General features: G+C 38.9%; 1 protein-coding gene across 1 annotated transcript; it reads left to right on the plus strand.

Moving 5' to 3' along the window:
• The first annotated feature begins 28,931 nt into the window (after positions 1-28,931).
• Positions 28,932-97,006, plus strand: LOC148534977 (olfactory receptor 5V1-like). Its single transcript, XM_088464848.1, has 2 exons — positions 28,932-28,949; positions 96,077-97,006. The coding sequence occupies exons 1-2, from the start codon at positions 28,932-28,934 to the stop codon at positions 97,004-97,006; spliced, it is 948 nt and encodes a 315-aa protein (XP_088320974.1).
• Positions 97,007-144,179: the final 47,173 nt, after the last annotated feature.

Raw genomic sequence — 144,179 nt, forward strand, 5'->3', positions numbered from 1 at the left:
ATCCTGCTGGTACCATGTATGATATGGGTAAAACCGAGTGCGGGCATATTTCTTTTCTGTTTTGTTTCAAAATTTTGCCTTGAGCTATCATGGCAGCTTTCAATTAAGGCTATAAAAAGCCTAGTTGGGTGTGGCTAACAGCCAGTCCCTGAATAGATGTGTCCCTCTGTATCTAGGAGGTGAGTACATTTAACTGCAATGTAATGATGTGCTAAGCATATATGCTAGTGTTAGGGACCTGCAGAAAAATGGGGTCCCTTGATGCTGGGCTGCAGGCTTAAATGCTTTGATCAAATCATGACAAAATCCCCTTTGTTTTATTTGCTGCACACACATAAATTTGCAGTATATTATTGTTAGCACCGATTGCAAAGTTTTTCTTTTTGTATGAATATTTTCTTATGGCAAGCAAAGTGAGCCACCGAGCCTGCAGCGTGGCGAGTGAAGCGAGCCAACAAGGGGCCAACTTTCTTATTTTCGTGGAAAGTGTGGGCAGAAAGCTCCACTTCTGCCCTCATTCACGTCACTTCCAGGTACAGCTATTGAAGAGGATTTATACTCTTCCCGACAGACAGTCACCGAAAGTTCTATATAATAAGGTAATGAGTCTGTAAAGAACACAAGTACCTATATTTTATAATATATATATATATATATATATATTTATATATATATATATATATATATATATATGTAAAACTGAAAATTACATGATCCTTACATGATGCTTGGATCACACGGCCACTGACCCAGCAGCCAAATCAGCCCAGCTGCAAGCCACTTGAGGACAGAACAGGCCCAGCGGGAACTCTACTGAGTTCCCGGCGCCCAATGCACCCCTCTGCCAGCATCCATCATCCATTGGTAAGCCTGGATTAGTGTCGTACTTATGCTGCTGCCTCCGTGCTCCCCTCTGCTGGTGCCTCCAAGCCACCATGAGGTCTGCAGGGCAGTAGTTACACCACTGCCCCAGAAGGCACAGCTGAACACTGCAGTCCTGGGTGGAAGTGACGTGCACCACTGTTTTGGGAAAGTGAGGAAGTTACCTCATCCAGGGAATTTCCAGATGATGCACAAATACACATGGAAGTCCCAGGTGTATGTGATGCACATGAACATACAGAGAGTATGGCAGAAGTGAGGCACTCTGCCACCCACAGAAAGTTAGAAGTTAACCAAAGTCCATTTATTCTAGGACAATTTCAGTTGTATTAAATATTTTTATTCAATTGAGATTTTAAAAGCAGGCTTGTGTGTTTAACTACCATAGCATTTTTTATTTTTTTATTAGTATTATTTTTTTTTTAAATTATATTTTTAATATTATTATTTTTGTAAAAAAAAACATCAAAATACACTTTTTTTAGTTATTTAAATACACATTTTACAAAAGCTCTGAGCATTGTTTAGTGCAATAACTTCCTGACAACAGGAAGTGACATCACCAATTACAACTAATTTGTCCCTGCTGGAAAGGCATAAGTATCAGATAACCCCAATAGAGCCACAATCCTTTGAAGCCAGATGAAACCGGTTGGGAACTCCATGATCTAACCTTTCAAGAACCTACCTCATAATCTGATTAAGATAAGCACCTTGCACTCAGAACTTTGTTCTTATCTTTGCATATTTAATGAAAATATTTTATAAAGTGCTTTGAGTATACCAATTAGGCTGCCAGTATTGTTTTACTTATTTTGCTGTTATTTGTTTTTGTCTTTATATTAAATTAGTTTAAACAAATGTATTTTTAATTTCAATTTATTGCATTGTCATTGATACTTAATAGATGAGCTATAAAGTAATTTTAAATTTGCATAGGTAGTTTACATGCACTCACATCAGCTGATTTATGTGATACATTAAACATTTTATCTAGAAGGTTTTAACCCCTTCTTTGACACTAGTAATTTTATTTTGTACACACTTTATTGCATAGATACTTGATGCACCTTACATACTTAGCTTTCTTCTCACTTGAAGGCATTAATATCTTCATCCTCATTTTCAGATTGTAGACACTTTTCTAGCACTGACACTTTAAAAATCTTATGTAAAATTCTAAGGAAAATGGTGAGGGGGAGGATTTATGCACAGGATCTGTTTGTTATTGTAGTAGTGTACCAACAATAATAAAATTCACTGGAGTACTATCTTTGTTAATAATACAGAGTTTTATGGTTCTCCCAAGAATTGATATATTACTATATTATGTTTGGTTTTGTACAGGCAAGAAAAAAAAATCCCCTTGTGGGGCACTCCTTACAGTATATAGTTGAATCTATGATATGGTTAAAATATAACTTTTATTCAATAGATACCATGTAAAATAAATCATGGTTGAGACCGTAGACAAATATCAGTATACACAAAATATATATTTTTAGGCAAAAATATTAGAAAAAGGATGTCATTATACTTTAAATTTATGTTACCTTGTTGACCAAAAGATTTTTCTTATATTATATTGATTTTAAGCACTGTTAAGCACTTTTACATTTATTTTAGCTACTACGTTATTATTGAAAAGCAGAGGTATAACTAGACTCAGGTGGCACTCGTAATGCTCTATGTACCCATAAGGCAAAGACAACCTGAGTAGACACAAATCACAGTTTTTAAATGATCATTTCATTTATTGAATGAAAAAAATAATCCAACACCTTTATATAAATTAATTGCATCCATAAACCAAATAACTGTTTTTTTCTCCTTTAGCAGCAACAGTTGCAACCAATAAACACACTGTATTAAATTATGTTTAAATCTTAATTTATTCTCCTATATATTTCTACAAATTTCCTTAATTCTAATTTAAACCCTTTTTGTTTTTTTCATCATTAACCTCCATTTCAGTGTTTTATTTTCTTTGATTCACAAACACATTTTTAAGTACAGTAACATTTATTGATTACTTCAAAACTTCCAGTAAAGGTGCCATTGCAATATTTATTTCATCAAAATGAATGCAAGACAATTCAGGTGGCTGGTTTGTGTGGTGCTGCTTGTAAAATTTGTATTATAATTATTATTGTTTTTATTTTTTGTTATTATGTTTAATAATTTTCCACAAAATTGTATTAATTAATAGATAGAAACATTACCATGAATGCAAGGAGAATCACATACTGTACAGTGGGCTTCATTATGCAAATAAAATACAGCAATGTCAGGGTGTTTTCTTCAATTAATAATGGGCTACCCTTGCTGCCAGTACTTATAGCTAAATGACTGAATGAAGTTATTGGAAATTTTACTTTTGAAAAATGGGTTAAAATGAAGTAAATATGACAGGACCCCAGCACCTAAAACAGATTAACATGTTACATGGGTGAAGATGATGTCAGCATAGAGTTCCAAGGAAAAAAAAACAAAATTAGCAAAATATAATATGTATAATAATACATGATGTATCTCCAACATTCTTAATTTTTATGCATTTAACTGAACTGGAAGGCAACATAGCTGAAAGAGATGAGGGCATACCTCACTTTTTGGTGCTAAATCATAATTGTTTTGGTTTTGGAAAATTACCTTCAAATGTTTTGATTCTGTTTTTGTTTCGGTTTGGATTTTTTTTTTTAAATATAAAAACACCTAATATCATTCAACTTGGACTGTTTTTGTCCTATAGTATGATTAATATAAATAACAGTCATTTCCAATCAATTTGAACCACCTCAAAGAATCTGGAATCAAGAGGGAGGTACTTAAATGCAATCCAAAATATGCAAGGTCTAGTTTTCTTATTCAAGATCCTAACCAAGTTGGGACTCTGTTCTACTTGAAACCTCAAAGTGTTCTGAATCAGGAATAAGTTTGACTTGGAATGCAAAAGTTTGGGTGTGTTAGGTATTAAGCAAAACCAAACTGATCATCTCTAATACTGTAGCTGATTGTGTTTTTGTTCTGCAAATGCTTGACAATTGTATGGTTTGTCTGGGATACTCCCCAATGTTTGAGACTCCTGAATCTCATCCAATGGGAGCCCTTTGGCTGGATTCAAAACTGTGCATTTCAGCATTACTATGCTACTGTGTTTTAAAAATGTATAACATTAACCAGCCCTAGTACTTCTATCTGGTCATGACTAATTGGGGAAAAACCATTGTGGAGTCCCCCAGGTTTTCTTTTACCACCAGTTGGCTGAACCAACCAGGGGCATACACTATTGCAGGGAGACACACATCCTGAGGTCCCCCTGCCATAATATACAACCAGCAACAAACTGGTCAGCTCAGGGCTGAAAATCCTCAGAAACTCAGGATCCCAAAAATAAATAGGGGTTCCCCCTCCTGAAGATAAACTATCCCTGGTGGTATTTCCCCATCCCTGGTGGGTGTGGAGTTAATGGTTTAAAATAGATTTTATTATATCCCTCTCTGGCATGCAGACACTTGTGGAACAACTAGGACACAAACATCGAATGGGGCAATCATTTATTTAAAATAAAAAACACATATTTTATCATTACCATCTCCTTGGCTTTGCTCAATCCTCTTTTTTTGATAGCATACTCGACTGGTATTTAGAAAAAACAAATTGGCAACCTGTTCTCACAAATTACGCAAAGTGACAGGTCACTCCAGGGACACTATCATTGAAGTGAATAGCAAAGTGCTTATTGGTTAAGAGACAGATGGTTTCTATGGCAATGTCTGCTGATTTGCTGAGAGAGAAAATACTATACTTGCATCTTTATCAGTTTTGTATTATTGTATGTATATTTACACCTAGAATAATTGGTTCTGCGAGTAAAACCATATCAAGATATTATAGTATTTGGTTTGAGAATTAAGAAAATATTATTGTTCACTATATAGAATAATACCTTGATGAGAAAATAAAGGAGTGATCTTCTGCTGTAGAAGATATAATCATAGAATTAAAATACATTTAAATATAGCTTCTAATATAGCTTTTTTATATAAATACTATTTGTATGTGTATTTGTAATGACAAAATGTTTCTATTTGGATCTGTTAACTTAAGAGTAATGTGTATTTTATTGATAAATTGAATGCACCGAAGCTTACTTGAACTGAAGTGGTAGTTTTTCCAATTTAATGACTAAGTAAAAGGGAATCTGAACAGCAACACAGCCTTGATACATTTCTTTGAAACAACACAACAAACATTGATCAGGAGACCATTTTAAACTGCAATCATCTTGCACTATTTTACTCAGTGGAACTGTCCTAATATATGAAGTTTTTATTACAGTTATTGGTGAGACATACTTTTTTAAATTGTGCTCATTACAGCCATAGAGCTCTTTATCCTGGACGGACTGTCTACTATTTGGGTGTTTAATGGCAGTGCTCAGCATTGAGTGTAGCTGTTTTAACAAATCTGTAGAGCTGCACATCTTAGCCTTCTGCTGGCCTGGCAATATACAAAGTAAGTGCAGCTTGACATTTAACAAGTACCATTAGCCGCTGTTTCTACAGAAGCTTTCTACTTTTGTGGTTCTGATGCTGGTGATTATGCCATGTCAGTGCTAGGTAGCCACATACTACTGAATATCTCTGTGGCTTGGATGGTGGCAACCAAGTCGCAACTACACTTTAGAAGCCACAAATTTACTAGACTGTACTTTGTGCTCTACTGTTATCCCAGTTTATCATAATACTTCTGCAGTCTGATCATTAATAGACACCATTAGTCTATTTGCCTTGTAGAGGAAGCCTTTGGATATTGCAACAGTAGTGATGGTTTTTCATTCAAGTGAAAGCTTTGTTAGCCATTGTTGACAATGAAGCTTTCTACTTTTGAGACTCAGATGCTAGCAGCATTGACACTTTAGTGCTAAGAAGCTGTATACTAATGGATATATCTGTGGTCAGATGCTTGTGACAGAGTTGCAACTATATTTTAAAAACCACTGGGACATGTGCACCATTGGAAGTGCTGACATATTACAGCAAAGCCTTCTGACATTTCCAACCTCTAGTTAATTATCTAGCATTTTATACCTAAAACTGTGATTATTTGTGTTGGATTGATTTATGTATCAATTGTAATATCCATATTCCCAAAAAAATAGTCATAAATAAACAAAGAAAAACTTATTGCTCTAATTTGAAAATGTTGCAATTTAAACTCAAGGGCAAAATGTAAGGGTGGTTAAATTCCATAATTCTCTTCAAATCCCCAAAGTAACATCTTCATCGATTGCACATTGTATAAAGACCCACATAGTATAATTTATGTTCCTTTCTCTTCTGTGTTCTATTTTATACTGATTTACTGGTGAGTCGTGGTGCTTTTGCTAAATAACAATGAATTCTACTAAGAAAAGCTTGTTCCTGGTCTATGGTTCTGATGTGTGCTATACTTGTATTACTTTTTGTTTTTGTTTTTTTACTGCAGAGTGCAAATATGACACAACATTTTTGTTTTCAGTCAATCACATTTTTTGAGTTAACAATTTTGTCTTCAAAAGTTTACTTTACCACTATACATGGTGCAAATTCTAAAAAGGCAGGTTATGCTAAACATTTTTTATAAACATTTTAAATAACAATGAATCATACTAAGAAAAGCTTGTCCCTGGTCTATGGTTCTGATGTGTGCTATATTTGTATTACTTTTTGTTTTTTTTACTGCAGAGTGCAAATAGGACACAACATTTTTGTTTTCAGTCAATCACATTTTTTGATTTAAGAATTTTTTCTTCAAAAGTTTTCTTTACCACTATACATGGTACGAATTCTGAAAAAGCAGATTATGCTAAACATTTTTTTGCAATAAAGTATTCAAACTTTTGTAAATGTAAAATAGAAATATTCAGTATCTTGTAAATGTATCACAATATGTGTGTGTGTGTGTGTGTGAATACTAAATAACATTTCATTTTGAAAATATTTATACCAATAATACATCAAGGACACTCACAGGGTTTCATAGATTTATTAAAAAATGGAAAGTTGAGGTGTTAATGCCGATTTAAGGACAGACACACTCTATCCATTAGCATTAATCATGCACGTAGAAGTATATCATGTCCAGGCCACCCGGTGTTGAGTTGACTCTCTGATGCTGGGGGTGGGTTACAGCATACCTTATGTCAGAATTCCTTCTCTGCTCAATTGTGAGATAGGCAATCAACTTTATGATTAAGCAACACAGTAAAAGAGTCTCTTCAATTTTTGAGTGAAGTGTGAATATCTTAGGCAATAAATTGCAACTTTTAGATAGCTCCTCTCATCCTCCTTGTCAATGCATTTTATTATTTATCTAAACTTTATCGAGAAAAGGTATAGCAATCTGTACCTCATTACTCATAGTGATTCTAAATGCTCGATACGGTATGCAAGTTTAAGTTTAGATGTTTCTTAGAACAATAAAATTGAGTCCTTTTGTGGTATCATGGAATACTTTTATTTAGTGTTTAAATAGTGTCCATAATATAAATGTATAATATTTCAACAAATAATAATTCTATAAATAAAATATACATGCTTATATAATATTTTAATTAGTATTTAAATATTATTTAGATGTAAGAGAAGCCATCTAAATTAATTATTTTATCTTTAGTAAATAGCTAAAAATTCATGATGTTGATGATGATGATCTTATGTTAAATTTTATCTGATCTTAGCTGATTTTGTAAATTGCAGTATATTGGTAGGACAACAAGAACATTCCAAAACATATATACAATAAGCAGATTCACAGTTCAGGAATGTTTTGTAGGAAATTCATTTTTCATCTCCAAACACTCTACATCTGCCTCCCCTCTCCAAAAAGCCCTCCACTGGCTCCCCTTCCCTTTTAGAACCTAATTTAAGGTTCTCCCGCTCACTTACAAAGCCTTCACCCAATCTTCTCCCATATACATCTCTGATCTAATCTCCCTTCACTCTCCTCTCCTCTCTCTTCATTCAACTAATGCATGCTGCCTTTCATGCCAGCTGAAAACTTCCTCCCACTCCTGCCTCCAAGATTTTGCCTGCACTGCTCCCCACCTCTGGAACACTCTCCCACTTTCCATCAGACTCTCCACCTCTTTGCAATCCTTCAAATGGGCTCTCAAGACCAACTACTTCATCAAAGCCTTCCAGCTATCATTTTAATTCCCTGCTACATGCTCCTTCCTCCCCATCTACCCCATCTGTGTCACCCCTGTGCCTTTCCTTCCCTTTTAGAATGTAAGCTCTGATGAGCAGGGCCCTCTACCCTCTTGTGCTTATCCCTACTTTAGTTTCATCTACTTCTTACTCACCACTAGGGCACCTAACAATTGGTTGCTTATGCTCTGTTGCTCATCTGGGTGTTATGGTTGCTAATGTAGCAATATATATTATCCATGTCCTGGTCCTGTATTGTATTGTTCTGTAAGTCGCTTGTCTACAACTTGTTTATGTACTTTGTAAGGTGCTGCAGAACATTTGTGGCACGATATAAATAAATGATAATAATAATTGTAACTGGATTTAATACTGGAACGCCAAATTTGCTTATTGCAACAAAAAACCCTGCTGGTTTAGATGGTATCCAAGTATTGGGAAGAAAGTTAATAATACTTTGTTTTAATTCACTATGTGCTAGTTTGTTTTTTTAGGTTTTGATTTAAAACTAAAGATAATATTTGGTGTATCTTGGAGGCATTTGATCTAGATGGAATTGTGTTTAAATATGCTATAATTCGATTTAACAATTTAATGTTGATAGTCTTGATATTGTATTTTGAAATAATTTGAATAAACTCTCCTTTGCTTATTGTTGGTTATATAGTAGTGGGGAAAATTGCTGTCAGGAAATTGTCCTTTTATGTGAGCTATGTTTTCAATTTCTTTTTCTCTTTTAGGTCCCTGGATATCTAACAGTTTCAATCTTGAAATACATCTAGCATATACTGTTGCATCATTTAATAGTTTTTCTAGGTTTCCTAAGCTTCTGAAGTTATTTAACATTTCTTTCATTTTAGTTGTAAAATCCTCATCTCTCTCACAATTTATTTTTAATTACATTAGTTGGTTTCTAGAAATACTTGTGATCCATGGATGATAGTGTCCACTTCAAAAGTTTAAAAATTTTTTGTCCCCACTGGTTTTACAGGTCTGAGGAGACCACAGTATTATCCCTAATGAAGAATGTTACATCCAGAAAACTGATGTGTTCATATTGAAATGTGTAAGTGAATTTTAAGTACAAAAATAATGTTTAAAAAAATCTACAAATAAACATGCATAATCAGGACCACCATACCAAATATTAAATACATCATCAATATAATGGTCATCTCAATATGGTCCATTTCAGATGTAATCTTCTTTGAAGTGGTCAAAATAGAGATTAGCAAACCTAGGCAAAAATCTGGTACTAATGTCCATCCCCAGTGATGGTAAATAATAAATTCAAACCTGAAATAGTTATGAGTTAATATAAAAAGAATATAATGTAGTACAGAGTCGCAACATCCCTCTGAGAGTACCCCATCTTTTTCCAGATAAATTGGAATAGCTTCCTTTTTTATCCTAAGAGGATTATAAGGACAATATTTATTTTTTTTAACAGGTAACTGCAACTGTAATCACAATCAGCATTTTGTAGCAATATTTTATTACTTGAGAGAGAAAGTGTTTGTTTTTAAAAATTATTATGTATGCCTGTGGAGTTGGTTTATGATTAATATTAAATATTTAAATGTTTATATTACTGAGATAAACCATTTAATTCATACTAACAATCAGATATATTTTATTTAAATTATTTCACATCAGTGCAGGCAAATAAAATCCTTCTTTTGTATCACATGCTTAAGCAACACTTCTAACAATAAACAAGACATACTGTATGTGCAAATATTATTATAGCACTGTTGGGAGACCCTGCTCTTCTTACTATCAGTGTGTAGCACCTTAATTAACTCTATAGATGTGCAAGAATGCTAGAAATATTACAAAAGTCAATTTGAGCCATGTCAAAAGCTTTATCTAGTAAAATGTATTTAAATTTGTTTCATATTACTGATTCAAAATTAAATAATATAACATATGTATGCTGAACCACTCCTAAAAAATTGTACATCTTTCTTGATGCAGCATACATTTAAAGATATATTCCTAAGGTCTCACTAACACTGGCACAATAATAAAGTGATAAGCTGCTGTAATTATAATGTTGTACCAACTGTACTGTATTTTCTTGTATAAGAACAGAGTTATACTGTGTTAAAAAAAATCCAAAATAGTTTATTCAAGCACTTTGGTGTGGATATTTTTTTAAGCTAGGGTGGTGTTATATAATATGTTGGTATTGTATTAACAGGAATCCTATTAATTTAATGTAAAAATAAAAAATTTAATTACAAAGATGTGTGAAGCAGGCAGAAAAGACTACAAAAATGAAACATATTAATATATAGTTTAGCAATATATATAAATGGATCTTTGCCATAAAACACTGATTATTGAATGGAAGAACACAGCACCAAGTAGACCGATAAAACAACTTTTCAAAACTGAATTATGAATGAGTTACAAAACAGTTGGGGGAATATTTACAAAACCCTTATTTTTTTTACAAATTTTGTCTGAACATATGTACAAATTAATTAGTACAGCTCTAGTACTTCACATTGCATCTAAGATTCATTTTCAGCAAAAAAAATCAAAAAGACACCTGTCACTAGCAGAGTTGCACAGGACCAGGTTGCTCACTTGTGCCAGGCATCTCATGCCATTTAGTCTATTAAGGCTAAAATGAGGAGATGGAAGAGGAGGAGGTAGAAGAGGAAGAGGAGGAGGAGAAGGAGGAGGAGTTCACTTGACAAGGATTGCCTGTTCCAGTAGTCACTCCTTCTCTTTCCTTGGCAGAGAGGTAAAGGATTCCCCAAACACAAAAAGTACACTAGATATAAATGTTAGTTTATTTATAAGCAAAATTGTAACTCATGCAAGTTGATTACTGGAACAATTTCATATTAAGGAAATTTAGTCAAAAACCTCAAGGTAATATATAAACATTAACAGATATGTCATATATATGAATACATACCGGTGTTCTTATTTAAAAAAAAAAAAGAAATACTATAACATCCCCAATTCAAATGCATCCAATGCAAATATCTACATTATAATACTTATTAAATTATTCCACTTCTTCTTGAGAGTAGAAAACTATTAAAATTAATATTTACTATACAGTACTCCTATAGTCTTAATCAAAATCCCTAGTTATCTAAAATAGTCCCAAAATATATACACAGTACATCCCAAGTCTTAATGCAATATATTAGTTGGTTATTGGTTCACTAATTATTTACTGTGGAGATTAATTCACAGTAGGATTTAGTCAGCACCTGAGTTCCTGCACATGTGCATTTCACTATTAGTTGGTTTTATATAGCATGAGATACAGTTTTGCTGGCAGTTAATCTCTTGTAGAGACTTTTATTTAGGTTGGGTAATAAATTGGTTGAAGAAAATTATTATCCAGTCAGTTAACAAAGCAGATGAGATCCTCCTCATGAACAATTTACAGTCACATTTAATACTGCAGATTAACTATTATGAGTTGGCTACAAGTATTAAAGTGCAAGTCATCCAGAAGACCAGTCCACGTAGCTCTGGGGAATGGTGAAAGTTGCAAGTCAGAATTATTTTGGCTAGATCTCTGCTGAACACTACCGTAGTGAAGCTTTAGCTAATGGGACTGATAAGTATCTATTGGTGACAGACAATATCTCATCACTGCCTTTTGTAGTAATGTAGGAAAGATAATGTAGGCCAACAGACTGAGAGGGGCAGCTCTCTGTTGAAATAAATATAGTGTTGAAATTACAAAATGTAATTTTCATAACAGTTAATCAAAAGAACATTTATCCTGCATGAATCTGAACTGTTAATCTTTCTCTTTTTTTAGTTCATCTCACAGGTACAGTATATGATTTCTATATCCATCCTGCAAACTACAACTCCCACTGTGCATTCATCCTCATGCATACTGATCTGTGTATTTAAACATAGTGTTTGTGGTCTCGATTTCCATTCTGCACACTTCCAATGTGCATTTAGTCTCATGCACACTCATCTGTGTATTTAAATGAATGTGATTTAATTACTTGATTGTAGTTTGTATTACCTGTTTCGGAGATGTTGTTTAGTGATTTATAGTTTATGGAGCATCAATGGCCTGGTGTTTTTCTTCGCACATTGCAATCTATCTCCTTTATTCAGGTGATCACTTGCGCTCAGCAGTAGCTTGTATTAATCAGACTTACTATTTCTTAACAGTCAAGCTGCATACACACACAACGATTTTGTTACCAACGATTTTCTGAATGATTTTCTGTCAGATTATCTGTCAGATTTTTTAAAGTGTAATGAACGATTTTTTTGAACTACAAACGATTTTTGCATATTCACTTAATGAAAATCATTCAGTTGACATGTCTGACTGAACTACAAACTACAAACTACAAACGTGAATGCACATGAACGATAATCCTTCATAGTTTGACTCAGAAAGTGAACGATTTTTTCAAACGATTATCGTTAAACGATATCGTCTAATGATAATCATTAAACAAATCATTGTGTGTGTATGCAGCTTTAGTCTAAGAGAAGCTGCCTGTTGAAATACAGAAAGTGTAATTTTCAGAACAGTTAATCAAACAGTTGAACTAATAATGAACAATATCTGAGTGCAGGTAATTTCAAGTTAAAAATTGCCATTTTCGTATATACTGTCTGAACATGGCTATGAATAAGAGATATACTAGGAAAACTCTTAGTACTATGGGCCTGATTCAGACCCGCTCGCGAGCTCTGAGCACATGCAAGCGGGTCGATGTTGCTGAAGTGCGCATGCGCGAGACACGGATAGCGGCGGGGAAGCCGTCACTCCAGGTCTCGCACCAAAGGGGGCGTGCTGTCAATGGTGAGTGACAGCATTCCCCCTTTGGTGGGAGTGCCGGGGGCGTGGCTGCCCAGATGGAGGTGTTCCCATGGGAACGCCTACCATCTGGGTCCGGCCCCACTGACTTCACTAGTGATTTCAGTGCGAGTGTTTTTGGCTCTGATAGAGCCAAAAGCACTCTGGGCTTGTGGCAGATGAGACCCCACTACAAGGGTCGTGTCACAAGCCCGATGGTCGCAATGGTCTTGACCATCGCCACCATCTTTTTGGCCGCTCACATAAGCTGTTTGTGGTCACCCACAGCTTTGCGAGCGGCCAGGAGGCCACTCCAATTTTTAGCTAGGATGGCCCTGATTCAGAGCGAGCGCTCTTGTCAGAGCATCCGGCTCTGAATCAGGCCCTATGTGTGTAAATGCTAGGAACTTATGAGATGAATCCCAGAACTAATTACAATGGTGACTATGATTGATCTAGATATTGTGGCAGTTACGGAGTCATGGTGCAATTAAATTCATGACTGAGACATAGCTATACCTGGATATACTTTATATAGAAAGGACATAATGGGAAAAATCAGAGGAAAGGTATTAAAAAAAAAACAAATGCTTCAATAAAAAATATTGAAAACAAGAGTAATACTAATGGCTACAGACCTTTGTAGCAAAAGGGCTAGGAAAAGCACAAGGAAAAGGAAGTCAGTATGGTTTAAAGAACTATCAATTACTGTAAGTGCAAAAAAAAATTATATCAAGGAAATATAAGCAGACTCAAAATAATTCATACAAAGAGGTGTATATTGTCAGATGGAAGGAGGCTAAGAAAGTACTGTAATCAAATGTGCAAAGGCACAAGCCGAGGAGAAAATTTCCCAGTTGGTAGGTAAAGGAGGCAATTTTCAAGTATATAATAGAAGAACACTAAAAGAGCTTAAAGCGGTGCTGATACCACCATTAACAGAATTCTTTAACTAATAGTTCCAGAGGAGAGGAAAAGAGTGAATGTAGTTCCTCTACACAAAATTGGAAGAGGAAAGTAAATACCGCCCAGTGAGCCTTTTATCATTAGTAGGGAAAATAATTTAAAACACTATTAAAATAAAGAGTTGTGGAATATCTTGAATCCAGCAAATTGTAGGATCGAAATAGCATGGATTTACTGCTGGGTGATCAGGCCAAACAAATCTTATTTACATTTTTTCACTGGGTAACTAAAGTAAAGAATAGCTTATCTAGACCTTAATAATGCTTTTGATGCAGTCCCATATTGCAGACTGATAAATAAACTTGAAATCATAGGATTAGATTCTAAGATGGTAGAATGGAAAATAGATTGGTTGCAGTAGGGAAACAGAGTGTCATAGTAAATGAAGTGCAGGCTAAAGAGGTGTAGGTAATGAGTGGAGTACCCCAGGGATCTGTACTTGGACCAGTGATTTTTAATACTTTGGTAACATTGCAAATGATATTGAAAGGAAAGTATGCCAGATGACACAAAATTATGCAACAGGGCAGACACATCTGGAAGGGTAAAACAAATGATTGAGGATCTTGGTAAACTAGAGGAATGGTCAAGAATGTGGCAAGGGTACTATAATGGAAACTACTGAAGAGAAGAGTCCCTATTTAAGATGACTTAAAGGCAGGTAAGAAATGTTACAAAGCTAGATGGGATTCTTATCTACCATTAGATTCTATGTTTCTATGTGGGTCTCTCTGAGGTCTACACTTTCTGCACTTTCCCAGCAAGTGGCACCTCTCTTTCTCTCTTTCTAAATTCCACTGGAATACAGCAATCCCTACACTATAAGAGCACAGGCTTCTGAGTCTTGGTATGGACATATCTCTAAGCTTTACTATGTTGATTAATCTCCCATAGTGTATGCATGGTTTAACAGACCAGATTTTAGACCTTATGACTAGCTCTGCTCCCTCTCATCACATGCAGGCATAGCTTATTCCACTCACCAGATTTTCTAATCTGGCTCCATTCTGAGGATGAATTGCAGACCGGTTACTCCTAATAGCCAGGACCCCTGCACCACATTCTGAATGATTAGCTCTCCTCTCTGGAACCAGGACCTTCCCCCAACAACCTCACCACAGCATGCATCTTCCAGTTGCAGCTTTTAACACCCACAGTTGGCTCCCCCTCACAGGCAGGTAGGCAGGCAGCAACTATCAGGATGTGTCCTCTTGGGGACAGAAGCCTATCTTCTCCATGCTCTTTGTATTTAGGGGCAGAGATGGCTTCATGCATTTGCCACTGTTGCGGTCCTCAACCAGGTTAGGTACCCACTTCACACCTGTCAACACAGATTCCGGTCTGCAATTGCTGATCTCACAGTTGCACACAGCAACCTGACAGATGCAGCCAGGGACCATGCAGCTCTTTCCTCTGTCCCACTGCTTCAACAGACTCTTTTATGGTCTACTCCAGGTACTTTTCTCTCCCCAGATCTGACTAAGCTCTGTCTCTCCCCTCTCACAGGCTCTGTCTTTGACACAGAGCACTTCAACCCCAAATGTCAACTGACCCCCTCAGAAGATTGGAACCTCCTCTTATAGCCATCACTGATGAGATCCCAGATCTCTCACACTCCAAGCATGAGGGGCTCCCCTGCTGTCATTGTGATCCTTCTAAAAGCTTCCCTCTGTGCTATCACCCTAAGTAAGCTGAGCTTGTGAGCACTCCAGCAAATTCTCTTCAGGAGCCTCTGTACCCCCTTATAATTGCTGGGGCAGCAACAACAAAATATTAAACAACAATTCATTTAACAGTAATAAAAACTAATACAAGATTTAACATGGTGACAATTATTACATATATGTGGGCACATTAGGTTGGTAAACCAATAGTTCTATAGAAGTTTTGGTGAGGTACTATGTAATACTCAGGGGGTAAAACAGTAGCAGTAGTACTAATAGCAGCAGTAATAGTAGCAAGAGCAACATTAATGCAAGTAGTAGAAGAAGAATTAGTGGTAGCTCTATAGTAGTAATTATATTAGTAGTAGTAGTAGTAATAATAATTATAACAAAAATAATGATTTTTATAGAATGACCTAAATAACATGGAGAACCAGACTTATTTTACAGATTCCCACTTGTTTCCTTTTTTCTTCAAATCTACTTACAAAACATTTACTACCTGTGTGGTTTTCTTCCTATACTGTATATATTTGCAGTGCTCATTGATGCAGTGATACAGTATATTTTGATGATCAGTTACACATCCCCATGACCATAATTGATATCTGTTATTCAACTACTACCGTTTCTAAACTTTTGCACATGTTATTATTTGGTCACAATACAGTGTCCTTCATGCAGTGCTTCACTCAGATGTACTTTTTGTTGTGGCTGCTTCCTCTGAGATCATTCTAATATTCATTATGGCATATAACCGATACCGATATGTTGCTATATGCAATCCTTTACACTATCACTATATCCTAAATAGGAAACACGGTCTATTTTTGGCATCTGGCACTTGGATAGCAGGATGATTAAATTCACATATGGTTACAATCCCAGTGGCAAACATGTCCTTCTGTCAGTCACATACCTGTATTATACACCAGCTTTTCTGTGATGCTAAAGCTCTGATATTACTTGTGCTGGCAGTGAAGACTATTATATTGTTATCGACATGGAAGTATTGGTTTTTGCATTTCTCCCAGTCATATTCAATTTTATATCTTATGTAAAAATTATCAAGGCCGAAAGAAAGCCTTTTCCACCTGCTGATCCTACCTCACTAATTCATTATTTACTACACAACAGTTCTATCTGTGTACATGATGCCACCATCAGAATACTCCAATGTCCTTGAACCTGTGTTTACTGCACTCTACTCAGTTGTTACACCATGATAAACCTTCTAATTCACAGTCTATGCAATACAGACGTGATAAGTACTCTCCTGAAGTTACTGAGGTAGGAAAATGTATTAAAAAATGACAATACTATTTTAATTTAATTTTAATGACTCTTACTTCTTAAGCATTTGTCACTCCAAAGTCCAGCATTGTTTGGCCTGAGTTTTGATTTTCAGTACTAAATTTCAGTTTGAGTGATTGTGTTGCAACTTTACATATTGGGCAAAATTTACTCAGTGGCAGTTTGATGGCGGTTTCTATTGTATTCTAAACCCCAGTGGTTTGGTGGCAGTTTGTATTCTATTCTAAACCCTGGGGGTTTGGTGGCAGTTTTGCAGTGGTTTCTAAATGACAGCCCTGTTCTTTTCTATTCTATTCTAAAATGTGTTTTTGATAGCAGTTTTGCAATTTTTTATTGGCCTTAGTAAATCTGCAGAACGAATGTTTAGAATAGAAACCGCAGTCAAACCGCCGCTTAGTAAATTTTGCCCATTGTGTTAGTGTCATTAGTGAAATTTAAGCAATTTACAGAAATGTCAATTAGTAATATTTCTTTGCTCACATTAAATGCAGAATATTTAAATGGTTGCTTTGCATGATCTTTTTAACTGTTTTATTGTAATTGTTATTATTAAGATTTATTTTAGTCATTGCATTTTATTGTGTCAGGACAATCTGATTATTAATTTTAAACATTATTAGTTTTCTATAATGAGCTGACAAAATCTATTTTATATCTAATGTATTGCAATAATTTTTTCATAAGAGCTAAAGTGAAACTCTGCAGCATTGTCTAGCATACTATAGAGAGATAATGGAATTGTACACATAAAAAGGTGTAAAGTATTATTTACATTTTCATAAAGTACAATACTGAAAAGTAATATCCATTTTGGAGCATGACTTTTAAGAAAACATTCTATTTTAAATATAGTTGATTCAGAGACAGTGTGCGAGTGAACAGTAACATGATTTGTTGGCAACTTTACCTTTGTGTGAATTGATAAACAACATGAAGGGTTCCAGCACACAATACACTAGTTAGAATTTTTTGGGGGAAAAAGTAATATTACTTGATACAGGGGTTAGTGTTGGAAATAATACAAAACTCAATATCAAATATATTTATATCTGTACACCATGTAGTGCAAAACGTCTGGCTTGAACCGTGAAATCCCTCACAACTCTGCTTGCACGGAGCATTCTTTTCACCTAAAAATATGTCTTGGCATCAATGCAATGTGACTGGGATGCACCAGGAGACTGCACTGATTAATTTAATATAGTATGTATATCTGTGTGCAACTTAGTCTGTTTATAAAGCAAAATGGAACTTGGCATGGAAAAAAGCCACAGCCGCTGTATCACACTTTGTATACAGAGTCAGACTCAGTCGCACACAAGTACATAACAAATGAATAACTGCAGTTTCCTTTTGCTCTTAGTTGCAACTACTGTACGACAAATTTTTGGGGTGAAAAATATGTAAAAAGATGCTTGACACAAGAGTTGCACGGGACCTGGTTTGATGCGAGGAGCTGTTTGGTGTATTGCAGCAATAGTGTATGAGGACACATTTGTATGTGCTAATTATGAATATGTATAGTTCTTGCTATAGTTCTTGCTTCATTAGATGGAGACAGTCTATGCTACCTTTTTCAGTGTCCATGGATTCAGATGTGAAGGTGCGACATAAGAACATCAGTACAAATAAAGGCTACAGTAATGCACTCAAAAAGATTAAGAATTACAAGTGTATATTTTGACAATCAGCTGTATGGGCAGGAAGGGAAGGTGGTGGGGAACAGATATGTGCTTGAAGGGGGAGGACTGGTATGTGGGTTACAAGTTATGGGGAAGTTAAATGAGGATTGGCCTTGCTGACCATGGTGGTTCCCAGTGTTTTTGGATGTTAATTATACTCAGAAGGTAATTGCATGATTCTATGGTAGATTCTCATTCTGTGGCAGTACAAGTAATTTATTATTATTATTATTATTATTATTATTATTATTATTATTATTATTATTATTATTATTATTATTATTTATATGGTGCTACAAGTGTTCCACAGCACCTTACAAAGTACATAAACAAATAAGTAACCAGCGACTTACAATATAATACAAAGCAAGACATGAACATGGATAATAAACATTGCTATATCAGCAATCTTTACACCCACATAAGCAACCAAGTGTTAGTTGCCCTAGTGGGGAGTAAGAGATACATTACAAAATAGTAGGCATAAGCACAAGAGGGTAGAGGGCCCTGGTCAAAAGAGCTTACATTCTAAAATGGAAGGGCAGACAAGCAGGAGTGACACAGATGAGATAGGCGGGGAGGAAGGAAGATGTAGCAGCAAGTTAGGATGAGAGCTGGAAGGCTTAATGAAGTAGTGGGTTGCAATAGCTCATTTGAATGATTGTAGAGAGGTGCAGAGTCTGATGGGGAGAGGGAGGGAGTTCCAAAGGTGAGGAGCAGCACAAGCAAAATCTTGGAGGCGGAAGTGGGAGGAAGTAATCAATTGGCATGAAAGGAAGCATGTATTAAGTAAATGAAGAGGGCAAATGGAAGAGTGAAGGGAGATGAGATCAGAGATGTAAATTGGAGAGGAATGGGTGAGGACTTTGTAATCTGAGTGTGAGAACCTTGAATTGGATTCTGAAAGGGAAGGGGAGCCAGTGGAGGGATTGTAGGAGATAAGAGGTAGATGTAGAGCATTTGGAGAGGAAGATGAGCCAAGCAGCAGCATTGAGGAGAGAGATGAAATTTGGGGAGGCCAGGTAGGAGGAGGTTACAGTAGTCCAATCAGGAGATGACCAGTGATTGTATGAGGTTTTTGGTGGCATCCGGGGTGAGAAAGGGTCTGGTCTTGGAAATATACTTGAGATGGAAATAACAGGACTGTGAGAGGTACTGAATATGTGGTTTTAAATAGGGAAGAGTCCATGATGACTCCAAGACAATGTGATTTGGCACTATATGAGATAGTTATGCCATTTATTGATAAAGAAATAGTGGAAAATGAGGTTATATGGGAAGATGTTCAGCTCAGTCTTAGACATAATAAGTTGAGAAATCACTGAGACATCCAGGAAGAGATGGCAGAAAGACAGTTGTAGATATGAGTCAGTAGAGAGGGGGAAAGATCAGGTGAGGAAAGGCAGATCTGAGTTTCATCAGCATGGAGATGATAATGGAGGTCAAAAGAGTGGATGAGTCTACCTAGAGAGGACATATAGAGAGAGAATTGGAAAGGTCCAAGCGCAGAACTTTGGGGAACACCTACTGTGAGAGGCTGTGAGGGGAGGAGGAAGGAAACAGAGAGAACAGTCAGAGAGGTAGGAGGACAACCAGGAAAGAGCAGTGTCACATAGACCAAGGGAGTGAATGATATGCTGCAGGAGAGGGTGGTCCACAGTGTCAAAAACAGCAAACAGGTCAAAGAGAATGAGCAGGGAGTAGTGGCCCTTGGATTTGACAGCAAGGAGGTCGTTGCTGACTATTGTGAGGGCAGTTTCAGTGGAGTGGAGAGAACAGAAGTCAGACTGAAAAGGGTCAAGAAGGGAGTGGGAGGAAATAATTGTGGTGAATTAGTTGTAAACAAAGTGCTCAATAAGTTTGGAGACAAAAGGGAGGAGAGAGATGGGTCAGTAGTTAGAAAGAATGTTAGGATCAAGGGTAGTTTTTTTAAGAATGGGGGAGACAAGGGCATGCTTGAATGCAGAAGGGACAGTGCCAGAAGAGAGGGAGAGATTAAGGAGGTGGGCAAGATGGGAGCAGTCAGAAGGAGAGATATAGTAGAGGAGGTGGGAGGGGATGGGGTCAAGGGGGGAGGTAGAGGGGGGGAGGACTGCATGAGGGCCATTACTTCCTCTCCTGATACAGGGGAGAAGGATGTAAAAGTCAGTAAAGTGGATGTGGAGGGGTGATCTGGGAAAGGAGGTGGTGGAGAGTTGAGGAACAGGTTGAATATGATGTCCTGATGTATGGAATCAATTTTAGATATAAAATAGGTAGCAAAGTTAATGGCAGAGAGCAAGGAGGAAAAATAAGGAGGGGGTGGGAAGAAGAGGGAGTTGAAGGTGGATAAGAGATGCTGGGGATTTGAGGATTAAGAGGAGATGAGATTCTTGAAATATGACTGTTTAGAGAGGGAGAGAGCAGCACTGTAGGATGACAGCAGAATTCTGCCTAAGATTATTATTTTCTCCACCATCGCTCAGTGGTTTGCAAACATATTTGCAGGTATCTGGTGCATTTGAAGTGCCAGGGTTAAGGTGTGAATTTGCGAGGGTGAGTCATGATCACTGGAGCAACAGACTCAAGAGCAGAACTAAGTGAGGCATTGTATAGGGAAGCAGTTTGTTCAGGGCAGGAGAAAGAGAGTGTAGGGGAGAGACATGATTCAAGTAGGGAAGAAAAGAAAGCAGTGTTGATAGCTTCAATGTTACGCTTAGTGATGGTGGCTATTGGAGGTAGGGGAGGGGAAGGAGAGAGGGATAGGTTAAAAGAGAGAATGTGATGGTCAGAGAGGGGAAATGGGAATTGGAGTAGGCAGAAATATCACAACGGTGAGTGAATACCAGATCAAGCAAATGCCCACTTGCATTATGAGGATGAGGAGGTCCTTTGGGAGAGGCTAAATGAAGAAATGACGGTGAGGAGTTTGAAGGCAGATGATTCTGTGGGGATATCAATTGTAATATTGTAGTCACCTAGGATAATAGAGGGAAGGTCGGAGGAGAGAAAGTGAATGAGCTAGGGAGCAAAGTTTTCAATTTACTCATAGGGAGGGCCAGGGGGACGATAAATGGCAGCTACTCAGAGGTGTACTAGTTGGAAGAGGAGTATAACATGAACTTCAAATATAGAGAATGTAAGGAATGGTTCTGAGGGTATGAGTAACCAGGGGATAGAACGACCCTAACACCACCTACATGAAGACCCCAAGGATGGGTGTGTGGGAAAAGGTGAGGCCTCCATAGGAGAGAGCTGCAGAAGAAGTGGTGTCAGTGGGTGAAATCCATGTTTCAGTAATGGCTAGGAGATTCAGGGAGTTGGAGATGAAAAGGTCATGGGTGGGGGCCAGTTTGTTACATTCTGATCTGGCATTCCATATTTACAGTACTATGCTCCATGTGAAGTGACATGCAAGGTCTTTTAATGGTTCAACAGTAGGAACCAGGGTATGTACAGGCTAAATAAGTGGACAGGTATGTCAAAGTTACTGGAAAGTGGTGTAAGTAGACAAGTTGCATTTGCACCTTTTATTCTTAACAAAGTTTGAGTACTTTCAAGTGCCTACTTACTGGCAAGGAATAAGTGTTGTGACAGCAGTCATACATAATGGTGGTCTGCATGATTTCATTAAGGATCATGTGAGAGTAACTTTCCAGTTGGATTATGAATCCCCTGATGTTCTGTGTATTTTGGCTCTGCGGCCAGAGAGCTGTTGCTTAGCAGGTCCTGTGTGTCATCTTGCTGCACTGAGTGAGCCCACTCTTGCTCTGATGCCTTTATGTCAGCTGATATGATTCTTTGAGTTGCTTGGTAAGAGGAATCTGGAGCAGTATAGCAGTATCCAGTGCACTTTGGCACAATTGCCTTTTGGTGCTTTGAAAACTGCATTTCATTTGGTAAAAATGGAAAATACCCCACCTGCAAAGTACCCATTGCATTATCCTCAGAACCATTGTAATTCTCAATGCAATCTTCAAATGCATTATTGTCTATTTTCATTTAATTTTTGTTTTTATGTGATCTATGGGCACTGTTCAGCAAGAATTACAATTGCGATCACAGGTGCGTAATCGCACGCAAAGTAGCTGTAAAATTATACTAGTGCCTGCTACAGCTCAGCCAGTATAGACACCCACTACTGCTTTCTCACATCTATAATACCTTGCTGTCCTGCATATACATTGGTAAAGCAAAGCACATCAGCCTGTCATGCATAATTACAGCAGCTCTGACGCGTCGGAGAAATTGCAATTCTTGTCGAATGCAGAAGGCTCTCAAGCTGCAAATGCACTAGCAATGGATAATATATACATGCCATGCAACGGTGTTCAAACGGATAGACACGCCTGCATCTCTGCAAACACTCCCCTGTCACCACCCCCAAACGCTCATGGCCTGTCACTCACTCTGCGATGGTTTCCTGTCTGCATGCGTAATCACAGTGCAATGGCTAACAGTCACTCATTTTGCATACATTGTTGCAATTGCGATCTATGCTGAATAAGGCCGTATGTCTACATCTTCACATCTAAGTCTATTAACACTGGGAGTGATTTAGGCTTCAAAAGAATTGCTATCACGGCTACTAACATGGTAGCAGCTGCATTAGCAGTATTATGATAATGCAGCAGGAGGTATCATGACTCTTACATGCAATACTTTTCTGTGATGCACCCATGGGTGCAGCAGCAAAGCATCTGCGCGATCCTCGGCCGGCTGAGTGACCATGGGGTATATGTGTATCTGTGCTTTGGATGCAATCATGAGAACATGACCTTACTTTACTTGGCCTACATTTGTCTGCATCTTGCTTCCCTCCCACCACCAAAATTGTGTGTACTGACTGAGGGCCTGATTCAGAGCCGGTCGCTCTGACAGAGCGCTCGCTCTGAATCAGGGTGTCTTTTTTTTTTGCCACCCACAGCTAATGCGAGTGGCCAGGATCATGGTTGCGATGGTCAAGACCATCGTGACAATCGGGCTTGCGACGAGACCCTTATGGTAGGGTCTTGTGGCCGCAAGCTCCAGAGAGCTTTCGGCTCTAACAGAGCTGAAAGCTCTCCCACTGACATCACTTTGGATGACAGTGGGGCCACCCCCAGAAGGTAGGCATTCTCATGGGAATGCCTCCGCCTGGGCTGCCACCCACCCCGGCCCACCAACCAAAGGGGGCATGCTGTCACTCAACATCGACAGCACGCCTCCTTTGTTGCGAGACCCGGAGCGACGGATTGCCCATCACTATCCTGGTCTCGTGCATTGTGCACGATGGATCTGGCTCCGTCGTGCGCATGTGCTCTGGGCCACCATTGACCCGGTTGCGGGCACTCAGCGCTTGCGACCGGGTCTGAATCAGGCCCTGAGTACTGAAATGAGAGAGACTTTATTGTGCATCCTACTTACTTGCATTTCACAGAAGATTAAAAGAAACAGATAACACGTAAGATATCCCTAGAAAGATTGGCAAGGAGCAGATTAATGAACACCATTCAGTTACAGGTAAATATGTGATTGAGATGCACATGACTCTGAATTCTCCATAGCTGCTCATAGTTTCATTTGGCCAGATTGAACACATGTGCAGAGAAAAAAAAACACAATGTGTTAAATACTATGCAACCAAATAAACCAGATATGATTCTAAATTCATATGTAGAGTTCATTTAAGTGTAAGCAATTGTAAGTGTAACAACAATTATTTTGTTTATTTGATGTTTGTACATTTTTCTGACAATTGGTCACAAATATGTAATTAGTATATGTTATCTGTATTCGTTAAAATATTGTGGAATTTGTGAAAGGTTAGACACAACTCTGTACTGGTATGAACTGACTGCTATAAAGCTTTCATTAGCCTGCTTCTAGTGTGTACCTCCTATTAAGCTATTATTGGGATATTCTTTTATATGTATATAACCACTTAACTGACATGGTCGTATGGAATGTGAACACAGGGCCTGATTCAGAGCCGGACGCTTGCTCTGAATAAGGGCTTTTTTTTTGTGCGGCCTCCTAGCTGCTCGCTTAGCTGTGGGTGACCACCCACAGCTATTGCGAGTGGCCAGGTGACCATCGGGGTTTGCGACGAGACCCTTGTGGTAGGGTCTCATTCCCGCAAGCCTCAGTGAGCTTTTGGCTCTATTAGAGCCAAAAGCTCACTCACTGACATCACTCGTGATGTCAGTGGTGCCACCCACAAATGGCAGGCATTCCTTCGGGAATGCCTCCATTTTGCCAGCCATCCCCCAGCCCGCCTCCAAAACGGGGCAAGCTGTCAATCAAAATTGACAGCTGCCCCGCTTGGTGCGAGACCTATGGCGACGGAGCGCCCATCGCTAGACGGGTCTCACACATGCGCACGTCGGAGCCAGCTCCGGCGTGCGCATGCACAGTGGCCAAACATCGACCCACTCATGAGCACATAGCGCTTGCAAGTGGGTCTGAATCAGGCCCAAAGCCAGTTGTGCTTCAGCTTACAAGGTGCGACCGCACTGCCCCACTGTGTTTTTGAAGAGGAAACTTGTTCTACACATTTACAGAAAGAATCTTATCTGACTCCTCAAACTCTCCTGGAGACTGAGCAATTTCTAACCAGCTTTGCTGGAAAAATCATCAGTTAAGTAGTTAACAAATTACTAAAAAACACAGGTCATTTTTGGGAAGGACTGCTAGGTTGGGTTCGACTGAAAGTTTGTGCCATACTGCACCACACCAGCTAAACACCTAACTGACTGGAAATTAAGAAGTTACTCAAAGTGGTGTATTGAATACATGACTGTGAGGAAACACTCACTGTATTGAAATCTGCCCTTGTCCATTCTATACTGCAGGTCCCTAAGATTAAAATAAAGTTGTTAGTGCAAACTGAAGCCTCCAACCATAGTCTGCCTTCTGTGCTTAGACTGGTAAGAGAAAAAGGGGAGGATAACTCCATTACTTACCTAAATATGAAGTTCTGCCAAGAGAGTTGGCTTGTGCACTAGTAGAGAAATAATGTTTTGCCATAGTTTTGGCCACACATACACTAACCTTTACCTGTATGTGGGATTTTATTGTCATCACATATCACAGTCCTCGCAGATGTCTGCATAGAGTATCTATGAATAATGCCTACTCAGGGGAGTCTGATCCTCCAATAATATACTTTCAACTGTGCAGCACATCATGGGCTATGAGCATTGGAACACAGATTGGTTAATTCATCAATATTAAAAGTTAGGTTTTAGATTGATGAATAGACCCCATAGGAGGCTGCCATGTCCATCCAGAGTTCTGCTTTCCTATAAATTAAAGCCTTCTGTCTGGATTCTGGAATTGTCTGTTTGGCAGGAGTGGACTTGGCTGCCAGGGAGTCAGTATTTGTAGCCATGCACTCTATTGCAGGAGGGTGTGGCCTATGGCACTGGTCAAATAGCAGGCTGCAATGCAGCTGCTTGCTGGGCAGCCATCAAGGCTGTGACCAACCCTGCGAGCAGCTGCACACAGAGGACAGGGCCACAGTGCAGTCAGATTCACCACTGCAGTGCACTACTGGGTAATGATTCCCAGTTGTCTCTGCAGAGGGTTAGAGGAGCATGTGCTGAGCTTTGATTGGAGGAGCCCATCACATGCTCCTCTGACCTATGAAAATCAGCAGCAGTGTAGCCTCATGGGAGTGACACATTGTGAGGCTGTGACTGCTGCTTTGCCTGCTGCCTGATGTTGCTTTTGCTTCTGGGGAGTACAATGTGTGGAATAATATGTGGGCACTACAGTTGACATAATGTGTGGGCATTACAGGTGGCATAAATAGTGGGCAATATAGTATAGCATAATGTTTGGGCATTACAGTGTGGTATGTGTGGGTACTATAGTGTGGCATAATGTGGGGGGCACTACATTGTGGTATAATGTGGGGGATACTCTAGCAAAGTATAATGTGGTGGCACTAAAGTTGGCATAATGTGTTGGCACTAAAGGTGGCATAATGTATGGATTCTACAGTGTAGCATAATGTGTTGGCACTACAGTATGGTATGTGTGGGTACTACCATGTGACATAATGTGGGGGGAACCACAGTGTGGTATAATGTGTTGGGGCACTATAGTTTGGCATAATGTGTGGACACTATAGGTGGCATAATGTGTGGGCACAACAGTGTAGTCTAATGTGTGGGCACTACATTATGGTAAGTGTGGGTACTACAGTGCAACATTATGTGGGGGGCACCACAGTGTCATATAATATGTGGGCACTACAATTTGGTATAATGTGGATGCTTTACAGTGTCACCTAATGTGTCGGCCTTATAGGTGGCCTAATGTGTGAACACTACAGTGTGGTAAAATCAGGATGCACTACAGTGTGGAATAATGGACATACACTACAGTATGGCCTTATGTGTGGCATAATGTGTGACCACTACAGTGTGGTATATTGGGGATGCACTACATGTGGCCTAATGTGTGGGCACTACATGTGGCCTAATATGTGGACACTGTAGTGCATCCCCATTATGCCACACTGCAGAGTCCACACATTAGGCCACCTGTAGTGCCCACACATTGTACCTCATTGTAGATCCCTACCATACTGTAGTACATGTCCATTATGCCACACCATAGTTCATCACCAATATACCAAACTGTAGTGCTGTTTGTACTATCCCCATCGTCCCTACATACCAAACACTGCACTTCCTACATGATCCCTCCATGCCCACCACAACCTCCCTTGTCCATATATCTGACTGCCATTCACAGGAGATCACTGACCTATCCCACTATGAGATAGATTTATAGTATTCTATTTTTAGTATATAAAAGGGTTATAAATTATACTAATACTTTATCTTATTATAGTTGGCCACACCCCATCCTCTGACTGGCCACACCTCTTTGTGGGCCTCTATTATTGCATCCCCTGTGGGCCCTTAATGCTCCAGTCCACCACTGTCTGTTTGCAACTGGCCCCTGTTTTGTGCTAGAAACTTTGACTATGTTCACGTACTGTATGCTTCTGACCCAAGTTTGTATTTATGTTTTGCTTATTCTGCTTGGCTGTTATGAACTGAATCCTCAGTTCTGTTTTCTATACTCTCCAGCTTGCAAGAGCTCTACATTATCCTGCAATTACATGTGCTTTTGCGAAATAAACCTTTTTATGAACCTGCATCTGCTTCAAAAATCTGTATGATTCTGTCTTGTCCTGATGCCTACATGGATTCCTGCTCTGCTCAGGGAAGTTCAGCTGCCTGTGTCATTTGGAAAGTCTGTTACCGCCTGATATCTCTATATTTGGCATTTACATGTGCATTCAGGAAACCTATTACTTGACATCAGATCTCAACTGTGGAAAATATGACTGATGTTGAAAATAACTGTTTTATATCTTTTATGCACAGAGTAAAACCATATCAGCAAGACATAACATATTCACTTAATAGGCTTGGAAGCAAATCGGGTTGTAGATGAATATTAAATGATCCATGGAAGACAAAATAAAGCGAGAGAGGCTGTCCTCAGGAATCAATTCTAATTACGCATGCAGCCTCCATATATATAGCTGTGCCCACAATGTTTCTGTATAACACTTGAAGGAATTAAATATCTATCACACTGGAGGGTGTTCCCTATAGCTCCATTAATGGAGTATATTTACTAGGTATCAGTTTTGGCTTTTCCATTGGTTTTGCAAATCACTGATGTCACAATTGGTGCTCGAGGGTTACCTGTATCAGGTGATGAACTGGAAACACTGGAGGCCGGCTGGACTGGAGCCATGGGGGACATGAATAGCTCTATTAATAAAAGAAGTGGGTAGCAGTGAGAACTGCCTTGGGTGATGAGTGACTTGAACTGGAAACTTGAGAGGTTGGAATGAGACCAGAAGGAACTTGGAGGGACCGGACTGGGACCGGCAGGTAGGCAGACTGAGCTGGTTGGGGTACCAGTAGATGAGCTTGCAGATGGATGGTAGCGTGGAAGCTACTTGTTGTGGCTTGGGAAGCCGTGGGTAGTCATGGTAGCATGGATGCTACTTAGAGCGGCCTGGGAGCCGTGGGCCAGAGGTGGTAGCGTGGAAGCTACTTGGTGCGGCCTGGGAGCCGTGTGGAGAAGCTGGTAGCGTGGAAGCTACTTGGAGAAGCTGGTAGCGTGGAAGCTATTTTGTGCGGCCTGGGAGCCGTGTGGAGAGGCGGGTAGCGTGGATAGTCACTTGGAGCGGCCTGGGAGCCGTAGGCAAGAAGTTGTAGCGTGGAAGCTACTTTGTGTGGCCTGGGAGCCGTGTGGAGAAGCGGGTAGTGTGGATAGTCACTTGGAGAGGCCTGGGAGCCGTGTGGATAACTGAACGTAGCAGGCTTTACAGATAGCACTGGTCTAGGAACCAGCAGGAGCCTGGGACACAGCCTGCATGATTCAGCCAGAGCAGATGTCCCAGGAGAATTGCAAACTCAGATCCATGGAGCAGCTGACAGAGGTAAGTCTAAAGGCAAATAGGTGACAACTAGACAGGATCATGACAACTGATTTACTAAAGCCAAAACCAATTGGAAAACACCATCAATTAATTATAAATAAATTGGTTTCCCTTACAATGTATTTCACATTACAAGTATGGATGCTCCCTATTTATTATGCATCAGCTTTAGAAAGTGATGTTAAACCACTGCAAAAACCACCCAAATAATAGCTAGAGAGAGACAAGTTTGACTGACAAAACATATTCTTTTTGTTACGGCTTCATTATGCAGTAAGATAAGCTTCCCTTCTTTTTATTTAAAAAAAATAAATAAAGTTTGCTTGGTGCAGCAATATGTGCAACATGTGTTAACACTAGCTTTACAGGATATATTCTTATTATCCTTTACCAACAGGGGTCAATTAATAATTGGCTTTTTCCTTCCATTGTTGACTCTTGTTTCGAGATTCAATGATGTTTATGGAAACACTAGTGTTAAACTTTGTTTCTAGAGGTGACGTGGAATATGGGTAGGAAAAAAGCATAACAGTTATATACATTGAAAAAAAGTACTATTTATTAAAATTTTAAGTAGCTTTTGTAAATACGCACAAATTGTTACAAAATTCAATAATCTGCTTTGAAAACAAGAAGAAAGAAGAACAAGAAGGGATAAACCTTCATCATGGATGAATCATGGTTTTTATTTTTCATTTGCATACACTTTTTTTTGCAAACTTTACTTTAGTATGTGCCACAAACAAATTTATTACATATAGGGCAGGTATATTTGATTTTATTTTGGATACAGAATACTATCAGCATTTATCATATCTAAATCTAAGACATTGTAATAAACATGTACTGTAGGGGCCAGCACCCTGAAGAAGCATGTACACTGTACTTTTGGGTCATCTGGTCTACAACATCAACACAACATATTGTGTCATTGTAAAATTTTATTTTTCTCCTTTGCTTCATCAATGAGGACTCCTGTATGAAGAGTGCTGAAAATCAACACATTCCTGGTGATCTTGCCCTGATAAGATGTCAGTGTGGTACTGTCATTTGTTTTATAGAGCCCAGCAGTGTGCAGAGGATATCGAGCATCTTTCACATAAGATGGTACCTTTTCCTCACTATGTTCATAGTTCGAATGATACCAGCTCTGCTTTCTCAACTGTTTAGCAACATTCAGGGATATTTCCCTTATCTATACAGGGCTCTAGTATGTGCAGAGAACCATGTTTCCCAGTACTTCTGTCAGCTGGACTAGTTTCATTCTTGTGAAGATACAGAAAGCCAGTCAAATGGGTCTGTTATTGGTAACAATGCTTGTGGCCAGCATCTGCTTTACAGCAGTATGTAGGCATAGCAGAAGCAGCTTTTACACCACTGTAAGAGCCCCAAAGTACATATACCCCTGAGTGACTTGTAAACAAAACCACAGAGCATCAAACTCAGCATGTTGTAACTTGCATACAGTAGTTTCATCCTTGTCAAGATACAGAAAGCCAGTCAAATGGGTCTGTTATTGGTAAAAATGTCGGTAACAAATATTTCTGCTGAGAGGCAAAAGAACAAACAAGTCTTTCTGGGGCACTCTTAACTATTTATGAAAATGAAAAATTATTCAATTAAAACTTTTGAATTTTCTTACACAATATTACCACCGCGGATGATATAATTATCATCAGCATAACCAGCTAGATCATTGCTATGTCATGTATCTTTTACTGTTTATTTTTCTTCAGTGTGCACATTTTCATAATCAGGTGCAATTTTATATCAGCACCTAATTTCTGATATATATCTAAAACCATATGTTGCTCTGTTTACTTTTTGTGCATATGAATGATTTGCCTTATAGTCATTGATTTACTTTACCTCTCTAAATATTATTTTATCTTAAATAATACTTTGTGAAGATTCCTAAGCTGTATATAACTAATGCTATTTTGTAACATATCCATTACAGAGATTTACATGGGATATTGTATATATTAGTTATCTGATTTTGGCGGCAGTCAAACCCTCCTTTTTTATTTTTCCCTTTTTCCTTATTCATTTATTAATTAAGAATTATTTTGATTTATTAGGGATCTCTGTTATCATTGTTATTTTCACCATATTCGTATTGGTTAACTCACTAAATTGTGTGATTCTATTTTGTGTTTAGATTTTTCAAGAGTGTACTTTCATAACACACTTATTTTATGTTAGGGTTATATTAAAAGTTAAGTTTTAATTTAATAATTTTTAATTTTCAGAAATAGTTAAGAGTGCCCCAGAAAGACTTGCTTGTTCTTTTGCTTCTCAGCAGAAATATTTGTTTCATGTATTTTACACAAATAATTTCAGGGAGCACCACCAACCAAATGTCAATCTGATTGATTTAATTTATAATTAGACTTCTATGTTGGTTTTGGATACATTAACCATATACATAATTTTTGAATTTTTGTGCAAGTGAGTGCAGACTCCATCCACTCTTTAAATAACAATGCTGGTAGCCAGCTTCTGCTTCACAGCAGTATATCGGCAAACTAGGAGCAGCTTTTACACCATCTTAAGAGCCCCAAAAGTACATAATCCCCTGAGTGACTTGTAAACAAAATCACAGAGCACCATACTCAGCCTGTTGTAACTAGCATGCTGCTGCTTGTTACAGCTTAGCCCTGTTGGCGTGGTCTGTCACTATGCACCTTCAAAGAAATGCACTCAGCAAAACAAAGTAGAAATTGCATTTTGCCAGCTCTTCAGAGATTTTTTTGGAAGTTAGAAAGTGAGTTTTTCTCCTCCAGACATAACATGTGGAATTGCAAACCAAAATGTGCAGCAAATGCAAGAAAGTCACATCTTCTGGTAATGTGTAAATACAGATCAGAGTCATTGCATATGGAATGTATATGTCACCAAAACATATGGTTTATCAGCATCATGCTACTACAACAAAACATAGGAATGGTCATATGACCACTCCTGGTAAATAGAGGTTAAAAAGCAAAAAATAGATTTTAGAATGGTTTTTGAAAAATTGTTTTATAACTTTTTTTTATACATTTGGCCAAATTATAAAAAAATCACAAAATTGCAATGCCATAAGTATGTAAACAGCAGATCCACAACACTTCAAAATTTGAAAAGGGTCATAATCAAAAAACTTATTACTACTAAACCAGAAGTTTTATGACTTTAGAAATATTTTTCAAATTAAAACATTTGACTCATTCTGAAGCATCAACACATGATCATTGCATAAAAAATTCCTTTAACTCAAGGTAAGTATTAGTTTTTTTTCTAAGGTCTATATTTAACAAACAAATAATTTTCTCCTTTCAGGAATGTGAGGCATCTGTGGGGTCTTCATGCGGACCATGAAAATACCCACCTCTAGAGAGGAGGCCATGCCTGGGTGGATATAGTGGTGTTGATGCTGAAAAATGATGCTTAGTAAATAATGTGTTTCTTAAGACCCAAAAACCACTATTGTTGCTCAACAGTTTGCAGTAGACAGCAAAACTGATGAGTTGTAACTTTAGCACACGGTTTAAATAAAAATAATAAAGTTATGGTAGACTACTACAAAATAATACAATGTAACGACTGTGATACTTGCATTGATGTACAGATAGGCAAAGCTAGAGGACATGGACTTGCTGTACCTGCATATACACTATGAAGATTCATCAGAAACTATTAGATCTGTCAATCACACTATAAAACATATAGGGCTCTAGTTTTATGGGCAACACAAAGCTAATATCTGTGCAGAGATGCCGGTGGCCAATGGATGGTTTATTATATTAAACTGTTACTGCATATGCCTTACAACAGTCACTCATTCCTTACCCACCAGCAGCTTCCATTGCTATTTCTTTAACTTTTTGTATCAAAATGTACAAGACCTAGATTGTAAATTAAATTTGGACAGGACATCCTATAACTTCTATTTCATTCTATGTATTTTTGCCAGTAGACAGAGGGATATTTTTTAGCATATCAGGTTTCTTTCTTTGAGGTGGTTGATTGGGGGATAGGTACATATTGTTGGTTGATTAAACTGCACTGTCCTGAAACTGTGGGGGTGATTCTGAGTCAAACACAGTTGCAGTAGCGGCTGTATTTTAGCGGAGATGCTACTGCTTCTTTATGGTAATGCCATTGCAACTGGGTGTCCTATTGAGATGCAGCACTGGCTGATGAATGACTCCTGCAAAGTGTAGATCTCCATGCCATTTTGATTAGCATCTTCCAGAAGTCAACATTGGGATACAATCCTAGAATCCCTTTCTGTGTCTCTATTCATGATCACTGTGGAGAAGGTTGTGTTATTATTAGTCTTTATTGCAGTAAGATCCTGACTGACCAAAGCATATACTGTACTTCATGTGGTAATCGGTTAACCTGTCAATCAACTGTTTGCATATGGGGAGGTGCTGCAGAAATACTGTACCCAAACTTTGATGTTCAAAGAAAATTGTAGTCCCTGTTTTGATGTACGGCAGCCTCAAATTGACTATAAGGGTGTTAGCAACACAAACACATGGGCTCTACCATAACCTGATTTATGATGTAAGGAAGTATGCACTCAATGGAGTGATTGTTGGTAAACAACACCCAAATACTGAGACATACCTGTTAATTGTCCCTGTATGCTACGTTTGGCTTTTAGTCTAGTTTGTGGGATATAATGATGAAAGAGTTGTATTTTGCTGTATTCTTCTTTGCATGTGTTCCCAGTAAATTGCCCATCCTATAACCTTGTGATTCCAAAGTCTGATTATCCCGGTATCATCTAGGTTTCCTAGTGAATCTCTGCCATGTTAGACTCCATGAATCCATAGTGGATTACACCAAACAGAACTGAACATATAGGATACATTTTATTTTTGTGAGTTATTAATAAACATAAATTTTACATAACAGTATGCAAATCATCTGTATGTGAAAGCATATGAAGCATGTACTTTTTCTCAGTATGTTCCATGAATCTGTTTTGTCAAAAAAGCAATGTTACAACAAAACCAATATATTTCCTGGCACAAACTAAAAAAATAATCATAGAGAAACAAAGAATAAAATTGTTTATTGCTATAATGTGTAAAAGTTATAATTAAAACTCAAGGGCAAAACATAAGGGTGATGAAATTCCATAATTTTCTTCTAATCCCCAAAGTAACATCTTCTATTAGAGCACATTGTATAGGGATCCACAGAGTATAAGTTAGGTTCCTTTCCCCCATGTTCTATTTTATGCTGATGTACTGTAATGGTGAGTCACGATCCTTCTTCGAAATAACAATGAACTGTTCTGAGCAATGTAGGTATCTGATCTATGGTTGTGTTGGTGTGATCAATTTAAATTACATTTTGTATATTTTTTAACTGCAGTTTGCTAAAAGGACATAACATTTTTGTTTTCTGTTACTTACTTTTTTTAAGTGAAAGAGAAGAATTTTATCTCCAACATTTACATGACCACAATACATGATGAGAAATCTGAAAAGGCAGAATAGCAGAACATTTATTTTCAATAAAGTTCTCCATATAAATGCAATGTAGAAACTTTCAATATCTTGGAAAATAATAATACTATGTGTATGAATATTAAATGATGACATTTCATGTTGAAAATACTTATACCATATCTACATCAGGGACAATCACTGCATTGCGTAACAGGGGGAACCATACAAAAAAGGTGACATGCACACATGATATATATTCCAAACACAAGATTTTTGTTGGCATGAATCTACCCCTTCTATTTGAAAAATTGCTTATATAGTTAGATATATATATGACATTCACATAACACACATACTCTAATATGTAACATAATGCTGTTCTCGTGAGGTTCTGCCCAAAGAAATCAGATTGCAGCTATTGTTTTCTAAAATGTACTAGATAAATGATAGCTAGAATCTAGCTCATGGCCGCAACTCCTATTTTCTTTTATTGAAGTATTAGTACATCTAGTACATAGTTTCCAAATGACATGCAGACATTATATATATATGACTTAAATTAGAGATGTGCTCTGACCTCCGTGTTTTTGTTTTGGATCTGAATTCATCTTTGTGTTTTGGTGTTGGGTTTGGTTTTGCAAAACCACCCTCAAGTGTTTTGGTTTTACAACTGGGTTTTTGTGTTAAAAAATAACTTTTTAAAAATATGTCATTTTTGTAATCCAAAACCATAAACTTGGATTTAAGATACAAATTTCGAACCGCAACAGCTGCACAGTACTCTTCACTATTTATTATTATTTATTTATTACCAGTTATTTATATAGCACACACATATTCCACAGCGCTTTACAGAGAGTATTGGCCCATTCACATCAGTCCCTGCCCCAGTGAATCTTACAATCTATGTTCCCTATCATATGCGCACACACATACACACTAGGGTTAATTTGTGTTGGGAGCCAATTAACCTACCAGTATATTCTTGGAGTGTGGGAGGAAACCGGAGTACCTGGACGATACCCACACAAGCACAGGGAGAATAGAGGCAGTAATGCTAACCATTACACCGTCTGTACTGCCCACTATAATTGCAGATGAAGATCTTGATATAGAAGAATATCATAACAACCACACTATAAATGTATATCAATGTCAACCTGGACTGCTCAGTGCCTTTGACTTTTGTACAGTCATTAAAATTCTTTCAAATAGTTTTCAGGCTGCCAAATTGATCACTCCCAATTTAGACAGAGACAAATATTTGTTTCTAGTCAATTGCAAAAAAGTTTCTTATTGCAAGTTAACACATGCTTTAGCAACAATTCTAATGATAAACAATACAATTGTAATCTTTAAGATAATTTTGTTTTTTACACTGGTTCTGGTTGAACTTGTCAGTAGCCTCATATTGATATTCATTACTGTTAGGGGAAACTTCTGTTTCTTGCTATCAGTGTGTAGCTTCTTTCTTAGAGACTCTAATACTGTGCAAGAGCTCTAGAATTATCACAAAAGGCAATTTTAGCCATGTAAAATACTTTGGAAAGAAAAATGTATCTAAAAGTATTCCAAATTAGATATTCAAATTGATATATTTTTATATATATATATATATATATATATATATATATACACTGTGTATGCGTGTGTGTATATGTATATATATATACAAAATACGGAAAATACAGCACTCACATCCCGTAATAAAGTCATTCAGCAGGGTGCTCCACTAAGGAGAGAAAACCACACAGGTACTCCAATAAAACCACAAAGGTACTCCACAGGTACTCCAATGCTTTCTCTCAGCATGCTAGACATTTGTATGGGATGACCCGTCTTGATAATGACCCTCAGGGGTTGAAACGTCGACTATCTTTATGGTGATATACTATTGCCTTATTAAAAACCGATTGATTTATCATTATCTTGCAAGTGCAGTGAGTGCCCTCATTTGGCTATTTGTCTAGCCTTTCCTGGATAAATATATATATATATATATATATATATATATAACTACTAGCAAAGTTCATCTTTCAACTAAGACAATAACGTAAAAAGTGAGGTATCGAACATAAGTGTAATCTTGTACCAACTGCACTGATTTTTGCTGTGTATACTGTCAGATGCGTCACTAGGGTTGGTGTCACCCAGTGCTGTGCTGCACGGTGACACCCCCCCAACCAAAATAAAAATTTGGGACCAATGACAGGCGCACCCGGGTAGCAGTGCTTAAAGTGGTCCTGGTGGAACAATGCCCCCCTTCCTCTGCGATTTATCTATAAAAGGACAGCATGCGCCTAAGGCATGTGGCGCAAAAAAAGGGCATGATCTCAAAAGAAAGGGGCATGGTCATACAATACTTTCCCAAATTTAAATTATGCCACACAGTAGCACAATCTTATCCACATTACACCACACATAGTGCCCCTGAATCACATTACACCATAAAGTAGTGTCCCTTATTTATGTTCTGACACACAGTAGTGCCCATTTTACACAATGACCATATTATTGACCCTTATACACAGTAGTGCCCTTTATACAATGCCCCCAGTAGTAGTGCCCCTTATGCAATGCCTCCTGTAGCTGTGCCTATTATGCAGTTCCCCTTTTAGTAGTACCCCTTTATGCACTGCCCCCTGTATTATAGCTCTTTATGCAATGCCTCCTGTATTAAAGCCCCTTATGCTGTGCTCCTAATGAAGTGCCCCCAGTAGTGCTCCTTATACAATACTCCCAGGAGCTCCTAATATGCAGTGCCCCAGTAGTGCCTCCATACAGTAGTGCCCTTATACTGTACTCCCATTAGAACTATGCAGTACCCCTTTTACAATACCCCAGGAGCTCCCCTTATGCAGTATCCCCTGTAGTGCCCCTTATACAGTACCCCAATTGTGCTCTTATGCAATGCCGCCAGTCGTGTCGCTTATACAATGCCCGGCCCCAGGAGCTCCCCTTATGCAGTGCCCCCAGACAATAGTGCCCTTATAATGTGCCCCCATACCGTACCCCCAGTAGTGCCCCTATGCGGTGCCCCCACAGTAGTACCGTTATACTGTGCCCCCACACAGTACCCCCAATAGTGCCCCCAGACAGTAGTGCCCTTAATAATGTGCCCCCATACAGTACCCCCAGTAATGCCCCTTACGTTGTGCCCCCTCCCCTGTGCAATACTTCTTACCTCTCTTCACGATGTCTGGGGTCTGGGCATGCATCGCCTTCTTCTTCTCCCTCCGGCGTGCCGCATGCATGATGATGTCACTGTGGCCAGCATCCAGAGCCACACACAGACACAGAGATATTCTCTGTGCTCTGTGTCTGTGTGTGGCGCTGGATGCCGGCCGCGGTGAGAGTGACTCCAGGTGGCAGTGGGGTGTGGTGGTGCCGGGGAAGGGAGTGTGGAAGGGGTGTGGCCCATGGGTGTATGTGCGCTGCTCTTTGGTGTCACCCCCTTGAAGGGTGAAATCTTGTGCGGGCCGCACCCCCCTTGTGACGCCACTGTATATTGTTATCTATACTGTAGATATACTGTTTTTATTATAATTTATTAAATTTTTTATATATCACAGCATATTTAGTTGTGCTTTGCAATTGGAAACAACATGAACAGAAAAAAAACTAGGTCGTACCAGACAGAAAGGTAAGAGGGCCCTGCTCACAAGCTAACAATCTATAGGGAAATAGGTCTTGATACACAAGGATAGGTGCCATATATTGCAAATTGGTCCAGCCAGATTTCAGAGGTTCTTGGTGAGCTGTATGATCCAGTCACACAGGAATATTGGCCTAGGGTTAGGAGGAAGTGAAATAGAAGAGAGAAAATATGTGAGGTTATGTGTGGACTGTAAGAAGGGATGTAATTAGATAGGGAAGCTATGAAGGTTATGTAAGTAGTTCTGGAATCTGATAAGCTTGTCTGAAAAGATGAGCTTTCAGGGAACGGTTCAGTGTTTGGAGACTGTGGAATGCTCTCCCATACACAATAAGACTTTCCACTACAGTGGGTGTAGCCCAATAAATGTCTTGTAACCATGCATGGGAACAAGTAATGCATGTGGATGAGAGACGCAGGTCTTGTGCAGAGAGGAGATGTCAGATTGGGAGATATTTTGAAATATGTGAAGAGATGTGTGTTGGTATGGTTTGTTTAATAGCTTTATGTGTAATTAAAATTATTATATATTGAAAATGGTAGAAAACTGGTAACCAATGGAGTGACTGACAGAGTGGATCAACAGACAATGAACATTTGGCGCGGAAGAACAGCCTCACAGTGTATTCTAAATGGATTTAGTGGCAAAAGGTCTGTTTTGAGGAAAACTAGTAAGGAGACTATTGCAATAGTCAATTTGGGAAATGAGTGCATAGATTAGTGTCTTGTGTAAGATATGGTCAAACTGTGGATGTTTTTTATATCTTTGTAACATTATTTTGAGACAGATTGAATGTGGGCATCAATGAACAAATCATAATCAAGGATGACACATAGGCAGCGGGCTTCTGAGGTGGGTTTGATTGTTGAATTATCAACATTGATAGAGATATCAGGATGGTAACTGCTATTGGCCGATGGACATATAATTAATTCTGTTTTGGATATATTAAGTTTGAGGTGGTGAGATGCCATCCAAGATGAAGTGGCAGAAAGACATTCAGTGACATGGACCAGCACAGATGGTGACAAATCTGGGGAGAATAGGTAGATTTGAGTATTGTTCACATGTAGATGATAATGAAAACCAAAAAAGTTGATTCGTTTCTCAAGAGAGATGGTATAGATTCAGAAAAGCAGAGGACCTAAGACTTAACTTTGAGGTAATCCAACTTTTAGAGGTAGTGAAGAAGAGGCAGAATCAGAAAAGCCAACAGTTATATAGCGATTAGATACAGTAGGTACCAAGAACCAAGAAAGATCTGTGTACTGGAGACATAAAGATGTAGTGTTTGTATGAAAAGAGTGGTCAACTGTATCAAAGGCAGCAGAAAGATCTAGAAGAATAAGAAGTGAGTAATGGCCTTTAGACTTAGCAGTGACCAAACCATTTACTACCTTAGTCAGTGCTGTCTCTGTGGAGTGTTGGGAACAAAAGCCTGACTGAAGTGGGTCCAATATGTTGTACAAGTTAAGAAAGTGTGTGAGGCAAATGTAGGCAAGTCTCTCCAGTAGCTTGGAGGGGCATGGGAGATGGTATGGGAATTTGAGAGAGAGTTTGGGGTCAGAATTTTGTTTTTTCATGTGAAAGTGCTTCAGAGAGGAAGTGTCTGATTGTGTAAGCTATGTTTCTGTTATTGCCAGTAGGTTGAGGGTTTTTTAAATAAAGAGGTCATGGATGGATGTTAGTTTGTTGCAAACAGATTGTGCATTCCATAAGGCACATTTTAGTGACTTGGAGAGTGATGGGAGGTTTGTGATGTTTATGAGGTTAGCTGGATTTTTTTTCCATTTTGATTGGGGCATTTGGGTGGGGCCTGGATTTGGTGAGATGTCAAAGTGCTGTACGCATGAAACGCATTGGTTGATGACAGCAGGAAACCGGAAGCTTGCAGACGCAGTCACCAGAAGTGGCCACATGAGTGGAAAGGAGACCAGCCAGGAGGAAGATAGGAAACTAGATAGGGAAAGTTAGCTGTCATGATAAAGTGCCTATAGACCTACCCCCACAAGGCTTAAATTGGAATCCTGTACCAATAAAGAAAAACTGGACCCGTTGACTAAACACCATTTAATTTTAAATATCACTAACATAGCACTTCAGCTATATGCTTTAAAGATATGTCACAAGCTAATAGAAGTTGTAGAGAGATATATAAATATAGTTGTGGGCATAGATTGAAAGTTTTTTTTATTGTGACAGGTTAAGGGTGCTATTGTCAATGTGTATAAATAAGTAAAAGCTCATGTGCATTCATAAGATGAAAGTAGATTATTGAGGCTGCAATGTGTACATAGGGGTTAGCTGCAGGGAGAGTGGTGGATATAATAGCCTTAGAAAAGATACCATGGAGTGAAAAAAACAAAAACATTATTTGTTACATGTTGATTTTTGAGAAAAGGAGATTTTTTAGAATAGTAATAAAAAAATTTAAAGTTTGATTTAGAAATTTTCTGATCTCAGATGGTGTTCAAAGTTTATTCAGCTGTTTTTTTAACTGTTCAATTTAGATATTTTGTGAATTTGAAAGCACAGCTCAAGTCAAGCACAGCTGTCATTTAAGTGGTTATTAAAGCTGGCCATATACCAGAAAAACGTTCCCCTCTAACAATCCAACTAGTTGGTTGGAATGAAAATCTGGTAATGTATGGAAGCAAATGGCAATCATCCATTTGCTCCCAAACACCAGAAAACATGAAAAAGATAATTCACACAAGTTAGCTGATTGTCATTGCTCCCATGCATTACCAGATTACCATTCCAACCAACCAACTAGTTGGATGGTTGAAGGAAAGTTGGTCTTGTGTATTGCCAGCTTGTAGATATACTGTGGTTGATTAACACAGGCTACATCTGAGACAATGTCCAGTTGATGTAAGTTGTTAAATTGCACTATATTTTACTATGTAAACAACATCTCAGAATGCTATCACAAACTATGCTTCACTGTAAACATCTCAAAAACAGGTAATGGCTATTGCATCAATTTAAGAAATTAAATACATTTACTATAGATTGGTTGCATATAGTTCTGAGAGAATGAAGTTTGCACAATGGTTTTTGACAAACAAGAATAATTGGTTTATATAGAACTATAATTGAGCTGTTTAAATTAATATTATCATTAGGAAAAAAATATATTGTACTAAATTCACATTCAAATCTGCTATCTTTACAGACTTGTATTTTTTTGCACATATGTAAAAATCAGTGTTTCATAAAGAAATTGGTTCCTTTTCTGAAGCTTTAATCGCACAATGACAGATAATTAATACATGGTGAGTTCTATGTAACTCATTCTATTCAGTTTTTAGATTAATTTAATCAAGAATACCAACTATTGTTGTGTTTTATTATTAGGCTTACCATACTATATCTTTAAACTGGGACACTTATGAATTACACAGGTTTTGTGGCTGATTAAAACTAGGTGAAGTGCAGGTTTGAAGTCAGCCAGCCACAGAACCTGGGTAATTCATGAGTTCCTACATTACTTTCTACATATTAGAATGGGCACTATGAGAGGTAAGTCCTGGATAAATTGACATAATGTGTTAGAATTAGGGATGTTAGGGACTTATTTTATGGGGTTCACCTTGATGCCTTGACGTGGAGGATGGGCAAACTATTTTGGCCAAACCTGTACTAAGAACCTCACTTATTCTCTATTTCAATTGTAGAGCTTACAAGGATTATTTTGATTATCATTATTCTTAGTACTCAGAGTGTGTACCTGTATTCTTTGTCCCCTGCATTGCACTGCAAGTTTCAGCATGGTAGAACCTCTTATGTTTAAAATTAGGGTGTGCAGTACAAGCCCCCTCCCCCTTTCTAATAATTGAGTGTCCCGGTTTAAAGGAATAGTATGGTAAGCCTATTTATTATTGATGGGTTACCCACTATGTACAAATTGTAGTTTATATGGGATAGTGCACTCCTTAAAGTAAAATATAAGCATAATACAAGTTTCCATTGTTTTATGTGATTAAACATAAGCACATGGCTGTAAGATGAGTATAAAGGGCACAGAAATTCAGTGATTTTCAAAATTCATGATAAGCTAAAGTAGAGGCTGTATTATTACTGATAAGTTTTCTTTTAGAGTACTGAATTAATTATATTAGAGCTCAATGATTATCATGATTATTATATTAGAGCTCAATGATTAAGCAAATAAATCAGTATTGTTTGTACATACTGTATTCCACCAGTTTAAAACACAGGTAAAATCTGCCATTATAGGAAGGGTGGTATTATGAAATATATTTTGTAATGGGATTAATAAACTTCATGCACTTTGGTGTGGAAAATTGTGTTTTAGCCAAGATGTTGGTATTGTATTAAACTTAGGATCCATCTAATTTTAAAATAATAACTTAATAACAAATATAATCACAAAGATGCTGTACTGTATGCAAAGGCATCACCGGGTATGGTCACACCTGCTACACACTCTGGATACCCCTGGAGTGCTGTAGTTGTGCCCGGTCAAAAATGGGACATGGACTAAAAAAAGGGGGCATATCCTCATGGGGAATTCTGTTAACATCACTCTGGGAGCAGACCAGCATCACCGGAGATGCTGGGCTACCCCTGAGACTGGGCAGTCTACACTTTCATTTCCTCTTCTATTACAGAAGCTTGGTGCTGCAGGAGAGTTCCACAATGCAGCAATTAGCTCATGTTACTGCAGAGGAGCCAGCATTTTGGTGTCACCCAGGTGCGGCCCTCACCCCTTTCATGACGACACTGACAGTATGTGTTAAGAAGACAGGAGAAACTAGAAATTAGAAATGTTTCATATATTTTATGAATATACATAAATGGATCATTACCATAAACCACTGATGATCACTGAATGGAAGAGCATAACCTCAAGTAGACACATACAATAATGTCTGTATACAGAATTATTAATTAATTACAGTACAAAACACTTAGTGGCTATACACTATTTTTTAAGAGTTCCACATGATCAATATCATCCCTGAATATGTCACTTTTCTAATGATTGACTGAATTCCAAGATCTCTGATAGAAGACTACTCATCCATGTACTGGCTTTCTAAAGAGATTAAGCAGGAAATAAGCAGATGATGGACCTGATTCAGATGTGAATGCAATGCCGATATTTACACAGTTGAAGTAATTGTTTAACAGTGCGCATGCGTATAAGCCACAATGTACACAGGCATTGATTTCATTGCTCACACAGAGGTTTCACTCAAAAAGTGAGTGACCGGTAGTCAGCAGGTGGGGAAGGTAATCGTGAGTAACTAGAAAAATGCAGGCATGTCTGACCATAAAAACACTGTTTTCAGGGGAATTGGTATGACATACCGCCGGACTTAAGCCAGGTGGATGAAATACTGATGCCGGAAGGCAGAAAGCTTAAAATCCCGACTAAGGTAAGTTCTAACCCTAACCCTCTCCTCTCTCCCTCTAACCCTTACCCTCCCTTTGGGGTGCCTAACCCTCACCACCCCCTAGTGCCTAACCCTCCCCCTCCCCGAGGGGTGCCTAAACCTAACCCCCCTCTCCGCACTCCAAACCTAACCCTACCAGGGGGGTGCCTAACCCCCCTTTCCCTAGCCTAACCCTTCCAGGGGGGTTGCCTAACCCTAAGTCCCCCTGGGAGTCCCTAAACCTAATCCCCCCTCCCGTGGCTAAGAGGTCCTGACTCCATGGTTACCTTTATTTGGATTGCTGGCCGTTGGGATTTTGCATCTGGATAATGATAGACGTCGGTATTTTGATGCCTATCATTAGTCCCATGCCAGGATTTCACAGTCAGGAAGCTGGCAGTTGACATTTCGACTGCCGGCTTCCTGACTAAATACAGTTTTCAGGGTGTGCATAGATTAGACACTGCATTCTTGTTCACAGCAGTAGAGCTCTCTGTTAGTCTGGAGACCCGCTGTGTCTGCAGCATGTTAGACTTAGAACTGCAGAAAAAAAAGGAAGAAAAGGTTTCCCTCCAGCACACTACAAAAAGACCAGCAGAAAGGCTTAAATACTACATAATAATAGAGATTCAGAGGTCTTTGTTGCATATATTTGCAAATATATGGTTAAGTATCTCTGAATTTCTATAACATATAGTATTCAGACCTTTCTGCTGGTCTTTTTTACACAGAAGAGATAATTGGAGATAAACATTAACTGTTTGCTGAGTTTATAATTTTTGTTTAGGATTTTTTCTACAATATTATACATGATGATTAGGACCCACAAGGAGAAAAATTATGTAAAATGAGAAATCTAGTTACTGTGAGAAAATATGTTAGACTGCACTACAGTATTATGTGCAGTTGTAATGAAATTACATATTATCACACATTTTAGGATTAATTGTAATTTTAGCAAATGAAATGCACATTAAACCCACTTCAGAATAAAGTAAACAAAAATTAAATTGAGATTAGATGTACATAGACTGTAATATGGTATTAAATCAATATTGCAAAGTTAAGTATGACTGACTTATTGCACTAACCGTGCTTTCCACTATAACTAAACATGTTCACAAACTGTGTTTACAAAAATAAAGAGCTTGCAGTTATCAACATAGTTTGTGAAAGCTACATTAAGGAAGTCAATTTAAGACATAATTGCCAAATATGCATTCTTAAGATATAGCCCTGAAACAGTAACAACAAATACAATAGTATTTATACTAGTAGTAATTTAAGTAGTAGTAGTAGTAGTAGTAGTAGTAATAGTAAAAACAGCAATAGTAATAGTAGCAGCAGGATTATTAGTAGCAGTACCATTTGTAGCTGCAGCCACACCAATAGTAGTAACAGCACTAGTAGTATTAGCAACAGTAATATTTGTAGTAGTAGCAACAGCAGAACAATTAGTAGTATTATTAGCAGTTGAAATTTCAGCAGTAGTAGTTACTGTAGCAGTAGTAGTATTAATAGTAACATTAGTAGTTGTAGTAGCAATAGTAGTAGTATCTGCAGTAGAAGTAACAGCGGAATAGGTATGAGATGCTGGTGACTGAATAGCCACTGGTTCAAATTCCAATGCTGGAAGCCCAAATGGTGCAGAATCCTGGCAGACACAGGTAAGTACCCTAAACCTCCCCTCTCCCCCCCCCAACCTTCACCGTCCTTTAGTGGTGCCTAACCCTAACCTACCCCTGGTGGTCACTAACCCTAACCCTCTCTTCCTGCACCCTAACCCTCCCCAGGGGGTACCTAACCCTAATTTTTACCCGGGGGGCGCCTAATCTTAACCGCCCCATCCCCGGCTAACCTTCCAACTTATCGTTGTCTGGATATTCAGGATTCCAGTGGTCGAGCTGCCAAAGCTGGTATCCTGATGTCCTTCAGAATATCTGCGTCTGCATTATGCTGGGCGGCGGGATTTTGGTGTCATTATTGTGACTGCCGGCATCCCGTCTGCTGGCATATAAACTGCTTCCGGTTACAGCAGTAGTATGAGTAGCAGCGTTAGTAGTTGTAGTAGTATCATTAGTAGTAGTAGTAATATTAGTAGAAACATCGAGAGAATCTTGTAGTGATAAACAGTATGCTTCCTGGCGCTAATAATATATACCAACAATGTAAATATATAAATATATAACACCTGCTGCAAGTAATATGGGTCTAATTAGGATCCTAAATATACAAAGAGAAAAAATCTTAAAACAATAATTACTGCGCATGATGATATATAATTTGCATTCCATACTGTTTATATAGATATGTTGAGGTTTGCTCTTTATTCAGACACAGGAGACTTGTTTATGAGTACACCAATAGATAGGTTTATACAGTATAAACATATGCATGTAAAAAAAATATTTATAATCACATAACCAGTTATTTATTATAGCAGCCTAATTCATAAGAACAATATTATCTCAAATATGACAAAAATACACATACAGGTAAATGTAGGACATTTGCTGTAAGGCTCTTAAATAGGCAACGGCAACTGCAAGTATTTGGAACAAGAAGTGCTCCAGACATGTTGCATTTGCTGGTGCCTATTCAAGAGCCTGACACCAAATAGCTGGGAACAGCAAGTATAATGGTCACACTTAGCCACTTATACTGCCTCCTTCTACTGCCAGATTCCCTGCACAGACATCACCATCCAGTCTGTGGAAACATTACCAGCAGCAGCCAATCATTGCTGCAAACAGCATATCCTCCTTCCTGTCCATCATAATCCATCTCTTCCTGCATGGAGGAAAGCACCCAGTTCACAGACTCCCTTAGCGTGGCCACGTGAATACAACGGACCGTGTATACTAATAGGTGCTACATTCTATCTGCTCATTTGGATTGCGGTAACAAGTAATTATATTATTTAAGCTGTGTGGACAGTGAGATTATAACTGGGATGCCAGTTAAACTATTAACAGCTGCTAACTATACAAACCGACTTGTTTATTCATCTATACTAAGAAAATGTTGGAATTGAAATATATTCATTACTTTATTTTCTAAACAGACACTGAATAGCTAAATTACAGATTCCCTGGTATTAACCCAGAATCTCATTGAGACTTGGGGGTAAATTTACTAAAGTGAGAGTTTTTAGAAGAGAGTTTTAAAAGCGATGTTGCCCATTGCAACCAATCAGATTCTACTTAACATTTAACTAGCACCTCCTAGAAGATAATAGCTTGAATCTGATTGGTTGCTATGGGCAACATCACTTTTAAAACTAACTTCTAAAAACTCTCACATTAGTTAATTTACCCCTTGGACTTTTAATTTTGTTTTTTATATACAGCAACAGAGTTCTTTTTACATTGTCATACATTTACCTGTATGTGTATTTTTGTCATATTTGAGATATTATTGTTTTTATGAATTAGGCTGCTATACTAAATAACTGGTCATTTGATTTTAAATATTTTTTTTACATGTATATGTTTATTAAACCTATCTATTGGTGTACTCATAAACAAGCATCCTGTGTCTGTCTGAAAAGAGAGCAAACCTCGAAATATCTATTTAAATTGTATGGAATGCAAATATATATCACCATGCACAGTAATTATAGTTTTTAGATTGTATCTCTTAGTAGAAACATTGGTTGTATTAGCAGCTGTAATAGTAGTAGTGACAGCAGTAATATTAGTATTAGAATCAGTAGTTGTACTGTAGTTGTAAAAGCAGCAGCAAATGTAGCAGTAAAATTAATAGTAGCAGTAGTAGAAGCAGCAGTAATAGCTGTAGTAGCCACACCAGTAGTAGTATTATTAGCATCAACAGTAGTATTTGTATAAGAGGTGCAGTATTTGTAGAAGCCATAGTAGGATGATTAGTTTAAGAAGCATTAGTAGTAGTAGCAGTAGTAGAAGCAGCAGTAATAGCTGTAGTAGCCACACCAGTAGTAGTAGTAGTAGTAGTAGTATTATTAGCATCAACAGTAGTATTTGTATAAGAGGTGCAGTATTTGTAGAAGCCATAGTAGGATGATTAGTTTAAGAAGCATTAGTAGTAGTAGCAGTAGTAGAAGCAGCAGTAATAGCTGTAGTAGCCACACCAGTAGTAGTAGTAGTATTATTATTAGCATCAACAGTAGTATTTGTATAAGAGGTGCAGTATTTGTAGAAGCCATAGTAGGATGATTAGTTTAAGAAGCATTAGTAGTTGTAGCAGTAGTAGAAGCAGCAGTAATAGCTGTAGTAGCCACACCAGTAGTAGTAGTAGTAGTATTAGCATCAACAGTAGTATTTGTATAAGAGGTGCAGTATTTGTAGAAGCCATAGTAGGATGATTAGTTTAAGAAGCATTAGTAGTAGTAGCAGTAGTAGAAGTAGTAGTAACAGCCACATCATCAGCAGCAGTAGTATTAGTAGCAGCAGTTGTAATAGTACATTAGTAGTAGCAGGGGCACTACTAATAATAGCAGAAGAAGTAGTATTAGCAGCAGTAGCAGCACTATTAGTAATAATAGCAGAAGAAGTAGTATTAGTAGTAATAGCAGCACTATTAGTATTAATAGCAGAATAAGTAGTATTAGTAGTAATAGCAGAAGTAGTGCAAGTAGTAGTAGCAGTAGTAAAAGTAGTAGTAACAGCCACATCAGCAGCAGTAGTGGTATTAGTAGCATCAGTAGTAATAGTGCATTAGCAGTAGCAGCAGTAGAAGTAGTAGTAGCAGCACTATTAGTAATAGCAGAAGAAGTATTATTAGTAGTAATAGCAGCACTATTAGTAATAATAGTAGAAGTAGTATTAGTAGTAATATCAGAAGTAGTGGAAGTAGTAGTAGCAGTAGTAAAAGTAGTAGTAACAGGCTCAGTGGCAGCAGTTGTATTATTAGCAGAAGTAGTAATAAAAAATTAGTAGTAGCAGCAGTAGAATTAGTATTAGTAGTAATAGCAGCAGTAGTGCAAGAATCAGTACTAGAAGTAGTAGTAGTACAAGTACTGTAGTTGTAATAATAACAAAAATGATGTTTCCTTTTTTATAGAATAACCTACAGAAGAAGGAGAACCAGACTTATGTTACTGATTTCCACTTGTTTCCATTTTTCTTCATATCGACTTACAAAACATTAACTACCAGTGTGTTTTTCTTCCTATATGTATTTGGACTGCTCATTAATTGTAGTATAATTACAGTGATATATATTGACAATAAATTACACACTCCCATGTATCTTTTTATCTGTAACCTGGCTTTAATTGATATATTTTATACAACCACTATTGTACCTAATCTGCTGTACATGTTATTATCTGGAGATAATACAGTGTCCTTCATACATTGCTTCACTCAGATGTACTTTTATTGTTTGGTTGCCTCTACTGAGATTATTCTAATACTCATTATGGCATGTGACCGATATGTTGCTATATGTGATCCTTTACACTATCACTATATCCTAAGTAGGAAACACTGTCTCTTATTGGCATCTAGCACTTGGATATCAGGATGCTTAAATTCCTTTGTGCTTACTGTTCCAGCCTCACACATGTCCTTCTGTCAGTCACATACCATACACCAGTTTTTCTGTGATGCTAAAGCTCTGATTAACATCTCTTGTGCTGGCAGGGAAGATTTTTATATTGTTATCTACATGGAAGTATTGGTATATGCATTGTTCCCAGTCTTATTCAGCTTTATATCTTATATAAAAATTATCAGGGTCGTCTTGCAAATAAAATCTAAGGATGGCAGAAAGAAAACCTTCTCCACCTGCTCATCCCACCTCACCGTTATCATTATTTACTATATATCTGGTATGTCTGTGTACATGATGCCACCATCAGAATACTCCAATATCCTTGAACCTGTGTTTGCAGCACTGTACTCAGTTGTTACACCCATGATAAATCCCCTAATCTACAGTTTAAGGAATAAAGATGTGAAAATTGCTCTCATTAGATTACTGGGGTAGGAAAATGTATGAATATATTAACATAACAATACTATTTTAATCTACGTTATTTACACTTAAACTGCTTAAGCATTCCATATACCAATGTCCACTATGGTTTGGGCTGATTTCATTTTTCATTACTATATCTTTTTTCTTAAAAATATTTTTATTGAAGCAATGTATAAAACAATGGACAAAAAAACCATAGTACAAGTAATATGTGCATGTTCACAAATATATAGATCCAACATGATGAGAGTCAAAGAGCCAATCAAGCATGAAGTTAGTGTTGACAGATAATCATTTGGCATATTTTGGTAGGCCTATAAAGACAAAAGAACAGACATGTACAGAGGTTACATTGAAATTAAAATGAAACTTGGCAGGATAAAGTAAAGGTCACCCACAACCCCCCCTCCCCACGGTCACACTGAGATTGGGGGGTCACCCTCCACCATTCATAAGAGATACCAGAAGGTGTTAAAAAAGGTTTTTACAATTTTGGTCTGAATGTCTGTGGAAAGGGTCACAATAAAACTCTCCCACATTTCAAAATATTTACCACTTGTAGCTGCCTTTTTTGCACAGTCTCCCTTTGAAATTTGAAGCTGTCTTGGGAGAATGCCAAATAAAGCCCATTGAGGGGATATTGATATGTAATTAAGCAAATGCTCTTGGGAATAGTTAACACTTGCAACCAAAATCTACAAATTAGTGGACATGACCATAAACAATGGAATAGATTGGCCTCAGACTGGCCACATTTGAAACAGGAGTGAGTTGTTGAAAGCCCAATTATAAATTCCTATGTGGGGACAGGTAATTTCTGTGCAATATATTGAGAAACATCTCTGAGTACATGTTGGAAGAGAGCATATGATATGATCTAGAATGGGCTTTTCTGCTAGTCAGCTATCTGCAAGCTTGGAATCTGTGAAATCCATGTCTGAGGGCACCCTTGGGAATCAGAATAATCTAGGTTAAGTGTAAAGTGTCCATAAGCCATGGAAATTGCTTTTCTCTTTGATTTGTGGTTACTGGAGAAGGGTATCTAAGGGATTTGACCAGTCAACTTGAGAAAAGTGGTAGACAGTTAAACTAACATAGTGTTGAGCCAAAAGAAAGGCTACAGGATATGAAGCTTCTCAGTTGCCTCCCGGAACATGACCATCACTAAATCTTAATTTGAGTGTCTTATTTGCAGCCTTAAATATTTTGGTGGTATCATATGGGTCATTCAGTGAAAGGTAAGCAATTTACAGAACTGCCCATCATTTAATATTGTTTGCTCAAAAAGAATGCAGAAAATGAAAGTGGTTGATTTCCATGATCTTTGTTTAACAGCTATGTTTCCATTGTATGCGTTGTTGTTAATATTTGCATTTTATTTATTGTTAAATGTTATTTATTGTTAGTACATTGTTACATTCATTTATTACATTTTATGATTGTAAAATAATCAAATTTATTAACTTACATACATTATAAAAATATTTCTTTAATACACTGCATTCATTTTCATTTAAATAGCTAATTTTCCAGTCTTCAGCATTACATACTAAATAGAGAAAACATATAGTACATATAAATCTTTTTCCTTGCAAGAAGGCAATGAAAAGAGAAAAATTAGATATATTTTTTAAAGTATGTCCCAAAAAGTCAAGTCATGGTAATTAATAAAAAAGTTTTAAAAAATAACTTTTAATAGATACCACCCTTTAAATTGATTCAAAAGTTTTACAAACTGGGTATATCGTAAGAAAATTCTATAAAATTTATTAAATAAGGCTGTGTTCTGCAAAAATATCAAATATTTGCCCCTTGAATATTGATGAAGAGTACAGTTTGAACGTTACTGTAGCAAATCTATTTTTTACAACTTATCGGGCAAGAAATTCAAATATTGGCCCAAAATTAGGTAGATCCTAGCCATTACTATTTTTGTATAATTGTTACCATTACTCCACCATCTGAGAGAAATGGTAAAAACTACCTCCTTTAAATAAATTCAGTATTATGTTTTTAATGTATTCTAAATCATCTTCAGACATCTATAACCTGAGCACAATTGCTGTCCATTGCCGTATTAATGAAGGTGAGATTAAATCAAACTGTTCTGTTGTCAATTTTAAGGAACCATGGATCCCTGCTGACTTTCTGGACTGACAAATATATTACAATTTTGATCATAAAGCATTTACTGTAGATATTGAGAGATATGGAGGTGAATCACAGTTATTTTATGTAACAAATACTGGGGTAGAGGGTGCGGAGGGTGCGCTCGCCCTATGGGTGTAATGCTGGAGTAATAGTGTGTTGTGGTCTTTTGTGTTCGATGTTGTTTGTGGAGTGATGGGGTGTAGGGAGGGAAGGGGGTCTAATGGACTGGAGGTGGTGGGTGAGGAAATGAAGACAGAGGCAGAAATGGGGGCCAAAGGGTTTATTGGAAAAAAACAGTACTAATCCTGTTTGGTCCCAGGCACCCAGGTGGGGTGAGCGATCCACTTGGGGGTGTGTGTGGGTGGAGACTGGGGAGGTGAGTGGACCCTTTTAGGGGGCTCCTTTCCATGCAGTTCAATAGACTGGCACGTTACCCCTGCTGGACCTTTGGTCAACAGTCTTAGGATGTCTCGGGGGGAGGGGAGTGGTGGGTTGGCAGTGGGTCTGGCGGTTGTGGATGTACACCCTGGTGGCATCCCGCGCAGGGGTAAAAGTCTCTCGGAGTCACTTACCTACCGGTAGAATTTGTTGGTGAAAAAGGCTTGGGCTGCTGGTAGCTGGTGTTAGTTTCCTTTTGTAGATGCGGTGTTGGATGGCTGTTGCGGTGTCAGCGGTTAGAGAAAGCTCTGTGTGTGGTAGTGGCTTGCTGGTGCACTGTGGGGCTTGGTGCACCGTGTTGCTGGCGTTCTGTTCCTGCTGCCTGGTGGGTGCCTGCTGGTGTGGATCATTTAGGGATTGCTGCTGGACGAACAGCTGTGAGTGGAGCTGGTGTTGGTTGCTCCCAGGGGGCGGTGCGTGGTCGCCTGGGTCTAGCAGGTGGAGTGTTGATCAAGAGGGGTGCAAAGGGCTTTGCTAGGTGTGATGCCCAGCGCGGCCCTGCGGGTGGTGGGTAGAGAGGGTTCTGGAAGCAGCAAGGCTCGACCGAGTTCTCCGCAGGAATGAAAAGCTCTGGTGTAAGCTGGCTGTGGTGTCAGAATGTAGGGGGTCTCCAATGCATTTCAGCAGGGGCTCTGCCTTCTTCAAGGACAGACACAAAATCACAACCAAAACACAACCCCCGAACAGGGAGACCACAAGGACGCAGGACCGACCCCCCAGATACACCCATCTACAAGAAATTAGAACTTACCTACCAACAATATATGTCCAAAGTCCACAAGAACCACAACCTGACAAACACCCAACCTACACACATAGACTACACAGACATCCAGGAACTAGACTCCAACATAGACACATCCTTCAGCATACACGAGATAGAAGACCCATCGGACTCTGAACAATATGAAGACCTAGCCAGAAACTCCCTGAGACAAGGGTGGGTCAACACTCTCAGAGACAACTCTGCACTCACCACCACACAGGACAATCCAAAACACACACTATCAACACACCTCACCACCACCTCACCACCAGCAAGATGTACACCCACAAACACAGAAGAACAATGGTCCAATAATTTTTTAGATTTGGAGGCAGGCAGCCGCACCTGCCTATCACCATCACTAATCATACACCCACACAGCATAAAGAGAAAACTAGACCAACGAGACGTGGATGCAGAGGCGGGCACCCGACCAGATCCCAAACACCCACCGACCCCCCAACACCCGACAACAATGGGATCTTCAACCTCAGCTCACGCATCCTCACACCAAAAGACATCATTCTCCTCAACAAAGGCCTCAAGTTCGCACCCAACAACCACCTTAACAAATTCGAAACCTACCTAGACATCAACAGATTTGTCAGCAAACTAACCTTAAAAAAGTACTTCTTATCCAACAAAACCACCTCAGAAACAAACCCTGACAAATTCAAGCACACAACACTAAGACCACCTTCCAAATTCTTCCCCAGCCATGTTAAAGGACATTTCATCAACACCTTCGAACACATGGTAACGGAAGACATGAACAAACTTGACACCCGAATCAAACACCGCAACCCTAACCTCATGGCAGGCGAACGCAGTGCACTCAAAGAACTCAAAACTGACACCAACCTCATAATTAAACCAGCTGATAAGGGAGGGGGAATAGTACTCTTGAACAAAACTGATTACATCACAGAATCCCTACGCATACTACAAGACACAAACACATACGAGACCCTTAGGACAGATCCCACACATAACTTTAACATGACACTCAAACACATACTCCAAAACGGACTAGACAAAGGTATCTTTAACAAACACGAATACAACTTCATATACAACTCCAACCCCATCATTCCAGTTTTCTACTATCTCCCAAAAATACACAAAAGCATCACCAATCCACCAGGCAGACCAATCATATCCGGCATCAATTCCATATCAAGCAACCTCTCACAATACATTGACCATTTCCTGCAACCACACGTCAAACGCCAACGATCACACCTCCAGGACACCACCCATGTACTCAAAATTCTCGACAACATAACATGGGGTGATGACCACTGGCTGGTCACCAGCGATGTTACATCACTCTACACTGTAATCAATCACACACAAGGACTCAACAGCATCAACGAACACCTCAAACATGATGATTCACTGGAACCAGACCAATTATCCTTCATTCTACAAGGCATTGACTACATCCTTTCACATAACTATTTCTGGTTCAATGGGGAGTTTTTCCTGCAGAGGACGGGCACCGCCATGGGGACGAAGTTCGCGCCCAGCTATGCGAACCTGTTCATGAGTAGCTGGGAAGACTCCCACATATGGACGGGCCATGGCTGGGACGCGAACTTGGTCCTATGGACGAGGTGCATCGACGATGTCCTCTGCATCTGGAAAGGCCCCCTCAACACATTACTTCACTTCATCAAGTACATCAATGATAACGATAGAAACCTCCATTTCACGAGACACTACAGCCAGACATCAGTCAACTTCCTCGACTTGGAAGTCTTCATTGAAAACCAACAGATACATACCAGAACCTACCAAAAACCAGTGGACGTCAACAGCTACATCCTATCCACCAGTGGTCACCACCCCACCTGGCTTGACAATATCCCCACAGGACAATTCAAACGCATTAGATGCAACTGCACAAGACTCACAGACTACAAGGAACAAGCCAACACCCTCAAAAAAACAATTTTTGGACAAAGCATACAAACCAGACAAGTTAGAACACACCCTCATACAAATAGGTAAAGAAGACAGACAGCCACTTCTTGACTACAAACAAAAACCACAAGATATACAGAACAACATCCCATTTATCACGCAATACAACACACACGCAAACAGCTTAAAACGCATCGTGAACAAACATTGGCACCTACTACTACAAGACGAACAACTCATCGACATCTTACCCAGCAAACAAAAAGTTATCTACAGGAAAGCCCACAACATACAGAACCAACTGGTACGCAATCACATCCCACCCCTGCAACATTCACAAACTACCCTGGACAACTCTAGACCCACACAAGGTTTTTTCCACTGCGGTACGTGCACCAACTGTACCACCTTGAAATATCGCAGCACCAGACCCACCACATCATTCACATCAACACAGACAGGAGAAACATGTAAAATACAGGAACACATAACATGCAACACCACGAATGTCATATATCTTATACAATGCCCCTGCAACCAACAATACATTGGCAGAACCACCAGACCACTTAAAACCAGGATCCAAGAACACCTCAGAAATATCACGAAACAGACAGACAACCACAGCATACTGATACACTTCCAAGAACACCACCATAGCAACACGACAGGCATCAGATTCACAGGCATTAAACACATCAAGAAAAACTGGAGGGGAGGGGACCATACCAAGACCCTAAACAAGGATGAACTCCGGTGGATCTTCACCCTCAAAACACTAGCACCCAAAGGACTAAACATCGATAACGAGATTAAATTAGTCATCTCCAAATGAACACGGCCAAAATATACTTGACACATTAACAACACCGATCCCCACGCAACCCCGCGTACTCAACCTCTTAAAATGTCAAGACAATCCGACCTTCCACCCTCTGACCATCCAAACCCCCCTCCACTAAATCATCTACCACCTCCCCCTACCGCCCCATCAAGCCATACTCACCTTCAAATGCTGACACCCAGAATCAGTGATCCCCATTCACCCCCCGCATCACCGTTACCTTGACATCCCCTTCCCCAACCAACCCTGCCCTAACACATACACACCCTGACACCTTGATCACTACCACCACCATACCCTTTATATCACCTGCACCACCAATTCCAACACCCCCACCCACATCCCAAACGGACTCCCCCCGACAAAACAGACAGCGGCCCTCACACTTATACACCTAGTCACGACCTCATCCGAGCCACCCCCGTCCCCCTCACCTCATCGCCCAGCACATTAAGCACCCATTACACCCCACTGCCACACACATTTAAGACACACCCCGCCCCCCGCTTCTCTATGTTGCTATGGCTCCTGTCTGACACACATCACCGATCCGTAACATGAACACACACCTGCCCCCTACCCCCCTTCACGCTACATTTTATCCCAGCCCCCACACACATTCCTGCCTCTATAGTGACCACACCAACCCAAGGCGGCACCCCTTCCCCCTCCCTCTCCACAACAAGACCATTTACACACTACTGCACCAAACACATTCCACACACTAAGAACCTATTAGTCAACACACCAACCTTACTCCTCCTCGCCACACGTTGACACACACTTCCCCGTGTCAGTCGATTTAACCACTTGGCCACACCACATATATACTTACACAACCCTGGCATTCCACACATCATACAGGTTAGCGATACTAACCACTACTCCCACCCTCCCACTACATGCGGCCATCATCTGGACACCATTATACACATAACAGGAATGTCCACTACAGCACTGCCAGCTTGACACATGCCACATGCACCAGTCTTATTCCATCTCCCCCTGCCCGATCACCTAGCCACCATCCCCGGAGAGATGCCCATCCACACCTCCCCAGACCCCTGCGGTCACCCGAGCCACCAACCATCACAATCATAATCACCCCCCCACACACACACGTTTGGCCACCTGCACCACGGGACTAAACTACCACGACAATGCTGTTTCACATCCCATCCTCCACAATAATTGCCTTACACACCCCAGTGCCCTTGACCCCCACCCTACTCGCCACATGCCCCTGCCCGCTCATTAAATCCTCCACACAGCACAAAACACACCGCATACCTCCTCTGCCCAACGCACGCCAGAGCCAGCTGTCACCTTAACCCATGTAAACATACGGAAACCCTACACAGCACAAGATTGGCTGCCAGAACCACGTGACCACCTCCAACCAACCGCACCCGGTCTCGAACCCCATAGCAGCTGCATAATGCATTAAAGCACACCAGCCCCAGCATACACACCCACACCAGCAGAGCACACGATTGGCTGCCGACACCACATGACCGCCGCTGACCATTCACAGCAGGTCACAATCCCCATAGCAGCCACATATGCACCCAGACACGAGCTCCAGCTAACACAACCACAGCTGCACAGTAAACCATTGGCTGCCCAAACCACGTGACGTTATCACCCAACCACAGGCTTAGCCTCGCACAATCACCCATGACCTATCAGATACATGGGCCACACCCACTCTTAGCCCTGATTGGTCAACTCCACCACCTGACAAACACAGAACCCGGAAGTTCCACATTTAAACCTCACACATGCATAGCCACACTTCTTACCTCCTTGAAGAAGGCAGAGCCCCTGCAAAAAAAAAAAGAAAAAAAAAGATCTCCTTGAAGAAGGCAGAGCCCCTGCCGAAACGCGTTGGAGAACCCCTACATTCTGACACCACAGCCAGCTTACACCAGAGCTTTTCATTCCTGCGGAGAACTCGGTCGAGCCTTGCTGCTTCCAGAACCCTCTCTACCCACCACCCGCAGGGCCGCGCTGGGCATCACAACTGGCAAAGCCCTTTGCACCCCTCTTGATCACCACTCCACCTGCTAGACCCAGGCGACCACGCACCGCCCCCTGGGAGCAACCAACACCGGCTCCACTCACAGCTGTTTGTCCAGCAGCAATCCCTAAGCGATCCACACCAGCAGGCACCCACCAGGCAGCGGGAACAGTATGCCAGCAACGCGGTGCACCAAGCCCCACAGTGCACCAGCAAGCCACTACCACACACAGAGCTTTCTCCAACCGCTGACACCGCAACAGCCATCCAACACCGCATCTGCAAAAGGAAACTAACACAAGCTACCAGCAGCCCAAGCCTTTTTCACCAACAAATCCTACTGGTAGGTAAGTGACTCCGAGACTTATACCCCTGCGCAGGACGCCGCCAGGGTGTACATCCACAACCGCCAGACCCGCTGCCAACCCACCACTCCCCTCCCCCCGAGACATCCTAAGACTGTTGACCAAAGGTCCAGCAGGGGTATCGTGCCGGTCTATTGAACTGCATGGAAAGGAGCCCCCTAAAAGGGTCCACTCACCTCCCCAGTCTCCACCCACACACACCCCCAAGTGGATCGCTCACCCCACCTGGGTGCCTGGGACCAAACAGGATTAGTACTGTTTTTTTCCAATAAACCCTTTGGCCCCCATTTCTGCCTCTGTCTTCATTTCCTCACCCACCACCTCCAGTCCATTAGACCCCCTTCCCTCCCTACACCCCATCACTCCACAAACAACATCGAACACAAAAGACCACAACACACTATTACTCCAGCATTACACCCATAGGGCGAGCGCACCCTCCGCACCCTCTACCCCATTATATTGTTACACAGGACCCGGTACTCCTGCTTTTAGGAAGGTGCAGCAGCCCGACACAAACAATACATCTCACATCCCATCTGCCCATACAGCAGAGCGCAGTTCTAACCCATCATTTGCAGTTATGTAACAAATACTGTTCACAGATGTTATTCACTTCCAATAAAACATTTCAGAGAGTCCAGGAAGGGATATCCTGTGTCCTATTATATATGTATTTTCAACTAGATGTAAAACACCTGTAGCCTAAGGACATTTATATTTTTAACATAGATTCCCCAGTAAATATAAGTTTATATCACACCCTCAGATAGTTTCACTCTTGTATCAAGTTATTATATCATACATATGACTCATTTCAATCATCACAATCATATCAATAATCACAATTGTCACCATAGTTTTGAATACATGTGTGAGACCTCTAAAATAATACATGTAGTGTCTAACTCACCAGATTCACTATCAGTTTTGAGCATGAGGGTGAAATATACAGGTCAGCACTACCAAAACTGTGTAAGATTTAGTTACTTACAATGCAACACTTAAAAGATACAGAACAGAATACTTTGTATAGCATTTGAGTGAGCTGCTCAATTTTAGCAGCAACAGAAAATTACACACTTGCTCCTGAAGGAGGTGTGGGCCTATTCCACACAGAAATGTGTTGAGCTCTGGATGCTGATCTACCCACCCTATTGAGTAACCAGAGGATAAAGATTTTTGGGAGTGCTATCAATAGCCCCAGACCGGCTACCTCTCTGTGTGGAGCTACCACTGGATGATTTCCCTTTAAGAGGATACCCCTTTGCGAGGACACCTTGCTAATCCAACCAGGAATGGTAACAATTTCCATCTAATATTACTGCTGGACATTATACCGGGACCTATCTCCCTAATATATTCCCCCACAAGGATGTACACTCAGGGTTGGATACTACAGTCAGCTGCCATGCTGTATACCAGATATCTCTTTCAGTTTTAGATTGTCAACTGTATGTGTTTATTCCCTCTATAGGAGGTGTTGAGATTTGATTGTATAATAAATGTTTTACCTACAAGCCATGTGTATTTGTAACATTAATTGATATAAGGTGTATTTCTCAAACTCCACTCTAAAAAGATATAAATAAATAATAATAATAAAAAAAAAAAAAAAAAAATATATATATATATATATATATATACAGTCAGGTGCATACATTTTGGGACATTGATAGAATTTTCATATTTTGGCATCTATTAACCACCACAATGGCTTTGAATTGAAACAAACAAGATGTGCTTTAACTGCAGACTTTCAGATTTAATTTGAGGGTAATTACATCCAAATCAGGTGAACGGTGTAGGAATTACAACGGTTTCTATGTGTCTCCCACTTTTTAAGGGGCCAAAAGTAATGGGACTATCAACTCAAAAGCTATTTCATGGACAGGTGTGGGCAATTACCTCCTTATTTCATTATCAATTAAGCAGGTAAAAGGTCTGGAGTTGAATCTAGGTGTGACATTTGAATTTGGAATCAGTTGCTGTCGACTCTCAATATGAGATCCAAAGAGCTGTCACTATCAGTGAAGCAAGCCATCATTAGGATGAAAAATCAAAACAAACCCATCAGAGATAGCAAAAACATTAGGTGTGGCCAAATCAACTGTTTGGAACATTCTTAAAAAGAAAGAACGCACCGGAGAGCTCAGCAACACCAAAAGACCCAGAAGAATATGGAAAACAACTGTGGTGGATGACAGAAGAATTATTTCCCTGCTGAAGAAAAACCTCTTCACAACAGTTGGCCAAATCAAGAACACTCCAGGAGGTAGGTGTATATGTGTCAATGTCAACAATCAAGAGAAAACTTCACAAGACTCAATATAGAGAGTTCACCACAAGATGTAAACCATTGGTGAGCCTCAAAAACAGGAAGACCAGATTAGAGTTTGCCAAACATCATCTAAAAAAGCCATTACAGTTCTGGAACAACATCCTACGGACAGATGAGACAAAGATCAACTTGTACCAGAGTGATGGGTAGAGAAGAGTATGGAGAAGGAAATTAACTGCTCATGATCCAAAACATACCACCTCATCAGTGAAGCATGGTGGTGGTAGTGTCATGCCTTGGGCATGTATGGCTGCCAATGGAACTGGTTCCCTTGTATTTATTGATGATGTGACTGCTGATAAAAGCAGCAGAATGAATTCTAAAGTGTTTCAGGCAATATTATATGCTCATATTCAGTCAAATGCTTCACAACTCATTGGATGGCGATTCACAGTGCAGATGGACAATGACTCGAAACATACTGCAAAAGCAACCAAAGAGTTTTTTAAGGCTAAAAAGTGGAATGTTATGCAATGGCCTAGTCAATCCTCTGACTTGAATCCGATTGAGCATGCATTTCTTTTGATGAAGACAAAACTGAAGGAAAAATGCTCCAAGAACAAGCAGGAACTGAAGACATTTGCATTAGAGGCCTGGCAGAGCATCACCAGGGATGAAACCCAGCGTCTGGTGATGTCTATGCGTTCCAGACTTCAGGCTGTAATTGCCTGCAAAGGATTTGCTACAAAGTATTAAAAAGTGAAGGTAAGATTTAGGATTGTTTAGTTTGTCCCATTACTTTTGGCCCCTTAAAAAGTGGGAGGCACATATAGAAACCGTTGTAATTCCTACACTGTTCATCTGATTTGGATGTAATTACTCTCAAATTAAATCTGAAAGTCTGCAGTTAAAGCACATCTTGTTTGTTTCATTTCAAAGCCATTGTGGTGGTGAATAGATGCCAAAATATGAAAATTCTGTCAATGTCCCAATATTTATGCACCTGACTGTATATCCCCAATAGTGCTGTTATATACCTATCTATATATTAGTAACAGAAAATTACTATGATACAATAAGATACAATTATAACTAATCAAAACAAATCAAGAAATCGTGGCAACAGTGACAAGTCATGGCACTTCTGCTTTTCTGTGTCATGTGTCTGAATCAGACACAAAATGAGAGAGTGGCAGAACGGAATAAAGGCCTAAGGAAGATTAGAGATACGTCTCTACTGTTCATTCTACTAGTGGGGAGTCCCTGTTGCAATCTGCACTGCAGGGAAACCTCCAGTCTGAATGAGAGAATCGTATTGAAATGAACAATGATAGAAAAAATGATAAAAAAAGTTAGTAGACAGTAGGCATTGGAAAAATTACAATTAGAGCCAATAGAGATATTTATCCCAGTCACTTCTACAGCCTGATGTCATACAATATTGATGCAACTAACGCCAGATGAGATAGTGTATGGGAAGTCTAATAAGCAAAAGGATAGTTAATGGTGCACTTATGCTGTCTGTTTAAAGATGCAAACCACCCTTGATATGAAGTATTTAAAGGGGGCTTGTATATCCCAACAGATGAAAGTGTGCACTAGTAAAAATAATAAAAGTGAAGAAATAAACAATAGAATAATCTCATTCAAATATCAGGCTCAAATTATGCTTTATAATTCCTCCCAAATATGTAACTAACAGTTAGATGGGGCGATCATGTGACCAAGCAGAAAAGCAAAACATACATCATTTTCCTTTAGGTCTCAGAGGAGAACACAACACTGACTCAGTACCTCCCAGATCATCTTTAACTAAGGCTCTACTTCATGGATACTAGCGCCAGGACAATTGCATCAGATAAACAACCAAGCATAGATTTCCAGGATATGCGGTACACAACGGTATTTGAGTAACCGAATATAGGTGCAATATGACCTCATGCCATGAGTCCAGGTACTTATGACCGCGAGCACTCACTACACCACCATTAGGAACTGCATATATAAGTAGTGGAATCATCAGTAACCACATATATTAGTGGCCCCTATCTCCTTTACTTTTAGGAACCACATATCTTAGTAGTGAGATCGTTAATAACCGCACATACTAGTGGCCCCTATATCCTTTTAACTGCGGATGTTTGTAGCCACGAATATTGCACACACTATATGTATAACTAATCAGTGATTTGTCTATGTGATGGGCAGATATGAATTTAACAGATAAAAGTGATTGCATGCCCACTGCCAATGAGTGCCAATAATTGCAGATGATATATATATACCACCAACAGGGTCCATTGGATCTTACTATGCAAATATTGAAAATTAGCGCATATTATAAATGTAACTACATGCCTCCATCTAAGGGTGTTTTCTAACTAAGGGGTAAATTTACTAAGATTTGAGTTTTGTTCGAGTTTGGGCTAGACTAGACTCGCAGGACATTGCCAGTACTTGGTGGAGATGAGCCAAGTAAATCTTGCAAATTTACTATGAAAGGAGTTTGTTAAATTCAAGTTTTGCGATGATGAAGAGATTTCTTGGATGAGTTTTGTGTTATATCGGGCTAGACATCTATCTTCTGTTTGGAGTGAGTTTTTTTGTTGACCACTCTGATTTCTTACAGCTGCACATGATGAAGTTAAATTAGTTGCCCGAGACCACAGGAAACATTGCAAACACAACTTTCTGGGTTGTTTTGATTGGTTGAAGAGGTAACATGTGATCGAATCTTCACAGACAATATACATAGTCTTTATAATGGATGCTCCACTAGGGTTTGTGTCAGGAGTTATTGGGGAGAGGGTCAGTTAGGAGTTTGGAGGTGAGTTTGTGTCATTTCGGTATTTGTGATTGCTGTTTGGTGTGTGAATTTAGCCTTGTGCATATTTGTAGTCTTGTCATTCTCTTGTGTTTGTTTTTTAAAATGTATAAAAGTGTAAGAAACTTAGCACCCTATAAAATAAAAACATATTTATATCTGTTTATGATACATTATATATATATATATATATATATATAGACAAAAAGTGGACAAAGAGCGCCTCCTAGTGCAATCTCGTACCAACTGTAAGACCCTTCACCAATAGTATACACCTATGTGATGGAGGTGTACCTTAGGCACTGGAATTAATCCACAAAACAAACAGCATGAAACAACCAGTAGTGTGTTCAGCAATTCCACTTCTCATTCGGAACGAGACAATTCGAGCCATGTGGCACCAGCCATAATTTTTATGCAATGATGGTATGGAAAGAGAAGGGGACCATAGTGTAATCACATAACACAAAGATATTTAATGCACACATAGACAACAATGTAAAATGCCCATACATCAAAATAATTTCAAATAAGCTTATCTGCAAATGTCCATGGTTACTTGACAGGAACCCCGGGCACAAGGTAACATCAATCACCAGTAAACCTCAATGCGTTTCGTCCACGTCAAATGTATAGGACTTCATCAGGAGGATAAAAATAATCATAACCATGCCCTATATATACCTTAAAGATAGCCCTTAATTAGTGGGCATGAGTACCGGGAAATCAACCGGAAATGCGTTCCACCATCCCGGATGTATGTTCCCATGTCCGTTTTTCTAGTCAACACATGGCCTGGTAATTACCCTTACACACGCGGTTAGCCCACTCAGAGTCTGCCGGCATGCAGGGTGAGCTAATCAGGTCACAGTGCCCTTAGCTCCAGCAGCCGCCTGTGACTCCCATGGGCTCCGTCCGTGTATGACGGCGGCCATTTTGTTGAAGATTTTCCTCTAGCAATTGCTCTAGTATTAGCCATTGCCATTTTGCCATGGTCTAGTCCTACTTAATCATAGGAAAATTAAACCCACGGTGACCAAGCACCTTATTAAGCCAGTATCTAATAGGGATATCAATGTGTATCATGATGGGCATATATAAATGGTAACACAATTATGGGGAGAATGAAAAACCTTTGGGATCATAAATAGCAACACTAACCAATACAGGAGGCTGATAAGAATACAAATACACATACATATATAAACATATATGTATGTACACATATATATATATATAATGTATAAACAAATATACGAATAGACATACATATATGAGCAGCAATGAGGTATAGTTTAAAAATCCAATAAGAACCACATATTTAAAATATTGATTAAAATGTCAATAAAATAATGTGACATTTTATAAATTATGCTAAAAAGCATGTAATAATAAAATTAATAAAAAATTAATACAAAATTTCAAAATTAAGACTGTAAGAGACCATAAAAAAATCATGAAGCCCACACATAACTATTCAACAACAGACCTCAGTCTAAAAATGGGGCAATCTCGTAATTATCATTAAGACTATTGGGGGCCATAGTGTTTAATGTATATATCCAATACATCTCACATCTGGATAATTTATTTTCAAGGTCCCCACCTCGTTCTCCAATAGTCACATGTTCAATGGCCTTTGAAACCATTCAGTTCAGAATTATGACATTGTTTAAAATGTCTAGGAACATTATGGTTATCTAGCTTATTCTTTATACGTACATGTTCCTGGATCCGAATTTTTAATGGTCGCTTTGTCTTACCAATATATTTTAATCCACATGGGCATTCCAACATATAAATCACCAGGTTGTTATACAATTCATAAACTCATAAATCGGAAAAATTTTTGAGTCATCGAAATTCGTAAAAGACTAATTGTTAGAATTAGTATATTTACAAATGATGCAATGTCCACATTTTAAAAAAAACCCTTCCTTAGGTTTTCCCAAGGATTAATATTTTTATGTGTTTTTACCCTTAGCTGACTGGGAGCAAGTATACTTTTCAAATTTTTTGTCTTTTTGAAAACAACTTTGGGTCTCTCTGTTAGTACTGTATTCAATATGCCATCCATTTTTAGGATGTCCCAATGTTTTGTCAGGGTTTTGCATATTCGCTTTTCATCTTTATTATAAGTAGTGATGAAAAGAACCTCATTTTCTTTATTCTTAGTCTTCTCTTTATATTTCAATAGGTCAGATCTGTTAATACTCTTTGTTTTAATCATAGATTCGCTTAACAAGTCATTAGGGTAACCCCTGTCTTTAAACCTATCCGAGTACAATTTGAGTTGTTCATCACATATATTTTGTTTGCTGCAGTTACGCTTAACCCTACAAAATAGTGAGAAAGGTATATTTGTTTTTCATTTGGATGCATGTCCACTTTTAAAATGTACATAGGAATTGGTATCAACAGTCTTAATAAAACTTTTAGTTTGGATGACATTATCAATACTCATTAGAACTAAATTTAGGTATTCCACCTGGTGATCATCAAATTTATATGTAAAAGATAAATTATATGTATTGTCACCAATAAATTTCATAAAATCATCAAAGGTTGGCTTATGACCCTTCCATACAATTAAGATATCATCAATATAAAGTTGGTATAAAATGATATTAGTTCTAAAAATGTTCTACCCATAAATGAACATATTTTCCCAGCTACCCATGTGTAAATTAGCAAAACTGGGTGCAAAGGTGGTTCCCATAGAAGTCCCGCATATTTGGAGATAAAAATTATTCAAAAATGTAAAATAATTATGTTTTAATATAAAATCAATTAAAACACAAATAAAATTGAAGTATGTATTGATTGCACATCAATAGTGACCCAATGGTAATCCTCTTCCCAAATAAAATGCTCTAAAATTTGTAAAATAGCTGTGGTATCTTTTGTATACAATTTCAATTTATGAACATATTTTCTCAAAAATATTTCCACATGCTCAGAAATATGTGCTGTCAGGGAGTCAATACCTGCCACTATTGGTCTCCCTGGAGGATTATCTAGGCACTTATGAATCTTGGGGAGAAAATAAAAGATGGGTATCACTGGATTATTTTCAATCAAATATTGCAATTCATTTTTATCAATGATACCCTGTCTCAATGCATCCACCAGGATAGTCCTAAGGTTTTCTACAAATCTTACTGTAGGATCCATATCCAATTTTTTGTAAGAGACAGCATCATTTAATAGTCTGTGTCCTTCCATCTCATACATCTCATTCCATCTCATATACATTGGTGAAGGTGCACCACTATACAATAGTGTGTGTCAGAGTTATTGCTTCACAGGATGAAGAGATTCTATGCTACTGTAACTTTGTCAGTTATAATAGAAACAGATGTGACATTTTAGTCCTGCGAATACATCAGTAACATCAAAGCACATTGGCCTGTTATACACAATTACAGCAGCTCTGAGACATCGCAGAAATTGCAAGTCTTGTCACATGCAGAAGGCTCTCAAGCTGCATATGCCCTAGCAGTGGCTAATATATACACGCCATGCAACAGTATTAAAATGGACAGACACACCTGCAATTCTGCAACCACTCCCCCATTACCACCCCCAAATGCTCATGGCCTGTCTCTCACTCTGCGATGGATTCTGTATGCATGTGTAATCACAGTGCAATGGATAACAATCACTCATTTTACCTACGTTGTTGCAATTGCGTTCTGTGCTGAATACGGCCCTATGTCTTCATCTTCACATCTGAGTCTATTATAGAGATTTGTGGTTTGGCTCTCTAGAAATCCAAATCCACCTAAAGTTCGAGAATCCGGGTAAATCTGACTCATCGTTCTGATCTTTTTGCTGTTCGGAATTGGATTTTATATCCGAATTTCGGGTTTTGGATTGCATAAATTACATGATTTTAGCAGTTTTATCTATTTTTTATTTAAAAAATCCAGATCAAAAAACAAAACCAAACCACTTGAGGTTGGGTTGCAAAAACCAAATCCAGATCCAAAACTTTGAAAGAGATACAGACCCAAAACCAAAACCAAAACACGGGGTCGGTGCACACCCCTAGTCTATTAACAACACTGTCTCCAAAAGAATTGCTATCACAGCTACTAACATGGTAGCAGCTGCGATAGCACTATTATGGTAATGCAGCAGGAGGCATCACACCTTTTACATGCATTACTTTTCTGCGCTGCACTCATGGACGCAGCAACAAAACATCTGCATGATCCTCGGCCGGCTGAGCGACCATGGGGTCACTCTAACTGACTGCCACAAATACTCAGAAGAGGCCACAAAATCTCTATCAGCTGATGGAGATCCTGGCAGTGACACATCTCCATTTTGGAAAGCAGAGGTCATCACTGCCCACTCTCCACCCAGAAATGGCAGCAGACTGTCAATCACTGTCAGTCTGCTGCCACTCTGCGAGCAGGATCGCAGACCTGTACTGGACATGCACAGTACGGGTCATGCACAGACACAGATAAGGCACAATCGGAGATATACACTAACCATCAGGTTAGCAGACATCTCTAAATAAGCCCCACTGACAAGAGAAACATAGACTTACTCAATCACAAGTAGCAAGATTTCTGATACACACTTTTGTGTAGAGCTGCAGCTTCCCCTATTTGTTTACAAGTGTATTTGAAAGACAGCTCATAACACCAAGTAATAGTGAGGGCAGTGACAACTCCCTCCAAGCAATAATAATAATAAAAAAAATAATTAGTAAATTACTCCGTCTTAAAACTTAGAATATTAAATAAAAGCACTCAGTAATATACATTTGTATTTACTTCTAATTATGATGTGTTCTATGTATGAATATAAATAAATAAATTACATATTATTACATAAATATTCTCAATAATTTGCAAAGCATTTTGGGTTGCCAAACGTCATGTTTGTATCAAATTGACATATAATGTAACTTTTCTACAGCACAAGTCACATACAGAATATAACATAACTTTTCTAATAATAACACGTACAAGAGGATGTGAAAAATTACATAACATAGCCTCATATTTTACATGACAGAAACTTTATAATTTTACACCAGAATTTTATATATAGTACCACATAATAGACACTAAACTTATATTACAGAATTATTTATCTTTATGAAAAATTCAACCACAACAGCTACAGCCATATATTTGGTTTTGATGCATCAATAGTTTTCATTTTATTCAGATATTTTTTGCGGAAGTACTTTTGCATCTACACTATGTAGACATTTTTGCATCCAATTTAAAATCAGTCACCCGAATGTACACAATAAAATGTATCTTCACAGTCGCATTTTTACAGTATTTTGGTATATTGCATTATATACAGTACAATGTAGTCTTCATTCTAGCACCATACACCTGTCACATCCATTGCAGTTCCCCTTTCCTGTTTGGGGTGTCGCTCTTTGCTCTGGTGCTTCTACCTCACTCAGCTGATGCAAAACTCTTCTGATATACAGACCAATGTGTGCTAGAAGCACTTGAGCAGACAGTGACAGCCCAGGCAGTAAAGATGAACTGCACAGCATGTGAGAGGTGCAGGGTGCTAGAATGAAGACTAATATTGTATGATACGTCCATCTTATAATAGATTTTACAGATGTTGTTGGAACAGGGATAGACCGGTCATCATTATGAATTTAAGATTTTAAATTTTTTTAATTTCCAAATTGAAAAAATGGAGGAAAGTAGGTTCACTTTGGACTATATCAAAATTTAATAAAGAGGTGATAAGGGGATTTGTTAGTAACTTTATTTTTTTTAACACTATGTAAACAGTATATACTTTATTATTGCCTTCTACTGGCTGCCAGTTGCATGCTGATTTGTAGTTATCTCCAATTGTCCAAACAGGAAATATCTGCCATAGTGATGTTGGGACATATTTCCACAAAGGTTTTTAATACATTTTAATTAATAGTACTACCTTGGATTATGATCTGCATCTGGATTGTCAGTTAGAGCACCTGTGCTTTTCAGCACTGAGCTGTTTGCCTTGTCAATGTTAAACCCTATCAATCTTTTTATGTTGGCTCAATCTTAACTGCAGATGGTTGATCTTGCCATATTATGACAGGGTGCTCCATGGGGGAGTTCTAGCAGGTATATTATAGTAGTAAGACCTGGCAAATAATAAAGACATCTACAGTACCACTTTCTCAGGCACTAGTGGTCCAACAGTACACCCATAAGTAATACACATCATTATAGGGGTATGTGTGTATGTGTGCTTTGGCTACAATCATGAGAACCTTACTGTACTTGGTCTACATTTATCTACATCTTGCTTCCCTCCCTATTTGATTTGATTTGACTATTTGATTTTTGTAAATTTTTCTGTCAATTGATCACAAATATGTAATTTATATATGTTATCTGTATTCTTTAAAGATTGCAATAATAAAATGTGACTATGTTTATAATGTTGATTTGCAATGACTCAAAAATAATAAAAAAAATAATCCAAATTGCAAAATGGAGTTATGTTAAACTCTGAATAAGGTCAATAATCTATATTTAAAAAGTCTTCCGGTTGATGAGGTTTAAACTACACATGGCAGATACTCTCTTTAGATTAAAAGTTGACGTTTAATGCATATTCAAAAATATGTGTAGCAATATTCAACAATACATTTTAAACACCAAGCAGAGGAACAGTGAATAGTATTGTACGTGCTTTTAGATTTTTTTTATAACAATAGATGACAAATTATTCATATAAAATAGGAAAGTAGGATTTGTTATTAGAAACTCAATCCTTTGAACTATAATACTATGTGGAGATGTTAAAATAATTTCATTTAAACTCTGATAAATAATTCTTGAATGTATTAATTTTAGAGGAGTTACTGCATATTGTATTCAGTGCACTATTCAGTTGACACAAAATTATGAGCATCAATGTAAATAAAAGGTAATAATAAAAATAGCATGTAATTTGAGATGATTATTGTAAACCATGTTTGCAAAAAAAGTATGTTGCTATTTTATTTACACATATACACTTATATATTACTGAACAAATAGCTAGGAGCATGCAGGATTCACAATTATCGATTTAGGGCATGATCACTATAAATGCTAAACTAAAATATGTCCAGTAGTCATAATAATGCCTATTTACAGAATAACCTGAATATGACATGGAGAACCAGACTTATTTTTCAGAATACAGCTTGTTCTTCACTTGCCAAGTTTCTGGCTGCTCCTTTTGGGCAAGGATAGACAGGTTGGCATAGCGGGGAGTCATCAAGGGGGCATGGTGCTGCATAGGTAGGCACTGCAAGGAGTGTGATGGCGTGATTACATAATTGTGGACCAGCCACATGTTATACATCGCAAAGATTATCTGCACTGTAAAAAGGGGGTGTGACTAAATGGATGAGATTCAGCTGCCTGGATAACCCACTTTACTTGGGATCTAGGTGGTACTAGGCAGCCATGGTGCAGTTCAGAGAGACTTGAATGCTCTTATGGTTGGCCGGCATTACCAACTGAGATTTAGGAGCCTCCCAGATGTTCCAGGACAATTAACAAGTAGGGCTTATTCCCATTTTATTTTAATTTGGATTACATAACACTAACTACATGTGTGTTTTCTTCTTATATAAATACATCAATTCAAGTGTAATTGCAGTGATATACTGTATAGTGATGATCAGCAAAACACCCCATGTATATATTTCAATGTAGCTTGGCCTTGGCCAATAGATATCTGTTATACAACCACGAATGTACCCAAACTGCTATACATATTATTTAATGGAGTTATTGTTATATTCTTCATACAATGTTTCACTTAGATGCATTTGTATTTTTATCTTTCTCTGAAAGAGGCTATGTGTATGTCAAATAATTATGAGATTTTTTAGAACATTTCACCAAAACCAGAAAATGCAAGTGGTCTTATTCTGTATGTATATATATATATATATATATATATATATATATTAGTGATATGATCAGGGTAGGGGGTCCCTCTCCTGGGGTGGATGGACACCTCCTTACACACAACAGCCAGGGAACAGCACACTAGTCCAGGGTTTTCATGCAAGCTGGTCAGAACCAGTTTTTATTGTGCCATATAGATAAAATAAACAAAACATAAAAATAAATCCTAGCCCATCTAGGCACTGACTAAACATGTTACTTCATCTCTCAAAGTGGCAGGGCCTACTGCCTCACCACCAATGCAGCACTTCCAAGTTTATCACAGCATCTCTGAACAAACCTCACTGTCTGTTCTTCCCAGGTTTATGAGACAATGAACCAAATCTTGAAACAGCTTATATGAGCCACTTTCAGGTGCAATTACTAATCATCCTGCTCTCAGGCTGAAAGGCCCAACACCTGGAAAGGCCTGTGGATGGAGCTCTCCCTTATCTTCTCACATCCACACCCCCAGGACCCATTATCAGTCTTTTACCAAAAGCCGACACTAATCTGTTTGGCAGAACAGACTTTTCCTGGGGGTTTAAACCACACATGACAAGAATCTTGGACACACAGTATATGCCATCCACAACTTCTCCAGTGCTTCTATCACATATCCCCCCTTTGTTTTGACCTGTGGGGTGGAACATCTGCAACCCCCAAACAATGAGTATGCAACAAAGCATCTGTTTTGGCCAGCTGACTTCCTGGCCTGTGTTCTACTGTAAGCTTAAAGTTTTGCAATGCCAAGAACCACATCGTTAATCTCCCATAGCTATCTTTGTTCTCTGACATCCATTTCAAAGCGGCATGGTCACTGATTAATCTGAATTTCTTTCCCATCAAGTAGTACGTGAGAGTTTCTAATGCCCACTTTATGGCCAATGCTTCTTTCTCGACCTTATCATAGTTTCTCTCATGTACATTCTATTTTCAGCTTATGTAAAAAATAGGGTGTTCTTCACCTGGGACAGGATCACTCCTATGCAAACATCTGATGCATCAGTTTGTACAACAAACTCCCTATCAAAATCAGGAGTCATCAGAACTGGTTGGGTATACAATGCTATTTTTAACTCCTGAAAGGCCTTCTCTGCTTCAGGACACCATTTAACCATAACTTTCTATTTGCCTTTGGTAAGGTCAGTCAGTGGGACTGCAATGGTGGCAAATTGGGTATAAATCTCCTATAATACCAGTGATGGCTAAGAAGGCTCTCACCTGTTTCTTATTCAGTTTGGTATTGCCTCAATTTTATTAAGCAGGGGTTTTATAAAACCTCTGCCAATGGTGTATCCAAGATACTTTACTTCTTCCATCCCTAGGCAACATTTGTTTGGGTTGGCTGTCAATCCTGCCTTATAGATGGAGTCAAACACTGCTTGTACTCTGGGCAAGAGAGACTGCCAATCAGAACTCTGAGTGACTACAACATCTAGATAAGCAGCAGCATACTGTCTATGGGGCCTTAGAATTCTATCCATCATACTTTGAAAGTTAGCCAGTGCCCCATGTAACCCAAAGGGCAACATATTGTACTGGAACAACCCTTCTGGTGCAGAAACAGCTGTATTTTCTTTGGAATTCTCAGTTAATGGCACTTGCCAATACCCTTTGGTTAAATCTAGAGTGGTTAAATACCTGGCTGTTCCTAGTCTTTCAATTAGTTCATCCATTGGATAGGCATCGAACTTTGACACACTGTTCAAATTTCAGAAATCATTGCAGAAACACACACTCCCATCAGGATTTGGAATAAGCACAATGGGACTTGATCACTCACTATGCGTTTCTTCAATTACACCAAATTCCATTTTTTTTTTAGATACTGATTCTTTTAGGGCTTCTGGTAATCTATAGTGCTTTTGGTTCATCTTAACCCCTGGCTCAGTGGTTATGTCATGTTTAATGACTGTGGTTTTACCTGGTATGTCTGAAAACAAAACCCTATTTCTAATAAGAAATTCCTTAACTTCCTGAAATGAACAACCAACAGGGTTTTTGCTACTTTCACTTTGGGAACCAATGGCCCTGGGTTTATTGGACGGGCCGGGATGGCTGACAGAGCTGCTCTATCCTTCCAAGGCTTTACAAGATTTAGATGTATATCTGTTCTGGCTTTCTTTTCCCAGGCTGGTAAACTTTATAATTAACCTACCCCACTTTATCTAAAATTTCAAAGGGTCCTTGCCACTAAGCCAAAAGTTTATTTTCTAGTGTGGGAACCCACACCAAGACTCTGTACCCAGGAGCAAAGACGCGTAACTGAGCGTTGCAGTTGTACACCCGATGCTGTGCCTGTTGGGCCTATTCCCAGTGCTCTCTCACTATCAGCACCACAGCAGCAATTCTGTCCTGCATTTGGGACACAAGCTCAATAACAGTTTAATATGGAATGGACTGCCCCTCCCATGTCTCTTTGGCAATGTCAAGTAATCCCCTTGGATGTCTCCAATACAATAAATCAAAAGGGGAAAACCCAGTGGAAGATTGAGGAACCACTCTTATGGCCAACAAAAATAAGTTAAAAAGTAATACCAATCTCTATCATCTTTGTCTACTACTTTCCTTAGCATGTCTTTTAAAGTTTTGTCAAACCTCTCCACTAACCCTTTGGTCTGGGGGTGATACACAGAAGTTCTTAACTGATCATTTATAAACTGGTGGCATTACTCTTTCATGATTTTTTACATAAATGCGGTACCTTGGTCAGTCAGGAATTCCTTAGGCATTCCCAATCTGCAAAAGACATGGACTAACTCTCTAGCAATGGTCTTTGTTGATGTATTGTGCAATGTTATCACTTCCGGGTACCTGGTAGCATAATCCATTATCACCAGAATATATTGATGGCCCTGGGCAGATTTTATTAATGGTCCATCCATAGCTATTATTTTAAACAGAACCTCAATAATGGATAATGGGACAAGCAGACTTTTAAAATGTGGCCTTGGGACATGATACTGACATTCAGGACAGGATGCACAATAGTCAGATACCTCTTTATGGACCCTGGGCCAGAAAAACCTTTGTAAAATTCACTCAGTGGGAGGCACATCACTTGGGGAGCTACCATCATTCTCAGCATTATCTGGTTCACCAATCATGCTAGAAAAAAGGAACTTCTCAGACTCTGAATAAACTTCCCATGCTACTGCAACAGCATCCTTCTCAAATAGGTTGGGGTTATTTACTTCTGTATCAAATCAGCTTTCCCACAACTTAAAGAAGTGAGCAAAGTCTCTCCCCAATATTGCATCATACATCAAGCCATGCACCCAACCCACGGAGACTATAGCGGAACCACACTGTGTTTCTATGTTCACTTCTGCAGTAACATAATACTGAGTATCCCCATGTATGCAGGTCACACCAACAGTTTTTACCTTATGCTTTAAGGATTTCACCAGTTCAGCTTTCATAAGTGTAACCAGGCTACCAAAATCTAACAGAGCCTCTACTCTGTTGCCTTCTACAGTGACTACACACATTTGCTTATCTGTCTCAGCCTGTCGGTCAGCAGTACAGGCTGGCTGTGCAAAGAAAGACACTCTGCAATTAACATAAGCAGTATCACATTGCATAGGTTAAGAGGTGAGTGAACAATTAGCAGCAATATGACCCAAACCACCACATCAAAAATGCTGTATCATATTATTATCAAGTATTTTACGGGGTAAGAACCTTCCTGGCCTGGCTGGCCTATCTCCAGGTACCAAACCCACAGTCTTAAGTTCATTCCACCACCCATCACCCTTCTCCCCTGGAACAGTCTAACCAGTGATCATGGGAGATCGCCATTGCAGAATTGGGGCTTGGTGGGGCACACTCAACAGTTCCTCAGCCACAACATATCTTTCCACCAGTTCAACCAATTGGTCTGCTGTTTTAGGGTCTGCATGGCTCACCCACTTGCACAGAGTTGCAGGTAGAGACCACAGATATCGATCCATAACAACTCTTTCCACAATCTGTGGTCCTGTTAGAGTATCTGGCTGCAGTAATTTTGTGGTAAAATGGATGAGGTCATGCATTTGAGAGCGTGGAGGCTTTTCTGTTTGGAACTCCCAGTGGTGGACTCATTGGGTGCAAACAAATACTGTGACTCCCAATCAAGTTAAGATTTCCTGTTTCAGTTTAACATAGACTTTTGCCAGGCACAAGTCATAGTATGCTTTTAGTGGTTCTCCAGACAGGAAGGATGCCACAAGAAATGCCCACTGCTCTTTAGGCCAATTCTCTCTATTGGCAGTTCTTTCAAAGGCCATAAGATACGCTTCCACATCATCACTCTGGGTCATCTTTTGCAGAAAGTGACTGGCCCATATGGAGTGAGTGTTGGTTGGAAGATCAGTGGAAGCATCTCCAGACCAGACTACTAGCTGTTGTACAACCTCTTTTAAGGCCTTGTGGGTTTCCTATATGGTGACTTGTTGTTGCCTCTGTGCTGATTCCAAGACCAATAGTTGCACATTGATGGATTCCTGCTAAGCTCTGGTAGCTTCCTGCTAAGCCCTGGTAGCTTCTTGCTGTGCAGCCATAGCAAGGCCATAACAATTTCCTCCATGTTGTCTTTCAGTGTAGGTTGGAAACAGTATCTGGCTTCTCTAAGCATCTGCTGATGCCACCTTCATGTATTCAATACAACACAAGTTGACACCCAAAACAACAAATTGGTGTCTGTCCCTTTAAATTTCCAATGTAAAACTTTTCATCTTGCTGCAATTTTCCGTGTGTTGCCCACATTCTGCACCATTTGTGATATGATCGGGCTAGGGGGTCCCACTCCTGGGGTAGATGGACACCACCTAACACAAAGCTGCCAGGAAACAGCACACCAGTCCAGGATTTCGTGCAAGCTGGTTGGAACCAGTTTTTATAGTGCCATATAGATAAAATAAACAAAACATACAAAAAAATCCTAGCCCATCTGGGCAGTAACTAAACATGTTACTTTATCTCTCAAAGTGGCAGGGCCTACTGCCTCACTACCAACACAGCACTTCCAAGTATATCACAGTGTCTCTGAACAAACCTCATTGTCTGTTCTTCCCAGCTTTATGATACAATGAACCAAATCTTGACACAGCTTATATGAGCCACTTTCACTCTAATCTGTTTGGGAGAACATACTTTTCCTGGGGGTTTAAACACATATGACAAGAATCTGGGACACACATATATGCCATCCACTACTTCTCCAGTGCTTCTATCACAATATTTATATATATATATATATATATATATATATATATATATATAACCAAGGATTTTGAAAATCCACACTTATCACAAAGCAGTTTGGTTTCTCACATACAATTTTAAGGTTCCCAGATAGGAGGTCAAGGTGCAATATTTATGGTCCTTCACCTTGTGATAAAGCTCATTATGACACTTATCCCCTCTGAAGGTAGCATATAAACGGTTATATTAATTGATTTTTCCTGCTCACTTTAACCTACACTTTTACATTGATGATTACATCTGTGTTCCCATGCTCATAGCCCATGCTATGCTGCAAAGTTAAAAGTTGTATTATTGGAGGGTCAGACTCACCTGAGTAGGCATTATCCTTATATACTCTATGCAGACATCTGAGAGGACTGTGATATGTGATGACAATAAAAAGCCACATACAGGTAAGACTTTAGTGTCTGCGTGGCCAAAACTATGGCTAAACATTATTTCTCTACTAATGTACAAGCCAACTCTCTTGGCAGAAGCTTCATATTGAGGTAAGTAATGAAGTTATCTTCCCCTTTTCACTTACCAGTCTAAGCACAGCAGCCAGACTATAGTTGGAGGCATCAGTTTGCACTAACAACCTTCTTTTAATCTTAAGGACCTGCAGTATAGAATTGCCAAGTGCAGATTTCAATACAGTGAGTGTTTCCTCACAGTCATGTACACCACTTTGAGCAACTTCTTAATTCTTCTTTATATCCGGTCAGTTAGGTGTTTAGCTGGTGTGGTGTAGTATGGCAAAAACTTTTAGTAGAACCCAGCAGTCATTCCCAAAAATTACCTGTGTTTTGTAGCAATTAAGTAATTTGTTAACTACTTAACTGATGATTTGTCCAGCAAAACCAGTTAGAAATTGCTCGGTCTGCAGGAGAGTCAGATGAGATCCTTTCTGCACATGACTAGAACAAGTTACCTCTTCAAAAACACAGTGGGGCAATACGGTCGCACCTTGTCAGCTAAAGCACAACTGGCTACGTTCGCATCCCATATGACCACGTCAGTTAAGTGAGAGTCAGAGGAGAGTCAGATGAGATCCTTTCTGCACATGACTAGAACAAGTTACCTCTTCAAAAACACAGTGGGGCAATGCGGTCGCACCTTGTCAGCTAAAGCACAACTGGCTACGTTCACATCCCATATGACCACGTCAGTTAAGTGGCTATATACAATATATATATATAAAAGAATATCCTAATAATAGCTTAATAGGAGGTACACACTAGAACCAGTCTAATGTAATCTTTATAGCAGTCAGTACATACCAGTATAGAGTTGTGTCTAACCTTTCACAAAAGTTATTCAAAAACATAAACAGATTTGGACAGCGCTACCAGTAAATTAAAAAATTCTATAGAGATACATGAACCATTACAAATCCAAAAGAGATTGATTGATTGATTGATTGATTGAATGATATATACAATATTTTTTTGCTTACATAAATTCCATCATCAACCATAAAAACATGTATATAATACACACAATCTGGGAATCATAAACTGATATCACAGTGATTTATTTGGCAATCATAGATGTAAAATACAGATGTGTCCTCATACACCTAGGGAGTATATTTACTAAGGTGCAGGTTTTTAGAAGTGTAGATGTTGCCCATAGCAACCAATCAGATTCTACTTATCAATTATCTAGTACCTTCTAGAAGATAATAACTACAGTAGAATATGATTGGTTGCTCTTGGCAACATCTTCACTTCTAAAAGTCCACACTGTAGTAAATATACCCCCTAGTGTTTGTATGCCACATGACTCAAGACCCATGGTGCAACTGAAATGCTCAAAGATACTGTATGTAACAAAACATATTTGTCTTTTTCAAATTCTGCATCTTATTTGCATCGCAAACACAGCAAAACACAGCTCATAAGGTACTAGATGCTAGGCTGCGACTTTAACCACACATGAATTATACTGCTTTTATACCTAAATTCTGGGCCTGACCCGGAGGTTGGAACTGGGTTCCAAACTGGATCAGACCTGAAATTTAGCCGGCGCCAACCCAGGATATTCCTAAGTCAGTGCCGTTCACACTGGAGCTGAGTCTGCAGTGACTCTGCTCTGCCGGCATGGAAGTGGATGCTTGGAGATGACATCATCTCCAAGCGCCACTGAAGCCGGCCAATCTGCCAGCAAGTGGCACGCTCCAGGTCATTGTGACCCAGTTTGCGCCATTTACACTGCAGGGTTTCATGGGTTGCTTCCGTGTTAAACCCTGCAAGTTACCTGGGTTGGATTGCTGGGTCACTGGACCTGGAAATCCAACCCTTTCCCCTTTTCAGCAAGGAGCTACCCGGATTAACCCTGCAATAACCCATGTTTTAGCTCTGGTGTAAAACGTGTATTAGTGTTAAAAACATACAAAGTCACAGATGAAGCACAATGGAACTTGGTGTGAGAAAAAGCTGTGGCAGCTGCATTGGAGCCCCTCGTAGTTGTTACACAGATTCAGACTCATTTGTACACCAAAGTACAAATGTATAATTGATCATTGTAATCTAGCAAAGTAATATTGTCACTTCCAGTTCTATTAGTTATGTGACTAAGATGCACAGTTTGAATGAGAAATATGCTCAACATGGATGGGTCACTCCAGAACTGACATGCTGAGAAGGGCTTTTTGCTGCAACTTGAGCAACAATGTATGAAGATAAATCTGTATCATCACACAGATTAGATATAAATGCAAGTATTATTATTGCAGATATAGTAAAATAAATTGCAGAATAAAGAATGTTCTACTGAACAAGAAGCAAGTGTTAGGACTCTTGACCTCAATCAGAGCCACTCACAAAATGCAAGCACTTGCTCTGAATGAGGGCGGCCGCATATAAAAAATGATCTGGCCTCCTGGTTGCTCGCTAGGCTGTGGGTTACCACCCACAGCCATAACAAGAGGCCAGGATGATGGTCGTGATGGTCAAGATCATCACGACCATCGCGGCTTGCGATGAGACTTTTGTGGTAGGGTCTTGTCTGCGCAAGCCACAGAGAGCTTTTGGCTCTAATAAAGCCGGAAGCTCTCCCACTGACATCACTGGTGATGTCATTGGGGCCACCCACAAATGGCAGGTGTTCGCTTGGGAACGCCTCCATTTGTGAAGCCAACCCCCCACCATGCCAACAAAATGGGTCGAGCTGTCGATCAACATCGACAGCCGCCCCTTTTGTAGTGAGCCATGGAGCGACAGAAATTCTCTCTCGCTCTGGGGCTTGCGCATGTGCAGTGCGGCTGCTGCACGTGCGCACATCCAAACATTGACCTGCTTTTGAGCACTCAGGTGCTTGTGAGCAGGTCTGAATGAGACCCTCTGCCTATTTTGATTGTGTAGTACTGGGGTTCACCTGTATAGGATGCTGTCTGGACTCAGTGTTGGGGTGGGGCATTGATATTTCTGGGTCTGTTCTCACCTGTGATTCCTTTTCAGCTTCTAGTCCATTCAGAGTTATGCTTCCCATTGAATTATAGCCTTCTGTCTGGATTCTGGACTTGTCTGTTTGGGCTGCCAGGGATTCAGCGAAATCCATGGTGGGACCCACTGATTTGTAGCCATGCACTCTTTTGCAGGAGGGTGTGGGCTTTGGCACTGTTTGTAAAGCAGGCAGCAGTGCAGCTGTTTGCCAGGCAGTCATCAAGGCTGTGACTGACCAGGCCGGCAGCTGCACACAGAGGACAGGGCCACAGTGCAGTCAGATTCACCACTGCAGTGTACTACTGGGTAATGAATCCCAGTTGTCTCTGCAGAGAGATCAGAGGAGCACATGCTGAGATTTGATTGGATGAGCCCATCACATGCTCCTCTGGCCTATGAAGATCATCAGCAGCAGCAAAGCCTCATGGGAGTGACATTTTGTGAGGCTGTGACTGCTGCTCTGTCAGCTGCATGTTGCTGCTTTGGCTCTGCTGAGTACAATGTGTGAGATAATGTGTTTGCACTACATTTGACATAATGTGTAGGCATTATAGGTGGCAAAAATAGCTGGCAATACAGTATAGTAAAATGTTTGGGCATTACAGTGTTGTATGTGTGGGCACTACAGTGTGGTATAATGTGTAGACACTACAGTGTAGCATAACATGTGGGACCTACAGTATGGTAAGTGTGGGTACTACAGTGTGACATAATGTGGGGGCACCACAGTGTGACAATGTGATGGCAATATAATGTGGTATAATGGGGATATACTAAAGTGTTATATAAGGTTTGGGCACTACAGTGTGGTTTAATGGGGATGTAGTACCTTGTGGCATAATGTGTGGGCACTATAGGTGGCATAACATGTAGGCAATACAATTTGGTATAATGTGTGGGCACTACAGTGTGGAATAATCTGTGTATACTATAGTGTGGCATAAAGTGGGGACACTACAGTGTGTCATAATGCAGGTAGCATTACAGTGTGGCATAACGTGTGGGCACTACAGTGTGGCATAATGTGTGGGCACTATGGTGTTGCATAATGTCTCGGACACTATAGTATGGCATAATTTGGTGGGCACTATAGTGTAGCATAATGTCTGGGCACTACTGTGTGATATACTGTGTGGGTACTACAGTGTAACATAATGTGTGGGCATTGGGGTGTGGCATAATGTGGGGGCACTACCATGTGGTAAAATGTGGGGGTACTACAGTTTGGAATAATGTGGGGGCACAAAAGTGTGACATAATGTGTGGGCACTACTGTGTGGTATATTGTGTGGGCACTACAGTGTGGCATATTGTGTGGGCACTGGGGTGTGGAATAATGTGGGGGATCTACAACATAATATAATGTGGGGGCACTATGCTTGGGCATAATGTGGGAGAACAACAATGTGGCATAATGTGTGGGCATTGGGGTGTGGCATAATTTGTGGACACTACAGTGTGGCATAATGTGGGGGCACTACAGTGTGGCATAAGGTGGGGGGCACCACAGTGTGGCATAAGGTGGGGGGCACCACAGTGTGGCATAATCTGGAGAGCACTACAGTGTGGCATAATGTTAGTATATGTGTAGTGATCTCATTTACCCACAACTGACCAGCATTGCAAGGGGTACTGGGTGGACCACCACTACCTCTCTGACTCCTCCATGCTTTTTACTACCTCCCTGACCCCTCAATACTCACCACTACCTATCTGGACTACCCCTGATCCTTCCTTACAAAACATTATCTCTCTGCACTACCTCCCTGACTCATTCTTACTCACCACTACCTACAGTATCTGTACTATTTCCTTGACCATTTCATCACAAACACTATATTTCTGCACTACCTCCCTGACCCATCAATAACACTACATATTTAAACTATTCCCTTGACCCTTCCTTAGCAAACACTATCTCTCTGCTGTTTGTACTATACTCATGGCCTTCTCTATACCAAACACTGCACTGCTTACATGACCCCTCCATGCACACCATAACCTCCCTTGCCCACACAACTGATACTTTCTCCAATTATAGTTGGCCAAGCCCAATCAACTGACTGGCCACACCCCTTTGTGGGCCTCTATTATTGCATCCCCCTGTGGGCCCTTAATACTCCAGTCTGCCACTGTCTGTTTGCAACTGGCCCCTGTTTTGTGCTAGGAACTTGGACTATGTTCACATACTGTATGCTTCTGACCCTCAGTTCTGTTTTTCATACTCTCCAGCTTGCAAGGGCTCTACATTATCCTGCATTCACATGTGCTGTTGTGAAATAAACCTTTTTATGAACCTGTATCTGCTTCAAAAATCTGTATGATTCAGTCTTGTCCTGATGCCTGCATGGATTCCTGTTAAGTATTTGGTTTATGCACATATTGAAACCATATCAGCAAGACATAACATATTCACTTAATAGGTTTGGAAGCAAATCAGGTTGTAGATGAATATTAAATGGTCCATGGCAGACAAAATAAAGTGAGGGAGACTATGGGCCTGACTCAGACCCGGATGCTAAGCCCTGAATGCAAGCTATGGCCAATATTCGCGATATGCGCATGCGTGAAACACTCACTGTGCTCAGAAATTGTGTGCTTGTAGTACACAGACTGGACACTACTTTGAGTGACAGATAGGGCCATTTGTGGGTGGTAACAGGGGAAGGTGCTTGTAAACGGGGGAGTGGTGCTGTGAACGCAAGCATGTCTGGGCATCAAAATGGCATTTTATTGGTGTGCATAATTATCTTGGAAGCATCATTGTATATGTCACTTGGGTGTATTTCAGCCTGAAGTGATCGCAGTTCTTGTGGTGGGGTAGGGACAACCTCAAGGGCTGCGAGCAGCTCCGATGGTTCTCACTGTTACTGATTAATCATACACTTCCTGGAGATGACGTGTGCTAAGAAAGAAAAGTGGGCGTCTTTAGACCAGCATGCATTTGCTCTGGCGTTGCTCTCTAAGACATAAAGGGCGTCCTTAAGCCAGGCCATGTGATCGCAGAATTTGCATACCATGTCCCTGATGGCAGCGAAAGCGTGCTGCTTTTTGTCCGGGTCTGAATTGCCCCCTATGTCCTGAGGAATCAATTCTAATTATGTATGCAGCCTCCAGATATATAGCTGAGCCCACAATGTTTCTGTATAACACTTGCAGGAATTAAATATCTCTCACACTGGAAAGTGTTCCCTAAAGCTCCATTAATGGGGTAAATTTACTAGGCATCAATTTTGGCTTTTACATTGGTTTTGCAAATCGCTGATTTACTAGAGCCCAAACTAACTGGAAAACACCATCAATTCAAACTTTAGAAAATCATTATCAATTGGTTCCCCTACAATGTATTTCACATTACAAGTATGGAAACTCCCTATTTACTATGCACCAGATGTAGAAAGTGATGTTAAACCACTGCAAAAAACACCCAAATAATAGCTAAAGAGAGTCAAGTGTGACTGCCAAAACATATTATATTGGTTACGGCTTCATTATGAGGTAAGTTAAGCTTCCCTTATTTTTATTTAAAAAAAATAAAATAAAAAAGTTTGCTTGGAGCAGCAATGATATGTCCAACATGTGTTAACACTAGCTTTACCGGATATATTCTTATTATCCTTTACCAATGGGGTCAATTGAACTTTGGCTTTTTCCTTCCATTGTTGACTCTTGTTTTGAGATTCAATGATGTTTTTGGCAACACTAGTGTTAAACTACATGTTTCTAGAGGTGACAAGACATATGGGTAGGAAAAAAGCATAACAATGATATACATTGAAAAAAAATTACTGTTTATTAAAAATGTTCAGTAACTTTTGTAAATAGAGATGTGTCCACATACACCTTTCCTAAAATCGAGCCATGTCACCAAATGGGCCATGCCTTTGAATCTGTGTATTATCCACGCCTTACGATTTTAAAAAAAAATTTCTACTTTAATCTGATACTTTACATGAATACTTTTGAAGAAAATAAAAATTGCTTCTCATCATGGTGCATCTTAGCCGTGATGGCATCTTGTGCCAAATGAAGAAAAAAAGGAAAAGTGTATGAGGACACATCAGTATGTACAAATTGTTACAAAATGCAATAACCTGTTTTGAAAACAAGAAGAAACAAGAAAAAATAGCAAGAACTGATAAACCTTTCATCATGAATGACAAAGAAATTCACAAAGCACTTTTAGGTGAGTTTTTTTTTCATTTGCATACACTTTTTTTTGCAAACTTAATTTATCATGTTCCACAAACATATTTATTACATATAGTGCAGGTATATTTGATTTTATTTGGCTTACAGAATACTATCTGGCACTGTCTGCATTTTGCTGGTATTTCTGAGGGTGGATCATCAGCTGGCCCTTGTATCCTAGGACCGTGCAACCGAGAATAACGGTAAAGTTCTACTAACTCTGTAATGACAGCAAGGATGAATTTTACAGATTGACATCTTAGAGTTTGTCACTAGATTGTAGACTGTATCAGCATTTATCATAGCTAAATCTAAGATATTGTAAAAAAACATGTACTGTATGGGCCAGCACCCTGAAGAAGCTCGTAAACTGTACTATTGGGTCATCTGGTCTACAACATCAACACAATATGTTGTGTCATTGTAAAAATGCAGTTTCAGGAGTCTTTTTCTCCTTTGCTTCATCAATGAGGACTCCTGTATGAAGAGTGCTGAAAATCAACACACTCCTGGTGACCTTGCCTTGACAAGATGTCAGTGTGGTACTGCCATTTGTTTTATAGAGCATGGTGGTGTGCAGAGGATATCAAGCATCTTTCACAGAAGAGGGTACCTTTTCCTCACTATGTTCATAGTTCCAATGATTCCAGTGTTCCGCTTTCTCAACTATTTAGCCAAATGCAGGGATGTAAAGAAGTTTTCAGTAGTGACATTCTTTCCCTTATCTATATAGGGCTCTAGTAAGTGCAGAGAAACATGTTCCCCAGTACTTCTGTCAGCTGGACTAGTTTCATTCTTGTCAAGATACAGAAAGCCAGTCAAATGGGTCTGTTATTGGTAACCATGCTAGTGGCCAGCATCTGCTTTACAGCAGTATGTAGGCATAGCAGGAGCAGCTTTTACACCACTGTAAGAGCCCCAAAGTACATAAACCCCTGAGTGACTTGTAAACAAAACCACAGAGCATCAAACTCAGCATGTTGTAACTTGCATGCTGGAGCATTGTTGCGGCTTAGCCCTGCTGGTGCAGTCTGTCACTACGCACATTCAAGGAAATGCACTCCGCAAGACAAAGTGGAAGTTGCACTTTGCCAGCACCACAGATATTTTTTTGAAGCCAGAAAGTGAGTTATTCTCCTCCAGACATAATACATGGAATTGAAAACCAAATGTGCAGCACGTGCAAGCAAGTCACTTCTTGTGGTAATGTAAAAATACAGATAAATGCAGAGTAATTGCATATGGAAAATCTCTTTCACCAAAAAATATGGTTTATCAGCATCAGACTATATTTTACAAAACAAACATCAAGAAACAAAATCATCAAATGTTTCAAATGTTACTGCAACAAAACATAGGAATGGTCATATGACCTCTCCTGGTAAGTAGAGGTTAAAAAGCTAAAAATAGATTTTAGAATGGTTTTTGAAAAATAGTTTTATCACTTTTTTTATACAATTGGCCAAATTATAAAAAAAATCACAAAATTGCAAAGCCCTATGTATGTAAAAAATAGAGCAGCATTGCTTCAAATTTTGAAAAGGGTCATAATAAAAAAATGTATTACTACTAAACTAGAAGATTTGGGACTTCATAAATGTTTTTCAAATTAAAACATTTGACTCATTCTAAAGCATCAACACATGAACATTGAATAAAAATTTCCTTTGAGTTAAGGTAAGTATTATGGTATTTTTCTAAGGTCTATATTTTACAAACAAATAATTTTCTCCTTTAAGGTTTAAGGAATGTGAGGCATGTGACCCCTCTTCATGCTTACTACAAAATAGCCACATCTAGTGAAGATGAGATTCCTGGGTGGACATAGTGGTGCCGATGCTGAAAACTGATGCTTGGTAAATACTGTTTCTTTAGACCTTAAACCACCATTGTTGCTCAACAGTTTGCAGTAGACAGCAAAATTGATGATTAGTAACTTTAGCCCAATGTGTCCAGAAATGTAATCCAGTTGTGGTAGACTACCACAAAATAATACAATGTAACAACTGCAATACTTGCATTGATGTATAGATAGGCAAAGCTAGAGGACATGGACTTGCTGTACCTTCATTTACACTATGAAGATTCCTCAGAAACTATTAGATCTGTCTATCACACTATAAAATACATAGGGCTCTAGTTTTAAGGGCAACACAAGGCTAATATTTGTACAGAGATGCCAGTGGCCAATGCATGGTTTATTATATTAAACTGATACTGAATATGCCTTACAACAGTCACTCATACCTTAACCACCAGCAGCTTCCATTGCTATTTCTTTAACTTTTTGTATCAAAATTTACAAGACCTACTGTAGATTGTAAATCAGTTTGGACAGGACATCCTGTAACATCTGTTTCATTCTATGTATTTTTGGCAGTAGACAGAGGGGTATTTTTTAGCATATCAGGTATCTTTCTTTGTGGTTGTTGATTGGGGGATAGGTATATCTTGTTGGTTGATTAAACAGCACTGTACTGAGACTGTGGGGGTGATTCTGAGTCAAACACAGTTGACTTTTAGTGCAGACATTACTGGACCTTTATGGTAATGTCATTGTAATTGGGTATCCTATTGAGATGCAGCACTGGCTGATGCACGACTTTTGCAATGTGTTTATCTCCATACCATTTTGATTGGCATATTCCAGAAGTCAACTTTGCGATGCATTCTCAGAATCGCTTTGTGTGGCTCTAATCATGAACACTGTGGAGAAGGTTTTATTATTAGTAGTATTTATTGCAGTAAGATATTGACTGATCAAAGGATATACTTCATGTGTTAAGCAGTTAACCTGCCAATCACCTCTTTGCATATGGGGAGGTGCCACAAAAATGCAATACCAAAACTTTGATGTACAAGGAAATATGTAGTCTCAGTTTTGATGTATGGCAGCCTCACCTGAGCCATGAACTATGTGGGTGTTAGCAACATATGAGTTTTATCCTAACCTGAATTATGATTTGAGGAAGTATGCCCTCAGTGGAGGGATTGTTGGTAAATAGCACCCAATTACTGAGACCTACCTGTTTATTGTCCCTGTATGGTATGGTTGGCTTTTATTCTAGTTTGTGGGATATAATGATGAGAGACTTGTATTTTGCTGTATTCCTCTTTGTATGTGTTCCCAGTAAGCTGCCCATCCAATAACCTTGTGATTCCAAAGTCTGATTATCCCAGTATCTTCTAGTTTTCCAAGTGCATCTCTGTCATGTAAGAATCAATTAATCCATAGTGGATTGCACCAAACAGAACTGACCATATAGGATCCATTTTATCTTTGTGAGTTATTAATAAACAGAAATTTTACATAACAACACACAAATCATCTGTATGTGAAAGCGTATGAAGCATGTACTTCTACTCAGTATGTTCCATGAATCTGTTTTGTCAAAAAAGCAATGTTACAACAAAACCAATATGTTTCCTGGCAAAAACTAAAAAACTTATCATAAAGAAAGAATAAAATTAATTTTTGTTATAATGTGTAAAAGTTATAATTAAAACTCAAGGGCAAAACATAAGGGTGATGAAATTCCATAATTTTCTTCTAATCCCCAAAGTAACATCTTCAATTAGAGCACATTGTATAGGGATCAACACAGTATAAGTTAGGTTCCTTTCCCCCATGTTCTATTTTATGCTGATGTAATGGTGAGTCAAGATCCTTCTTCTAAATAACAATGGACTGTTCTGAGCAATGCTGATTTCTGATCTATGATTGTGTTGGTGTGGTAAATTTGCATTACATTTGGTGTATTTTTTAACTTCAATGTGCCAAAAGGACACAACATTTTTGTTTTCTGTTGCTTACATTTTTTAAGTGAAAATGAATATTTGTATCTCCAACATTTACATGACCACAATACATGATGAGAAGTCTGAAAAGGGAGATTAACAGAACATTTATTTGCAATAAAGTACTCCAAATAAATGCAATGTAGAAACTTCAATATCTTGGAAAAGTATAACACTGTGTATGAATATTAAATGATGACATTTCATGTTGAAAATATTTATACCACCTCTATATCAGGGATAATCACAGCATTGCGTAACAGGGGGAACCATACAAAAAAGGTGACATGCACACATAAAATATATGGCAAACACAAGATTTTTGCAGGCAGGAATCTACTCCTTCTTTTTGACAAATTTCTGATATATATATGTGACATTCACATAACACACAGACTCTAATATGTAACATAATGCTGTTCTCGTGAGGTTCTGCCCAAAGAAATCAGATTGCAGCTATTGTTTTCTAAAATGTACTAGATAAATGATGGTTAGAATCTATAGTAACTGGGTTGATAATGGCCACAACTTAAATTTTCTTTTATTGAAGTTTTAGTAAATCTAGTGCATAGTTTCCAGATGACATGCAGAAATTATATAAATTATTTTACTTAGAGATGTGCGCTGACCTCCATGTTTTTGTTTTGGATCCAAATTCTTCTTTGTGTTTTAGTGTTGGTTTTGGTTTTGCAAAACCACTCTCAAGTGTTTTTGTATTACAACTGGGTTTTTGTTTTAAAAAATAACTTTTTAAAAACATGTAATTTTTGCAATACAAAACCAGAAATTTGGATTTAAAATCCAAATTTCGAACCACAGGAAGATCAGAACTGTGACTCAGATCTCAGAACCAAACCACTTCAATTTAAATATATAGTCCTTGGCTTTAACAAACAGCTCTACAGTATTCTTCACTATAATTTCAGATAAAGAACTTGATAAAGAAGAATATCATACCAATCATACTATAAATGTATATCAATGTCAACCTGGACAGCTCAGTGCCTTTGACTGTAGTACAGTCATTAATATTATTTCAAATTGTTTTCAGGCTGCGAAATTGATCACTCCCAATATAGCCAGAGACAAATATTTGTTTCTTGCCAATTGCAAAATAGTTTCTTATTGAAAGTTAACACATGCTTTAGCAACAATTCTAATGATAAACAAGACAAGTGTAATATTTAAGATAATTCTGTTTTTTACAATGGTTCTGGTTGAACTTGTCAGTATCCTCATATTGATATTCATGACTTTTAGGGTAGCCTGTTGTCACTATCAGTGTGTAGCTTCTTTCTTAGAAGATCTAATGCTGTGCAAAAATGCTAGAATGATCACAAAAGGCAATTTGAGCCATGTAAAATACTATAGAAAGTAAAATGTATTTAATTGTATTCTAAATTAGATACACTAAACTTCTAGCAAAGTGCATCTTTCTTAATGCAACAAAAATGTAGAGATATATTAATAGGATCTCAATAACACAATAAACAAAGTAAGGTATCAAAAATAAGTATAATCTTGTCCCAACTCTACTGATTTTTGCTGTATATACTGTTATATATGCACTAGTGTATATATACTGTTTTTATTATTACTTATTACATTTCCTATATAACAAAGCAAATTATGTTCTGCTTTACAATTGGAAACAACAGTAACAGAACAAAACTAGGTAGTAACAGACAGATATAAAGGTAAGAGGGTGCTGCTTGCAAGCTTACAATCTATACTGAAATAGGTGTTGATACACAAGCATAGGTGCTACATATTGCAAATTGGTCCAGCCACATTTCAGAGGTTCTTGGTGAGCTGTATGATCCAGTCACATATGAATATTGCCCTAGGGTTAGGATGATGTGAAAATTAAGAAAATTTGTGAGGTTATGTGTAGACTATAAGATGGGATGCAATTAGATAAGGAAACTATGAAAGTTATGTGGGCAGTTCTGGAATCTGATAAGCTTGTCTAAAAAGGTGAGTTTTCAGTGAACATTTGAATGTTTGCAGACTAGTGGAAAGTCTTATTGTGCATGGGAGGGCACTCCACAGGGTGGGTTAAGCCCAAAAATGTCCTGTAACCATCCATGGGAACAAGTAAGGTGTGTGGATTAGAGACACAGACCTTGTGCAGAGTGGAGATGTCAGGTTGGGAGATATTTTGAGATATGTGAAGAGTGGTTTGATTAATAGCTTTATGCATAAGTAAAAGTATTTTATATTGAATACGGTAGAAAACTGTTAACTAATGGAGGGACTGACAGATTGAATCAGCAGATAATGAACATTTGGCGAGGAAGATCAGCTTAACAGCTGCATTCTAAATGGGTTGTAGTTGAAAAAGTCTTATTTGGGGAAAACCAGTAAGGAGACTATTGCAATAGTCAATGCAGGAAATAATGAGTGCATGGATTAGTGTCTTGTGTAAGATACAGTCAAATTCTAAATGTTTTTTATATTTTTGTATCATGATTTTGAGACAGATTGAATGTGGGCAGCAAAGGAAAGATCAGAATCAAGGATGACACATAGGCAGCGGGCTTTTGTGGGTTGGGTTTAATTGTTGAGTTATCAACAGTGATAGAGATATCAGGTTGGTAACTGTTATTGGCCAGAGGAAACATAGTTAAGTCTGTTTTGGAAACATTAAGGTTGAGGTGGCAAGATGCTTCCCAAGATGAAATGGCAGAAAGACATTCAGTGACATGGACCAGCACAGATGGTGATAAATCTGGAGAGAATAGGTAGATGTGAGTATTGTCCTTATACAGACGATAATGAAAACCAAAACAACTGATTAGTTTGCCAAGAGATGTGGTATAGATTGAGAAAAGCAGAGGACCTAAGACTGAGCTTTGTGGTACTCCAACTAATAGAGGTAGTGAAGAAGAGGCAGAATCAGAAAAGCAAACAGTGAAAGAGCAATTAGATAGGTACCAAGAACCAAGAAAGATCTGTGTCCTGGAGATGTAAAGATTGTAGTGTTTGCATGAAAAGAGTGGTCAACAGTGTCAAAGGCAGCAGAGAGATCTAGAAGAATTAAAAACTGATTAATGGCCTTTAGACTTAGCAGTGATCAAACCATTCACTACCTTAGTATCAGTGCTGTCTCTGTGGAGTGTTGGGAACAAAATCCTGACTGAAGTGGATCCAATAAGTTGTACAAGTTAAGAAAGTGTGTGAGGTGAATGTAAGCAAGTCTCTCCAGTAGCTTGGAGGGGCATGGGAGATGAGATGGGAATTTGAGAGAGACTTAGGGACATAATTTTCTTTATTCGAAATTGGAGTAATCTCTGCATACTTGAACATTGATGGAAAGATGCCAGTAGAGAAAGAGTGGTTTCAGATTTCAGTTAAGGGTGAGTACAGGAGACAGAAATTTACTGATTCAAATGAAGAGAATGTGTCAGCGGGTTCAGGTAGGGAATTGTACAGGCCACTGACAGAAGAAAAGCCTACAATTTCATTTTGGATATCATCAGTCTTGTCCTTGGATATTATCAGTCTTGTCCTTGAAATACTGTAGGAAGCAAGATTTTGTGCACTGATAATAGCAGGTAGGTTGGGTGAGGGAGAGGTAAGAAGTGATTTAAATGTATTAATAATTCACTAAGTGTTAGAGGCTGGGGCAGAGATAATAGGTTGGGAATTTTTTTTGGCAGTGTCCAGAGCATTACGATAGATTTTATTATATGTGAGAAAGTGACTTGGATGATGAGATTTATGCCACTGACATTCTACTTTATGTGAGAGTTTTTGCAGGTGTCTTTTTAATTTGGAATGCCATAAATTGTTGGGGTGCCACAGGTGGGCAATAGATAACAGCAATGCACAGAGAGAAAGGGGAGAAACTCCTGATAGAATGTACTTCAAATTATGTAAATGTGAGTGATGGTACCTGTGATAGAACTGTGTATGTGAAAGATTGGGACAGTAATATTCCTACCACACCTCCTTTACTATTACCAGACTAGGAGGTGTGGGTGAATTGTAGGACACCATATGAAAGTGCAGCAGGAAGTAAGTGTCTAATTGTGTGAGCCATCTTTCTGTTATTGCCAGAAGGTTGAGGTTATTTGAAATAAAGAAGTCATGGATGGATGTTAGTTTGTTGCAAACAGATTGTGCATTCCATAAGGCACAATTTAGTGACTTGGATGGTGATGGGAGGTATGTGAAGTTTATGAGGTTAGCTGGATTGTTATTCCATTGTGAGTGGGGCATGTGGGTGGGGGCTGGATTTGGTAATATGTCACCAGCCTATAGAAATTGTAAAGAGATATATAAATATAGTTGGGGTCGGTGATTGAAAGTTTTTTATTGTAATGAGCAAAACAAAATACCCTGATTTTGGATCAAATTAATCCTTCCCCAATATAACTATTAATGATAAATCTTAAAATATTACCAGTTAAATATAGTTACATAAAAACACAAAGTGAAAGTGAAAATAAAATATACTCTGATGTTCTCAAAACTCCAATGTTGTTACTATTATCACTTCAGTGTTGTGTATATGATTCCAAATATGATATAAAAATTATATATTACCGCTATATAATAATCCTCATAAAAATATGAATAAATATAATAAATAATAATATTATAAAAGCACATAAATAATTATTTAGTCTCTTACTATTTTACCTTATCACTTAATATTTATTTATTGTTATGCATTTTAACTATTATGTGACATAATTACTGTATTTTATTGCTTTTAGAGTTTTTATGGTCTCATTTTAAGTAATATACAATATATTTAGGTTCCATTTTATCTTACCCCTGTTGTCATCATTCTTGTCAAATATTGTCACTGTAATGTCTAGTGTGTGCACCTTAATATCGACCAAATGTTTGTCATTTGAGACAATTTTGTGAATTATATGCTCTTATTTAGAGCAATTTATTTTACCATTCTATATACACTTTTCCCCATTTTTACTGCCCCTCATATACTGTATTTTTAATGTTTGCAATTTAATTTATAATGTATTTCTCTATATGGAAGTGTTTTAAGAACATATAGAATTTATTAGGGTTTTAAACATTTTTAACATGTTAGAATCCTATAAGATGGTTGCTATTGCAAACAAGCCACAAACTGACCCAGTGGTTGCCCTGCAGATAGCCCAAAAGATGGCTACCACCGCTTCCATCTAAAAATGGCAACCACTATGTTATTTCAAACCAACAAAATGGCCATTGCCATGTTGTTACAGGTTTTATCAAACCAACAAAATGACTGCAGCTATATACAGACGGCTGTTGCTAATTCCTGTTTACGATGCCCTGCTCCACTCAGACATAGCTAGGCTGACAACACAGCTGCCGATGCACATGGAAATGCTCCTGTAAACAAACACTCCTGGAGCTCCGTGGGTTAGCACTGATGTCATAAATGATGTCATACAAATTGGCCACCATGCACTGTGCATGCGCAGGTGCCATATTTTGGTCCAAATTTCAGAAACAAACCTCTCCTTATCCAGGGAATAAATAGAAGGCACTGCACAGACCCAATACCACTCCTGAAGAAGTCCCCATAAGAGCAAATGCGTTGAGTCCAGCTGTCCCAGGCTTTCTAGCTTTTGGACACTTACAGCATATCTTAGATGACTGGGTACCAACTTAAAAGATAAGTACATTTCCATTTTTACTGTTTTTATGTTTCCATAAACTGTCTCCCTATGCTGTTGTATCCAAATAAACCCTTGTTAAAATGTTCTGACAGGGGACCATTGTATCTAATTCAATGCTCATGTGTATTCACCACACACATTTCTAAGAAATACTGAAGAAAAAGGGATACTAGGAGATACTTTGGAAAGACATATTACAGGCTTTAAATTCAGCATTATCTGGTACACAGCTATTTGTAGTCCTATCATGCTACTCATGTAAAGAAATACTACACTATATCATACCTATCCCTCATGGGCTTGAATGAGCTCTCTTTAAGGTGGTCCAGCTGATGACATTTTGTCAACCCCATCCAGTGTGAGCCCTGTACTTTTGGAAATCAGACAAGCTTTAACGTTTTTCTTTTGGTACGCACAATTATTTTGAGCACCGGTTGTCACTTTATTCAATAATATTACACTGTCAGGTGCATGTATTTTTAACCCTTTTCCGGAACATAAATAAATATATTTAAGTTGAGAGCCAACTCACCTAGGAGGTACCCCAGAAACCTCCAATTAGCAGTATAGGAAACAGCACATCCGTCCAATGCTGGTCCCATCCATGCCTCTCATAACATCAATACAAAATAATGGTTGCTCATATCAACTAAATGGTTTTGCATAGGTGCTTGTAAAGGGAGAGGATTTACTCTGAGCTATAGAAAGAAAATAAAAAGGTTTCCCTCCAGAAAGGCTTAAAAAATAGAGATTCTGAGGTCTTTGTTGCATATATATGCAAATATATGGTTAAGCACCTCTGAATCAAGCCTTTCTGATGGAATTTTTTACACAGAGGAAGTAATTGAAGATAAACATTAACTGTTTGCTGAGTTTATAATTTTTGTTTAGGATTTTTTTGGTACAATACTGTACATGATCAGGACCCACAATGAGACAAATTATGAGTATACAGTAAAATGAGAAATCTAGTTACTGTGAGAAAATATGTTAGACTATATTACAGTATTATGTGCAGTTGTTGTAATGAAATTACATTTATAAATCATTTTAGGATTAATTCTAATTTTAGCAAATTAATGCATGTTAAACCCACTGTAGAATAAAGTGAACAAAAATGAAATTGAGATTAGATGTACATAGACTGTAATATCATATTAAATCAATATTGCAAAGTTAAGTATGACTGACGTATTGCACTAACTGTGTTATACCACTATAACAAACCATGTTTACAAACTGTGTTTAAAAACCGTGTTTACAAAAATAAAGAGCTTGCAGTTAATAACATAGTTTGTGAATGTTGCATTAAGGAAGTCAATTTAAGACAAAATTGCCAAATATGCAAGCTTAAGATATAGTCCTGATCCAGTTTCAACAAATACAATAGTATTTGTAGTAGTAATAGTGATTGAAGTAGCTGTAGTAGTAGTAACAGCAGCATTAGAAATAGTAGCAGCAGCAGGATTAGTAGTAGCAGTACCATTTGTAGCAGCAGCCACACCAATAGTAGTAACAGCAGTAGTAGTAATAACAACAGTAATATTTGCTGCGATAGTAGTAGCAACAGCAGAATAATTAGTAGTATTAGCAGTAGAAGTATCAGTAGTAGTAGTTCCAGCAGCAGTAGTATTAGTAGCAACATTAGTAGTTGTAGTAGTGGCATTAGTAGTAGTATCTGCAGTAGATGTTATAGTGGAATAGGTATGAGATGCTGATGATTGAATAGGCCCCGGTTCAAATTCTGATGCTGGAAGCCTGAATGGTAGAGAATGCTGCCAGATGCATGAAAGTACCCTAACCCTAACCTCTCACCCCCTCACCGTCCCTTAGTGGTGCCTAACCCTAACCTCCACAGAGGGTGCTTAACCCTAATCTACCCTCACCCCACACCCTAACCCTCCCCGGGGGGTGCCTAACCCTAATCTCCCCATGGGGTTGCCTAATCCTAACCCCTCCATGTCCAGCTAACTGTGCATACTTACTGCTGTCTGGGTATTCGCGATTATGATGGTCAGGATGCTGAAGTTGGTAGCCTAATGTCCTTCAGGATATCGGCATCTGCATTATGCCGGGCCACAAGATTTTGGTGTCATTATTTTGACTTCTGGCATCCCGTCTACTGGCATATAAACTGCATCCCATTACAGCAGTGGTATGAGTAGCAGCATTAGTAGTTGTAGTAGTATCATTAGTAATAGTAGTAATATTAGTAGAAACATCAGTTGTATTAGCAGCTGTGATAGTAGTAGTATTGGCAGCAGTAATATTAGTATTAGAAGCAGTAGTTGTTCTGTAGTTGTAATAGCAGCAGCAACTGTAGTAGTAGAATTAATAGTAGTAGTAGTAGTAGTAGTAGTAGTAGCAGTAGTAGCAGTAATAGCATCATCGGCCACACCAGTAGTAGTAGAAGTATTAGTAGCATCATCAGCATTATTTGCATAAGACGTGTGGTATTTGTAGCAGCCATAGTAAGAAGAATAGTTTTAGTAGTTTAAGAAGCATTTGTAGTAGTAGTAGCAGTAGTAGATGTAGTAGTAACAGCCACATCAGCAGCAGCAGTAGTATTAGTAGCAGCAGTAGTAATAGTACATTAGTATTAGAAGCAGTAGAAGTAGCAATAGCAGCACTATTAGTAGTAATAGCAGCAGAAGTAGTAGTAATAGCAGCAGTAGTGGAATATGCAGCTGTAGTATAAGTTACAGTAGCAGTAGTACTTCTAGTAGCAGTACTAGTAGTAGTAGAAGTACAAGTAGTTGTAATAATAAAAAAATAATGTTTACTTTTTTTATAGAATAACCTACAGAACAAGGAGAACCAGACTTATGTTACTGATTTCCACTTGTTTCCATTTTTCTTCATATCTACTTACAAAACATTAACCACCAGTGTGTTTTTCCTCATATATATATTTGGACTTCTCATCAATTGTAGTATAATAACAGTGATATATATTGATAATAAATTACACACTCCCATGTATCTTTTTCTCTGTAACCTGGCTTTAATTGATATCTGTTATACAACCACTATCGTCCCTAATCTGCTGTACATGTTATTGTCTGGAGATAATACATTGTCCTTCATTCAGTGCTTCACCCAGATGTACTTTTATTTTTTGGTTGCCTCCTCTGAGATTATTCTAATATTCATTATGGCATATGACCGATATGTTGCTATATGTGATCCTTTACATTATCACTATATCCTAAGTAGGAAATACTGTGTCTTATTGGCTTCTGGCACTTGGATGTCAGGATGCTTAAATTCATTTGTACTTACTGTTCCAGCCTCACATATGTCCTTCTGTCAGTCACATACCATACACCAGTTTTTTTGTGATGCTAAAGCTCTGATTAACATCTCCTGTGCTGGCAGTAAAGACTTTTATATTGTTATCTACATGGAAGTACTGGTATATGCATTGTTCCCAGTCTTATTTAGCTTTATATCATATATAAAAATTATCAGAGTAATCTTGCAAATAAAATCTAAGGATGGCAGAAAGAAAGCCTTCTCCACCTGCTCATCCCACCTCACCGTTATCATTATTTACTATATAACTGGTGTGTCTGTGTACATGATGCCACCATCACAATACTCTAATGTCCTTGAATCTGTGTTTGCAGCACTGTACTCAGTTGTTACACCCATGATAAACCCCCTAATCTACAGTTTAAGGAATAAAGATGTGAAAAGTTCTCTCATGAGATTACTGGGGTAGGACAATGCATGAATACATAAAAATGACAATACTATATAATCTAAGTTAATTACACTAAAACTCCTTAAGCATTCCTTACTCCAATGTCTACAATTGTTTGGGCTTATTTAACATTTTTCATCACTAAATCTTTGTTTTAAATATATTTTTATTGAAGCAACTATAAGACAATGGACAAAAAAAAATGTTGTACCAGGTAATATAGTATGTGCATGTTCACAAATGTACAGACCCAACATGATGAGAGTCAAAGGGCCAATCAAGCATGAGGTTAATGTTGACAGAAAACATTTGGCCAACAAACGATGTACTTATACTTGTTGAATGGACTTATGAGCAGCTGCACTAACCACCAATTAGAGATGTCTGCCTCCATTTAACATTCAAAGCTCTCTTGGGAGAATGAGAGATAAAGCCCATTCAGAGGTTAATGACATGTAATTAAACAAATGCTCTTAGGAATAGTTAAGCACTTGCAAACAAAATCTACAATTTAGTGGACATGAACACAAACAATGGGCTAGATCAGCCTAAGACTGGCCACATTTGAAACAGGACTGAGTTGTTGAAAGCCCAATCATTAATCTTATAAGTGGAGACCGGTAAGCTCCATGCAATATATTGAGAAATTTGCTGAGTACATGTTGGAAGAAAGCATATGACATGATCTACAGTAGCATGAGCTTTTCTACTACTGTCATTAGCTATCTGCAGTCACGGAAACTATGAAATCCATATCTTGGGGTGCCCTTGGGAAACAGAATAATCTAGGGTAAATTGAAAGTGTCCATAAGCCATGGAAATTGCTTCCTGATGGTGTTTGCTGAAGAAGGGTATCTAATTGATTTGAATAGTCAACTTGAGAAAAGTGGCGGACAGTTAAACTAACATAGTGTTGAGCCAACAGAAAGGCTACAGGATATGCAGCTTGTACTAGAAACTTCTCAGTTTCCCAACGAAACGGGAACATCATTAAATCTTAATTTGAGTGCTTTATTTGCAGCCTTAAATATTTTAGGGTTATCAAAGGTGCCATTCAGTGAAAGGTAGGCAATTTACAGAAATGTCCATCATTAATAATTCTTTGCTCAAAAGAATGCAGAAAATTAAACTGGCTGCTTTGCATGATCTTTTTTTAACAACTTTGTTTCCAGTGTAATTGTTGTTGTTAATATTTGTTTTATTTATTGTTTTATTTTAGTAATTTTAATAAATTGTTACTTTTATTTGTTATTACCTTTTTATAATTGTAAAATAATCAAATGTATTAATTTACATACATTCTATTAATATTTTTAAATAAACTGCATTCATTTTCCATTTAAATACAGAAGCTAATGTCTTAGCATTGTGAGAAATACTAATATATAGAGAAAACATATTATACATATAATAAAAAGGTGAAAAGTATTTACATTTCCATACGGTACAATATTGTGAATTAATTTGATTTTTTAAAAATAACATCCATTTCGAGACAGAATTTATGAAAACATTCTAATTTAGCTAAAGCTTTTTTAGAGATGTTGTGGGAGATGGGGGGACATTAATAAGATTTTTTGACAATTTTAGCCTTTAATCCAGAAAACAGTACTTTTATATGTAAAAATAATATTGCTTGATAAATGGCCAATAAAATTCATTATAAAATAAGATTATGTTGTGAATAGTACAATATTTAATGTCTTAAAATGTATAAAAGTGTAAAAAAATCTTATTTATATCTGTTTATGATATGTACTATGTTTTTTTGTTTGAAACATATATTTATTGTGGTTTTGAAATAAAAAATAATAATACAACTTAGTTAGAGTCATAGTACAACAGTGGCATAAAATACATGTTCATAGATTCAACAGATATCATATACTGTTTAAAAAAATTGTGTACCACAAGTACAATATTAGAAATAATAAATAAGGGATAAGAGAGGGGGGGTTATAAAGAAAACCTAGTATCTACAGGAAGGAGGAAGGTAGGGGTTGGGATTATCAATGAAGTTCTTATAATATCATCCTATTAATTAATTATAGATGCTCTATCTAATTTGAAACCAATAGAATGCCTCTATATTAATATTTTCCTTCAATTCTTATCCTAACCAAATAGATTTACAGAAAAATAGATTTAGAACTCTTATTAAATGGGTAACCACGATCTTTATATCAAAGTTCTCCAGAAAGTTTTTTTTATAAAGATACCAATCTGTATTCTCAAACAATTTAAAGATTTGCATACAAGTTTCCTCTGGTAGGGTATCTATATAATGACCCCATTTACAATAAAACCTAACAACACCTTCTTGTATGTCTGTAAGAGTTGAGTAGCATTCATAGTAGAGAATATGGAGAATCATGCTATGGATTGCTGTTGTAGTGGGCAAAGATTTTGAAACCCATGATTTAAAAATTATTTTTTTTGCTGCTGTTATCAGTACCATGATAAAAAGTATGAAATGTTTATGTGATTCTTCTAAATTCCAAGACGTAAAGTTTGCACATAAGAAAGCCAATGGGTTTAGGTCGCATTTGATTTTAAAACTTGAGTTAATGAAATGAAGTATTTTATACCAAAATTTACGTATAAATCTACAATCCCAAAAATGATGGTAGAATGTGGTTGTGGGGTGTAAGCATTTTGGGCATGCACCTGATTCTTCCGACACAAAATGTTTTCTCTGGGACTGAGAAATATAGGCTCTGTATATTGGTTTAATATGCACCTCCTGTAAGTAAGCAGCTTGTAAGATTAACAATGTGGAATCATAATTTTGAAATAATTGAGTGGCTTGTGAAATTAAGAGTATGTCTTTCTTCCAATTCTCCAAAACCTTATTTTGTAATTTAGTAGATGGTGGTTACATCAAATCTTGATATAGGAATCTAGTCCTATAATTGGTCTGTTTGATTAAGTTTAACAGAGAGGAGATGGGATCTCGAGTGTCTGCAATCAGCATAGTGGTTGGTAAAGAATTAACATAATGTCTCATTTGAAAAAATGCATATAAACGATATGTACTATTTGTATGTAAAAATATATATATATATAACACATTGGGGAAGGTGCAGCAATATACAATAGTGTGTGTCAGAGATCTTGCTTCATGGATTGAGGAGAGTCTATGTTTCCTTTGTTGGTAATAATAGACACGTGTGAAGTTATAGGCAAAGATCACATACTGTGAGAACATCAGTTTAAATGAAAACAGATAGTAGTATGGAGATCAGAAACATTGAAAATGACAGGTGTATATTAAGACATTTGGCTGTGTGGATTGTGTAAGGTGTCGGAGTCAAAAATATTAAATACACTACAAAATATGCCTTATATTTCAGACTTTAACAAAATCCCAGTTTACATTTAAAATTGGCCTAAAACACAATATCAGATTGTTCTGTCCAAAGAAACTTTTAAAATAGACCTTGGATTGATTGGGAGTGTAAATACCGTATATTTGCTTCAATTGTTAGCTTGGACAATTGGAATTTGTTGGTGATCAAATAGACCCTGTACGGTACTTGTCTCTGGTCTGCAGAAAACCAACAAGAACGTCAGATAACATACAAAATGCTAAGGATATGCAGATCTTTAATTGTAGCTCCTGACTGCATTTTGTTTAACACACCCTGTGCATGCCATTATCTGTACATTTTTCTATAAGTTGTATTCAATATGTAAATATAGTACAGATCAGACACTTATATTAGAATTAATAGTGACATGTCCAATGTATTATATATATCCTGGCTTTCGTGTCTCACACAATACAAACCTGCCTCCTACTCAATCATTTACACATAGTAGTACACATACAACCAATGGTTAACACCAAAGTACAAATGTATTTAAGAGAAGAAAACCAGCTATACATATAGTCCAGGGATGTGAACACATATTAACATCGTGTTTGGGGTCATAATGTACAGAATTGTTTTAACAGTAAGCCAGTTGTTGCAAATAGATTGTTGCACATTTTGGCAAGCAGATATTAGTAATGCCGGCTTTATGTTTAATATAGCATATAACAATATTTGATTTGAACTAGCTTTTCAGTGGGAACCCAGAGGTGAACATCTGCAACAGCATCCTGAGCCTAGGCATCGCCCTCTGTTTAAACCAACCAATGACCCACAATGAACTGGAAACATCCTGCCCCTGAACCAATGGAAGAAGACACAGCCTGCTATTATACACACACATAATTTAACTGTATAAATTAGGCTTCCCTGGCCCAGAGAGTAGTAGCTGTATTCTACCAGTCATCTGGTGATGACTGTACTCTGGATCCAGGGAGCGCATGCAAACGTATGTATACTGGTTTGTAACTCTGACCTTTTTCCAGAATTGTTTTATACTGCTGTATAATTTGTGATAATAATGTTACATCCTTTTAATACAATATTTACCTTTGTGTGTTGGACCACAGTAACTGGTGTGTGTGTTCACTTGTTTTCACCTAAGATTATTATACTGAGATATTTATTGAGAAACAGTTAGGTTAGGGGGTCCCTCTCCTGGGTAGAGGACTCCTTCCTTACACACACACACACACAGCAGCAGGAAAGCAGCACACCAGTCTGGATGCAATTACAAGCTGGTTGGCACCAGTCTTTATTGTACAATGTCAGAAATATTAAGAAAACATAAATAAAAATCCTAGCCCTGTTGGGGCACTAACTTCACAGGTAGTTCCCTCACTACCAGAACCTGGCAGGGCCTAATGCCCTCGCCAGCAACAAAAGCACAGCACAACACTCACATAGGTTTTTCCAGTGTCTCTGAGCAAACTCCCTGTCTGCTCTCCCAGGTGAGACAATCAGACCTCAACACACTTGGCTTATATTGGCCACTCTCAGGTGAAAAACTAACAAGCCTGTTACCAGGCTGCAAGAACCAAAACCAGGAGTGGCCATGGGTGGAGCCCTCCCTCTCCTCTCACCCACAACCCCCAGGTCCCAAACCGGCTTTTCAAAACACTGCAGACTTTCTCCTGGGGATTTTAAAACACATAAGACAGGAATCTGGGATAAATGTCCCTGTCACAGACCACTTTACCAGTGATCCTATTACATATCCCCCCCTTTGTTTCGACCTAAGAGGCGGAACAACTGAAGCCCCCAAACAATGAACGCGTGACAACGCATCTGCTTTAGACAACAGGCCCCCTGGCCTGTGTTCAACTGAAAATTTAAAAGTTTGTAACACCAAGAACCATCTCGTAATTCTCGCATTACTGTCCTTATTTCCGGGCATGATCAGTGATAAATTTGAACTTTCTTCCAACCAAGTAGTACCTGAGAGCCACTAATGCCCACTTTATGGCCAATGCCTCCTTGTCCACTGTTGCATTGGGTAGGCATCGAATTTTGAAACACTGTTCAACTTTCGGAAGTCATTGCAGAAACGCACACTCCTGTCGGGCTTTGGAATCAACACAATGGGACTTAACCATTCACTATGTGATTCTTCAATAACCCCTAACACTAGCATATTTTTAATTTCTTTCGACACCAATTCTCTTTGTGCTACTGGTAACCTATAGGGCTTTAGATTTACAGGAAGGGCTCGGTTGGCTGACAGTACCGTTCTATCTGTCCAGGGCTTTAACAGATTTATATGGTATATCTGTTCCGGCTTTCTTTTCCCCGGCTGGTAAACTTTGTAATTGACCCATCCCACACTTTCTAAGATTTCAAAGGGCCCTTGCCACTTAGCCAAAAGTTTATTTTCCACAGTGGGAACCAACACTAACACTCTGTCCCCAGGAGCAAAGCTGCGTAACCAAGCATTGTGGTTGTATACCCTCTGCCAAGCCTGTTGAGCCAGTTCCAGGTGCTCTCTTACTATCGGCACCTCTATAATAGGCAATGGAACTAGTGGACATTTAGAACGTGGCCTGGGAGCATGATACTGACACTCAGGGCAGGATGCGCAAAAGTCAGATACCTCTTTATGAAGCCCGGGCCAGAAAAACCTCTGCATTATTCGCTCAGTGGTTTTCTCTACCCCTAGATGGCCTGCCGCTATATGACCATGGGCCAGATCCAACACTCTTCTTCTGTAGGCTTTGGGAAGTATTAGTTGTTACACATCATCTTCCCCCTTCTTAGTCACCTGATATAACAAATCCTGACACACTACCATGTGGGGATAGGACAAAGGACTATCAGGGTCTATGGGTTTACCATCAACTACTTTTACATTCTCCCTGGCTTTTACCAAAGTAGGGTCATTCAACTGCTCCATGGCAAAGACCTCTCTTCTGACCTCTAAATCAGGCAGATGATCAACTGGCCCAACAACACTTCCCACCTCAATGTGAGGCACATCAGTTGGCGGGCCACCCTCACGCTCAGCATTCTCTAGTTTGCCAATCATAGTAGAAAAAGGGAATAACTCTGACTCAGAAGAAACTCCCTCCTCCACTACATCGACAACCTTCTCAAATGGATCGGGGTTGTTCACTTCTGGAACAAAACGGCTTTCCCACAAATTCCAGAAGTGAGCAAAGTCTCTCCCCAATATTGCATCGTAAATCAGACCAGGCACCAAACCCACAGAAACTATAGCAGAGCCACAGGGTGTCTCGATGTTCACCTCGGCAGTAACATAATATCGAGTATCCCCATGGATGCAGGTCACACCAACAATTTTCCCTGTATGCCTCAAGGGGTTCACCAGCTCAGCTTTTATAAGTGTCACCAAGCTACAAGAGTCTAACAGTGCCTCTACTCGGTTGCTATCTTCAGTAAGTACACACGTGCTTATCAGTCTCAGCCTGCCGGTCAGCCGTACAGGCTGTCTGTGCAAAGAAAGACCCCCTGCGGTAGACATGAGCAGTATCACATTGAATAGGTTCAGTTGTAAGTGAAAAATTAGCGGAAATATGGCCGAAGTCACCACACCGGAAACACTGAATCATATTAATGTCTAGTCGTTTACCGGGCAAGAACCTTCCTGGCCTGACAGGCCTGTCTCCAGGTTCTACACCCTCAGTCTTATGTTCATCCCACCGCCCAGCACCCTTCTCCCCTGGAACAGTCTTACCAGTGTCTGTGGGAGTTCGCCGGTGTGCCATCAGGGCTCGGTGGGGCATACTCATCAGCTCCTCAGCCGCCACATACCTCTCCACTAGCTCGACCAACTGGTCCACAGACTTAGGGTCTGCATGGCTCACCCAATTGCGCAGAGTCGCAGGTAACGATCACAGGTACCGGTCCATCACGACCCTTTCCACGATCTGTGGTCCCGTCAGCATCTCAGGCTGTAGCCATTTTGAGGACAGATGGACGAGGTCATGCATCTGTGAACGTGGTGGCTTGTCCATATGGAACTCCCAGCGGTGGACCCGTTGGGCACGAACAAAGGTGGTGACTCCCAAGCGAGTTAGGATCTCCTGTTTTAGTTTTTTATAGTCCTTGGCATCAGCCAGGCATAAGTCGAAATAGGCCTTTTGTGGCTCCCCAGACAAAAAAGGTGCCACCAGACTTGCCCTCTGCTCCTGGGGCCAACTCTCCCTTTCGCCCATTCTTTCAAATGCGGCGAGATAGGCCTCCACATCATCGCCTGAAGTCATCTTTTGGAGGAAGTTACTGGCTCGTACGGAGTGAGTGGTGGTGGGAGGACCCGTATTAACATCTCTGGGCCGGGCGACCAGGTGCTGTACCACCTCTTTTTTGGCCTGGCTGTTTTCCGCGATGGTGACCTGTTGTTGCCTCTGGGCTGTCTCCAAGGCCAACAGTTGCACCCTGGTGGATTCCTGCTGAGCCCTGGTAGATTCCTGCTGAGCCCAGGTAGCTTCCTGCTGAAGTTTGTTAGTCTCCTGCTGAGCTCTGGTAGATTCCGGCTGAAGTTTGTTTGTCTCCTGCTGAGCTGCTGTAGCTTGGAGCAAGGCCTTAATAATGTCCTCCATTTTGTCCTGGGGTGTAGGTTGGAAGCTGAACCTTGCCTCTCTGAGCATTGGCTGACACCTCCTCTATGGGACTCCAAGGACACAGTGTTATTTCCACATTCACCAATTGGGTGTCTGTCCCTTTAATTTTTAAACGGAAAGTTTTCCATTCGCTGCAACTTCAGTGTGTGTGGTTGCCCGCATTCTCCACCATATTGTGACACAGTTGGGTTAGGGGGTCCCTCTCCTGGGTAGAGGACTCCTTCCTTACACACACACAGCAGCAGGGAAGCAGCACACCAGTCTGGATGCAAGTACAAGCTGGTCGGCGCCAGTCTTTATTGTACAATGTCAGAAATATAAAGAAAACATAAATATAAATCCTAGCCCTTTCGGTGCACTAACTTCACAGGTAGTTCCCTCACTACCAGAACCTGGCAGGGCCTAATGCCCTCACCAGCAACAAAAGCACAGCACAACACTCACAGATAGGTTTTTCCAGTGTCTCTGAGCAAACTCCCTGTCTGCTCTCCCAGGTGAGACAATCAGACCTCAACACACTAGGCTTATATTGGCTACTCTCAGGTGGAAAACTAACAAGCCTCTTACCTGGCTGCGAGAACCAAAACCTGGAGTGGCCGTGGGTGGAGCCCTCCCTCTCCTCTCACCCACAACCCCCAGGTCCCAAACTGGCTTTTCATAAAGCCAAAACTCAAGCCTGCTACACTGCAGACTTTCTCCTGGGGATTTTAAAACACATAAGACAGGAATCTGGGATAAATTTCCCTGTCACAGACCACTTTACCAGTGATCCTATCACAATATATATATATATATTGCACTGTAATTCACATTGTGTTTTGATACAAAGATAGCGACTATTACGCATACTGGTGGTGGTACAATAAGGGAAGGTATTATGTATGCATCACACGGTGCATACACTGTGCATCCACATTTGCGTATTGCCATATGCAAGGTGCGTCCACTTGGCGTCAACAGCCTTAAAATGATTTGAATAGGATTTCACAAAGGGAAGGGGCAGAGTCATGTACCAGTGGGGAAGAGTCAAAGTTTGGTTTTTGAGGTAAGGAAAGGGTAAATGAGGATTAGCCTTGCCAATCATGGCAGCTCCCAGAGTCTTTGGATATCAATTGCATTCCTTCCAACCATCGCAATTTCATTGGGACAGTCTCGCTTTTCAAATGCTGTCCTGCTGTCTCACCTACAGCAAATTGAGGGTTACTTTGGCACTGTTAGTATGCAGAGAAGTGCAATGGTGAATGGATGGAGCGTGCATGCACCCAGCATTCATTCAGTGCCAGGAGAGTCTGGTGACAGCCAAGTAGTTGCAAAGCTATTGGGCTAGCCCCCAGCATGGCTATAAATGGGGGAATGATATGCAGTCATGTCCAAAAATGTCATCAACCAGGGGCAGTGACCTCACAGGCTTGGGCCACACTCTTTTCCAGGCATGTAAACCTAAGATGCTCAAAGAGTTTTGATCCCGCAATCTTAACTGTTGGGAGGTACTGTATGTAACTGCACTTAGCAGATTGTAGTGATTGCAAATATTTATGATGGATTAACAACCTGATAGTGCAGGTATTTTACAGTACTGTAACAGCGGCACATGTACATTGGTGTGTAAAGTATTTTATTGGTTCAACTCTAGGTGCCAGTGGTAAGTTTATCATAAATAAATATACAGGTATGTCAGTTACCGGTAAGTGGAATAAGTGGTCAGTTGTACTGGCACAATGTCATTGAGGATAATGCAAGGGGTAATTTCCAACTGGTTTGTAAATCCCCTGTTTGGTGTATTTTGACTCTGTGGTCAGGGAGCAGTTGCTTAGCAGGTCCTGTGTGTCATCTTGCTGCAGTAAGTGGGCTTACACTTGCTCTGATGCCTTGATGTCAGCTGATTCTTTGAGTTGTTTGGTAAGAATAATCTTGAACATTATTATGGAGTTTGCAAAATGAGATGCTTTATCTAGGGGCATAACTATAGGTGTGCAAGCAGTGCCAGTGCACAGAGCATAGGACTTTGTAGGCAGATCTATCACTAGCCCATGGCACTTGCCTTTGGCTTAAATGGCAGCCTGCAGCCAATTAAGCTGTTGCAGAATGTAATGCTGAAGCAGAATGGCATGGTGCAGCCAGTAACACTGCAGCAGTGCCACCCATAACATCCTTTGGATGTTACAGGAATACACCCTGCCATGTACACAGCTGCACAGATCATCTATTACAGGTATTCCCAACCACAGTCCTCAAGGCACAATAACAGCCCAGGTTTTAAGGCAAGCCATAGCTGGGCACAGGTGACTTAATTAGTACTTCTGTTATTTTGATTTAACCATCTGTGCTTAAGCATAGATATCACTAAAACTAGGACTGTTAATGTGCCTTGAGGACCATGGTTGGGAATCACTGATCTATTAGATGCACTGTGCACTGCTGCGCATTCAGGTTCTTGCTTGCTCCTCCCCCTTTGTGAAAAATCATGACATCATGCTGAAAGGTTGCTGGGCCAGCACAGGGTGCATTAAAGCCATGTTACAACACTGGCTCTATCCAATGCCTTTCGGCACAATTTCCTTTTCTTGCTATGGAAAGTGCATTTTATTTTGCAATGAAAATGTAAAGTAACCAGCTGGAAAATACCCCCTGTATTTTCCTCAGTACCATTGTACATATCAATACAATATATTCAATGTCTAAATTCATTTATAATGATGATTATTGTGATTTCTGCCTACACCTACATCCCACCTCTGAGTCTACTAATACCAATAATAGAAAGATAAAGCATAATTCGGGCACAGCAAATTCCATCCTTGTGTCTTTTGCTGCAATCGTATCTGTGACTCGATGCTAATGCTTCTACAAAGCCCATTACTGGTTTACATCTGTGCTTCCACATATGCAAAGACTGAGATTTCCACTGTCAGTGACTGTAGATGCTGAAATACCATTGGTTGCACCATTGAATTTTGCACCAGCTCTATTGTACAGTAGGTGCAGGTTCCCCTTCTAAGTTCTGGGTATGGCATCCTATGTGATCAGTTAAGTGCTCTGTACAAAACCTATTTCAGTGCCATGCCTGTGACACTGCCATAACATGCAACATTGCTATGCATCTATTTAGCCACTCTGTTGTTTCCTCTCAGTCACTGCAGTGATTGCTTCACAGCACCTGATTTATTTGCTGTGATGGACTCAGAATCAACCCCATAGACTCACTCCATCACACATAGCATGAACTCTGACACACACTTTTGTGTAGTTCTGCACCTCCACAAATTTAGTTACATATGTGTTTCAAAGACAAGACATCTTTTGTGCAGCACCAAGGAGTAATGAGCGCAGTTACAACCCCTTCCAAGTCATAAATATACTGTATATTTAACTGAAAATAGTACATTATTCCATTTCTTAAAACTTAGAATAATCAAAGAACACATAGCACTCTGTAATAGGGTGGGTCAAAAAATCAAAATTGCCAGTTCAAAATTTCAATAGTGCAGAAAAGTTATGGGTCCATAACGGTAACTCTTGTGCAAAATTAAAGCTCGGTCAGATAATTTTTAATATCCCCAGCATGGAAAATGCTTCAATTGAACTCAGTTGGATACAAACCTTAGGGGTAGATTTTTAAGAGGGGGTCTGTGTCCCCCCCTCAAAAAAAGTCATAATATTGAAATTTTCCACAACATGCCATCTTTGCAGCCTGTGCCCCTAAGATCAACTAGTACTATTTTCAGGTATTCTGAATTATAAAATATTATTTTGTAGGAGTTAGGGAGTAGGAATGAACATCAGAAGCCCACCATCAAATCATTGCTGGACTTTCACCATTGACCAAACTAGCCATAGCATCAAAAGTATTTGTTGATATGATTTACGCATGTGCAAAAAAATCCTGCAGCACAGTTGTCAGAGGGTGAGATTGGGGCGTGGCTAGAGGTGGGGCCCAGAGCAACATACATATTGTGTCCTCTCTAGTGTAGCTAGCAGAGGTGCAGTGCTGTGTGGACTGGAGGGTATGCTATATTTACATATAAATTGTGGGGGCATGCACAGATAATATAAATATGTAAATATAGTGTACCCTCCATTATATATATTGCTCAAGGCCTGCCCCTAGCCATGCCCAGATCCCACCCTCTGCCATCTGCGCTGCAGGGTTTTTTGCCCATGCGCAAATCTTACAAATAGTTTTTACCAATGAGTACTTTTGATGCAATGGTTAGTTACCATCACATCGAAAGTTTCAATGGTGGAAGTTACCCAACATTTATTTACTCCCTACCTCCTACAAAATAATATTTTATAAGTAAGAATACCTAAAAATAGTGCCAGTCAATCTGAGGAGCACACGCAGTAAAAATGGCATTTCGTGGAAAATTGCAATATTTTGACCTTTTTGGGGGGGAGGCAGCACGGACCCTCTTTAAACATCTACCCCTAAGATTTGTATCTAACTGAGTTCAACTGAAGCATTTCACCTAAAAACAACTTAATTGCCAAAATATGTTCCCCAAAACCATGCCTTCAACTGATTATAGAATATCCTCATTTGTGTCAAATTCTCAAAAATTCAAGCACTCACTAGGCATAATAAAAATCAGACTGAGCTGAAAATTTGCAAATGAGTTACTGTTATGAACCCACAAATTTTCCGTACTACAGGAATTTTGAACTGTCAATTTTGTTTTTTTCAACCCACCCTACTCTGCAATTAGAGATGTGCACTGACCCTCATACTTGGTTTTGGATCTGGATTTATCTTCGTGATTTGGTTTTGCAAATCTGCCCTCAAGTGTTTTAGTTTGTATCTGAATATTTAAAAAATATTCTTAGAAGTTCTTAAAAACTTCTAAAATCATGTAATTTTTGCAATACAAAAAACAAAATTTGGATTTAAAATCCAAATTCTGAACTGCTGCAAGAGCAGAATTGTGACTCAAATCTATCTGGATCACCTGGGGAGATTAGAACCATCAGATCTGTCCGGATTCAAAAAATTCGGGTGGATTCGGATTACTGGAGAGCCTAACTACACATCTCTAGCTGTAATATACATATTTAATTATGTTTACAATGTGTACTAATTATGCATAAATATTTAAATTACATATTACTACATATATTTTCTAATTTAATTTCCAAGAATTAGGGGTGACCAAAAAGTATATTTGAAATAAATTGAAAAATACTTTACATTTTCTGAAGCACTAGCCACAAACAGGATAAAACATATTTTTCTAAAAGTAACATGCACAAGAGTATTTGAGAAATTACATAACTTTACCTCATACTTTAGATGTCATAAACTTTATACTATTATACCAGAAAGTTATATATGGATTTCCCAGGAAATCATGGATCACACATTTTTTCATTCACATAATCCAGTCCTGTGTTAAAACATCCATCGACACTGACTCCAGTCTTTTCCCTCCTGAAAAACAGGAGAGATGAGCCCCATTTACGAGGAACGCAGGCCATCATGTTGGCCCTTAAACTGTACCCAATATTGCAATAATAAAAAGGGGACAGCAAATTAGTCTAGGTCATGTGCACATGCTACCAAAGTATATTTAGATTGCATTTCTGTTGGCTAGTAGTCTTGCTGTGGGACAATAAAGGAGGATCAAAACCAAAGTCATTACTTCCCTCGAAAAGAACATTTTACCCACTATCCAACTACCTAGAGATTTGTGGACAAGAAGCACTGATCAAACAAAAGACTATATGACAGTAAGAGCCCACTGGATATGTGTATCACCCTCAGCAGCAGTGCCATCAGTAGCAGCATCATCTACAACATCATCTACATTTTGCATTTCGTCAGCACAGTAGTGCTAATACACAACACAAACTCATTCATAGGCAAATTACATTATGTATTGCTGGCTTCAAAGGCACATAACAGTGTAAACTTGTTGGATAAGCTTCATAATGTTATATTCACATGCTCACCCTATTAAAACTATCCTCTAGATTTCTCAAATATGTTAATGGGGCCAACATTGTGCAAGAAATTCAAATTAGCAATTTTAAACATATTCCATTTTTTGCCTACACAATAAACTTTGTGGATAAGAAGTTCCTCAAAAAAGAGAGGTCTGTGCAGGAGATGCTCTATGTAGCCCATACATGTTGGAGAACTTCCAAAATCTGTTTCACCATCTGCAAAAAAATAAAAATTTATATGATCTAATGCAAGAAGAAAATATATTTTTCAAAATAATAGCTGCAGATTTTCCTTCTCCATTTTTTTGGGTCACAGTACAGCTTGCAAATTGATATCATCCTGATTAAATTGGTTTGGGTTTAAGTCATACTTGTCCTAAAGTTGTATCAGGTTTTTGGACTATAAAATTTGCATTTACTGAAGGAGTCAGAAGACACTGCCTTGGTGTTTTCACTTGCTTAAAGTAGCTGCACAATACTGTGCAATAGTATTAGGCAGGTATGGAAAAAAGTCTGCAAAGTAAGAATGCTTTAATAAATAAAAGTGTTAATAGTTTATTTTTATATATTAACAAAATGCAAAGTGAATGAACAGAAAAAAAATCTAAATCAAATCAATATTTAGTGTGACCACCCTTTGCCTTCCAAATAGTATAAATTCTTCTGGGTACACTTACACAAAGTCTGGGATTTTGTAAGATTATAGTCAGGTGCAGGGCCGGATTTACCAGTAGGCAACCTAACATATCCATCTAGGGCCCAAAGAGCCCCAAGGGGTCCGCGAATGGGCCCCTGAAATCAGGCCCTGGAGAGAACCTGCTGCACTGTTTGAACTGCTGCTAAACACACAGACAATATGGCAGTAGCATGGCTCCATTTCCTGCTCCTCATCTCTATCAGTTCCGCCCCCGTGATGTGTGCACTGCAGTGTGAACTGCTGCAGTCACCTACCCACAGCATGTGCTACTTATCTCACAAGCACTGCTGTTGCCAACCAACCCCCCCAGTCACAGTGATAGCAGCAGCTGCCCCCCCCTCGCAGTGCAGTCTTCCACAGTGTAGCAAGCTCCAACCCTAGCAGCCTGCACATCTAGGCAGCCCCGTCCAACCAACCTCCCCCGCAGCTATGGCCAGTGCTCTCCCCCTCTCGTAGTCACATTGATAGCAGCTGTTGATTCACCCTGACAATAACTCCCCCACAGTGTAGCCAGCAGCATGCACAGATATAGGCAGCCCCCTCCCCCGGCAGTCACAGTGGGTACAGCCCTCTCATCCCCAGTCACAGTGCAGCCTTTCTTCCCCTCTCCACAGTGTGCATTGCAGCCAGCCCCTACTGGGAACTGCAGGGAACTTCCACTCCCCTGAATGATATCACCCTCCATGTGAGCTCCATGAGGTGATTGCACTGGACACTGGTGTTCTGCCTGTGAAGACAAACATGCCACTCTAGAGTAAGTTTAATACAACATATTTACATTTTATTTGTAATTTAAAATCAGTATGAACAAACAAATAAAAAGTGGCTTACAGTTCAAAGCATTGCTGAACATGGACTAGGTTTAAAAACATTGCTGCAGCAGAAGTCATGGTACACAAATTAGCAGTGGGGCAGTCACATTTAAAGGTTTGGTACTGTTGATAGCAGCCATAAGGAGATGATGGTATTAGTGAGGGAGAAAAAGTACAAGAGGGAAGAGGGCCCCTAGAGGGGTGTGAGAGACACACAGGGATGACAGAGGTAAGTTAACTTGTTGGTCTACAGAGTAATTTATGGGGTGATCCAGCTGTGAATGCAGTGACAGGGATCATGAAGATTCCTGATTACCATGAATCTGCGCATGTGTCTTACCCATACTGCGCATGTGCAGTATGGGTCTGCTATCTCGTATGCAGTTGGCAGCAGACTGTCAGTGATTGACAGTGTCCTGCCCTTTTTGGGTGGAGTGGGGATGGAAATGGCCTTCATTACCATGTGTTGCCACTTTTGGGGAAGAGTGGAGAGGCCAGGATCTCTGTGACTGAGATTTCCTGGCCTCTTTTGCTCCTCTGCGGAACCCAGACTGTGTCACCCCTGGATACTTAGCCAGTTAAAGTGATAGCAGATGATCTGATGCTGCAACCTTGGATACAACTCAGATCAGTAATGCATGCTGCAGGCGACCAAACTCCTACTGCATTACCATATTACAGCTGTCACTGCAGTTTACATGTTAGAAGTTGCGATCTGTCTGCTGCTGAATCATCCTTCTATTCTGCAGTGATTTCTGAAACTCAAGTGATTTTGGTAGCTATACAGATTTCTGTTCAGTAAGACAGTCTGCTCCTGATATACCCCATACCAAATGCTATGAGAAACTTAGCAAAGAACACAGAGCAATAGGTTAGGATGAGAGCTGGATAGCTTTGATAAAGAAGTGGATCTTGAGAGCCCATTTTAAATTTTGAGAGAGATGGATAGTCATATCAGGAGAGGGAAAGAGTTCCAGTGGTAGGAAACAGTAAGTAACCAATTGGGAGAAGAATGAGGTGGGTATGGGGAGAGTGATTCTTTTTTTAAAGAAGGCTTCACAGATCATAGAGATATGTGCAGTGCTTCTCTCAACCACAGACAGATCTATTGCTTGGGTTAGCCATTGTTTCTGCATCAGGTTTTGGTCGGTCCTAAATCCAAACTTTACTAAATGTCTGTTTGCGTAATCTTCTATGTAAAAAAAATTGGTGGTTGTCCGATGTTCGATCCTAATAGAATGTGTTTTTTTTGTCCATTTTCTGTTGGTCTTAACTTCAGTAAAACTCTGATTTGCATAACTGGTGGTACTGCGTCCAAAAACAGTAATTGGACCATTAGTAAATTTACCCAATGAATCTTTGAATTGCACCAAACCACCATGACCATTTAGTAACCATTTTCTCTTTGTCTGTTACTGACTAGCAGATATTTTACATAAAAACACAAATCCTCTTATTGAGAAACATTTTGAAGAATGTCCAGTATGTTCTATAAATCTGTGATTTGTCAAAAAGACCAATTTTGCAACAGTACCAATATATTTCCTAGCACAAACTTAAACAAAGAATAAGATTTGTTTCTGTAATGTGAAAAAAAATTAATTAAAACTCAAGGGCAAAACAAAAGGGTGATGAAATTCCATAATTTTATTTTAATCCCCAAAGTAACATCTTCATTGATAGCACATTGTATAGGGATCTGCACAGTATAAGTTAGGTTCCATTCCCTCCTCTGTTATTTTTTTATGCTGATGTAATGGTGAGTCACAGTCCTTCTTCTAAATACCAATGAACTGTACTGTGCAATGCAGGTATCTCATCTATGGTTTTGATGGTGTGTTATATTTTCTATTACATTTTGTGTATTCTTCTAACTGCCAACAGGACACAATCTTTCTCTTTTCTGTCATTTTTTTAAGTGAATGTAAATCTCCAACATTTGTACAACCATTAAACATGATAAGTTTCATTTAAAAGTTGTCTGTAATTGTTTTAACAGCCTACATAAACTTTCATATAAAATACAATTAATGTTGTATCAGAAGAACATTTTATTTAAAAAAATTTTAGGAGTCTGAAAAGGCAGCACTAAAACTAAATCCAATGTAGAAAATTGCAATATATTGGAAATGTAGTATATTTGGGACAATCGAGGGATTTCAAAATAGGGAAAACCAAACTACTATAAAAAGTTAAATTGTGTACACAGAATAGATATGGCAAACACAAGATTTATGCGGGGAGGAATCTACTTATTTTGAAAAAGACGGATGACATTTTATTATATACATACCGTATCACACACAGACACGAATATGTAACATAATCATGTTTTATGAGGTGCTGCCCGTAGAAATCAGATATTAGCTCTTGTTTTCTAGAATATAGATAAATGCTAGCTAGAATCTAACTGGGTTGCTTAATAGATTTTTTAGTAAATCTAGCCCATAGTCTCCAAATGACATGCAAAAACTTAATACATGATTTAAATATATATTCATGGGCTTTAGCAAACAGCTGCATTCTTCACTAAATTTAAAAGTATTGCAATGCTAGGGCTACAATACATTTATTTTTGCTTGCATGCAAGGTAAATACCAGCTGATTTTACACAGTGTCTACAAATGCTGGACAGCTTTGTTTATACAATGCACTGTAGATTTGAGTTTGGAGATGCCCCTCTCACATCTAATCTCTGCACATGGTACTGTACATCTGTCCCACCTGCAGTGCTTTTGCCAATATACTCAATTACTTGCTCATTTTTGCTTTACTCCCAATTCAGAATCAGGTCATATATGCCAGTAGTATAAATAATTCTCATTCCACACATGCTTTAAAAACAAATTTAACAATAAAAAAGACATATGTAGAAACTTTATTTAAAATATTTTTTTGCAATGGTTTTGGATGAACTTGTTAGTTGCCTCATATTGATATTCAGTAGGACTGGGGGCCCTGCTCTTCTCTCTATAAATGTGATGTTTATTTAAGTCTACAGAAATGCATTTTATTACAAAAGGCAATTTGAGCCATATCAAATATTTAAGAAAGTAAAATATAGTCATATTTGTACCCGTTTAGCTGTTTAAATTGGAATATAAAAACATATGTACACTAAAATGCAAGTAAAGTACATATTTAATTATGTTGCATACATTTAGAGGTATACAGTATATTAATAGGATCTCAATAACACCGGCACAATAATAAAGTGAGGAATCAAAGATAAGTATAATATTGCAACAATTGTACTGATATTTCCTGTATAAAATAATTGTACTAAATCCTCACCCAAATATGCTGTCAATCCAGTTATTTAGTACATATGTAAAAATAATCAGTGTTTCATAAAGAAATTGGTTCCTTTTCTGAAGCCTAACATGCACAATGAAAGATAATTAATACACAGTGAGTTTATAACTCATCTTACTTTCAGATTATTTTAAACAAGAATATTCGCTATTCTTCACAATTTCTTATTGATTGTTATTGATGGGTGACCCACTGTATAGAAATTGTTGTATATATGGGATAGTACTCCTCATAAGTAAATGATATGCATATTACAAGTTACCAAGGTGTTATGTGATTGTATATCAGAATATTACTGTAAGATGGGTCAGACTCACACAGCGGAACTACCGGTTGCTGCCACTTCAACTTGCAGGCGCTGGAGCAGAATAGAGAGAGGAGCTCCCAGTCTCCCCCTTGCCCTCAGACACGGGATGCACCAGCACACGGCAGCATCAGGGACTATCAGTCACTGCAAATCACAATGCACAGTACTAAGCACTGGAGAGACTTAAAGTGAATGAAGATAAAGTACCAACCAATCAGCTCCTGTCATTTTCAAACACAGCCTGTAAAATGACAGGAGCGGATTGGCTGGTACTTTATCTCTCTTTAAGGCTTAGTACATAGACCTCTTAGTGTTGATCTTGCATGCGTGTGTGTATGTATGTGTATCCGCCTTCAGTATACTAAGTTAGAATGGATTCGGCTATTATACTCTTCCAAAAACACAACATTACAGCAAAAATAATATCCACAAAAGCACTGACATTTAAAAACATACTGCACATAATATATACACTGTATTTACACACACTAGAAATAATGTCCGGCATTGCCTGGCTTTCTTTTTAATTCTTATAAACTCTCTTTCTTCTCTCTCACTTCCACCCCCATTTCTCCTCCCCACTTTTCCCTTCTTATTCCATCTTTCACTTCCCACTCTGTCTCTTCTCCATATCTCCCTTCTCCCTCCACTATTTCTTTTTCTCCGATCCCACTACTTTGTCTCTCTCTCTTCAATCCCTTCTTGGTTTTTTCCCCTTTTGCTCTCCTGCCCCTCTCTGTCTTTGTTTCCTTTCTGCCCCTCTTTCCTGCTCATTTTGTGTGATGGAGAAAATTGAGAGTGATTTTACAGTGTGTTACCTTTGCTGGGCATGCACTGCCAGATAAAATGTCTGTCAGACCGATAGACAGTGTATCTGGCAGCCTGACACCCAGCAGATATCACGGGCATACACTGTAGACATCTCACAGGGTATTGGCCCAAGATCTGCACTCTGCCCCTGGAGAGGCGACATTTCCTTGTTCCTTCACTGGGAAGGAACAGGGGAAATGTCTGTCAGTCGGCCATGGCAGGGCATTTACTGCGTAATGCAGCCGACATTTAACCTACAAAATATCACATTGGAAGGGCATGCTGGATGATCTGGCATGCCCGACTGATAAATATTTTACGCTCGGTCGCCCGCACACACAGTACAATTATTAGGGTGATCCGCTGATATCAAGAGGATTGCCCCGATAATTGTATAGTGTATGCCCAGCATTAGCACCAGTGTTAGTGTGTGACAGTAACATTTTGGGTAATTGTGTGGTGCTTAGCATTAGGGCCAGGGTGAGTGTGCAGTGCTTAGCGTTAGGGCCAGGGTGAGTGTGCGGTGCTTAGCGTTAGGGCCAGGGTGAGTGTGCGGTGCTTAGCGTTAGGGCCAGGGTGAGTGTGTGGTGCTTAGCATTAGGGCTAGGGTGAGTGTGTGGTGCTTAGCATTAGGGCCAGGGTGAGTGTGCGGTGCTTAGCGTTAGGGCCATGGTGAGTGTGTGGTGCTTAGCGTTAGTGCTAGGATGAGTGTGTGGTGCTTAGCGTTAGTGCCAGGGTGAGTGTGTGTTGCTTAGCATTAGGGCTAGGGTGAGTGTGTGTTGCTTAGCGTTAGGGCCAGGGTGAGTGTGCGGTGCTTAGCGTTAGGGCCAGGGTGAGTGTGTGTTGCTTAGCATTAGGGCCAGAGTGACTGTGTGTTGTTTAGCGTTAGGGCCAGGGTGAGTGTGTGGTGCTTAGTGTTAGGGCCAGGGTGAGTGTGTGGTGCTTAGCATTAGGGTCAGGGTGAGTGTGCGGTGCTTAGCATTAGGGCCAGGGTGAGTGTGCGGTGCTTAGCGTTAGGGCCAGGTGAGAGTGTGGTGCTTAGCATTAGGGCTAGGGTGAGAGTGTGGTGTTTAGCGTTAGGGTTAGGATGAGTGTGTGGTGCTTAACGTTAGGGCCATGGTGAGTGTATGGTGCTTAGCATTAGGGCCAGGGTGAGTGTGTGGTGCTTAGCATTAGGGCCAGGGTGAGTGTGTGGTGCTTAGCATTAGGGCCAGGGTGAGTGTGTGGTGCTTAGCGTTAGGGCCAGGGTGAGTGTGTGGTGCTTAGTGTTAGGGCCAGGGTGAGTGTGTGGTGCTTAGCATTAGGGTCAGGGTGAGTGTGCGGTGCTTAGCATTAGGGCCAGGGTGAGTGGGCGGTGCTTAGCATTAGGGCCAGGTGAGAGTGTGGTGCTTAGCATTAGGGCTAGGGTGAGAGTGTGGAGCTTAGTGTTAGGGTTAGGATGAGTGTGTGGTGCTTAACGTTAGGGTCATGGTGAGTGTATGGTGCTTAGCATTAGGGCCAGGGTGAGTGTGTGATGCTTAGCGTTAGGGCCAGGGTGAGTGTGTGGTGCTTAGCGTTAGGGCCAGGGTGAGTGTGTGGTGCTTAGCGTTAGGGCCAGGGTGAGTGTGCGGTGCTTAGCATTAGGGCCAGGGTGAGTGTGTGGTGCTTAGCATTAGGGCCAGGGTGAGTGTGTGTTGCTTAGCATTAGGGCCAGGGTGAGAGTGTGGTGCTTAGCGTTAGGGCCAGGGTGATAGTGTGGTGCTTAGCTTTAGGGACAGGGTGACTGTGTGGTGCTTAGCTTTAGGGCCAGAGTGAGTGGGTGTTGCTTAGCGTTTGGGCCAGGGTGAGTGGGTGTTGCTTAGCTTGAGTGATAGTGTGCCTGGCAGGAATACAGTAAATGATGAGTGTAGGCAATATGAGGATCAGTGAGAGTTATACAAGGGTGAATGTGACTGAGTGACAGGGAAATGAGAAGCATTGAGAGTGACAGGCAGTATAAGTGTAGGAATATTGAGTGTGTGTTACAGAGGGGCTGAGGGCAGGGACAATAAAGGGAAGTTACAGCCACTCGCTGCTTTGAAAACACTCACCCTGGCCCTAACACTAAGCAACACACACTCAACCTGGCCCTAGCACTAAGCACCACACACTCACCCTGGCTCTAACACTAAGCACCACACACTCACCCTGGCCCTAATGCTAAGCACCACACACTCACCCTGGCCCTAACACTAAGCAACACACACTCACCCTGGCTCTAACACTAAGCACCACACACTCACCCTGGCCCTAACACTAAGCAACACGCACTCACCCTGGCTCTAACACTAAGCACCACACACTCACCCTAGGCCCAAACTGTATTGAAATATATATATATATATATATATATATATATAATAGTCGATGTTTTGGGCCCCCCACACACCCCTAAACAAAACAATTGGTGTGTATACTGTGTGTGTATATATATATATACATGTGTGTGTGTGTGTGGGGAATCTACAGGTGATTTTAGATGGCCACCTAAGAAAATTTGCCCCTGTGTATGAGTGCCCTCAGATTGTGGATTTCTCTCTCCCTCCTCATTTTTTTTAAATTTATTTGCACACAAATATATACAGAGATATATACACAGATATACATCATATATATATATATATATATATATATATATACACACACATATATATACACACAGACCACAGTATTCACAAATATACATATATATATATAACTGCTTTCAAAAATATTTCTGTCGGTGCTTGCTTACCTTTTGTAGTTTAGAGTAGCACTGCCTGAGGCTCAGTGGTAAGCAATAGCCAACAGCCCGCAGGAGGTGACATCCACGTACCCGAAAGACAACATCAGTCACCAGGCGGCCCCAGACAGCCTACACGCAGCTGAACTCCGAGTGGAGTCAACACCTATGTGACATCATGAGGAGGTGCCACAGCCAAGCCGCTAGTATTCAGCGCAGGGAGAGGGCTAACGGGCACTGGCAGCAGCTACATGCATTTCAGCAAGCAGCTTTGCACTGTGCGCCCCCTGCACCTTTGTCCTCCCCAGGGCTGAAGGTGTTCTTGTTGCTACGGCTGCTGCATGTGCTCCCGATCACCTGCAGTACTGCCAGTGGCCACTAGGTGTCGCTGTGCTGCTATAGTCAGTAAAAAAAAAAATGCATTGACGGCACTGAATTGTACCGGCCCGGGGGGCAGATGGCCCCCTGCCCCCCGGCACAGCCCGCAACTGCCCACAGTAGTGGTAGTGCCCTTCATACAATGCCCCCATTAGTAATCACCACTGTAATAGTGCCTCCAATAGTAGTACACCTTATGCAGTGCCCTCAGCAGTGGTGCACCTTATGCATTGCCCCAGTAGTGGTAGTGCCCCTGCACTGCCCACAGTGAAAGTGCCCCTTACGCAGAGCCCACAGTAATGGTAATGTCCCTTATGCAGTGCCCTCAGTAGTGGTGCCCCTTATATAGTGCCCCCAGTAGTGGTAGTGCCTCTTATGCAGTACCCCCTGTAGTGGTAGTGTCCCTTATGCAGTTCCCACAGTGGTAGTGCACCTTATGCAGAGCCCACAGTAGTGGTAGTGCCCTTCATACAATGCCCCCATTAGTAATCACCCCTGTAATAGTGCCTCCAATAGTAGTACCCCTTATGCAGTGCCCTCAGCAGTGGTGCACCTTATGCATTGCCCCCAGTAGTGCCCCTGCACTGCCCACAATGAAAGTGCCCCTTATGCAGAGCCCACAATAGTGGTAGTGCCCCTTTTGCAGTGTCCCCAATAGTTGTAGTGCCCCTGAAGTGCCCATAGTGGCAGTACCCCTTATGCAAAGCCTACAGTATTGGTGCCCATTATGCAAAGCCCCCCTAATGCAGTGTTCCCTATGCAATGCCACCAGTAATCCTCCTGTAGTAGTGCCCCTAGTAGTAATGCTCCCTGTAGTAGTGCCCCCAGTAGTAGTGCCCCCAATAGTAATGCCCCCAGTAGTAGTGCCCCCTGCATAATGCCCCCAATAGTAATGCCCCTGAGTAATTCCCCCAGTAGTAGTGTCCCCTAAACAATACCCCAGTAATAGTGCCACTTGAGTAATGCCCTCAGTAGTAATGCCCCCTGAGTTTATGCCCCCAATAGTAAAGTCCACTGAGTAATGCCCCTAGTAGTAGTGTCCCCAGTAGTAATGCCCCCTATAGTGAAGCCACTAAATAAAAAATAAAACAAACTAATACTTACCTTAAGCCCCACTCCCACTTCTGCTGCTGTCTGGTTTGCGTGGCTGCTTCTCTAACTATGGGAGAGACATCATGATGTCTCTCCCATAGTGCAATATGGGAGCCTGAAGCTGGAGCTCAGGAGTGAGCTCCTGCCTCCGGCTGCCACTGGTGCTGAGGGGAGGGAGCTAGGCACCCACTGGTAACAAAATCTTAGAGGGTGCCCAGCAAATAAAGCCTCCCTGCGGCGCCGGGCTAATGTGGGTCAGAGGAGGCTGAACTGGTTCCGTCTCAAATAGAAGTGACAGAATGCAGTTCCACCCCATTCTGGATCACTTTAACCCCTGCAGTAGAAGGTATATTATTTTTGACAAGTATTCTTTCTGGACACTAAAAATTTGAACCCACTGATTATAAACAAATAAATCAGTACTCTTTGTACACATATTACAAATGCTTTACACAGGTAAAAAATGCCATTATAGGAAGAGTGGTATTAAATATATTATGTAATGGGATTTATAAACTTTAAGTACTTTGGTCTTTGGTGTGGAAAACTGGTTTGTAGTCAGTATGGTGTTATAACAGGTATTGGTATTAACAGAAAGCATATTCATCTAATGTTAGAATAATAACTTACTAACAAATGCAATTATATCGATATGTGTATGCCAGACAATATAGACTATAAAAGAGAAACTTATTGTTATATAGTGTAACAATTTACAAAAATTGATCATTTCCATAAACCACTGAGGATCATTGAGTGGAGGAACATAGCACCAAGTAGACAGATAAATCAACTTTTTGATAACAAATATAAATGAGTTACATTACAAAACACTTAGTGACATAGGGGTCTACAATATTTACTAAGCTGAGTTAGGAGATAAAGTGAACAGTGATAAGGTACTAGCCAATCAGCTCCTAAATGCCATCTCACAGGCTGTGTTTGAAAAATGGCAGTTAGGAGCTGATTGGTTGGTACCTTATCACCGTTCATTTTATCTTCTAACACAGCTTAGTAAATAGACCCCTTAATGCTATTTTTAAAGTTCACAATTTCCTATTATTGTCTCCACTGAATATATCACTTTTCCAATGAATGAATTCCAAGACCTCTGATAGAAGACTGCACTTCTATGCACATTTCTAAGAGTATCAAGCAAGTAGAAGAAGCAGATGATATCTACATAAGGAATGGTAAAGGCCATATCTATGACTACATTGTCTATAGAGGCATAGAATATATATTTCTAACAAACCTTTAACAATAGTCTCTCAGTGTTTAAGACCTGATCTACTTACTGTATTACATAGCAGTCATTTTCCAGTGTTTTGCATCAGATGATAGACAAGCAAAATGTATTATCAACAATACATTAACAACTTAAACTTTTTATACACAGAGGGAAGAAATCATTATAAACATTACCCATGTGCTGAGTTTCTAATTTTTTTTAGGATCTCTTTTTTACAATACACGATTTAAGACTCACAAAGAGGCAAATTATTAATATACAGTTAAAGGAGACATCTAGATACTATGAGAAAATATGTTAGATTGCACTATAGTAAATAATTATGTACAGATGTACATTTTAGGATTAATTCTAATTTTAACAAAGTTAATGCACATTGTGCCTACTTGCAAAATAAAGTAGAATAAACATTACATTGAGTATAGATGTAAATAGACAGTAATATATTAAATCAATATCACAAAATTAAGGATGACTAATGCATTTCAGCAGAAAATATGTTTATATAAATAAGTTGTTGGCAGTTAACAACATAGTTTGTGAAAGTTACATGAAGGACATAATTACCAAATATACAATATTGACACAACTACTACTATTACTAACACTATTAATTACAATAATAGTAATATTTATAGTAGTAGAAGTAGCAATAGTAGTATTACAATAAGTAGTAGTAGTTGAATCATCAGTGGTGGTGGTAGTAGTAGTACATGTAGTAGCAACAACAATAGTAGAAGTAGAAAAATCAGCAGTAGTTGTATTAGCAGTAGTAGTATTAGTAGCAGCAGTTGTAAAATTAGCAGTAGTAGTAGCACAATTATTAGTAGCTTCAGTAATAGTATTAGTAGTACAAGAAATTGTACAAGTTGGAGAAGTAGTACTTCTACTAGCAGTACAAGTAGTAGTAGTAGTAGTAGTAGTAGTAGTAGTTGAATCATTTGTAGTAGCAGCAGCAGACATAGTAGAAGTAGTCGAATTTGCAGTAGTAGTATTAGTAGCAGCAGTTGTAGAATAAGTAGTAGTTAGTAGTAGTAGTAGAAGTAGTGGTAGCACAATTAGTAGTAGCTTCAGCAATAGTATTAGTAGCACATGAGGCAGTAGTATAATTAGGAGTAGTAGTAATATGTAGTAAAGTAGTTTGTCTGCTAGTAGCAGTACAAGTAGAAGTAGTAGAAGTAGTAATAGTAATATAAGTAGAAGCAATAGTAGTACCAGAAGTAGAGGAAGTAGCAGTACTAGCAGTAGTAGTAGCAGCAGTAGTAGTAGTAATAGTAGTAGTAGTTGTAGCAGTAATAGTAGTAGTAGCAGCAGCAGTAGTAGTATTAGAAGTAGTAGCAGTACTGCTACTACTACTGCTACTATTACTACTACTAATGCTGCTACTACAGTAGTAGTAGTAGTAGAAGTAGTAGCAGCAGTAGTAGCAGCAGTAGTAGCAGTAGTAATAGGAGTAGTAGTAGTAGTAGTAGTAGTAGTAGTAGGAGTAGTAGTAGAAGTAAGTAGTAGCAGCGGTGGCAGTAGTAGTAGCAGCAGTAGTAGAAGTAGTAGTAGCAGTAAAAGTATAGAAGTAGTAGTAGCAGAAGTAGTAGCAGTAATGGGAGCAGAAAATAGTAGTAGTAGCAGTAAAAGTAGCATTAGCAGTAGCAGTAGTAGTAGCAGCAAAAGTAGCATTAGCAGTAGCAGTAGTAGTAGCAGCAGTAGTAACTGTAGCAGTAGTAGCAGCAAAAGTAGCAGCAGTAGTAGTAGCAGTAACAGTAGCAGCTGCAGTAGTAGTAGCAGTAGTAGTAGTAGTAGTAGTAGTAGTAGTAGTAGTAATGGTAGTAGCAGTAGTGGTAGAAGTAGCAGTAATAGGAGCATTAGTAGTAGCAGTAGTAGTAGTAGTAGTAGTAGTAGTAGTATCAGTAGTGGTAGTAATAGCAGTAGTAGTAGTAGCAATAATAGTAGCAGCAGTAGTAGTATTAGTAGTAGCAGTAGTTGTAGTAGTAGCATTAATAGTAGCAGTAGAAGTAGTAGTAGTAGTAGTAGTAGTAGTAGTAGTAGTAGTAGTAGTAGTAGTAGTAGTCGTAGAAGTAGTAGTAGCAATGGTAGTACTAGTAGCAGTACTAGTAGCAGTAGTAGTACTTATAACAAAAAATATTGTGTTTTTCTTGCAAAATAACCTACTCAACAAGGAGAACCAGACATATGTTACAGAATTCCACTTGTTTCCATTTTTCTTCAAATCTACTTACCAAACATTAGCTACCTGTGTGTTTTTCTTCCTATATATGTTTGGAGTGCTCATCAATTCCATCATAATTGCACTGATATACATTGATTATCAGTTGCACACGCCTATGTATGTATTTCTTTGTAACTTGGCTTTGGTAGATATCTGTTATACAACCACTACTATCCCTAAGCTGCTGTACATGTTATTATCTGGAGATAATACAGTGTTCTTCATACAGTGCTTCACCCAGATGTACTTTTATTGTTTGGCTGCTTCCACTGAGATTATTCTAATATTTTTCATGGCATATGACCGATATGTTGCTATATGTGATCCTTTACACTATCATGATATATTTAAGAGAAGAAACTGCATCTTGTTTGCATCTGTCATCTGGATATCAGGATGCTTAAATTCATTTGTGCTTACTGTTCCAGCACCACTATTGTCCTTCTGTCAGTTACACACCATACACCAGTTTTTCTGTGATGCTAAAGCTCTAATTAACATCTCCTGTGCTGGTACTGAATTATATTACATTGTTATCTGCATAGATGGATTGGTATTTGGATTTTTCCCAGTCCTATTCAGTTTTACATCTTATATAAAAATTATTAGGATCATCTTGCAGATAAAATCTAAGAATGGCAGAAAAAAAGCCTTCTCCACCTGCTCATCCCACCTCACCATTGTCATTATTTACTATGTGACAGGTTTGTCTGTGTACATGATGCCACCATCAAAATACTCGAATGTACTTGAACCGGTCCTTACAGCATTGTACGCAGTTGTCACACCCATGATAAACCCTCTGATCTACAGTTTACGGAATAAAAATGTAAAAAGTGCTCTCCTGAGGTTACTGAGGTAGGAGTAACAATACTATTTTAATCTAAATGTATTGATATCCCTTCAGCATTCTTTACTCCAATGTCTACCATGGTTTTGGCTGATTTTCATTTTCTGTCATTAAATTTCAATTGGAGAGTTTTGTGTTGCAACCATAAATACAGTATATTGTTGGTATCATTAGTGTTATTCCATTAAATTTAAGCAATTTACAGAAATGTTTATTATCAATATTTTTTTTGCTCAAAAAGAATGCATAAAAATAAGATGGCTGATTTGTTATAACAATTTGTCATGTTAGAACAATCTGATTTTTTTTGCATACATTTTATTAATATTTTTTATTATTCCGCATTCATTTTTGGAAATACCTAATGTTCCAGTCTGCAGCACTGTCAGGCATACTATGGAACATAAAGACAATGTATTATGCACATAATACAAATATGGGAAATAGTTATTAACATTTCCATACAGCACAATACAGTAAAATAATTAGATTTTTCAAAATATTATCCTTTTTGAGTCTGACATTTTAGAAAACATTTTATTTTATCTAAAGCTTTATCAGAAAAAGTGTGGGAGATGTGTGAACATTAATATGATATATAATGCCATTTGTGCTAAACAACATGGAGAAGGGTTACAGCACATATCGCAATAACATTTTTTTTAAAGTAAAAATATTATTTGACATATGGCCAACCATTTTCATTATAGTATGATATTAGCACTGTGAATAGTACATTACTCCATCTCTTAAAATTTTAAAAAAATGTAATAAACAAAGTACTCTCTAATATACAAGTTTATTTATATGTCTTTATAATATACTACAGTATATGTACTATTTCTGGAATATAAAATATATATAAAATTCATTGGTCTGTTTGTTTTTTGTCTGTCTGGTTGTGCATTCGTATACACCTTCACCTATTGGTATGAAACCAACATAAGGTGTTCCAGTTGGATCCCTGCCAGGTTTTATGGGGCTTAGGGTTCCAGTTGGACCTCCTGTTGGTATATGCTGGGCAGAACTTTGACCCAGGGAGCATGCTTTAAACCTTCCACTGGATGAATTTGGATGAAAACTTCACAGAGTGGTAACATTCAATCCCAGAAGACATACTAGGGGGTAGTGGCCCCATTTGGACCTCCCATTGGTGCACACTGAGCATAACTTTGACCTGGGTAAGCTTGGTAGAACTTTGACCCAAGGAGCCTGTTCTGGGCCTTCCACTAGATGAATTTGGATGAAAAATTCACAGAGAGGTGACAATTGGTCTAGGATGCATAATAAAGTGGTTGGAGTTCTGGTTGGAAGTCACTTCAGAGTGTGACAGTCAGAATTTTGACCCATGGAGTCTATTCTGGACCTTTCACTGGATGGATTTGGATGACATCTTGTAATTTGGACAAAAACTTTACATTGTAACCCAAAAGATATGCTAGGGGTTTGAGGTCCTTGTTTAACCTTCCATTGGTGTATGCTGCACAGAAATTTGACCCAGGGATGCTGGACAAACATTTGACCTGGGGAGCTTAATCTGGACCATCTGCTGGATGGATTTGAATGAAAACTTTACAGAGGGGTGGCTATTGGTCTGGGATGTCTAATGGAGTAGTTGTGGTCCTAGTCAGACTTCACAGAGAAGTGCAGCAGGCAGAACTTTGATTCAGGGAGCCTGTTGTAGGCCTTCCACTTGATGGATTTGGTTGACATCACATAATATGGATGAAAACTTCACAGATGTGATGGTGTAGTTAAAGATCACATATGAACTAGAGATAAGCAGTGTGATAGGATCACTGGTAAAGTGGTCTGTGGCAGGTACATTTGTCCCAGATTCCTGTCTTTTGTGTTTTAAACCCCCAGGAGAAAGTCTGCAGTGTAGCAGGCTTGAGTTTCGGCTTTTTGAAAAGCCGGTTTGGGACCTGGGGGTTGTGGGTGAGAGGAGAGGGAGGGCTCCACCCACGGCCACTCCAGGTTTTGGTTCTTGCAGCCTGGTAACAGGCTTGATTGGGTTCCCACCTGAGGGTGGCCAATATAACCCTAGTGTGTTGAGGGCTGATTGTCTCACCTGGGAGAGCAGGCAGGGAGTTTGCTCAGAGACACTTGAAAAACCTATCTGTGAGTACTGTGCTGTGCTTTGTTGCTGGCGAGGGCATTAGGCCCTGACAGGTTCTGGTAGTGAGGGAACTACCTGTGAAGTTAGTGCCCCGACAGGGCTAGGATTTATATTTATGTTTTCTTTATATTTCTGTCATTGTACAATAAAGACTGGCGCCGACCAGCTTGTACTTGCATCCAGACTGGTGTGCTGCTTCCCTGCTGCTGTGTGTGTGTGTAAGGCAGGAGTCCTCTACCCAGGAGAGGGACCCCCTAACCTAACTGTGTCACAGCAGGTTCCTGAAAACTGAACCCGCCCAATCTTACCTTATCCATGGAGATACAAGCTGCTTAATTTTCAGATTCATACACAAGGCATGACATCATCTTCCTGGTGTTATATATCACATGCTATGGATCTGATTTAAGTCCCTCCCATGGTGATTCTGTGTCATTTGTCACAGGACCATAGGAGGAGAAAAAGGGTAGGTTAGTGAGAGTCAGGAGTAGAACAGGTTTAGTGACACTGTCTTTGAGGGGCAGTGCAATCCATAGAGACAGTCCTCTAGGAAAACTGGCTGAGCTAGTTCGTTCAATAGGCAATTAGCAAATTGTTTTTTTATGTGCAGGATAGTCATTTAATTAATTTAATAATTAATATTACTTGTGTGTAGCATAAAAAAGTAGTTTTTGTGCTAAAATCTTCAGTCTATGATACTGTGTCTGTGATGTATAACAGTAATGGTCTGTAATGGTCTGTAGATCAAAGGCCACCACTAACACTATCTGCACAGGGTGTCACAGTCAGTGGGCACATGTTTTTTGTTAAAATATATATTTTCAGTGCTAAAAACTTCAGCCCATTATACTGTGTATGTGGCCATAATACTGTCTGTGATATACAACATCCAGTAATGGTCAGTGTGTCAAGGACCATCACTTGTACTATTTGTACATTGTGTTGTAGTCGGTGGGCATAAATATTTTTTGTTCTAAAAACTTTAGGCCATGATACGATGTTTGTGATATATAAAAGTTAGTAAATCTCAGTGTGTTAATGACCACACTTGTTGGGCATGTTTATTTTGTAAAAAAAAAAAAAAAGTTTTATTGTGATTAAAAATTCAGCCATCAATATGAAATATGATGATCAATTAAGAGAACAACAGGAGCAGTAACTACTATGCACTAGTGCTGCAGCTTCCACCAACAGTCATCATGATGATATTATTTCAACATCATATATTAAAGCCACTGCTCAAGGGCTTAAAGGTTTTTAGGCAGAGCACCAAAAAAAAACATATTTTACTAAGAAATAAACACTTTAAATAAAGGGAAAGTTTCAGGCAGAAAAACATAAAATTTCCACCATGCCATACACACCATGTAGTGGAAAGGAAAGGCTTAGGCCTTGTCCTTTATTTCTGAGTGGTGATTCTCCAACTGCTGTCAGTTGGGTATCTTCTTCTGCATCTCACTCTAGAAGAGGTGTAAAAAAAAATACAGAATATCAGTGGTGAAGAAAAAACTAAGGGCCTGATTCAGAGCCGGACGCTCTGACCAGAGCGCTCGCTCTGAATCAGGGCCCTCCTCCATTAAAATGGAGCGTCCACCTGGATGCTCATATAGCTGTGGGTCACCACCCACAGCATATATGAGCGTCCAAAATGATGGTCGCAATTGTCTTGACCATTGCGACCATCGGACTTGCGAGGGAAACCCTGCGGTCGGGTTTCCCAGCCACAAGCCCTGGAGTGATTTTGGCTCTATCAGAGCCAAAATCACTCCCACTGACATCACTAGTGATGTCAGTGGGGCCGGCTTCAGACGGTAGGCGTTTCCATGGGAACGCCTCCATCTGGCAGGCACGCCCCTGGCATGCCCACCAACATTGACAGCATGCCCCCTTTGGTGTGAAAACCAGAGCGATGGGAAGCCCATCGCTCACCGACTCTCGCGCATGCGCACGATGGAGCTCCCTCCATCGTGCGCATGCGCAGTGGGGAACATCGACCCACTTGCGAGCGTACTGCCACTCGCAAGTGGGTCTGAATGACCCCCAAAGTCAGTAGAACAAACTGTGTTTTATTCAGAAATATCACAAATCCCTGAGGAGAGTCTTAGTATATCTGCAAGTGCTATGAGTGAGTCTGAACTTGTTGATACTGTACTCTTTGAGAAGCCTCCTTTCTCCATTTCTGCACCCTCTGCCAATGTGTGGATGAGCAGCATAAGTCAAGAGGATTCTGACCTAAACATTGAGGATGCTACAGTGGAAGTGCACAGGATGAGGGGAATATTTGTGCAGCTTACTCTAGCGCTAATGAGGATGTTGATGATGAGGATGTTGTTTGTGTAAGTAAGGTACAAGTGGAAGCAGTTTTTGCCCATTATAAGAAGAAAACCTTTGTCATACCTGGGCATACAGAAAGTCAAAAAAATCCACCTGTTATGTGTGGAATTATTTTTACCAAAATCTGGACAAAAATTGTCCTGCCATCTGTAGAGTTTGTAAAGCCACAGTACAGTAAGTAGAGGTAAAGACTTTAACTATCTAGGAGCCTCCTCTCTGTTATGTCATTTGCAATGCATTCATGAAAAGTTTTTGGCAAAATCCGAAACTTTTGCTAAAAAAGCAACAACAAGCTTATGCATTGATGTCAGTTGGTATGATTTTTTTGTTTTGTAAGAGGAATCTTGAGCATTTTAGCAGAATTTGCAAAATCTAAAGTTATTCTGCAAAAATTCTTTCTTCCTTTGGAAACTGCATTTCATTTTGCAAAAATGGATAGTACCTCAGCTTAAAGTAACCCCTTACAGTTTTGACTAAAGCATTGTAATTATCAATACAACCTTTTCAAATGTTGCATATTTTCATTTATAATTATGTTCTTATATGATCTGTTCCAACAGCTTCACATCTGTGTCTATTATTACAGAAAATAGAAACATGCTGATTGCTCTACAAAGCTCTTGATTGGTGTACATATGTGCATCAAAATGTGCAAGGACTGAAATGCCCACTGTCAGCGACTGTAGATGTTGAAATACTGCTTGGTGTGTCCTTAGATGCCACCATTGGTTGCACCATGTAATCTTGAACCAGCTCAATGTGTCCTCTTCCATCATTGCTGCAGATGTTGCAAACATACACTCGCATCATTCCATGCGATTTGCCATGCATGTGTGTGATACAGTATGCCATGCTGTAGGAGCATTCACACCATGCCATCCTTTGGATCGTGGGTGCAAAGGCAGCACAGATGTAAACTAGAGGGCATGCTTTTGCGCCATGCATGCAGCAACTTGCCACAGCAGTGGCAATGATACAAGAGGATACATTTGTAGGTGCAATTGCTCCTTTTGAGTATGGATTCCTATGTGAGTGGTTAAGGGCACTGTACACATCTTCTTTAAGAGCCATGCCCACACCATGCCTGTGACACACCAAAAAATGCATCATTACCATGCATCTGTTTAGCCATCCTGAGTAACTGCAGAGAAATGCCCCATTCATTTCTTCAACAATGTCTAAATTTGTCATGGAAATCTATATGGACAAAATTGGGATGAATGATGCAACTCCAGTGCATGCACAGATAAACATTGGTTTACTGCATCTGTTATTGCAGTTGTGACTGAATCAGCCCAATAGACTCACTACATCACACATAGCAAGAACTCTGACACACTTTTGTGTAGCACTGCACCTTCCACAATTTGTTTACATATGTATTTGAAAGACTAGACATCTTTTCAGGTGCAGCAGCTCCTAATACCAAGCAGTAGTGAGCACAGTTAAAGCCCCCTCCAAGGAATAAATATTGACTGCAAATAGTAAATTATTCCATGTCTTAAAATTTAGAATGATAAAAACATAGCACTCTGTAATATACAAATTCTATTACTTATGTTTATGAAGTGTACTAATTCTGAATATATATTTAACTTACAGTACATTATATTACATATATTTTATCATTCATTGAAAAGGAATTGTTGGTTATCAAAACACTGTACATATTTGAAACAAGTTGACAAAACATTTAATTTTCCGTAGCCCTAGGCACATACAGGGTATAACATAATTTTTCTATAAATAACAATTTCAGGAGGATATAACGTAAGCTCATATTTTAGATGCCACAAACTTTACACATTTGAAAATAAAACGGCCACTTCAATATTTTTGCACTGGATACATCAATATGCTAAATGTCATTCAGGTCTTTTCTTGTTTTTTGCATCTATGTTTGTTCATTTATTTTGCATTGAATTTTAAATTGGTCCCCAGATTGTACGCATAAAATTTGTATTTGCACACTTGTATTTTTATACTGGTATTTATGTTACACATACCATAAGATACTATACAGTACATGCAACATATAATGGAGTTTAAAGATGCCACAGGAGCAGGGATACACCAGTCATCATTATGACTGCCCTATAGATGCTGGTGTGACAATTGCAATATAGATGCCTCTTGAGCAAGGATGCTGCAGTCATGACTCAAATCTGAGGTCCAAAATAATATCTAGTAATGAGGCAGATTGAATGTTTTTTGAATCACATAAAGGGTACTATGAGAATGTTCATCTGCCATTTCACATTTGAAATATAATTGTGCTAAATTTTGCAATACTTATTTTATTTGCACTGTAAACCATTGTATTAAAAATAAATGTTTATTTAACTACTTATTTGTATTTGTCAGTGAAACTATCCCCTCTTATAAAAATTATGTTTTCAACACTGTTAAAAACACCTAAAACAAATATATTGTGCTTATATTATGTGCAGTTATTATATATCCCAGTTTACTTTAAAAAAGTCTACAAAACTTTAGGCTATTGCAGTAGTATTTGTCATGAATTTATCCAACCCCTACAACAAAGTAATGTTTACAAAACGATTAAGTAAAACACAAAAAAGTGTCTTGTTCTGCTTATATTGTGTGTAGTTATATCACAGTTTACCTAGTAATCTACAAAAGTTTGGTCTGCTACACTGCTATTTCATTTTTGTTTGTAGTGAGATATCAGTCCCCCCTTTTCCCTATCTTACTGTGTGTAGTAATAATGTACTTTTTAACTGTTGTAATTTAATTGTATAATCATACTATATTATATTCAATAATGGGTAAGTATGATCATCCTAATACTAGCAGCACTGAAATTAGTAGTACTACTAGTAATGCAATGTCTTCTACTTGTGAAAACAAAGGGCATGATTCAGACCTGGATGCTATGCTGTGCTCGCTCACATTGAGTGATTTTTCACAATCTGCACATGCGTATGAGTCACAATGTGCATGTGCGAAACAGCCAGTGTGATGGGAAAGTGCTCACCCATAGCCCACAGTTGGGTGACTATTTTGAGTGACAGTGCCATTTGTGGGTGGTGACAAGGGAAGGTGCTTGTAAACAGGGGTGTGGATGTGCGAACGCAGGCATGTCCAACCATCAGAACAGAGCTTAATGGGTGTGTACAATTAGCAAAGTAGCATCATTACACACATGACTGGGTTGTATTTTAGCCAGAACTGCTCGCAATGTTGTGGTGGGAAAAGGATACAACAAGTGCTGTGATCAGGTCCGATGGCTTTCGATGTTCCCAATTAATCCTACAACTGCCAAAGATGAAGTATGTTGCGAGTGGTAAAGGGGTGTCTTTATACAGGTGAGAGCACATAGTGCGGCCACTCGCTATTACTTAGTGGATGGCTTTACGCGATGCAGTGTGAGCACATGATCCTTTTTCTTCCTTCTCTTTGAGGAATAATATAAAAGAGGATCACCATCAGAAAAGACAAAACTAAGTTATGGTGACTTCAAATTCATGGACTTTGCTAGAAGATTTTTGCTACCCCAAAGGACTTGCGCTTGGTATATTATTTGTTTGTTTGGATCACTATATGTGGTGGAGTTCACATTTTTACTGAGCTGCATTTCTGTTATTGTGTAGCATGGAATTTATTCATTTTCTCTAGTTATTTACTACCTTTTATTCTGCTGACCATGTTGGGGTACAGAGAAAAACGCCAACTACCATAATTGTTGAATCTATTTTTGATGAAGATACCTCTAATAGAGAGACTACATTACTTAGTGACTAAGATCGAGATAGCATTATGGTTAAATTAGAAAAAGTTCTCACCAAAGAAAGTAAGATCTGGAAGGGAGGCAATAACCTTGGAACATTATCTATCAGAAAAACTCATTCCTAAAAGGCTACAAATAATGAAACCTTGTGCATTACAATCTTATAATATTGATTTCAATGAGGAGTGGGAAAACATTTTGAAAACATGTTCCTTCTCTTTGATGAATCTAATTATTAAAGAAAGGAAAGCTGAGCTTATAAACATAGAGAATTAAATCTCTGAGATGACTTCTCTGATTGAACCTTTTAGAGAACTTCCAGAGTGTAAAGAACTGGAAAACAGGCTAGAATTAAAGGTTGTTAAAAAAGAAAAAGATTTGATCATGAAAAAAAAACAAAAGTTTAACAGAGATAAGAAAGATGTGATTAGAGAAAGGTGCAATAAAAACCTGATGGGAGAAAGATTCAGTCTTGAGAGTGAGGAAGACTTTTCAGAGTCACCCCAAGAGTGTCCTATCCATAACACTCCATTTACTCCAAAAATAAATAGAAATCCCAGGTTTATATCACCACGGAGAGATACCTATACATATAGGAATGATCAAGATAGAGGCAGATTTAATCGAAAGAATGATACAATTTTCAATGGAAGAAAGAGATACGACAATACATATAAATATGATAATAGATCTGCAAATTATAGAAAAGATTGGAATATGAATGAAAGGAACCGTATGAGACGGAATTTCCATTCCAAAACACATCCCGATGATTTCTCTCTTGCCAACAGGTTTGACCCATTGGAAAGGGAGTTTTTTTTGGAAAAGGACATATCAAAAAGAGGAGAATGTAACAATGAAGGTTTCAAAACATATACGCATAGGGGCAAGAGAGGGAAAGGATCCACTAAGTCTACTAAAAAGAAGACAAAATTGTCTAAAACAAATATAGATTCTACAACAAAGATTTTTAATTTAAGCTTGCATACCCTCACTAAGAGTGAGGAAGCAGTCCAGAGTAAGGGTCTGAAGTATGCACCTGTTAACAAACTTAACAAATTTGAAACTTATCTTGATATACAAAAATTTATAAGAAAAGTTAGTTTGAAAAAATATTTTGCAGGAAGAGAAAATATAAATTATCATGAAAAAGGGTCATTTAAGCCTAAATCTTTTTTTAGTCCGGTTTTCAATAGAAGGTGTTTTGTTAATAGTTTCAATCAGATAGTTTGTTCTGAAATTGAGAAAATTCCTTTACAAAAATCCGTAAAAAAGAAGAATGTGAAGCAATGAGGTAGTTGGAAAAGAATCGTGATATTACTATAAAACCAGCCGATAAGGGTGGAGGAATTGTCATTATGGACACTGATAAGTATAACCTGGAAGTTGAGAGGCAATTGAATGACAAAAATACCTACATCCTTTTGCGGGGTAATCCCAGTGATAAAATTGAAAAGAAATTTTGTATTATGGTAGAAAAATATGAAAATGAGGGAACCATTTCACCAACAGTTAAAGAATATCTCATTAAACAAAGAACCAGTAATGCCTGTTATTTCCATCCTACCAAAAACTCATAAGGATTCAATTAATCCCCCAGGTCATCCCATAATTGCAGGGACATATTCAATCACTTCGAACCTGTCCCATTATGTGGACTTTTTCCTTCAACCAAAAGTTTGTGAATTAAAATCTTATGTTAAAGATAGTATTGAGGTTACTAAAATAGTTAAAAATATTGAAAACCTTACAAATTGTTTTTTGGTTAAAGCTGATGTGAGTTCACTGTACACCATTATTGAACATAATCTAAGTGTAGAGTCAGTTGTTCACACATTGGAAAAAGATAGTAATTTTAATGAATTTAATAAATTTTTTAAAAGAAGGCATTTTATTTATTTTAACAAATAATTTCTTCTGGTTCAAAGATCAATATTTATACAGAAAAGAGGTATGGCCATGGGCACTCATTTTGCACCAGCCTATGCTAACCTTGTCATGGGCTGGTGGGAAGATCAAGTGATATGGGATAACAACCCATTTTTAAATCATATTTCCTTATGGATTCGTTATATTGACAATATTTTTTTTAATCTTGACCAGTAATGAAGAACATTAAAAACGTTTTATGATGGATTTAATACAAATGATTTTAATATCATTTTAACATATGCCATTACTACAAGAGAAGTACATTTTTTAGATTTAGTAATCTATAGAGAAGGAGAAGTTTTATGTACAAGGAATTACACAAAATCTATGGATAGTAATTCATACATAAATGTGAACAGCCACCACCACCCTTGTTGGTTGAAATATATCCCAAAAGGACAGATCCAACGCGTCCATCGTAACTGTACCAATGACAAAATTTTTAAAGAACAAGCAGAAATCTTAAAACACAAATTCATTACTAAAGGCTATGAAGAGAACAGGATCAATTAAATAATAGGAGAAATGAAAGAGATACCGCAAGCTAGGTTATTAGAGTATAAAGACAGAAAGAATCCTGTAAATGATGATCGATTATTGATTTTACCTTTTATCACAACTTTTAATCCTCAATATCAGAACATTGAGCGTATTTTTAAATAAACACTGGTATATTTTAAATCAAGATCCGGTTCTTAAAAATATTATCCCTCCCCGTCCCCGTTTTATCAATAGAAAAGCTCCTAACCTTAAGAATGTTTCGGTAAAGAGTGCGTTAGAGGAGAAAAAGACGGGATGCAGAAAAACCGTAGGTTTCCACAGATGTGGCTCATGCATCGTGTGTATCTCTCACAGATAGAAACCTACTAAAATTGAGAATGTTGTGTCAAACATCATTAAACAAAATTATAAAATTAAGGAATTTATGACACGCAATAGTACCAACTGCATTTATTTAATAGAATGTTGCTGTGGCCTACAATATGTGCGTAAAACAACTAGGAGGTTGAGAGACAGATGGTCAGAGCACCTACGTAATATAAAGAAGGGCTTTGAGAAACATTCGTTATCACAGCACTTTAAGGAAAAACATAACTGCTCGGTATCCAATATCAAGTCAATGGTAGGAATTAAGAGATTACATGGATATTGGTTGGTTAAGGGTAGTGAAAAGGCACTGGCGCAAGCAGAGATTAAATTTATTTATGAATTTAAAACTCTGGAACCAGAGGGTTTAAATAGTGATTTAAAAAATCAAGTGGTTCTTGTAAATGTGTCTTAGAAATATTTCTGGTATGTAGATTTTTTATAGACTGAGAGAATTTTTATTATTTTAATTATATTTATGAACCTTCTCCATACTGTACATTGATTATGCACATTTTGGTGTTTATTCCTTTCTTTTTGATATATGTATGCCTACACTTTTTATGTATATGTTTAATACTTGAAGTAGGAAGATTGTTGCAATTTTATATTATTTATACTTGAAATGCACATTAGCACTTTAAGGTGGAAGTTTTCTACGTTTTATATACTTTGGACCATAAGTGCTACCTCTGTATAGTAGATTTCCTTTATCCATCATTCCTGGTTTTATTTGAAGTAGCGAGGAATTCATTTTGGAAGTGCCTAACACACCAGAGTTCATTTGCGTTCCATACATTTGGAATGAAGGCGGCACTTCCAGGTGTGACACTCCATCCATCCATTGGATGTTACTGAGGTACGAGGAATCCTTTTTGGCTAGTACCCCATACAATGATGGCAAGCTGTGGATGTCCCCAGTACAACTTCCGGAGGGGATTGTTTTTACTAAAGGTACCCAATGCACCGAAAGTAGACGAAAGGTAAACCAGACGTCACTTCCGGTGCATGAATACGGAGATGCCATAGATAAATCTGTGGTGAATCTTTTTTGGAAAGAGCCCAGCACACCAGAGTTTGTCTGCGCTCCATTTATTTGGAACTTAGGTGTCACTTCCAGATGTGACTCGACATCCATCCACCGGATGTTATTGAAGGAGCAGGGAATCCTTTTTGACAAGTGCCCCATACAAAGGCAAGCTGTAGACTTCTCCAGTGCGACCTCCGGTGAGGAATATTTATATAAGAGGCACATGCTGCGCCGGAAGTAGACGCAAGTACAATCATATGTCACTTCCGGTGCATGTTGGTGAGGATGCCGCCGATAAACAGTGAGGGTTGTTTTCAGTTTTTATTGACATGACAGATGTCCTATAGTTACAAGGGTTTGCATACTAAACCCATCTCACTTTGGATGGTAATTAGTAGTTTATGGATACATTATGTAAGATGTCTATAATTTTGTTGGTTTTATGTAGGAGATTGGTGCAGATGCTTCAGTAATTGGACTGGAGGATGCCTTTGAAAGATTGTATATTATTGTTTTTATTTTTTATTGTATATGCGTGTAACCTAATTATGTGAAGGGGCGAGCTTAGCAATGCATCTATTTAAGCCAGTAAATCTTTTACCAGTCACACTTTGAGGAAGGCAGAGAGCCAAAATGTGTTAGTGTGACTGGTGAGGTCCTGGACAGTTGGGTAACTCAGAGAAAGACGGTGAGACATTGTGTGATATTTGCTCCTATCCGGATTACAGGGTCACTGTTCATATGATTTTTTTATCCCGCCTTGGTCTGAAGGCCCCTTTTGGTATGTGGGCAATTGTTTCTGTTTGTTTTGGGTAAATAAATTGTTAAGAATTATGCTATGGTATATTTTTCTACATATTATTACTGAGGAACTACTTATTACGAGGGAGTTCTCCATTGTGGACGCATACCTATTCTGAAGGGAAAGTGAAACATTACGGACAACTTTAAACCTAGATGTGAGTAAGGATATTTCAACTTTGTTAAAACCCCAAGCATCTATTACATGGTCCTTTTTCTTCCTTCTCTTTGAGGAATAATATAAAAGAGGATCAACATCAGAAAAGAAAAAACTAACTTATGCTGATTTCAAATTCACGGACTTTGGTAGAAGATTTTTGGTACCCCAAAGGACTTGTGATTGGTATATTATTTGTTTGTTTACATGATTTAAATAGCCAACCCCTTTTAGCCAGCGAGCGGTGCAAATAATGTCTGGGTCTGAATCCAGCCCAAAGTTCTTGTTGGAAGATGAAAGTTTAAGTGAGGATTTTTCAAATCATATACAGTAAATGTTGCTCAATGTCAAAAACATCAGCTTGTGGTGATGTGTCTGGAAGTGTAAATGCCTTTAATGATGAATGTAGTTAATTAGCCAAAAGAAGGATATAGTTATTATTTCATACACCATCTGTAGTGACAAAGAAAGGCTCAGACCATGGACACTTTTTTTTCAACATTTAATAAGAAAAAACCCAGGTAAGAAGTAAATGGCACAAAATCATGCACCTTCTGCAACTTCCCAAACACTAGCTGCTCACTTTAAGCCTAGTTCAAGCAGTGTGGCTGGTGTTACCTTCAAAACAGACATATCCATAACTAAAAGAATAATAATGAGGCTGAAGAACATTATGAGTGTTTATAGAAGAATCCACAGGAAAGTCCAAGAGAGTCTGTGTGTGGTTTGTATGTGTCAGACAGATCTGATTATCAAACTTAGATAAATTCTAAGCAGCATCCTCCTACAATTTCTAGATTATCTGAAAATGTGTGAATGTATTGAGGAAGATTTGGAAATAGAGGAGGGAAATTTAGATGTTGTTAATCTGCAACAGAAGCATGGTGATAATTATATAGCTGACAAAGAAGACAATGATGATGATTGTGTTGTACTTGAAAAAGATGATGATGATGATGATGATGATGATGATGATGATGATGATGGTGATGATGAATTTATCCAGATAAGACAGCCACCAGTGGGCCCAACTCTACTGCCCATGATAAGCACATTGTTGTTATACCTGGCAATAAGACCAAAAAATACATCCTTCAGTTGTGGAACTATTTTTACCCAGACAATAGTTGTCAAAACATCTGTGGCCTGTGTGACATAAGTAGAGGTACATATGTTAACCTTTTTAGCAGCTCCACACTAATACATCACTTGCAATTTAATCATGCAAGTGGTTCATCACAAAAAGTGAAATCATGTGCAATATGCAGTCTAGTAACAGCTACAAGCAGCATAATTAAATTCCACATGCAATCTTCACCTCCAACACCCTTATCACTGGTCTCCTCTGGAACAGTAGTAAGTAGTCTTCTATCATTGGATCAAATGCAATCTGACTCTTGTAATCCCAAAATAAATCTCTGGGCACTGAGACAGCTGGTGTTGGGGATAGATAATAATCTATGAAAAGGAACGAGATTAAGCCTAGTTTCCATCAAGTGTCTGTTAAACAATAATTTCAAAGGGGAGACAATTGTGACAGCCATCATTCTGTTGCACAGTGGATTCCAAATCCATGACATTCATGTTGGCACATAAACTGTGACCAATGTATGCAATAAATAAAAAGGTGACAGGCAATTAGTAGAGGTCATGTGCCTATGCTACCAAATTACATCTAGATTAAATGTCTGTTAACTAGTAATCCCACAGCTATACAGAGAGGTCAAAACCAATGTCATTACTTATTTATTTATTATTATTTACTACCAGTTATTTATATAGTGCACACATATTCTGCAGCGCTTTACAGATAATATTTGTTCATTCACATTCAGTCCATGCCCCAGAGGAGCTTACACACTATATTCCCTACCACATGCTCACACACATACATTTGTTGGAAGCCAATTAACCTACCAGTATGTATTTGGAGTGCGGAAGGAAACCTGAGCACCTGGTAGAAACCCACGCAAAGCACAGGGAGAATGTACAAACACACAGTTAGGGCGATAGTGGGAATCAAACCCATGTCCTCAGTGCTTTGAGGCAGTAATGCTAACTATTACACCATATTCGCTGCCCCTTGAAAATTAAATTTTACCCACTATCCACCTACCTGTGGATATTGGGACAAGTGACACTGATCAAGTAAAAAACTACATGACAGTGACAACCTACTGGATAGGAGTATCTCCCTTAGCAGCAGCACCTTCAGTAGCAGCTTTATCATCTTCATCATCCTCCTCATTTTGTCAGCAGTGCTAGCACACAACACCAGCTCATCCATAAGCAAAACACATTATGTATTGCTGGCTTGACAAGAAGTATACCCATGTAAAATTGTTGCATAAACTTCATTATGTTTAAATAGCTCTCCACATTAAAACTCTCCTCTGGATTTCTCAAATCTGTTAATGGAACCAACAAAATGCAAGCAATTCAAATTGTCAATATTAAACATATTACATTCTTTGACCACACAATAAACTTTGTGGTAAAGAAGTTTTTCAAAAAAGAGGTCTGTGCAGGAGATGCTCTCCATGAACCGTAACATTTTAGAGTATATTTGACATTCTGCAATGGCCTGTAGTGCATATCACCATCTGCAATAAAATATAACCTGCCATATCCTCAACTAACACAAAAGAATGTACACTTTTAAAAATAAAAGCTGCATATTTTACTTCCCAATTTCTTTGGGACACTGAATAACTTGCAAATGGATAATTTCCTGATGAAATCAATTTGGGTTGGAGTCATACTTGTCCTGAAGTTGCATCATGTTTTTGGACTATAAAATTTGCATCTACTGAAGGAATCGGAAGACACCGCCTTGGTGGTTTTGCAGACTTAAAGTTGCTGTTATATTTATGCATGTATATAAAAGGAATTTGAAACATGCTTATCAAACAGATCATTCTAAAGAATAGATGAGCATGGACTCCTGTGTTTTGGGGTTACAGTAAATTATTATGGTGTTTCGGTTTTGGCAAAACCACATTCAAGTATTTTGATTTGGATTTGGTTTTGGATTTCTTAAAAAAATTCAAAAAACAGCTAAAATCATTCAGTTTGGAACTGTTTTTGCTCTTTTAGTATTATTAACATCAATAGCATCAATTTCCTGGCATTTCCAGACAAATTTTACCACCTCACAGCACCTAAAATCATGAGGGCAGGACTTAAATGCAATCCAAAACACGCAAGATCCGGCTTTTAAATCAGAGTTCTGAATTTCCAGAAGACCCAAGCTGAAATTTGTTACTTCCTGAACCCCCAAAGAGATTCTCAACTGGGAATTGATTTGATACAGAACTCTTAAGTTTAGATGACACTTTAAAAGTGACCACTTCATCTGAAGCCAATTTCTGCAGAGCTCAATTAGGGAAAACTGCACTCTGGGAACTGTTGGACTAGTTCCACAATCTGTGGCAGCACCCAACAAAGAGGGGTCCACCTCTCTTAGACAATTTATTAATATAGATATAGATATCAGGTGCACTCAACTGATTGGAATTCGTGTTAAAGAAAACTAGCCTTAGACTGTAATGTAAAAATAAAAAACAACTTATTAATTTGTACAATATCTAAATCTATATAAAAAATAGTATAAGTGTGTTTGACACCTATGTCCTATTATTCCCTTGCTCACTGTGGGGGGTCAGTCTCTCTTGCAGGGATCAACTGTACATATGATCTGTGCTATAAGCAACTCTTATATGTTCCCCAAAAGGTTATTAAGCTGTCTTCAGTTAGTACTAATTAAACAATCTAATATATAATATATATTATGTACTTCTATCCATGTTTCACTGTGGGGTGTCAGCATCTCCTTCAGGGATAGCTCTCCATATGATCTCTGCTTTGAGGCCTTTATCTTACATCCCCCAGGAGAACTACTATGCAGTCATCAGTGAAAAGCAGTTTCCTCCCTCCTTGTTTCACTGTGGGGTGTTAGTGTCTCCTTCAGGGATAGCTTTCCATATGATCTCTGCTTAGGGGCTTATATCATATGTCACCCAATGGTACTGCTATGTAGTTTTCAGATGTTTTACAAATTCAGACAACTCTAAAGAATACAGAATAAAGCAGCACTGTAATTCCACTGTAATTCCACATCAATTATCTACCTCCTGGAGTGCACTTGTGGCATGAAGTATGTTGGAAAGACAAAAAGACCACTAAACTTGTGTATACAGGAGCATATAAGAAATATTCAAAATAAACTGGAGGGACATGCTGTGGCAACAAATTTCCTACTCCATCATAAATCCAACCCAGAGGACCTTACCTTCAAACCAATAGAACAGGTGACCATGGGAGAAAGAGGAGAAGACCTGGCCAAAAAAATTATCAAAAAGAGAAATGTATTGGATTTTTTGAATAAAAACCTTGGTTCCATTGGGTTTTAATGACAGTTATGAAATTGCACCTTTCATGTGAGATTTTTTAATCCAATGTAGTAACCATGTCATTGTGCAAGGTCCTTTCCTACAGTCAAACCATCTTCTGAACACCAAATATCATCTGATCTTGGAAGTTAAGTCCAGATGGGCCTGGTTAGTACTTGGATGGGAGACCTTCTGGGAATACAGGGTACTGTAGGTTGATGTGGATGCACATCCTGACATAGTCCCTTGGATCTCATGGAAAAATTTGAAATGAAGACACGCGTGAAGAAGATTTCCATGTCATTTTAAGGCTAAAGAGAACACTATTGGAAACCAAGACTCTAATCAAATCTATTCAAGGATGCATCATCTTTACCCACCCTATATTTCTGGCACCTGTATGGAATAATATCCTGACTGGAATCAGGATAATAATGATCACCTGACACACACATACAATTTATGCATTGTGATTTAGGCTCCTTGTTCTTCTTTGTTTTTTCTATGCATTGTGACTTAGGCTTTTTGTTTTTCTTTGTTTTTTTTACTTGCTTCCATTTTGGATTGATTATCACATGAATTTTTTTATAACTGCTCAGTTTCTTTGTCCTGTTAGTTTTTATTAGGACTGGATATTGTATGGAACTTTAGATCTGCCTTGCTGTATGGATCTATTGCCTTCAATTGATTTGACATCTATATATACTAATATGCATATACTCATGATAATGTACATTTTCTAGACATTATATATATATATGATTTTGGTTGTTTATATATCTAAATCACATGATGTATAAAACTATACATTAAATAATTCATTATGGGTTCCCTCTTTTTTTTTCCTTTCTTTTTCTTTTTTATTATCTTAGGGGAATAATATATATTAATAAATATCCCATATTTCCTTCCAAAGATGGAGACTCTACACATATCGAATATATATTATGGACATTTTGGATTATTAAAATTGCCCAAAGTTCAGTGTGGAATTCAATTACAAAATGACTGTAGTTTCAAAAATGGCGATCGAGGGTGGCAGCAGCTGACTGCACAGGGACTGCACAAAAAATACAAAGATGGCTGCCATCACGAACAAAATAGAAAGATGCATGAACAGAAGGGCAGAAGCTGTATATGGAGAAGACGGGTGGAAGTATCTGGACGATATGGGAGCTGGATTGCAGCGTATTCAGCGGGACTGGACGGGCCATGCAATGGTGAGAGGACGGAAGTTGTATCAAGTATAAGGGCAAAAGTTGCAAGACATTTACATTCAGCTACAGGGCGGAAGTGACGTCCGCCCAGCAACATTGCTATTACATTTAGTAACCATACACGATTAGCTATTTTGGATTTTTAACATATATGATATTATTGGACTGATGGATTCTTCAATGTACATACCATAGAAATAATATATAATATGTTAATAATGAAT

Source organism: Taudactylus pleione, unplaced genomic scaffold, assembly GCF_031769625.1.
Source record: "Taudactylus pleione unplaced genomic scaffold, aTauple2 ptg000061l, whole genome shotgun sequence".
Lineage (NCBI taxonomy): Eukaryota > Metazoa > Chordata > Amphibia > Anura > Myobatrachidae > Taudactylus > Taudactylus pleione.